Source organism: Phytophthora cinnamomi (assembly GCF_018691715.1).
Source record: "Phytophthora cinnamomi strain GKB4 chromosome Unknown Contig33, whole genome shotgun sequence".
Classification (NCBI taxonomy): Eukaryota; Oomycota; class Peronosporomycetes; order Peronosporales; family Peronosporaceae; genus Phytophthora; species Phytophthora cinnamomi.
Window position 1 is genome coordinate 1,322,803 of NW_027150966.1, and position 139,157 is coordinate 1,461,959.

General features: G+C 54.5%; 27 protein-coding genes across 29 annotated transcripts; 12 read left to right on the forward strand and 15 right to left on the reverse strand.

Moving 5' to 3' along the window:
- Positions 1–33,280: 33,280 nt before the first annotated feature.
- IUM83_04511 (Gag protein) lies at positions 33,281–34,290 on the reverse strand (the record flags this gene model as incomplete). The annotated part of the gene is made up of 2 exons (XM_067928595.1): positions 33,281–33,869; positions 34,022–34,290. The coding sequence occupies 2 exons, from the start codon at positions 34,288–34,290 to the stop codon at positions 33,281–33,283; spliced, it is 858 nt and encodes a 285-aa protein (XP_067792767.1).
- Positions 34,291–37,383: 3,093 nt separating this feature from the next.
- IUM83_04512 (uncharacterized protein) lies at positions 37,384–39,482 on the forward strand (the record flags this gene model as incomplete). The annotated part of the gene is made up of 5 exons (XM_067928596.1): positions 37,384–37,518; positions 37,611–37,907; positions 37,991–38,083; positions 38,188–38,286; positions 38,361–39,482. The coding sequence occupies 5 exons, from the start codon at positions 37,384–37,386 to the stop codon at positions 39,480–39,482; spliced, it is 1,746 nt and encodes a 581-aa protein (XP_067792629.1).
- Positions 39,483–40,056: 574 nt separating this feature from the next.
- Positions 40,057–41,316, forward strand: IUM83_04513 (uncharacterized protein; the record flags this gene model as incomplete). Its single annotated transcript, XM_067928597.1, has 1 exon — positions 40,057–41,316. The coding sequence occupies one exon, from the start codon at positions 40,057–40,059 to the stop codon at positions 41,314–41,316; it is 1,260 nt and encodes a 419-aa protein (XP_067792847.1).
- Positions 41,317–41,800: 484 nt separating this feature from the next.
- On the forward strand, positions 41,801–42,325 carry IUM83_04514 (uncharacterized protein; the record flags this gene model as incomplete). The annotated part of the gene is made up of 1 exon (XM_067928598.1): positions 41,801–42,325. One exon carries the CDS (start codon positions 41,801–41,803, stop codon positions 42,323–42,325), a length of 525 nt encoding a protein of 174 aa, XP_067792589.1.
- An 894-nt stretch (positions 42,326–43,219) lies between these two features.
- IUM83_04515 (uncharacterized protein) lies at positions 43,220–43,741 on the forward strand (the record flags this gene model as incomplete). Its single annotated transcript, XM_067928599.1, has 1 exon — positions 43,220–43,741. The coding sequence occupies one exon, from the start codon at positions 43,220–43,222 to the stop codon at positions 43,739–43,741; it is 522 nt and encodes a 173-aa protein (XP_067792848.1).
- Positions 43,742–44,761: 1,020 nt separating this feature from the next.
- Positions 44,762–45,202, forward strand: IUM83_04516 (uncharacterized protein; the record flags this gene model as incomplete). Its single annotated transcript, XM_067928600.1, has 1 exon — positions 44,762–45,202. One exon carries the CDS (start codon positions 44,762–44,764, stop codon positions 45,200–45,202), a length of 441 nt encoding a protein of 146 aa, XP_067792766.1.
- A 1,598-nt stretch (positions 45,203–46,800) lies between these two features.
- Positions 46,801–47,174, forward strand: IUM83_04517 (phosphatidylinositol N-acetylglucosaminyltransferase subunit Y-domain-containing protein; the record flags this gene model as incomplete). The annotated part of the gene is made up of 2 exons (XM_067928601.1): positions 46,801–46,895; positions 46,958–47,174. The coding sequence occupies 2 exons, from the start codon at positions 46,801–46,803 to the stop codon at positions 47,172–47,174; spliced, it is 312 nt and encodes a 103-aa protein (XP_067792575.1).
- Positions 47,175–47,216: 42 nt separating this feature from the next.
- Positions 47,217–48,485, reverse strand: IUM83_04518 (uncharacterized protein; the record flags this gene model as incomplete). The annotated part of the gene is made up of 1 exon (XM_067928602.1): positions 47,217–48,485. One exon carries the CDS (start codon positions 48,483–48,485, stop codon positions 47,217–47,219), a length of 1,269 nt encoding a protein of 422 aa, XP_067792850.1.
- A 574-nt stretch (positions 48,486–49,059) lies between these two features.
- Positions 49,060–51,141, reverse strand: IUM83_04519 (uncharacterized protein; the record flags this gene model as incomplete). Its single annotated transcript, XM_067928603.1, has 5 exons — positions 49,060–50,181; positions 50,256–50,354; positions 50,459–50,551; positions 50,634–50,927; positions 51,007–51,141. The coding sequence occupies 5 exons, from the start codon at positions 51,139–51,141 to the stop codon at positions 49,060–49,062; spliced, it is 1,743 nt and encodes a 580-aa protein (XP_067792590.1).
- Positions 51,142–54,004: 2,863 nt separating this feature from the next.
- IUM83_04520 (uncharacterized protein) lies at positions 54,005–56,423 on the forward strand (the record flags this gene model as incomplete). Its single annotated transcript, XM_067928604.1, has 5 exons — positions 54,005–54,187; positions 54,404–54,679; positions 54,784–54,876; positions 55,009–55,107; positions 55,245–56,423. 5 exons carry the CDS (start codon positions 54,005–54,007, stop codon positions 56,421–56,423), a joined length of 1,830 nt encoding a protein of 609 aa, XP_067792791.1.
- A 612-nt stretch (positions 56,424–57,035) lies between these two features.
- Positions 57,036–59,455, reverse strand: IUM83_04521 (uncharacterized protein; the record flags this gene model as incomplete). 2 transcript variants are annotated; one of them, XM_067928606.1, is made up of 5 exons in its annotated part: positions 57,036–58,214; positions 58,352–58,450; positions 58,584–58,676; positions 58,781–59,056; positions 59,273–59,455. In XM_067928606.1, the coding sequence occupies 5 exons, from the start codon at positions 59,453–59,455 to the stop codon at positions 57,036–57,038; spliced, it is 1,830 nt and encodes a 609-aa protein (XP_067792765.1). The 2 variants fall into 2 exon arrangements, with proteins under 2 accessions (XP_067792765.1, XP_067792764.1); XM_067928605.1 differs by lacking the exon at positions 59,273–59,455 and having other exon boundaries at positions 58,781–58,843.
- Positions 59,456–60,654: 1,199 nt separating this feature from the next.
- On the forward strand, positions 60,655–62,770 carry IUM83_04522 (uncharacterized protein; the record flags this gene model as incomplete). Its single annotated transcript, XM_067928607.1, has 7 exons — positions 60,655–60,807; positions 60,877–61,161; positions 61,264–61,356; positions 61,490–61,588; positions 61,726–62,412; positions 62,606–62,627; positions 62,697–62,770. 7 exons carry the CDS (start codon positions 60,655–60,657, stop codon positions 62,768–62,770), a joined length of 1,413 nt encoding a protein of 470 aa, XP_067792682.1.
- A 2,795-nt stretch (positions 62,771–65,565) lies between these two features.
- IUM83_04523 (uncharacterized protein) lies at positions 65,566–67,569 on the reverse strand (the record flags this gene model as incomplete). Of its 2 annotated transcripts, XM_067928609.1 has the most annotated exons (6): positions 65,805–65,888; positions 66,094–66,714; positions 66,772–66,870; positions 66,942–67,034; positions 67,095–67,379; positions 67,441–67,569. In XM_067928609.1, 6 exons carry the CDS (start codon positions 67,567–67,569, stop codon positions 65,805–65,807), a joined length of 1,311 nt encoding a protein of 436 aa, XP_067792681.1. The 2 variants fall into 2 exon arrangements, with proteins under 2 accessions (XP_067792680.1, XP_067792681.1); XM_067928608.1 differs by having other exon boundaries at positions 65,566–66,714.
- Positions 67,570–68,587: 1,018 nt separating this feature from the next.
- IUM83_04524 (uncharacterized protein) lies at positions 68,588–70,905 on the reverse strand (the record flags this gene model as incomplete). Its single annotated transcript, XM_067928610.1, has 8 exons — positions 68,588–69,226; positions 69,294–69,351; positions 69,461–69,738; positions 69,803–69,901; positions 69,972–70,064; positions 70,142–70,426; positions 70,495–70,753; positions 70,886–70,905. 8 exons carry the CDS (start codon positions 70,903–70,905, stop codon positions 68,588–68,590), a joined length of 1,731 nt encoding a protein of 576 aa, XP_067792778.1.
- A 1,202-nt stretch (positions 70,906–72,107) lies between these two features.
- On the reverse strand, positions 72,108–73,346 carry IUM83_04525 (uncharacterized protein; the record flags this gene model as incomplete). The annotated part of the gene is made up of 1 exon (XM_067928611.1): positions 72,108–73,346. The coding sequence occupies one exon, from the start codon at positions 73,344–73,346 to the stop codon at positions 72,108–72,110; it is 1,239 nt and encodes a 412-aa protein (XP_067792777.1).
- A 277-nt stretch (positions 73,347–73,623) lies between these two features.
- Positions 73,624–80,126, forward strand: IUM83_04526 (uncharacterized protein; the record flags this gene model as incomplete). Its single annotated transcript, XM_067928612.1, has 4 exons — positions 73,624–74,510; positions 79,822–79,845; positions 79,936–80,034; positions 80,117–80,126. 4 exons carry the CDS (start codon positions 73,624–73,626, stop codon positions 80,124–80,126), a joined length of 1,020 nt encoding a protein of 339 aa, XP_067792599.1.
- Positions 80,127–99,750: 19,624 nt separating this feature from the next.
- On the reverse strand, positions 99,751–100,535 carry IUM83_04527 (Amino Acid/Auxin Permease (AAAP) Family; the record flags this gene model as incomplete). The annotated part of the gene is made up of 2 exons (XM_067928613.1): positions 99,751–100,322; positions 100,385–100,535. 2 exons carry the CDS (start codon positions 100,533–100,535, stop codon positions 99,751–99,753), a joined length of 723 nt encoding a protein of 240 aa, XP_067792679.1.
- Positions 100,536–100,926: 391 nt separating this feature from the next.
- Positions 100,927–101,600, reverse strand: IUM83_04528 (uncharacterized protein; the record flags this gene model as incomplete). Its single annotated transcript, XM_067928614.1, has 6 exons — positions 100,927–100,941; positions 101,008–101,025; positions 101,147–101,166; positions 101,237–101,267; positions 101,334–101,411; positions 101,526–101,600. The coding sequence occupies 6 exons, from the start codon at positions 101,598–101,600 to the stop codon at positions 100,927–100,929; spliced, it is 237 nt and encodes a 78-aa protein (XP_067792693.1).
- A 426-nt stretch (positions 101,601–102,026) lies between these two features.
- IUM83_04529 (uncharacterized protein) lies at positions 102,027–103,478 on the forward strand (the record flags this gene model as incomplete). Its single annotated transcript, XM_067928615.1, has 3 exons — positions 102,027–102,123; positions 102,234–102,259; positions 102,330–103,478. 3 exons carry the CDS (start codon positions 102,027–102,029, stop codon positions 103,476–103,478), a joined length of 1,272 nt encoding a protein of 423 aa, XP_067792779.1.
- Positions 103,479–111,430: 7,952 nt separating this feature from the next.
- IUM83_04530 (Catalase/peroxidase HPI) lies at positions 111,431–112,141 on the reverse strand (the record flags this gene model as incomplete). The annotated part of the gene is made up of 3 exons (XM_067928616.1): positions 111,431–111,596; positions 111,717–112,045; positions 112,118–112,141. 3 exons carry the CDS (start codon positions 112,139–112,141, stop codon positions 111,431–111,433), a joined length of 519 nt encoding a protein of 172 aa, XP_067792804.1.
- Positions 112,142–112,797: 656 nt separating this feature from the next.
- On the reverse strand, positions 112,798–113,289 carry IUM83_04531 (Erythroid differentiation-related factor 1; the record flags this gene model as incomplete). The annotated part of the gene is made up of 1 exon (XM_067928617.1): positions 112,798–113,289. The coding sequence occupies one exon, from the start codon at positions 113,287–113,289 to the stop codon at positions 112,798–112,800; it is 492 nt and encodes a 163-aa protein (XP_067792596.1).
- A 952-nt stretch (positions 113,290–114,241) lies between these two features.
- On the reverse strand, positions 114,242–115,474 carry IUM83_04532 (uncharacterized protein; the record flags this gene model as incomplete). The annotated part of the gene is made up of 1 exon (XM_067928618.1): positions 114,242–115,474. One exon carries the CDS (start codon positions 115,472–115,474, stop codon positions 114,242–114,244), a length of 1,233 nt encoding a protein of 410 aa, XP_067792595.1.
- A 1,846-nt stretch (positions 115,475–117,320) lies between these two features.
- Positions 117,321–118,840, forward strand: IUM83_04533 (uncharacterized protein; the record flags this gene model as incomplete). The annotated part of the gene is made up of 2 exons (XM_067928619.1): positions 117,321–118,767; positions 118,833–118,840. 2 exons carry the CDS (start codon positions 117,321–117,323, stop codon positions 118,838–118,840), a joined length of 1,455 nt encoding a protein of 484 aa, XP_067792704.1.
- A 5,580-nt stretch (positions 118,841–124,420) lies between these two features.
- IUM83_04534 (uncharacterized protein) lies at positions 124,421–125,218 on the forward strand (the record flags this gene model as incomplete). Its single annotated transcript, XM_067928620.1, has 3 exons — positions 124,421–124,838; positions 124,925–124,992; positions 125,081–125,218. 3 exons carry the CDS (start codon positions 124,421–124,423, stop codon positions 125,216–125,218), a joined length of 624 nt encoding a protein of 207 aa, XP_067792598.1.
- A 251-nt stretch (positions 125,219–125,469) lies between these two features.
- Positions 125,470–126,780, reverse strand: IUM83_04535 (Calreticulin precursor; the record flags this gene model as incomplete). Its single annotated transcript, XM_067928621.1, has 1 exon — positions 125,470–126,780. One exon carries the CDS (start codon positions 126,778–126,780, stop codon positions 125,470–125,472), a length of 1,311 nt encoding a protein of 436 aa, XP_067792807.1.
- A 2,506-nt stretch (positions 126,781–129,286) lies between these two features.
- On the reverse strand, positions 129,287–129,911 carry IUM83_04536 (Dihydrolipoyl dehydrogenase; the record flags this gene model as incomplete). Its single annotated transcript, XM_067928622.1, has 2 exons — positions 129,287–129,445; positions 129,513–129,911. 2 exons carry the CDS (start codon positions 129,909–129,911, stop codon positions 129,287–129,289), a joined length of 558 nt encoding a protein of 185 aa, XP_067792565.1.
- Positions 129,912–130,107: 196 nt separating this feature from the next.
- Positions 130,108–130,905, reverse strand: IUM83_04537 (uncharacterized protein; the record flags this gene model as incomplete). Its single annotated transcript, XM_067928623.1, has 3 exons — positions 130,108–130,245; positions 130,334–130,401; positions 130,488–130,905. The coding sequence occupies 3 exons, from the start codon at positions 130,903–130,905 to the stop codon at positions 130,108–130,110; spliced, it is 624 nt and encodes a 207-aa protein (XP_067792597.1).
- Positions 130,906–139,157: the final 8,252 nt, after the last annotated feature.

Below are 139,157 nucleotides of genomic sequence, written 5' to 3' on the forward strand. Positions count from 1 at the left end.
ACTTCTACATATGCAAATACTATGCACCCACCCGCGCATCCACGCAGCTTGAACATCCAGACGCGCTCCCACGCGCTCGTCCTCATGCACACGCAGCCTGCGCGTCTCATCTTGAGCATTGGACGCCGCCACAAAGCCTCGCACACGCGCACACACACGCACGCACACGCACGCACACGCACACACGCACACGCACACACACAATGGCGCGCCAAGTGTGAAGCCACGCGCACGCATCACCCTTTAACACTCTCCCTTGATGCGCTGTGCCTGGCGTCTTAGTCGTCCATGCCGAGTCCAACGATAAACTGGCGGTGCTTGGGTCGTGCCAGCGCCTTGGTAAACCCGTCCGCGACCATCTCGTCTGTCGGCTTGTACTCAAGCACGATGATCTTGTCTTCCACCTTCTCGCGCAAGAAGTGATACTTCAGGTGGATGTGCTTCGTACGTGAGTGGTAAGCTGGGTTCTTGGCCAGCGCAATGCATCCTTGGTTGTCCTGGAATATTGTAGTAGCACCCACACACTCAGCCCCACGTCCTTTAGTAGCTGACGCAGCCATACTGCCTCTTGGGTGGCATTGTATAAGGCCATATACTCTGCCTCCGTGCTCGATGTTGCCACTGTCGGTTGCCGCTTCGACTTCCACGAAATCGCACTCCCATTCAGGAAAAACACGTAGCCTGTAGTCGAGCGCCGAGTGTCCAGATCGCCTGCCCAGTTCGCATCCGCGTAGCCGAACAACTCTCCCTTGGTCCGGCCGTTGAACACAAGCCCCAAGTCTTGAGTCGTCTTCAAATACTTTAAAATCCTTTTGCGGCCACCCAATGAGACTTGTTGTAGTACTCGCAAAACTTGGCCACTTCACCCACAGCTTGAGGCAATGTCCGGACGGGTGCAAGTTGCGAGGTACATTAAAGCCCCACCAACTCGCGGTACGGGTACTTAGGCGCGAAAACTTCGTCCTCCGAGGGTTTCACCAGTTTCGAGTTGCTATCCGCTGGTGTGTGCACTGCCTTGCAGTTTTCTACACCGAACTTTTCTGCGAGTCGCTGAATATACGCTCGTTGGTTCATGATAATGACCTTGCTCTCACGGTCGCGGTGGATCTCGATGCCGAGACAGTACTTTAGCTCACCGAGCTCCTTAATGCTGAACTCACGCTTCAGCGCCTCCTTGATCCCAGTAATATCTGCTTTCGTCTTGCTGAAGATCATGAGGTCGTCCACATAGACGACAATAATGCTGAACTTTGAGCCAGAACGCCGAACGTACACACACGGATCCGCCGCCGATCGACAAAAGCCTTGGCTTTCCAAGTGCTTATTCAGCTTGCTGTTCCATTGACGCGCCGCTTGCTTCGTGCCGTAAAGTGCTTGCATCAGCAAACACTTCTTAGTCGGGTTGCTTTGGTCCTCGAAACCATCTGGCTGGTCCATATAGAGTTCCTCGTCCACGTCACCGTATAGAAACGCGGTGTCAACATCCACGTTTTCAGCCTCCATGTCTTCCTCTGCAGCAATTGCCACAACCATGTTGATGGACTCCTTGCGTGCTACAGGAGCGAACGTCTCCGTGTAGTCAACTCCTGGGCGTTGTGTGAAGCCCTTTGCCACCAAACGAGCCTTGAACTTGATAATTTTCCCGCTCGGGTCTCGCTTGATGCGGAAAACCCACTTGCACCCGATTGCCTTTTTGTCTGATGGCATATCCACCAAAGTCCAGGTGCGGTGATCCTCAAGCGACTTCATCTCGCTTTCCATGGCACGCAGCCACTCGTCCTTGTACTTGCTGCGCATAACTTCGTCGTATGAAACAGCACGCTCGCCGTCGTCGTCTTCAGTAAGTAGACAGTAGAGGGAATCGAACTCACCCTCAAAATCGTCCAAGTTGAACTCACCACGTCGAGTCCCGGGGTACTCGTCCTGGTAGCGCACAACTCCACGCCTTTTGCGTGCCGGACGCACCATCCACTCCTCCTCGCCATCTCTCCCCGGAGTGCTAGAGCCACGCGTCGGCACAGAGTCAGTCGGCCCGCTGTGATTATCAGGTTCCCGGCGTGGGTGAGTTGGGGTGTGCGGAAACCTTCCTCAACGCTGGGTTCTTCCGTGCGCTCCTCTTCTTCGTCGTTGCCGATGATATCGATCACCTCCTGGCTGCCCTCCTTACGCGCCGTAGCGAGTGGGGCTTCAGCAAACGTCACACTCCTTGAAATCACGATTGATCCGTTAGTTGGATCCAGCAGTCGATATGCTTTGTGCTGTTTGGCGTAGCCGAGGAAAACGCACTTGATACCCGAGTCATCCAGCTTTTGCGTTTTTGCTTGGTCACATGGGCATAGCACTCGGTCCCAAAAACGCGCATGTGCTCCAGACGTGGCTCCCTTTTGTAAACCAGTTGGAACGGACTTGAGTGTGGGTTTGAAGTGTTAGGCAACACGTTCCGAATGTCTGCTGCAGTCATCATAGCCTCACACCAGTACGACTTGTCAATCCCGCTCTCTTTCAGCATGCAGCGTGTCATTTCGACCAGAGTACGGTTCATTCGCTCTGCCATACCGTTTTGCTGCGGGTTGTATGGTACCGTAAACTCCTGCTTGACCATCTTGTCGTCGCAAAGAGTCTCCATTGCTGCGTTGCAATACTCACCACCATTATCACTGCGTAACACCTTAACCTTGATGCCCGCGCTTGTTTCTGCCTCTTTGAGAAATTTCTTGAACGCCTCACACACTTCGCTCTTCTTGCGCAGTGGATAGATCGTCACAAAACGGCTTTTCATCAAAATAAAGCTCACAATATACTTGTAGCCCGACTTGGATGCGGGGGTGACAGGCCCCAACACATCAGAGCACACGGTGGTGTCATTGCGTGCACTCTCCCTGGCTTCGAGCTCCTTCTCGGTTGAACTGAATGGCTTGCGTGCTTGTTTCGCAGTCGCGCATACACCACACACGGTTCCAGGTGCAACTTGCGCACCACTGAGTTTTCCGTCCTTAACCATGGAGTTCAACGTGCTGAAAGACACGTGACCGAGTCGCCGATGCCATAGACCAACGTCGTTTTCAGCCACATGACACTCCTCACCACCATCAGTGTTGAGGTACATCAGCTTGCCTTGCTTCCTACCCGTCGCCACAACTTGGCTGCCGCGTTTCACAACGCACCGCTCGCTGTCCATAGTCACGGTCATACCGCGTGCTGTTGCAGCCGTCAGAGAGAACAGGTTCTTGTTTAAGTCTTCAACATGCAACGTGTTTTCCAGCCGCGCGTTTATCCACGAACTTCCAGTCCAGACACGCAAAACAACCGTTCCAAAGCCGAGAATCTTCAAGTTCGCACTGTTCTTTGCGCTCAATATGCTGCGCGCAGTCTTTATAGCCGAGTACTCGTGAAAGGCGTCGCGTGTCTTGCACATGTGTGCCGAAGCACCACTATCCATCACCCAGCTCTCGCTCGCAAAGCGTCGGTCGCGTTAAACGCAACGTTTGACTGGTCTTGGATACTATCATCGGGACTTGCCCTAGAACGGCAATCCCTCGCGTAATGGCCCATCTTGCCACAGTTGAAACACGCTCCGGAGAATCCCTTCTTGCGTCCCCCGCGTGTGTTCTTCTTCTTCTGTTGCTGCTTTCCATTGCCCTTACCGGCAAGAAGCGCGGTCGCCTCTTCGACGCGCGTCGAGTCCTTTTGACGCACTTCTTCCGCAATCAGCTTGCTCACGAGGTCTGCAAGCTTGAAATCGCTCACTGACATGCGAAATGCTTGAACCAGGCTCTCGTAGCTCGATGGTAGACTCCGCAACATCGTCGCACAGACGTCTTCTTCGCTCGGTTCACACCCCGCGTTCTTCATATCCATCACGAGCTTCTCTAACTCCGTTACGTGATTGCTGACGGAGGATGCTGTAAACTTGAACGCCGAGAACTTCTCTTTGAGCCACAGTCGGTTCGCCATGTCTTGAGTCTTGTGGAACGTTTTCAATGTGTCCCACGCTTCCTTCGCAGTCTTGGACGTCACCACGTGCATCAACTGCGAGTCGTTGAGGTTGAGCACAATCGCCGCGTGCGCTTGCTGCTCCTTCGCCGAGGCCACCTCGGCTTCTCCGCTGACCGCATCCCACAATCCCTTGGACATCAGGTACATCTTCATCTTGTAGCTCCACAGCGAGTAGTTCGAGCCGTCGAAAGGCTCGACTTTGAACTTGGTGTCGGTACTTGGGCTCATAACCAAAAGGAAGTTGGACTACGAGCTGTAAAGCTTGAAACACTTAAAGACGGCTTCGGGCCGAGATTGCAAAACCAAAAGTAAGATTGATTGAGTGAGTTTTAGCTTCTAGCCTGCCTACTATGCTCTCTTGTTGGCAAAAGAAAAGCAAACATCTGTGGGAATCGAACCCACGACCTTCGAGTCAAAACCCGGTACTAACCCACTAAGCAATACAGACTTGTGCAAAGTCATGGACACCCTACTCCTACATATGCAAATACTATGCACCCACCCGCGCATCCACGCAGCTTGAACATCCAGACGCGCTCCCACGCGCTCGTCCTCATGCACACGCAGCCTGCGCGTCTCATCTTGAGCATTGGACGCCGCCACAAAGCCTCGCACACGCGCACACACACACGCACGCACACGCACGCACACGCACACGCACACGCACACGCACGCACACACACGCACACGCACGCACACACAATGGCGCGCCAAGTGTGAAGCCACGCGCACGCATCACCCTTTAACATCAACCACCGCCGCTACCTTTCTCACGCTGCCTCCGCACGGTCTCCGTAGCGCAAGCGGGACGTCTGATGGATGTTCCGTACGGCCACCTGCACGAGCTGTTACGATGCGCATCGCTCCGCCGCAGGCCATACTTGCTGATGCCGGGCCGCCAGTCAGTCGGATCGCCGACCCGGGACGTACCTCACCGACAGAGTCGCCGACGTTCAGGAGGTGTGGTGACGAAGTCGCGTCGTGTGTGAGCAGTGATCGGCGTGCAAAGAGACGTGCAGACGCGCAGCTAGACGCACAGAGCGTCGCGGAGCAAAAACGACAAAAGCAGTCGCCCACCGTGGGGCTCGAACCCACGACCACAAGATTAAGAGTCTTGCGCTCTACCGACTGAGCTAGACGGGCTTCATGTACACCTATCAACCACAAAATACAAAATCAAACACACCAACACACACCAACACACGCACATACACGCTCTACACACCTTGCTCGCGCACATCGCTATCTCGCCATCGCACCCACATGCGTAGACACCGCCTCACCAGCCAAAGCCAACCACCCAGCAGGCCTCAACCACCGCCGCTACCTTTCTCACGCTGCCTCCGCACGGTCTCCGTAGCGCAAGCGGGACGTCTGATGGATGTTCCGTACGGCCACCTGCACGAGCTGTTACGATGCGCATCGCTCCGCCGCAGGCCATACTTGCTGATGCCGGGCCGCCAGTCAGTCGGATCGCCGACCCGGGACGTACCTCACCGACAGAGTCGCCGACGTTCAGGAGGTGTGGTGACGAAGTCGCGTCGTGTGTGAGCAGTGATCGGCGTGCAAAGAGACGTACAGACGCGCAGCTAGACGCACAGAGCGTCGCGGAGCAAAAACGACAAAAGCAGTCGCCCACCGTGGGGCTCGAACCCACGACCACAAGATTAAGAGTCTTGCGCTCTACCGACTGAGCTAGACGGGCTTCATGTACACCTATCAACCACAAAAATACAAAATCAAACACACACACCAACACACACCAACACACACGCTCTCACACCATACACACACCTTGCTCACGCACATCGCTATCTCGCCATCGCACCCACATGCGTAGACACCGCCTCACCAGCCAAAGCCAACCACCCAGCAGGCCTCAACCACCGCCGCTACCTTTCTCACGCTGCCTCCGCACGGTCTCCGTAGCGCAAGCGGGACGTCTGATGGATGTTCCGTACGGCCACCTGCACGAGCTGTTACGATGCGCATCGCTCCGCCGCAGGCCATACTTGCTGATGCCGGGCCGCCAGTCAGTCGGATCGCCGACCCGGGACGTACCTCACCGACAGAGTCGCCGACGTTCAGGAGGTGTGGTGACGAAGTCGCGTCGTGTGTGAGCAGTGATCGGCGTGCAAAGAGACGTGCAGACGCGCAGCTAGACGCACAGAGCGTCGCGGAGCAAAAACGACAAAAGCAGTCGCCCACCGTGGGGCTCGAACCCACGACCACAAGATTAAGAGTCTTGCGCTCTACCGACTGAGCTAGACGGGCTTCATGTACACCTATCAACCACAAAATACAAAATCAAACACACCAACACACCAACACACGCACATACACGCTCTCACCATACACACCTTGCTCACGCACATCGCTATCTCGCCATCGCACCCACATGCGTAGACACCGCCTCACCAGCCAAAGCCAACCACCCAGCAGGCCTCAACCACCGCCGCTACCTTTCTCACGCTGCCTCCGCACGGTCTCCGTAGCGCAAGCGGGACGTCTGATGGATGTTCCGTACGGCCACCTGCACGAGCTGTTACGATGCGCATCGCTCCGCCGCAGGCCATACTTGCTGATGCCGGGCCGCCAGTCAGTCGGATCGCCGACCCGGGACGTACCTCACCGACAGAGTCGCCGACGTTCAGGAGGTGTGGTGACGAAGTCGCGTCGTGTGTGAGCAGTGATCGGCGTGCAAAGAGACGTGCAGACGCGCAGCTAGACGCACAGAGCGTCGCGGAGCAAAAACGACAAAAGCAGTCGCCCACCGTGGGGCTCGAACCCACGACCACAAGATTAAGAGTCTTGCGCTCTACCGACTGAGCTAGACGGGCTTCATGTACACCTATCAACCACAAAAATACAAAATCAAACACACCAACACACACCAACACACGCACATACACGCTCTCACACCATACACACCTTGCTCACGCACATCGCTATCTCGCCATCGCACCCACATGCGTAGACACCGCCTCACCAGCCAAAGCCAACCACCCAGCAGGCCTCAACCACCGCCGCTACCTTTCTCACGCTGCCTCCGCACGGTCTCCGTAGCGCAAGCGGGACGTCTGATGGATGTTCCGTACGGCCACCTGCACGAGCTGTTACGATGCGCATCGCTCCGCCGCAGGCCATACTTGCTGATGCCGGGCCGCCAGTCAGTCGGATCGCCGACCCGGGACGTACCTCACCGACAGAGTCGCCGACGTTCAGGAGGTGTGGTGACGAAGTCGCGTCGTGTGTGAGCAGTGATCGGCATGCAAAGAGACGTACAGACGCGCAGCTAGACGCACAGAGCGTCGCGGAGCAAAAACGACAAAAGCAGTCGCCCACCGTGGGGCTCGAACCCACGACCACAAGATTAAGAGTCTTGCGCTCTACCGACTGAGCTAGACGGGCTTCATGTACACCTATCAACCACAAAAATACAAAATCAAACACACCAACACACACGCACATACACGATCTCACACCATACACACACCTTGCTCACGCACATCGCTATCTCGCCATCGCACCCACATGCGTAGACACCGCCTCACCAGCCAAAGCCAACCACCCAGCAGGCCTCAACCACCGCCGCTACCTTTCTCACGCTGCCTCCGCACGGTCTCCGTAGCGCAAGCGGACGTCTGATGGATGTTCCGTACGGCCACCTGCACGAGCTGTTACGATGCGCATCGCTCCGCCGCAGGCCATACTTGCTGATGCCGGGCCGCCAGTCAGTCGGATCGCCGACCCGGGACGTACCTCACCGACAGAGTCGCCGACGTTCAGGAGGTGTGGTGACGAAGTCGCGTCGTGTGTGAGCAGTGATCGGCGTGCAAAGAGACGTACAGACGCGCAGCTAGACGCACAGAGCGTCGCGGAGCAAAAACGACAAAAGCAGTCGCCCACCGTGGGGCTCGAACCCACGACCACAAGATTAAGAGTCTTGCGCTCTACCGACTGAGCTAGACGGGCTTCATGTACACCTATCAACCACAAAATACAAAATCAAACACACCAACACACACCAACACACGCACATACACGATCTCACACCATACACACCTTGCTCACGCACATCGCTATCTCGCCATCGCACCCACATGCGTAGACACCGCCTCACCAGCCAAAGCCAACCACCCAGCAGGCCTCAACCACCGCCGCTACCTTTCTCACGCTGCCTCCGCACGGTCTCCGTAGCGCAAGCGGGACGTCTGATGGATGTTCCGTACGGCCACCTGCACGAGCTGTTACGATGCGCATCGCTCCGCCGCAGGCCATACTTGCTGATGCCGGGCCGCCAGTCAGTCGGATCGCCGACCCGGGACGTACCTCACCGACAGAGTCGCCGACGTTCAGGAGGTGTGGTGACGAAGTCGCGTCGTGTGTGAGCAGTGATCGGCGTGCAAAGAGACGTGCAGACGCGCAGCTAGACGCACAGAGCGTCGCGGAGCAAAAACGACAAAAGCAGTCGCCCACCGTGGGGCTCGAACCCACGACCACAAGATTAAGAGTCTTGCGCTCTACCGACTGAGCTAGACGGGCTTCATGTACACCTATCAACCACAAAAATACAAAATCAAACACACCAACACACACCAACACACACGCACATACACGCTCTCACCATACACACCTTGCTCGCGCACATCGCTATCTCGCCATCGCACCCACATGCGTAGACACCGCCTCACCAGCCAAAGCCAACCACCCAGCAGGCCTCAACCACCGCCGCTACCTTTCTCACGCTGCCTCCGCACGGTCTCCGTAGCGCAAGCGGGACGTCTGATGGATGTTCCGTACGGCCACCTGCACGAGCTGTTACGATGCGCATCGCTCCGCCGCAGGCCATACTTGCTGATGCCGGGCCGCCAGTCAGTCGGATCGCCGACCGGGACGTACCTCACCGACAGAGTCGCCGACGTTCAGGAGGTGTGGTGACGAAGTCGCGTCGTGTGTGAGCAGTGATCGGCATGCAAAGAGACGTACAGACGCGCAGCTAGACGCACAGAGCGTCGCGGAGCAAAAACGACAAAAGCAGTCGCCCACCGTGGGGCTCGAACCCACGACCACAAGATTAAGAGTCTTGCGCTCTACCGACTGAGCTAGACGGGCTTCATGTACACCTATCAACCACAAAAATACAAAATCAAACACACCAACACACACGCACATACACGATCTCACACCATACACACACCTTGCTCGCGCACATCGCTATCTCGCCATCGCACCCACATGCGTAGACACCGCCTCACCAGCCAAAGCCAACCACCCAGCAGGCCTCAACCACCGCCGCTACCTTTCTCACGCTGCCTCCGCACGGTCTCCGTAGCGCAAGCGGGACGTCTGATGGATGTTCCGTACGGCCACCTGCACGAGCTGTTACGATGCGCATCGCTCCGCCGCAGGCCATACTTGCTGATGCCGGGCCGCCAGTCAGTCGGATCGCCGACCCGGGACCTACCTCACCGACAGAGTCGCCGACGTTCAGGAGGTGTGGTGACGAAGTCGCGTCGTGTGTGAGCAGTGATCGGCGTGCAAAGAGACGTGCAGACGCGCAGCTAGACGCACAGAGCGTCGCGGAGCAAAAACGACAAAAGCAGTCGCCCACCGTGGGGCTCGAACCCACGACCACAAGATTAAGAGTCTTGCGCTCTACCGACTGAGCTAGACGGGCTTCATGTACACCTATCAACCACAAAATACAAAATCAAACACACCAACACACACCAACACACACGCACATACACGATCTCACACCATACACACCTTGCTCACGCACATCGCTATCTCGCCATCGCACCCACATGCGTAGACACCGCCTCACCAGCCAAAGCCAACCACCCAGCAGGCCTCAACCACCGCCGCTACCTTTCTCACGCTGCCTCCGCACGGTCTCCGTAGCGCAAGCGGGACGTCTGATGGATGTTCCGTACGGCCACCTGCACGAGCTGTTACGATGCGCATCGCTCCGCCGCAGGCCATACTTGCTGATGCCGGGCCGCCAGTCAGTCGGATCGCCGACCCGGGACGTACCTCACCGACAGAGTCGCCGACGTTCAGGAGGTGTGGTGACGAAGTCGCGTCGTGTGAGCAGTGATCGGCATGCAAAGAGACGTACAGACGCGCAGCTAGACGCACAGAGCGTCGCGGAGCAAAAACGACAAAAGCAGTCGCCCACCGTGGGGCTCGAACCCACGACCACAAGATTAAGAGTCTTGCGCTCTACCGACTGAGCTAGACGGGCTTCATGTACACCTATCAACCACAAAAAACAAAATCAAACACACCAACACACACCAACACACACGCACATACACGCTCTCACACCATACACACACCTTGCTCACGCACATCGCTATCTCGCCATCGCACCCACATGCGTAGACACCGCCTCACCAGCCAAAGCCAACCACCCAGCAGGCCTCAACCACCGCCGCTACCTTTCTCACGCTGCCTCCGCACGGTCTCCGTAGCGCAAGCGGGACGTCTGATGGATGTTCCGTACGGCCACCTGCACGAGCTGTTACGATGCGCATCGCTCCGCCGCAGGCCATACTTGCTGATGCCGGGCCGCCAGTCAGTCGGATCGCCGACCCGGGACGTACCTCACCGACAGAGTCGCCGACGTTCAGGAGGTGTGGTGACGAAGTCGCGTCGTGTGTGAGCAGTGATCGGCATGCAAAGAGACGTACAGACGCGCAGCTAGACGCACAGAGCGTCGCGGAGCAAAAACGACAAAAGCAGTCGCCCACCGTGGGGCTCGAACCCACGACCACAAGATTAAGAGTCTTGCGCTCTACCGACTGAGCTAGACGGGCTTCATGTACACCTATCAACCACAAAAATACAAAATCAAACACACCAACACACACCAACACACACGCACATACACGATCTCACACCATACACACACCTTGCTCACGCACATCGCTATCTCGCCATCGCACCCACATGCGTAGACACCGCCTCACCAGCCAAAGCCAACCACCCAGCAGGCCTCAACCACCGCCGCTACCTTTCTCACGCTGCCTCCGCACGGTCTCCGTAGCGCAAGCGGGACGTCTGATGGATGTTCCGTACGGCCACCTGCACGAGCTGTTACGATGCGCATCGCTCCGCCGCAGGCCATACTTGCTGATGCCGGGCCGCCAGTCAGTCGGATCGCCGACCCGGGACGTACCTCACCGACAGAGTCGCCGACGTTCAGGAGGTGTGGTGACGAAGTCGCGTCGTGTGTGAGCAGTGATCGGCATGCAAAGAGACGTACAGACGCGCAGCTAGACGCACAGAGCGTCGCGGAGCAAAAACGACAAAAGCAGTCGCCCACCGTGGGGCTCGAACCCACGACCACAAGATTAAGAGTCTTGCGCTCTACCGACTGAGCTAGACGGGCTTCATGTACACCTATCAACCACAAAAATACAAAATCAAACACACCAACACACACCAACACACACGCACATACACGATCTCACACCATACACACACCTTGCTCACGCACATCGCTATCTCGCCATCGCACCCACATGCGTAGACACCGCCTCACCAGCCAAAGCCAACCACCCAGCAGGCCTCAACCACCGCCGCTACCTTTCTCACGCTGCCTCCGCACGGTCTCCGTAGCGCAAGCGGGACGTCTGATGGATGTTCCGTACGGCCACCTGCACGAGCTGTTACGATGCGCATCGCTCCGCCGCAGGCCATACTTGCTGATGCCGGGCCGCCAGTCAGTCGGATCGCCGACCTGGGACGTACCTCACCGACAGAGTCGCCGACGTTCAGGAGGTGTGGTGACGAAGTCGCGTCGTGTGAGCAGTGATCGGCATGCAAAGAGACGTACAGACGCGCAGCTAGACGCACAGAGCGTCGCGGAGCAAAACGACAAAAGCAGTCGCCCACCGTGGGCTCGAACCCACGACCACAAGATTAAGAGTCTTGCGCTCTACCGACTGAGCTAGACGGGCTTCATGTACACCTATCAACCACAAAAAATACAAAATCAAACACACCAACACACACCAACACACACGCACATACACGATCTCACACCATACACACACCTTGCTCACGCACATCGCTATCTCGCCATCGCACCCACATGCGTAGACACCGCCTCACCAGCCAAAGCCAACCACCCAGCAGGCCTCAACCACCGCCGCTACCTTTCTCACGCTGCCTCCGCACGGTCTCCGTAGCGCAAGCGGGACGTCTGATGGATGTTCCGTACGGCCACCTGCACGAGCTGTTACGATGCGCATCGCTCCGCCGCAGGCCATACTTGCTGATGCCGGGCCGCCAGTCAGTCGGATCGCCGACCCGGGACCTACCTCACCGACAGAGTCGCCGACGTTCAGGAGGTGTGGTGACGAAGTCGCGTCGTGTGAGCAGTGATCGGCATGCAAAGAGACGTACAGACGCGCAGCTAGACGCACAGAGCGTCGCGGAGCAAAAACGACAAAAGCAGTCGCCCACCGTGGGGCTCGAACCCACGACCACAAGATTAAGAGTCTTGCGCTCTACCGACTGAGCTAGACGGGCTTCATGTACACCTATCAACCACAAAAATACAAAATCAAACACACCAACACACACCAACACACACGCACATACACGATCTCACACCATACACACACCTTGCTCACGCACATCGCTATCTCGCCATCGCACCCACATGCGTAGACACCGCCTCACCAGCCAAAGCCAACCACCCAGCAGGCCTCAACCACCGCCGCTACCTTTCTCACGCTGCCTCCGCACGGTCTCCGTAGCGCAAGCGGGACGTCTGATGGATGTTCCGTACGGCCACCTGCACGAGCTGTTACGATGCGCATCGCTCCGCCGCAGGCCATACTTGCTGATGCCGGGCCGCCAGTCAGTCGGATCGCCGACCCGGGACCCTCACCGACAGAGTCGCCGACGTTCAGGAGGTGTGGTGACGAAGTCGCGTCGTGTGAGCAGTGATCGGCATGCAAAGAGACGTACAGACGCGCAGCTAGACGCACAGAGCGTCGCGGAGCAAAAACGACAAAAGCAGTCGCCCACCGTGGGGCTCGAACCCACGACCACAAGATTAAGAGTCTTGCGCTCTACCGACTGAGCTAGACGGGCTTCATGTACACCTATCAACCACAAAAATACAAAATCAAACACACCAACACACACGCACATACACGATCTCACACCATACACACACCTTGCTCACGCACATCGCTATCTCGCCATCGCACCCACATGCGTAGACACCGCCTCACCAGCCAAAGCCAACCACCCAGCAGGCCTCAACCACCGCCGCTACCTTTCTCACGCTGCCTCCGCACGGTCTCCGTAGCGCAAGCGGGACGTCTGATGGATGTTCCGTACGGCCACCTGCACGAGCTGTTACGATGCGCATCGCTCCGCCGCAGGCCATACTTGCTGATGCCGGGCCGCCAGTCAGTCGGATCGCCGACCCGGGACCTACCTCACCGACAGAGTCGCCGACGTTCAGGAGGTGTGGTGACGAAGTCGCGTCGTGTGTGAGCAGTGATCGGCATGCAAAGAGACGTACAGACGCGCAGCTAGACGCACAGAGCGTCGCGGAGCAAAAACGACAAAAGCAGTCGCCCACCGTGGGGCTCGAACCCACGACCACAAGATTAAGAGTCTTGCGCTCTACCGACTGAGCTAGACGGGCTTCATGTACACCTATCAACCACAAAAATACAAAATCAAACACACCAACACACACCAACACACACGCACATACACGATCTCACACCATACACACACCTTGCTCACGCACATCGCTATCTCGCCATCGCACCCACATGCGTAGACACCGCCTCACCAGCCAAAGCCAACCACCCAGCAGGCCTCAACCACCGCCGCTACCTTTCTCACGCTGCCTCCGCACGGTCTCCGTAGCGCAAGCGGGACGTCTGATGGATGTTCCGTACGGCCACCTGCACGAGCTGTTACGATGCGCATCGCTCCGCCGCAGGCCATACTTGCTGATGCCGGGCCGCCAGTCAGTCGGATCGCCGACCCGGGACCTACCTCACCGACAGAGTCGCCGACGTTCAGGAGGTGTGGTGACGAAGTCGCGTCGTGTGAGCAGTGATCGGCATGCAAAGAGACGTACAGACGCGCAGCTAGACGCACAGAGCGTCGCGGAGCAAAACGACAAAAGCAGTCGCCCACCGTGGGCTCGAACCCACGACCACAAGATTAAGAGTCTTGCGCTCTACCGACTGAGCTAGACGGGCTTCATGTACACCTATCAACCACAAAAAATACAAAATCAAACACACCAACACACACCAACACACACGCACATACACGATCTCACACCATACACACCTTGCTCACGCACATCGCTATCTCGCCATCGCACCCACATGCGTAGACACCGCCTCACCAGCCAAAGCCAACCACCCAGCAGGCCTCAACCACCGCCGCTACCTTTCTCACGCTGCCTCCGCACGGTCTCCGTAGCGCAAGCGGGGCGTCTGATGGATGTTCCGTACGGCCACCTGCACGAGCTGTTACGATGCGCATCGCTCCGCCGCAGGCCATACTTGCTGATGCCGGGCCGCCAGTCAGTCGGATCGCCGACCTGGGACCTACCTCACCGACAGAGTCGCCGACGTTCAGGAGGTGTGGTGACGAAGTCGCGTCGTGTGTGAGCAGTGATCGGCATGCAAAGAGACGTACAGACGCGCAGCTAGACGCACAGAGCGTCGCGGAGCAAAACGACAAAAGCAGTCGCCCACCGTGGGCTCGAACCCACGACCACAAGATTAAGAGTCTTGCGCTCTACCGACTGAGCTAGACGGGCTTCATGTACACCTATCAACCACAAAAATACAAAATCAAACACACCAACACACACCAACACACACGCACATACACGATCTCACACCATACACACACCTTGCTCACGCACATCGCTATCTCGCCATCGTACCCACATGCGTAGACACCGCCTCACCAGCCAAAGCCAACCACCCAGCAGGCCTCAACCACCGCCGCTACCTTTCTCACGCTGCCTCCGCACGGTCTCCGTAGCGCAAGCGGGACGTCTGATGGATGTTCCGTACGGCCACCTGCACGAGCTGTTACGATGCGCATCGCTCCGCCGCAGGCCATACTTGCTGATGCCGGGCCGCCAGTCAGTCGGATCGCCGACCCGGGACCTACCTCACCGACAGAGTCGCCGACGTTCAGGAGGTGTGGTGACGAAGTCGCGTCGTGTGTGAGCAGTGATCGGCATGCAAAGAGACGTACAGACGCGCAGCTAGACGCACAGAGCGTCGCGGAGCAAAAACGACAAAAGCAGTCGCCCACCGTGGGGCTCGAACCCACGACCACAAGATTAAGAGTCTTGCGCTCTACCGACTGAGCTAGACGGGCTTCATGTACACCTATCAACCACAAAAATACAAAATCAAACACACCAACACACACCAACACACACGCACATACACGATCTCACACCATACACACACCTTGCTCACGCACATCGCTATCTCGCCATCGCACCCACATGCGTAGACACCGCCTCACCAGCCAAAGCCAACCACCCAGCAGGCCTCAACCACCGCCGCTACCTTTCTCACGCTGCCTCCGCACGGTCTCCGTAGCGCAAGCGGGACGTCTGATGGATGTTCCGTACGGCCACCTGCACGAGCTGTTACGATGCGCATCGCTCCGCCGCAGGCCATACTTGCTGATGCCGGGCCGCCAGTCAGTCGGATCGCCGACCCGGGACCTACCTCACCGACAGAGTCGCCGACGTTCAGGAGGTGTGGTGACGAAGTCGCGTCGTGTGCAAGCAGTGATCGGCATGCAAAGAGACGTACAGACGCGCAGCTAGACGCACAGAGCGTCGCGGAGCAAAAACGACAAAAGCAGTCGCCCACCGTGGGGCTCGAACCCACGACCACAAGATTAAGAGTCTTGCGCTCTACCGACTGAGCTAGACGGGCTTCATGTACACCTATCAACCACAAAAATACAAAATCAAACACACCAACACACACCAACACACACGCACATACACGATCTCACACCATACACACACCTTGCTCGCGCACATCGCTATCTCGCCATCGCACCCACATGCGTAGACACCGCCTCACCAGCCAAAGCCAACCACCCAGCAGGCCTCAACCACCGCCGCTACCTTTCTCACGCTGCCTCCGCACGGTCTCCGTAGCGCAAGCGGGACGTCTGATGGATGTTCCGTACGGCCACCTGCACGAGCTGTTACGATGCGCATCGCTCCGCCGCAGGCCATACTTGCTGATGCCGGGCCGCCAGTCAGTCGGATCGCCGACCCGGGACCTACCTCACCGACAGAGTCGCCGACGTTCAGGAGGTGTGGTGACGAAGTCGCGTCGTGTGTGAGCAGTGATCGGCATGCAAAGAGACGTACAGACGCGCAGCTAGACGCACAGAGCGTCGCGGAGCAAAAACGACAAAAGCAGTCGCCCACCGTGGGCTCGAACCCACGACCACAAGATTAAGAGTCTTGCGCTCTACCGACTGAGCTAGACGGGCTTCATGTACACCTATCAACCACAAAAATACAAAATCAAACACACCAACACACACGCACATACACGATCTCACACCATACACACACCTTGCTCACGCACATCGCTATCTCGCCATCGCACCCACATGCGTAGACACCGCCTCACCAGCCAAAGCCAACCACCCAGCAGGCCTCAACCACCGCCGCTACCTTTCTCACGCTGCCTCCGCACGGTCTCCGTAGCGCAAGCGGGACGTCTGATGGATGTTCCGTACGGCCACCTGCACGAGCTGTTACGATGCGCATCGCTCCGCCGCAGGCCATACTTGCTGATGCCGGGCCGCCAGTCAGTCGGATCGCCGACCCGGGACCTACCTCACCGACAGAGTCGCCGACGTTCAGGAGGTGTGGTGACGAAGTCGCGTCGTGTGTGAGCAGTGATCGGCATGCAAAGAGACGTACAGACGCGCAGCTAGACGCACAGAGCGTCGCGGAGCAAAAACGACAAAAGCAGTCGCCCACCGTGGGGCTCGAACCCACGACCACAAGATTAAGAGTCTTGCGCTCTACCGACTGAGCTAGACGGGCTTCATGTACACCTATCAACCACAAAAATACAAAATCAAACACACCAACACACACCAACACACACGCACATACACGATCTCACACCATACACACACCTTGCTCACGCACATCGCTATCTCGCCATCGCACCCACATGCGTAGACACCGCCTCACCAGCCAAAGCCAACCACCCAGCAGGCCTCAACCACCGCCGCTACCTTTCTCACGCTGCCTCCGCACGGTCTCCGTAGCGCAAGCGGGACGTCTGATGGATGTTCCGTACGGCCACCTGCACGAGCTGTTACGATGCGCATCGCTCCGCCGCAGGCCATACTTGCTGATGCCGGGCCGCCAGTCAGTCGGATCGTCGACCGGGACGTACCTCACCGACAGAGTCGCCGACGTTCAGGAGGTGTGGTGACGAAGTCGCGTCGTGTGTGAGCAGTGATCGGCATGCAAAGAGACGTACAGACGCGCAGCTAGACGCACAGAGCGTCGCGGAGCAAAACGACAAAAGCAGTCGCCCACCGTGGGCTCGAACCCACGACCACAAGATTAAGAGTCTTGCGCTCTACCGACTGAGCTAGACGGGCTTCATGTACACCTATCAACCACAAAAATACAAAATCAAACACACCAACACACACCAACACACACGCACATACACGATCTCACACCATACACACACCTTGCTCACGCACATCGCTATCTCGCCATCGCACCCACATGCGTAGACACCGCCTCACCAGCCAAAGCCAACCACCCAGCAGGCCTCAACCACCGCCGCTACCTTTCTCACGCTGCCTCCGCACGGTCTCCGTAGCGCAAGCGGGACGTCTGATGGATGTTCCGTACGGCCACCTGCACGAGCTGTTACGATGCGCATCGCTCCGCCGCAGGCCATACTTGCTGATGCCGGGCCGCCAGTCAGTCGGATCGCCGACCCGGGACGTACCTCACCGACAGAGTCGCCGACGTTCAGGAGGTGTGGTGACGAAGTCGCGTCGTGTGTGAGCAGTGATCGGCATGCAAAGAGACGTACAGACGCGCAGCTAGACGCACAGAGCGTCGCGGAGCAAAAACGACAAAAGCAGTCGCCCACCGTGGGGCTCGAACCCACGACCACAAGATTAAGAGTCTTGCGCTCTACCGACTGAGCTAGACGGGCTTCATGTACACCTATCAACCACAAAAATACAAAATCAAACACACCAACACACACCAACACACACGCACATACACGATCTCACACCATACACACACCTTGCTCGCGCACATCGCTATCTCGCCATCGCACCCACATGCGTAGACACCGCCTCACCAGCCAAAGCCAACCACCCAGCAGGCCTCAACCACCGCCGCTACCTTTCTCACGCTGCCTCCGCACGGTCTCCGTAGCGCAAGCGGGACGTCTGATGGATGTTCCGTACGGCCACCTGCACGAGCTGTTACGATGCGCATCGCTCCGCCGCAGGCCATACTTGCTGATGCCGGGCCGCCAGTCAGTCGGATCGCCGACCCGGGACGTACCTCACCGACAGAGTCGCCGACGTTCAGGAGGTGTGGTGACGAAGTCGCGTCGTGTGTGAGCAGTGATCGGCATGCAAAGAGACGTACAGACGCGCAGCTAGACGCACAGAGCGTCGCGGAGCAAAAACGACAAAAGCAGTCGCCCACCGTGGGGCTCGAACCCACGACCACAAGATTAAGAGTCTTGCGCTCTACCGACTGAGCTAGACGGGCTTCATGTACACCTATCAACCACAAAAATACAAAATCAAACACACCAACACACACCAACACACACGCACATACACGATCTCACACCATACACACACCTTGCTCACGCACATCGCTATCTCGCCATCGCACCCACATGCGTAGACACCGCCTCACCAGCCAAAGCCAACCACCCAGCAGGCCTCAACCACCGCCGCTACCTTTCTCACGCTGCCTCCGCACGGTCTCCGTAGCGCAAGCGGGACGTCTGATGGATGTTCCGTACGGCCACCTGCACGAGCTGTTACGATGCGCATCGCTCCGCCGCAGGCCATACTTGCTGATGCCGGGCCGCCAGTCAGTCGGATCGCCGACCCGGGACGTACCTCACCGACAGAGTCGCCGACGTTCAGGAGGTGTGGTGACGAAGTCGCGTCGTGTGTGAGCAGTGATCGGCATGCAAAGAGACGTACAGACGCGCAGCTAGACGCACAGAGCGTCGCGGAGCAAAAACGACAAAAGCAGTCGCCCACCGTGGGGCTCGAACCCACGACCACAAGATTAAGAGTCTTGCGCTCTACCGACTGAGCTAGACGGGCTTCATGTACACCTATCAACCACAAAAAATACAAAATCAAACACACCAACACACACCAACACACACGCACATACACGATCTCACACCATACACACACCTTGCTCACGCACATCGCTATCTCGCCATCGCACCCACATGCGTAGACACCGCCTCACCAGCCAAAGCCAACCACCCAGCAGGCCTCAACCACCGCCGCTACCTTTCTCACGCTGCCTCCGCACGGTCTCCGTAGCGCAAGCGGGACGTCTGATGGATGTTCCGTACGGCCACCTGCACGAGCTGTTACGATGCGCATCGCTCCGCCGCAGGCCATACTTGCTGATGCCGGGCCGCCAGTCAGTCGGATCGCCGACCCGGGACGTACCTCACCGACAGAGTCGCCGACGTTCAGGAGGTGTGGTGACGAAGTCGCGTCGTGTGTGAGCAGTGATCGGCATGCAAAGAGACGTACAGACGCGCAGCTAGACGCACAGAGCGTCGCGGAGCAAAAACGACAAAAGCAGTCGCCCACCGTGGGGCTCGAACCCACGACCACAAGATTAAGAGTCTTGCGCTCTACCGACTGAGCTAGACGGGCTTCATGTACACCTATCAACCACAAAAATACAAAATCAAACACACCAACACACACCAACACACACGCACATACACGATCTCACACCATACACACACCTTGCTCACGCACATCGCTATCTCGCCATCGCACCCACATGCGTAGACACCGCCTCACCAGCCAAAGCCAACCACCCAGCAGGCCTCAACCACCGCCGCTACCTTTCTCACGCTGCCTCCGCACGGTCTCCGTAGCGCAAGCGGGACGTCTGATGGATGTTCCGTACGGCCACCTGCACGAGCTGTTACGATGCGCATCGCTCCGCCGCAGGCCATACTTGCTGATGCCGGGCCGCCAGTCAGTCGGATCGCCGACCCGGGACGTACCTCACCGACAGAGTCGCCGACGTTCAGGAGGTGTGGTGACGAAGTCGCGTCGTGTGTGAGCAGTGATCGGCATGCAAAGAGACGTACAGACGCGCAGCTAGACGCACAGAGCGTCGCGGAGCAAAAACGACAAAAGCAGTCGCCCACCGTGGGGCTCGAACCCACGACCACAAGATTAAGAGTCTTGCGCTCTACCGACTGAGCTAGACGGGCTTCATGTACACCTATCAACCACAAAAATACAAAATCAAACACACCAACACACACCAACACACACGCACATACACGATCTCACACCATACACACCTTGCTCGCGCACATCGCTATCTCGCCATCGCACCCACATGCGTAGACACCGCCTCACCAGCCAAAGCCAACCACCCAGCAGGCCTCAACCACCGTCATTGGACTTCATCTTTGGTCTTCCCCCGGACAGCGGAGGGAATACAGGTGTTGTGGTCTTCGTCGACCGCTTCAGCAAGATGGTACATCTTGGTGCGGTGCCGGCAGAAGTGACTGCGAAGCAGACGTCCCGTCTGTTCGTTTACATGGTGTTTAAACACCATGGCATGTCGACCGACATTGTGTCGGACCGAGACCCACGCTTCACAGTGCATCTGTGGCAAGAAGTGTTTACACTTCTTGGGAGCCAGCTTTCAATATCGACTGCGGACCATCCGCAGACGGACGGCCAAACCGAGCGCGTGAACCGCGTGCTCGTCGACATTCTGAAGAGCTACGCTCACTCGTTCCAATACTGGAGCGAGTGTTTGTCGATGGCAGAGTTTGCCATCAATAACTCAGTGCATGCCTCGACCGGGCATACACCGTTCTACGTGAATGCCATGCGGCATCCCCGTCTGCCGAGTTTACTCGGAGTGGTGGCTCCCACTTTAAGTGGGGGAGGATCTACGTCTGCAACACAGCAGTCGCAAAAAGCCGCTGCCACCTGCACAGTGTCAGCCGCGACAACAGGGAACAAGATAACCAAGTCTGCGCGGGGCGCAGACCTTGGCAGGAAGAACCAAGGGTCAGCGAACTGCGCTGACCCCCAGAACAAGGAAAACGAGTCTGTGCAGAGCACAGACTCCACAAGGAACAAGGACCACGGGTCTGCGCAGGGCGCAGACACCGCGAAGAACCACGAAGAGGCCGGGCCTCTTGCGGATAGCGAGCTGAACGAGTTCAGCTCGGATGCGATTGACTTCATCAATAAAAGACAAGCCGTAATTCGGTTTGTCCAGGACACGATTGCAGATTCTGTGGATAAACAGAAGCTGAACGCCGATAATATTGGCAGGGGCAACACAAATGAATTCAACGTGGATTCATTGGTTTTGTTATCTACGCAAAACCTGCCTAAACATGCAGTTTCGGATTTCGGAGCAAGTAAGCTTGCTCCGCGCTTCATCGGGCCATTCACGGTGATGGCACGCCACGGTAACGCATACACGCTAGACATACCGTCTAGCATGCGGCTCCACCCGACATTTTATGTCGGGCGGTTAAAGACATACCTCCAGCACGAGCCAAGTGGCTCGTCTAACCCGAAGAGACAGACTCGACAGAGGAAACCCTCATCTCCAGCGCGTAGTCGCGCTGGAGCAGTTAATACAGTCGGGCCTACAGCCCGACCGGCACGTTCAAGGCGGTCTGGGAGACCGCCAGAGCCAGGACACGAAGGAACAGAGCGGCAACCGCCGCGCTCTGAAGGTACTCCACGACCGTCACTTGGTCGTGGAGCAACACGAGATGAAGGTCAACACGGCGTTGACCATCGGGGCGTGTTTCCACCACCTCCGCCACCGCTGCGAGACGCACGCGGAGAAATTCGCTGGATCGTCCAGCGAATTGTTGATCATAGGAAAACAATCCGAGGTCCGGATTGTTTTCGCATTCGCTGGAGAGGTTTCCCTCCCCAACACGACACGTGGGAACCACGGAACGTCCTGATGGAAGACGTTCCGGACATGGTGAAGGAGTACGAAACCCAACACGCACTACCAGCAAGAAGGTAGTGCGAGCGCTGTAGTAATCTACAACGCCTGACGACTCGCGTGCTAGATAATTAGCACGGAGATCATTGAAGCTCTCAGGTATACATATAGTATACCTGTTGTGGTCGCGGTTGCTAATACACACCGCCACCTGGACGGACAGTGCGCACGGCGCACGGACACCAGCCTCCACCGCAACAGCGTGGAGTTGCTAATACTTGCCTCACTTCGAGAAGGACTCGAAGTGCTTTGACGCTTGCTTACCCGATCACGGTAAGCAACAGAAATTCGCTTAGAGATGTCGACGCATAGACGCGGTCGACATCGAAGAATCGTACACAGACACTGTGTTGTCTGTCCACGTGGTAGCGGCGCACCTCGCGCTACCGCGCATGGTACTCAGCAACAGAGAGCTTACCCTCTGTTGCAATGACAGTCTTCAGCTTGGTCGTGCTCATCGCGCATGAGCACGGAAATCCCCAACACAAACAATTGACAAGCAGTCAATATTAATTGACGTGTCGAGACCGACACGTCTGAGCTTAACGGGGGGATGGTGTAACAACGGTCACAAGTGACAACTGTCACTTGTGCATGGCAATTGCCGCTTATGGTTTAACAGATAAATATCTGTTAAAGGTTTTAGATACTTTCTCACATTGGTGTAAGCCACACCAATGGATACATTGAAGTGGGCCACCACAGTGAGTGGTCCACACATACCCAAAGATCCTATTGGTAGAAAGCAGCATCTTTCTACCAATCAGAGACATGCATATTAGCGGGGCTCTGACAGCCAGCCGCTGCCAACCTTTCATAGATGATAAACAGTTTTTAGCAGATTTAGGAGGAAGATCAATTTACAAACAATACAGTTCTCATTTTACCTTAAACTAGCTACTTGGTGTTTTATTTGATTTATATTATACTTGTGGACTCAAGTATAATTAATTCAAATTATTAATAAACGCCTACGCTTCCTCATACACGTAGCGCGACGTGTAAGCTAAAGTAGTGAGCCAAAGTAGGCCCACTACAGAGTGTCACCATGCCGATATCGTAACCCTCGCGGTCACGACGAAGGAGACCGAGATTGCGGTCATGATGGACCGACGCATGCGTGGCCAGCCCGACGTTCTGCACCGTCACGAGCTCGAACCGCGCGCGGAGGACCTGGTTCTCGATGTGGCAAGGCGACGCGATGGATGGAGTGTGACGCGGGCGACTCCGATGAGAGGTCCACGGAGCGGGGATGCAACATGACGCCTTAGTCTGATCCCTCCGCGGTATCAGGGCTGATCTGGCGCCGGACTCGGCGCCCGGCTATATACAACCCTGTCACACGGGACCCGTGATTATGGGCCATGAATCAGGATGAAGATCAGTTGCGGGAAGCACGCCGGAAGTAGGGTTAGTTACAGAATGAGTGGTTAGACAGCTAGTAGCCAGTGGCCAGGACATAGGATAGGGTATGGTTCAGTCCCGAAATTTCTCTGAACCACAAAAACCACCTGCAGATCTCCCTCGTTCAGAGGAACCACCAAGCGTCGGCAAGTCGAGCCACCAAGAACACGTAGCCCCCCGACGCTCGCTGGCTCGGGTCTCACTCCCCTTCAACCCCGTGCCTAACAGGAGAGCACGTTAAAATATATCGTCTACGGCGCGCCCGATACCGCGCTGCCCAAGACGAAAGACCGCACTGGCCTGATAACCGCCGTGCACAAGACCGCATGGGCCCATAACGCCACGCAAACCCGAGGAAACGCCGGCCCTGTAACGGGGTTACACGTACAAGTGGCTGCAAGCCACTTGTGAATTTAACAGATAGGTTATCTGTTAAAAGTTTTGGATACTTCCTCACCTTGGTGTAAGACACACCAATGGATACATTGAAGTGGGTCACCACAATGAGTGGTCCACACATACCCAAAGATCCTATTGGTAGACAGCAGCATCTTTCTACCAATCAGGGACATGCATATTAGCGGGGATCTGACAGCCAGCCGCTGTCAACCCTTTCATAGGTGATAAACAGATTTTAGCAGATTTTAGAGGAAGATCAATTTACAAACAATACAGTTCTCATTTTTACCTAATCTAAGTCACTTGGAATCCTATCTTACTTAACTTATATTTGTGTATTCAAATATAATTAACCTAAGTAATTACTAAGTACTTACGCTTCCTCATACACGTTGCGCAACGTGTAAGCTAAAGTAGTGAGTCAAGTTAGACCCACTACACCTAGTAGCACTTTGTAGTCCGTCCAACGACCGACTGCTTGACGTTCGTACGCGGTGTACGAACGCGGAGCCGAGAACCCCATGAGCACGGAGGTGCCCATGGAGAGCTCCAATACGCCTGCAACGCATGTTGCACGCGCAGACTGCCCCCACCTGTCTGACCCAGAGTGGGAAGCCCTCCAACGACTGTCAACAGTCATTGGAGAAGCGGCGATAGCTACAATGCTGCGTACGCTATCGCCGACGGAGCAACATGGTGTTGCTCTTGGGTTCATCATGAAGGAGCAGCGTGACGCTGCTTCCTCAGTGACGGCGTCGTCAGGGACGACACCGCGTGCTCAACCATTAAAGTTGAGCGTAAGCAATTACGTGGGAAGAGAGGGCGAGCCTCTCCTCCGATGGCTTGTCGAACTCGACACAGCCATAGCGGCTCGACGCATCGTCGACCCGCTGTCGAAGGTCGCGTTCGCCATGTCCTGCCTTGGCGGACGCGCAAGGAGTTGGGCGTATGGACGCCGACTCTCCGATCCTACGTGCTTCAGCACGTACGAAGTGTTCAAAGAGGAGCTCAAACAAGCGTTTGAGCCCCCGCAAAGCGAGTTCCGGTCGAGGGCGGAGTTCCTCGACCTTCAGCAGGGTAAGCATGACGTCCATGCTTACGCGCAGCGCGCACGATATTTGGTATCAAATATCGTGACTAACCCGATTGACGAGGCGACCAAGGTCGTCACGTTCATGAAGGGGCTTAGAGATGGGCCTGTGAAGACCTATCTCTTCCGAGAGTACCCGAGTACTCTCGAAGCTGCGATTACTTTTGCCATGCAAGAAGAGTTTAGCCTGCGGCAGGCTAAACTGCATGTGAACGTGCCGAGGCCGCAATCGCTCCCGGTAGCGAGGACGGGAGGTCCGGAACCAATGGACCTCTCGAACGCAACAACTGCTGGTTACCAGCAGCAGGGAGGTAACGTGCGATGCTTCCGTTGCGGAAGGATCGGTCATTTTGCACGGGAGTGTACAGCTCCCATGCCCCCTGGAGGTGGCCGTCGTGGCGATGCTAGGCATCGCCGCGGACCAACAAAAACGCGAACATCCAGTAGGCGCGGGGCGCCCTACTGGTAATGCAGTCGCGCGTGCCGACATCGGGCACGCGACACTGAGGACTGCAGCCCCCAGTGAGACCAGCTCTCACTGCAAGAAACAAGATGATAGGCCGAACCTAGTCATCTTGAAGGTTTACTCGAAGAGAGCGAGTGACTCTCTTCGAGCTTTGGTAGATTCAGGCGCGTCGAACAACTTTGTACGACTACGAAGCCTGCCGAGACTTGACTTCGAGGAGGTAGATACACCTCGAAGTCTTCTGGAGGTACGACTGGCAACAGGTGCCATCGTGAAGACCGAGAAGCGCGTCGTGAACGTGCGCTTCTCGTACAAACAACGAGTGTTTGTCGAACACTTTATCGTCCTAGACCTGGACGATAAGTTCGACGTGGTAATGGGCATGCCGTGGCTTGCATGGCATGATCCGGTGATAGACTGGAAGAAGCGCACGCTCGTGCGCTTCGGATGCGACAGCGGAACAGAGAGCGATGGCCCTGTTACCGCAGCGCACGCACCAGCAGGTGCGCGCGACTCGCCAGTCGAGACAGCGCTTAATGCCGCTGTCCCGGGGTGCCCAAGGGGTGCGCGTGGATGGGCACAAGAGAATGTCGGTTCCGGGAACCAACACTCGCGTTCAAGTACGCATGGGACAGCCCCTGACCCGAAGAGGTCAGGTCGACAACGGCGCGTCGGCTCCGGGAGCCGACGCACCCTCGGTCATGAGGGGCTCCGCCAATGAATGGCGTCGAGGTGACGAAGGCGTGTCAACTCCGGGAGTTGACGCTGCAAACAGTGCGGACGGTTGCAAACGTACCGCACTGACGCAATTTGCATGCTGTCGTGCAGCCGGGCTGCACGACGAAGCGCCATGCGATCAAGCCGGGCTTGATATCGCGCGCCCACAGACAGGGTCTGCCGGCGAAGGGACACATTACCGTGCAGCCGGGCTGCACGAAGGAAAATGCGGTCAAGCCGGACTTGATACCGCGCGCCCGCGGACAGGGTCCGCCGGCGAACAACTGTCCACGGTCGGGCCTGGACCAGAAGAACAACTGTGCGGAGCCGGGCTCCGCACAACAAGAAGACGGCGCAAGCGGAAAACGCTGCGCAAGTCTCGGTCCGGGACCGAGACGCAACAAGAGCAGTCTGCTGGGCAGACTGCGGCGGTGACGCCGAATGTCAAGACGCTAAGCGTCTTGACGCGCACCGATACTGGATTCCAGTATCGTGAGATGGAACTCGCTAGTCCTCCGACGACGGCGTCGGAGTTGACTTCGCTTCCAGCCATGAGCTGGAAGCGCTTCACGCGCGACTTACACGATGGACGCATCGAGCAAGTCTGCGTACTTTCGGACAGCGAAAGAACGGAGAGCGAGAGCGAAGAGCTGAGGCAGCTCTTCATGGGAAGTACCACTGAGAGTGAAGACACTCTCAGTGCGAAGACGAAGCGAGAGCGCTTCGAGGAACAAGGTTGGGACTCGCTGAAGTCGAGTCCCTATTACGAATTGTCGAGGGAGTACAAAGACGTACTCCCGGAAGAGATTCCTGCGGAGCTTCCGCAGGATAAGGGTATTCAGCACGAGATTGATCTCGTGCCGGGCACGAAGTACTGTGTCACGCGGCAGTGGCCACTGCCGCGAGAGCAAGTAAAAGCAATCGACGACTTCTTTGAAAGTCGTCGCAAAGCAGGACAAGTGCGGGAATCAAAGTCCCCGCACAGTGCTCCGACGTTCTGTGTCAAAAGCCACAGGGCGGATGGCGCATCGTTCATGCGTATAACAAGCTGAACGATGCGACGGTACCGGCGCAGACGCCGATACCGCGAAAAGATGTTATCATCGATTCGATGGCCGGGAGCACCGTTTACAGTGCTCTCGACTTGCGAGATGGATTTTATCAAATCCTAATGCGTGAGAGCGATATCCCTCTCACGGCAGTGAGCACGCCAAGCGGCATGCTCTGGGAATGGCTAGTAATGCCACAAGGGCTTAAGAACGCCCCTGCGACTTTCAACAGGTGCGTGACGCACTTGTTGCGCTCGGTGCGCGACTTCGCACCGAGCTACTTCGATGGCGTGTTCATCCACAGCCGGGCTGTGGACGGGAAGACCGACGTAGAGATGCACAAGGTGCATCTCCGGAAGCTACTTGAGCTTATGCGAAAGCATAAGCTCTACGCGAACCTGAAGAAGTGTATCTTCGGGGCGAGCGAGATACCCGTCCTCGGGTGTCTCGTAGGGAAGAATGGTGTTCGCCCTGACCCAGAAAAGGTCAGAGTGGTTAACGAATGGCCAACGCCTACAAGTGTCAAGGAACTGAGGCAGTTCCTTGGCTTGGCCACGTACTTGTGCAAGTACGTGGAGGATTATGCGGGCAAGATCCGCCCGCTATCACAGCTTCTTAAGAAAGAAGCTGTGTGGAATTGGACACCCGATTGCCAAAAGGCATTCGATGCAGTCAGGCGGGGCTTGACTGAGGCGCCAATCTTGGCAGTGGCTGACCAAGATCGCCCATTTCACGTAGTGTGTGACGCATCCAATTTCGCGATCTGATGCGCGTTGATGCAGCACGATCACGAGGGCTGTGATCGTGTCGTCTACTACCAATCGCGTCAGCTGAAGCCAGCTGAGCGCAACTACCCGGTGCATGACAAGGAACTCCTTGCCATGAAGTACGCACTCGCAAAGTTCCGAGTGTATTTGCTTGGGAGTAGACCATTTGTGGTCTACACCGATCATGCATCACTGCGCACCGCAGTGAAGTCGCCACACATATCACAAAGAATGGCGAGATGGCTCTCATTCTTTGTGGAGTATAACTTCCGGGTCGAATACAAACCCGGAAGATTGAATATAGTGGCCGACGCGTTATCACGTCGGCCGGACTACGCGGAAGCTGCTGACGTCAATGCCATTGATGTCATGCGATCGAGCAAGCCCACGTCGTCTCTGTTGGACGATGTGAAGGCCGCGTACGCGCACGACGCGGACGCGAAACTCTTGCTGGCCTATGGCACAGCGCCTTCTGACAAGTCCCGTCAGAAGTTGCCAAAACATCTCCGTGCGCGTGCACACCGCTATCGTGTGCACGACGGACTGCTGCTTTACAATGCAGTCGACGACAACGCGGATCGCGTTGTCGTGCCGAATGACCATGACCTGCGACTCAGGATCATGTACGAATATCATGATGCCCCGACTGCGGGACATCTCGGACGTGAGAAGACATACGTCCTTCTCACGCGCGACTTCTACTGGCACCACCAGCATAAGTGGGTGCGCAAGTACATCCGTGCTTGCGAGGTATGCCAACGCGTAAAGCCTGCGCCATTCGCGCAGGCTCCGTTACAATCACTACCGACTCCGTCGGAGTGTTGGAAGTCCATGTATTTGGACTTTATCTTTGGTCTTCCCCCAGACAGCGGAGGGAACACCGGTGTTGTGGTCTTCGTAGACCGCTTCAGCAAGATGGTACATCTTGCTGCGGTGCCGGCAGAAGTGACCGCGAAGCAGACGGCCCGTCTGTTCGTCGACATGGTGTTCAAACACCATGGCATGCCGTCCGACATCGTGTCGGACAGAGACCCGCGCTTCACAGCGCATCTGTGGCAAGAAGTGTTTACACTTCTTGGGAGCCAGCTTTCCATGTCGACTGCGGATCATCCGCAGACGGACGGCCAAACCGAGCGCGTGAATCGCGTGCTCGTCGATATGTTGAAGAGCTACGCTCACTCGTTCCAATACTGGAGCGAGTGCTTATCGATGGCAGAGTTTGCCATCAATAACTCAGTGCATGCCTCGACCGGGCATACACCGTTCTACGTGAATGCCATGCGGCATCCACGTCTACCGAGTTTACTCGGAGTGATGGCTCCCACTTTAAGTGGGGGAGGATCTACGACTGCAATACAGCAGCCGCAGAAAACCACTGACACTTGCACAGTGTCAGCTGCAACAATGGACAAACCACATGAGTCTGCGCAAGGCGCAGACTCCTCCACCAACAAGGCCAACGACCACGGGTCTGCGCAGGGCGCAGACACCGCAAAGAACCACGCAGAGGCCGGGCCTCTAGCGGAGAGCGAGCTGAATGACTTCAGCTCGGATGCAATCAGTTTCATCACCAAAAGACAAGCCGTGATTCGGTTTGTCCAAGACACAATAGCAGCTTCTGTTGATCAACAGAAGCTGAACGCAGACAATGCGGGCAGAGGCAACACAAATGAATTTAAAGTTGGTTCATTGGTTTTGTTATCTACGCAAAACCTGCCTAAACATGCAGTTTCGGATTTCGGAGCAAGCAAGCTTGCTCCGCGCTTCATCGGGCCGTTCACTGTGTTGGCACGGCACGGCAACGCATACACGCTAGACATACCGTCTAGCATGCGCCTCCATCCGACCTTTTACGTCGGACGGCTGAAGCCATACCTCCAGCACGAGCCATCTAGCTCGGCTGACCCAAAGCCTCGGCAGGAGCCGAGGCAGAAGCGGAAGCCTTGGCCTCGGCAACGAGCAGCCTCTCCTCCATCGCGCGGACGCGCTGGAGCAACCCCTTCATCTGGGTCCCCAGCTCGACCTGGATATTCGAGGCGGTCTGCGAGACCGCCGCGACTTGGGCCTTCTGGTTCGCCAGCTCCTGTTTCAGGGCGGCGAACTCAGCGCCCTGCAGACGCTCCACGACGGTCACCCGGTCGTGGAGAGGCGCATACCGATCAGCCCGGGGCTGATCATACCCGGGCGTGTTCCCACCCCCGCCACCGCCGATCCGTGACGCCCGCGGCTCAACCCGCTGGATTGTTGAGCGGATTGTTGACCATAGTATCCCGAAACGAACCCTCAAGGGGCTCGTTTTCGTATTCGTTGAAGAGGATTTCCTCCCCATCGAGATACATGGGAGCCGCGGAACGTCTTGCTGGAGGACGTTCCGGAAATGGTGAGGGCGTACGAAGAGCAGTACGCGCTGGCGCAGCGGAAGTAACACGAGCGCTGCGGTCATCGCTAGCGCCCGAACCCTCACGTGCTAAGAACTTAGCACGGAGCTCTTTGAGACTCTCGGGCACACGGAACGACGTGTACCCGTTCAAGTCGCGGTCGCTCAAGCGGACCGCGTCTGGGAAGCACTTCGCACGCCGAAATCCCTCGGGCACAGCGCACGGCACATTCGCCTCCTCAGCAGCAACATGAAGTTGCTCCAGTTTTCCACACTTCGAGTACGTCTCGAAGCGATCACGCGCTTGTTTATCCGATCACGGTAAGCACTCGGTTTCTTGTTGAAGTTATCAACAAAGGCGTTCCAGCTTTGACAAAGTGCCTGCCATTCGGGCACTTTGCTGCGAGAAGATGTCTTTTTGCTTTGAAACCATCGGAGCTCATGAAAGAGTCCGATGTAGTAATCGCGCCTTTGATGCGTTTCCGCATCAAAGTGCAGCTCGGCAGCCACAGCGTCATCTTTGATGGCGCTGCGTACGTACAGCGGCACCTCATTCGGAGGTACCGAGTTCCCATACCGGTCCGCGATCTCGGACGCGGACGGCATCCATGGATCGCGCGCTGCAGGTGCAGCGCGCGGAGAGCCTTGAGCTTTGACATCACGCGCTGCAGCAGCAGCGCGCGGAGTACTGAGAGCCCCAGCAGAAGCGAGTGGGGTATCGCTCTCAGTACGCGAGCGCTTCGAACTCGAAGCGTCCGATTCGTCCCCTTCACGCGGGCGAATGTTCTTGGCATGAGGGTCGAGCGATTCGCTCGACACTGAGCCTTTGCGCTTTGAGGGCGAGTCTTCCTCGCCCTCCATATCTTCATCGTCGTCGTCGAAGTCGACAACGTCGCCGTACTTCGCCTTCTGGCGTTCGAAGTAGTCGTCGATGGAGAGATGACTCCCCACCGACTTCGAGGTCTTCTTCTCTTGAGGCGCGCTCATCGTTGAATGAGCGCGGATTTCTTCTCCAAACGCGGAGAATTGACGAATGGTCAATTCCGAAGATTGACGTGCGGAGACCCCGCGCGTCTAACCTTAAGGGGGGGGGATGGTGTAACGGGGTTACACGTACAAGTGGCTTGCAGCCACTTGTGAATTTAACAGATAGGTTATCTGTTAAAAGTTTTGGATACTTCCTCACCTTGGTGTAAGACACACCAATGGATACATTGAAGTGGGCCACCACAATGAGTGGTCCACACATACCCAAAGATCCTATTGGTAGACAGCAGCATCTTTCTACCAATCAGAGACATGCATATTAGCGGGGCTCTGACAGCCAGCCTCTGTCAACCCTTTCATAGGTGATAAACAGTTTTTAGCAGATTTTAGAGGAAGATCAATTTACAAACAATACAGTTCTCATTTTTACCTAATCTAAGTCACTTGGAATCCTATCTTACTTAACTTATATTTGTGTATTCAAATATAATTAACCTAAGTAATTACTAAGTACTTACGCTTCCTCATACACGTTGCGCAACGTGTAAGCTAAAGTAGTGAGTCAAGTTAGACCCACTACAGGCCCGATAACGCCGCACGTCCAAGGGATTCGACACGCCTGCGTCCGAGCAGGGTGTCACCCGGACCCCCCCCCCCAAACTCAGGTGGTTGACGACAAGATCTACAAGTGCCCCCCCCCCCCTCGAAGATACGCTACTCAATGAACCGGGAAATAGTCCGACACGACCCAGATTGGACGTGCAGGGATTGTGCGAGGACGAACTTACAGTAACTTCCAGTTTCTGTGAGGGCGCTATTCCACAGCGGCACATAATCCACCGAGTGGAGGCTGTCGATCGAGCAGCTATTCGCTGGCTGTCGGCCGAGACACCGAAGCTCTTCCAGAGCTGAATGAGGTTGCAACACCTAGCACCGATGTGGGCGCAAAGTGAGGCGTCGCCCTCAGGCACGCTCCCGCTCAGCGGATTTAGTGCCACACCACTTTCTTCAGCCGGACATCACCCACGGCTCCTCGGCGTCGCGGCGACCGTGCCTTCATTAGCACGCAGCAGCGCCTCACCCTCCAAGCTATCACCGGAAGTCGTGCCGCTCCACGTTCAGCGCCCGATCCACGCTCGAAACCCACCTTCTCGACACACTCAGCGTCCAACAACTCGGAAAGTCCGATATCAATCACGTTGACCGACTCGGTCCGGTGCTCGCGCCAAAAGCGCTTCTGCTTCCTAGCAGAGGTGGGTTCATGACTCGCCAAAGCCCACCGGGAGAGAAGCGCGTAGTGCCTAACGTCTTCGACCTCCAGTCGATCCATGGCTCGTGGCATTCCAGCCACACCATAACAAGGATGACGTCATACCTTGAATCCAAGTCCAAGACTAGACTGCGTTCCGAGCTGTCAAAGTCAAGGAACTTCACGGTAGCGCCTCAGCATACAGTTGCCTTCCATCAACCGTGGAACACGTGGCGTAACTGCCTGATGCCCCCGAATCAATCCGGATCGTCCACAACTTCTTAAACCCCTTCACAGTCAATTGGACGACCAGCAAGCCTGGCTTGCATTTCCTTTCCGTGTTAGAGAATACGGCTCTCTCCGGAGCTAAGCCCTGCTGACCTCCACTTCTCTGAGTCTCGATAGAACTTAGTTCTTCCCAGCCGGCCACCCGCGCCTACTGGGAGTCGCCGTTTTCCCACGACGAACCCGACATCCGGTCCGAAGCGGTGCTTCGGCTCGAGCGAGCATATTTCAGCTTGCGCAGCGGACAACTCGGCCTCAAGTGGTCGGTGCTTCCGCAGGCGAAGCACCTGCGAATATCGCGGCGCTGCTCAGTAGTTCGAAGCTCAGTTTCTTCGGCTTCAGCGTAGCTGAGGTCCATGGGCTCAGGGCCAACCGAAATGATCGTCTGCGACGCGCTCCAGCCCATGCGAGCCAACTTGAAGTTGTTCTCGGCATTTAATGCACCGGCAACGACTTCCTCAAACGAGGTAGGGCGGCTGCGGAAGACTTCCGTGCGAGCCACTCCGGTCCGAAGACCATCCATAAACACCGTGATTGTGACAGACTCTGACAGAGGCTCAGCGAACATACCCGCAATGAGCGTGCGCAACGCTTGGACGTAGTCCATCAAATCCTTCTTCCCTTGGCGGGTGACCAAGAACTTGGAGTGTACGCGGTACGCGTGGTTCGGCGGCGAGAACACTAGCGAGATCTGTCGCTTGAGCTCATCCCATGTCGGGAAGGCTTGGCCCACCGACGACCTGCTTGTAAGCACCCACTCACGTGCTCATCCACTGAGCTTGGAGATGCAAGCGCTACGCGCTGGTGCTCCGATTCAAGCAGGACGAAGCCTATGGCCATCTCGACTTCTCGAATCCAGAGTTAGAGATTTTCTCCCTCTAGGCCTTCGAACGTCTTGACACTCAACATGAGTGGTTTCGGTCGAAAGACCCGCCCCCGCGGCGCGGATGGCACCATCGCAGGTGCCGTCGCGCTCATCCGTTGCTGGATGTGCTCCAGCAGAGCATTCTCATAATGTGAGAACGCCTCCAGACGCGAGTTAATCGCATCCGGGCCTTGCGAGACAAGGTGCGCTTCGCCCTCCGGGCCCAACAGAGACACCAGCTTTTTAAGCGCAACCGTTTGGCCTGGGGCCAGGTTCACGAACGCAGCTTGCTCCATTCTCACAGATGTACCGTCTAATAGACTCAGGGAGGGATTGACTACAAGTGCTACCAAGTGCAGCGGGGCTGTCGTAGCTCCTTGCACAGAGGAAGGTTTAACGACTCCGAGAGTCCAGCAGGGTCCTATCCGAAGACCCGCTCAGAACAACTCACAGAGACTTCTTGTAAAAGGCAAACTGTATTGATTTCTTCTACTGCGGCTTCGTCGCCTAAGGTGCAAGTATCTGCACTTCACTATCAGCTATAACAAGTTCTAGTGCATCCCTAATGGTTGGCTAGTGGCCGTACTTCATCCAGGGTAAGCTACACCAAAAGGATAACCCCTCGTATAACCCCGTTACAAACATACTTTATGTGGAAGGCGATATGAAGATGAACGAAACATGTCTCGGAGAATTTGTACTGCGAAGATGTTTAAAACGTAAAAAAAAGTGCGTGGTGAAAGTTAGGTATCGATTGGGCATTTTCCGGATTTTCTCATTTTGCAAAATCCCCAAGGCGTGCTCAATTCTTAGAGAGACTCCCTGTTAAGAGAGCCATCTTAACCGGCTGACCCACACTACACTACCCACTACACTCGTTTCTCGTTTGGAAGGGCTGGCGATGACAAAATTGGAGACTGTCGCACTAGATTCTGGATACGTGATGGCAGACTCGCGCTAGCAGACTCATTACTGCAGTCTGAAACGGTGTCGACATCACTTCGACAAGAACAGTCGAAACGATATAATAGATGACATATTATGTTTGAACGAGTTCAATTGTGGAGAGGGGGTTGCCGTGGCATCCCTCCAAACGAGGCGTTGGCGCAACGATCCGGTGTGACATCGGCGACGACACAGTATCGTTATCGTCCGGAGCGAACGGTGACGAATGGCCGGCAAAGACCAAGGAAATGAGGGTTGCTCACGAGCACAAGAATTTGCACCACCGCCCAATTCTCGCAGTGCTTCAGCTCGGCAAAGAGTTGCTGGTAATATCGTGGACCGTGCTGTCTAGAGTTGCGTCTGGTGACACTGATGCTGTCATGTTGTATAACGATTACGAAATTGCTTTGTCCTGAGCCATTCGGGCGATCCTGTCTGTGCTGTACGATAAGGCACAGGCACAAGCCAGAAGCGGGGCACTTGTCTTGTTGATTCGATGCTACCCTCCCTCGTTCCAGTTTAAAACGTTAAAACGTGATGCAACCCACCATGACCCCAGCCATTTCAGACCCCAACTTATCTGTGGGGCAAGTGCACACCGCATGGCTGGCATCAGCGGACGGAGGACTTGGAGGCGATGCGACGCCTGCGCTCCTAGCACTCGCAGTGGTTGGCCTGGAGCGGGTTGCTCTGTCCTCTAGATTAATGAAGACAAACGATTTTACTAAACAAAGCACCAATTGACTGAATGACTGAGTGTGCCATGTTGCTCGTCGGGATGCCTGCCTCTGCCTGGGCCCGAGTCAACGACAATTCTGCACTTGGCTGAGATTCAACTTCCTCACAACTGGAGCCTTTGCGTTGCTTACGGCAGCGTGGAGAGCCAGCATCGGAATTGTGGAGCTGCTGCTAGAAGCGTGCCAGGGCCCAGACACCAGAAACCGCAGAGGGCGTACGCCCTTCATGGTGGCGCTGCCGCGTCGGAACACCGTTGAGGACATATGTCGACATCTTCAAGCAGCATGGAGTGCTGCTTTTCCCTCGAGACCGCGTCGTGATTCCTCCGTCACGCTCTGCGCTGTTGATACTCCACAAACACGTTCGGCGAGGAATCGTCGCTTGGCTCCGAGACAACAGCGATCGAAGCCACGGGATCGATCGTGATGAAGACGAAACTCGAACCAGCGACGTCTTGCTCACAGAGCTGTGCGCGGAGTAGGTAACCAGCATTGCCGCCTTGCTGTCTTCGCCTTCGCGACCATCCAACTGGGCTGATCGCTCTGATGTGCTGCTCGTTGTGATCCCGGCGGGGTACGCGCACGAGTTCGTGCCGCTGTTGCTGGAACTGTCGATGCCAGGCTGGCATCACCGAACGCAGCAGCGACAGTCCCAACATTGTCGGGCCTGTTCGGTCCCCTACAAAGTTTTGCGAGAGTGCCTCGTGAACATTCTAGTTGCACTCCGAGTTGTCGGAAGCTCTGCCGGGGGGTGCTTGGAGACCTGAGTAGCCGGGGTTGTTCACGGTGCATTAGATTAAGTAGAGCCCAGTACCAGCACTTGGAACCTGCAGTAGATATTTGGGTGCGTTCGACACTGTGGACAGTCTAACGTCCACGCGCATCAGTGAAGGTCAAACAATCTAAAGATGACCAGCTTTTTTGCCCAGCATCGATTTTATTTCTGAAGGTCGGTGCATGTCACGCACTGCGTGAGGCACACTGCTATTTGAGCTTGGTCAGGACATGCTGCTGTAAAATCGAGCACGACGGCTAGGCTTGATCTTTGTGTTTTGCTAAGCTTACCACGTATGTATGCAGACAACACAAACTACAATAGGTGAGACCCGAATACAGTATCGGCACTTGCGAGGAAACACAAGATGTTGGCTTTCAAGCATGGGCTTCATTCAGATGGAAGTGGCGCTTCGAACCTGCTAAGCCCCACTCAGTTCACGGCGTACGTGTTCAGGCCCCTGATATTCTACACGCACTTATTTAGCCCAGCAGCTGCTTGACGGTCATATGCAGCCTTCAGGGCAACCAATTATTACCGACAGTATGCCTTCCAATTATTACCGACAGTATGCCTTACTGAGACCTGTTGCCCTCCAGCGTCCATCATACCAAGTGAGGCTTTAGGCCAGCCCGGATAACGATGATTGAGGTTGACGATACTTTTGTGAAAAAGCTAGTTGGATTTTGGCAGATTTGAGCTCAGCTAATGTACTCTTATCTGCTTGTCTCCCGATGTCGCCCAGGCCGCAGCATGCACCGTCCGTGGCAAGCGACAGCAAGTGAAAGCCATCCATCGACACTTCCTGAAGGATGCACCTCTCAGTGGAAATATAGAAGAGCCTCGCCGTCATGATACCTTGATGAGCGCATGCACGCACGAAGGTCCCTCCCACAGTGAAAAACGCAGCGGAGAATACACCCGCGTTTCCAATGCGCTCGAACGAGGACACCAACTTGTCCATAGAACAGGTGCACGCCGCGTGGCTCGCGGCCGGCGCTCGGGGCGATGTGGACACCATGCGGCGTCTGCACGAGCAACACCCGCAGTGGCTCGACCTACAGCGGGTGTGTGCTTCTGTTGACTGGATTGAATTGTATTAATCGTTTTACTCTCCAGCTGATAGCTTTCGGTATGTCGGTGTGTCGCTGCCTTGAAGCTCGTGGGGACAGCGGCGGACGTTGCTACGACAGACTCGGCGCCACGCGCGCGACAGCAATTCTGTAGCTGGAAGGGCTTCCACCTGTCCACAATTGGAGCCTCCACGCTGCTCACTGCTACGTGGGAAGGTGATCTGGGAATTGTGGAGCTGCTGCTTGAAGCGGGCCAGGACCCAGACACGCGCGACAACGGAGGACTCACGCCCATCATGGTGGCGCTGCTGCGCTACAACGTCGTGGTCATGCGCTGCGTATTTCGCAACGGCCAGGCTGTTCGTCGGAACATCGTGGTGGATGTACGTTGGCTGCGAATTGGTCACGGGAGGAACGAAGTTGACGATTTTTGTGGCGATGTCTATGAAATCGCGTGGTATTGTAGTGTAGGACGGTAGACAGCGAGCTCCTGCAGTACATCCTTAATGTTACCAAGCTGGTGTTGAGGTTTGGAGCCGACGTGAACGCACGGAATCAGGTACAGCGTCGTTGGGTCATCATGAGGTATTGTTTGGTCATTCTCGTCGCTTACTTTCCCTGATATCTGCTGCTGTTTGTTGTGATTTTTTTCGGTTCTCGCAGGACGGGTACAGCTCACTTCACTATGCTGCAAACGGCGACGCATTTGACGTTGCCAGATTTCTGTTAGACTCTGATGCCGATGCGAACGCTCAAGACCAGGTAGCAAAACTTTGACCTACATTCGCTTTCCCTGGTTAGCTCTCGCTATCAACTGACCTTTCCTGTCCTCGCAGCACGGTAAAACGCCGCTGCATCATTGCATTCACGAGGGGAGTCTTCTCGTGGCCAACCTGCTCGTAGCTCGCGGCGCAGATATCGATATGAAGGATGAAAACGGCGAGACCCCGTTGACGCTCTGCTTCAAGCGTCGAAGCATGAACATGCTGCAGATCGTCTTGAACCACCACCACATGGTGGCCACAGCGCAGCGACAAGATTTCGCGGCTGACGTCCTGTTCAATGCCGTGGACTATGGGGTTGAAGAGGCTGTGCGTCTCATTGTGGACGGAGGGTACTCGTCTGTAACCGTGCAGAATGCTGCGGGGGAGACGCCACTGCATCGGGCAATGGTAAAGCGCAACCCGCAGCTCATGGAGGTACTGGTTGATCTGGACCCTGCAGACGAGAGCTTGAGGTTAGCCACGACCATGGGCGAGTCGTCTGCTCACTACGCCGCTTGCTACGGTACTGTCAGCGTGATGGAGACGCTGCTACGACGACTCACGGTGGTGTATGGGGACTTGCGTGAGCTGGAGGCAGCAAACAACCCGCTGAACGCCACGAATAACGCGGGCGTGACGTGTTTGTACGCTGCTGGGACCACTGATGGAGGTACGAACCGTCCGCTAGGCGAACGTGACGCTATTATCGATATCCTTCAGCAGCATGGAGCACGACTCTTTGCTCCAGACTGCGTCGTAATTCCCTCTCCGCGCTCTTCATCGGCAGAGCTGGTGGTACTCCACGAACACGTTCGGCGAGGCATCGTCGCTTGGCTCCGAGACATCAGCGATCAAAGCCACGAAATCGACGGGGACGAAGACAACGGGGACGAAGCTCGAACCAGCGACGTCTTGCTCACGGAACTGTGCGCCGAGTGGGTAGCCAGCACCACCACGTTGCCGTCTTCGTCTTCGCGACCAGCCAACTGGGCCGATCGCTCTGATGTGCTGCTCGTGGTGATCTCGGCAGGGTACGCGCACGAGTTCGTGCCCTTGCTGCTGGAACTGCCGCTGCTTCGGTCGGCGATGCCATCTCTGCTGCGTCGTCTGGAACATTTTGCACGAGTGCCCCACGAGCATGCGTTGCTGCTTCAACTGCACGCCGAGCTGTCGGCGGCTCTGTTGGAGACCTGACCAACCGCCTGAGCCTGCATGGAGTGAGTGGTAACCGTTGTGGTAAGCGTCGCAATTGTAAGAACCCCGTGTTTTGTCGGATCCCCGCGTGTTCGTGAATGTCCTCGTGGGAGGTATCGGAGTGGTCCTCGAGACATCATGGCAGCAAGTTGCGGCATTTCGTTGAAGGACGAACGGTGCGAGCGGCCATCGACACCAACGACGAGCTCCAGGACGTCGACGGCCAGCCAGCCAAGCGAACGCCGTCGAGTGACGATAGAGGGGCGAGGACGCGCTTGAAGATGGCAAGTTGGCAGGCTTCGCTCCATTTGGTCATCCCCAGCTGCGTCCGACGCAGCTCGCCATCAGGTATGGGAGACTACGCGCCCCTCATACTTTATCGGCGCTAGACACGCAGCAGCGCTTCAAGGGGCGGCGACCTTCCTGCACTGCCGGTCAGTATCGGCGCGTGAGCGTCTTGTGCATCCGCTGCGGTCTCCCGAAGCTCCGACGCGCGTGTGCAGGCTCAGATCCACCTCCGACAGCGGACTCGTTCCTGGCCACACGTTGGCTCGGCAGCTCGCCTAATCTTATCATGGCTGGGCCTCAGGAGCTGCTGCCTCGCTGGCTGCTGGACCACCACCTGCCAGGCGACGAAGCTGCTGCTGCTGCTGTGCCCGCCCGCATCCAGCTGCGCCCCTGGGACGATGGCTTTACGCCCTCGGGCTGCGGCGGCCGGCCGGGGAAAATCGTGCGCGCCTTCCCTCGAGACCACCCGGGGGCCTTCGCCGTGGTGGACGGCGCCGTGAGCGAGCGCACGGCCGACCTGCTGTACGCGAGCGCCGTCAAGGCCACGGTGTGGGGCGTCTACGTGCCTGTGAGCGAGCTGCAGCTGCAGAGCGCAGGCGAGCAGGAGCTGCCGGAGCTGCCGGAGCTGCAGCGCGACGAGGCCCAAGACCCAGACGCCTATCGCCACGCGCTGGCACGCAGAGCCGTGCAGGAGTTCCTGGTGCTAAAGGACGCGGGCCGGCAGATCACCGAGGCCGACTGGCAGCGCACGCACGGCGTGGCCGTCTGGGTCGTCGCCTCGGACTGCGACGACGAGACCGAGTACCATCTGGACTACGCCGAGCAGGTCCGCTACGAGACCAACGTGGTGTTCCCGCCCATCTACGGCGCCACGCTGCACGTGAGCCCGCTGCACAACCACGAGGACAGCGGCGCGGGGGATGATGGCGCGACGCCGAGCCAGCGCCGCGAGACGAGCGCGTTCGAGGGCGGCGGCTTCCACGCGAACCTCACGGGCCTGGCGCACTACGACACGTACGGCTACAAGACGCGCAAGCAGCCGCACCGCCTGGCGACGGACGAGCTGGAGGGGCTGAGCGCGAGCGAGCCGGGCTGGCGGCGCGTGTCGTACAAGTACCGTCGCGGCATCCTGTGCGACGGCGAGTTCGCCCACTTCAGCGGCCGCGTGCGCTCCCTGCCGACGTCGCTGCCAGCTCCGACCCAGACGCAGGACGAGGCGCAGGCTCAGCTGCCGGTGAAGCGCGTGGTGGTGGGCTTCAACCTGTTCCCGAGCGAGATCGGCGCGTGCGTGGCCAAGTTCCCGGAGCACAGCGGCGCCTTCAACCGCTACGTGAAGCTCTCCCAGGCGGCGGTGAAGCAGACGGAGCTGCTGTCGACCGTGAGCAACAAGGGCGGCTGGAGCCTCGCCAGCGTGCGCGCGAACCCGAAGCAGGCCGCGTTTCTCAAGCTGCTGGCGCGCAAGGTGCGCGAGAACCAGCAGCAACAGCAGCAGCACGTAGCTCCAGAACCAGAGCAGGCAGCGATGCAGCGGTTTATGGCACGATAATTGAAAGCAGCAGATGCGTTGATGGTCTTGCTGAAGGGAACACTGTGGTTGACGTTGCAGTCGATGTACTCCGCAGCCATCAAGTTGTGCTTCGGATCCTGTAAATCACAGGCTGTGATCCTCACCAGCTCTGGCGTAGAGTGGCATCCGAGAGTGTCGAGCTCACCCTGTGGGCCAAAGTCGCGAAGGTATTGCTGCTCCACAGTGTCGTTTGGCAGTTAGTCAGTCTATCCACGTCACAACCCAAGTTGCAGTCACCTGGAAAACCGGTACAATGTACCCAACATGACGCGAACTTCAAACTTATTTCCGCGCATCCCTCCGTCCTGTCGCTCTGGCTTGAAGTTTGTATGCGTCTGGATTTGCTGGGTACAGTTTCTATTACCCTGTCGCCCGAGGGCCGACTTTTTTTCCCCTTGCGTCACAGTCTCACTTCTCAATTGTCGATCCACCTGCAACAAGAGACCGACCAACTGATCAAGCCATGGCGATCGACCGCAGCCGCAAGCGAGCGAGACTGGCCATGGTCGTGGTGCGCTCGCCCACTGGCCAGGGACTGGCCGACGCGCTGCTGGAGGACCAGCGGCGCGTCCAGATGCAGCGGCAGGACGGGGACGCGAGGCAGGTCGTGGTCATGGCCTCGCCCGAGGAGCTCCGAGCCGCCAGAGCCGCTCGACCCGCAGCGGCGGCGTCTCCATTGGCGCCTCCTTCCGTCGCCACGGAGACCCAGCGACGCCTGCTCGCGTACGCGCACCGCGCGCGGCACTTTCTGTCGCACCGGGCGGTGGCGGACAGCTTGAGCCGCGTCAGGCGCGGCGAGATGCTGCGGGAGATCCAGCGGCTCAAGACGGAGATGCAGCGGCTGCAGGACGAGATCGAAGTCACGACGCGCAGCGTCGAGAGCATGGAGCGGCTGGCGTTCCACTTGGAGCGACTCACCCGCGAGTTCCTGCCTCGAGGGGCAGGCGACAGCGTCCACGGCCCGGCGCCGCTGGAAGCAACGCACTAGCGAAGGGAATTGCTCTATGAGAGTGACGGTCAAGTTGGCTACGGTAGTGCTTTCATTGATCTGGTGGTGTAAGTAGTGGTATGGTAAGCTTAGGATAGCTGTACATGTTCAAGCAGAGCCAGTTTAGCTTCGCTGGAGCTTCGTAAATAACAGGCGAAATGTTGGTCGCAGTGCCCGGCAGCAGCGAACAGTCATTCCGATCAAAGTGGCTGAAGCCGCACATCCCATTGTACGACGAGAGCGGTTCGTTCATGTTGCTACGTGTGCTGTCCTGCTCAAGATGCCGTGCCGCGAAGAAATGTCGTTGCTGTGGCTCGCATCCTGGTGAGTAGATCTCATCCTGGTGAGCCGCACTCAAGAGTAACCACTCCATGACGCGTGATACCGCTACGGCATTCAATAGCCAGGCACAGCGCTTATGACAGGGGTAATGGCAGGCCAGCCAGGTCTGGCCGTGAGCACTGGATACGATCCTTGGACGAGCAATATTATCGGACTGGTTGGGGGCCGCCAGTGGATAGAAGCCACCACACTGCTCTCTGTCGGGCGCGAATCCAAGTGGTGCGCAGTCGGATTCAATTTGTCGCTCAGACTTCAAGCCGTGCGGTCTGTCTTCGCCTCCATAGCAGTACCAGGAGCGAAGGCGCTGAACCGAGCACAGACCGAAGCAGTGAAGTCGCCGAATGTGGCGAAAGAAAACGTGCTCGCCGTTGTGAAATGCTTTTGCTTGACCAATACGCCACCGCGCTGCAAAGACGCGAGGCTGCTTGGGCGAACACGACCGAATGCAAACGAACGCACAGCTACGATAATGGCAAGCTCGCTGTAGAACCGTGCTTCCGCCCCTGCTCATTTCGGAAGTCGTCGCTCTGGCAAGACCCCAAGCTGCTCGCGATGATTCTGGATCGGACGCGACGGCGCCGACACGGCCTGCGCGCGTTCCGGGTGATTCGCTCACCTACGCTCCAAGAGCACCAGCGGCTGCTCGCCGAGACGTCACAAGCCCAGCCCGTGGTGGTGCTGCCGGCGGAATTGCCGCCTAGAGCGGTGCGCGCTCACGATATGGAGTCGGATGACAGACCAGCTCCTCCGCCGTCACCGTCACCTCCTTTGGCCTCACCGTCGTTGGCCACCACCCAGCGCGTCCTGGTTTCTCTCGGGCAGCGGGCCCGGCATTTAATGTCTAACCGCTCAGTGGTGGAGGCACTCGGCCGCACACGCCATCAAGAGATGCTGGAGGAGATCGAGCAGATGAAGAGGACCGTTCGCACGCTGCAGAACCAAATCGAGGCCACGACTAGCAACGTTGAGGCCATGGAAAACCTCATCGTGCAGCTGCGGCGCATCACGAGCGGTCTGCACGAGCCCAGCAATGAAACCAGCACGTTGGCGAGATCGTCCTTCAATGGTCATTGAGCATTCATAGCTAGCCTTCGAGTGTGTGTTCCCATACTCTACTCATACACACCAGCAATTCCATGTCGAACAGGCCTGTCGGCTCAAATTAACAGCGGCTAGTCAGAACCAGTCGACGAAAGCAAGCAGCCTGTCGCGCTTGATAGTGTGGGAACGAACGCGTCGTCGAGGAGCAATCCCAACAAGCAACGAGATGGTCCCGCCGATGCTGTCGCTCGACTGTCACTCGCCGTACTGTACGATACAGTCTGTATCACCACCGGCTCCTTCCACGTTGAAGTCAGCAATTCGCGCGTCTTTGGCGCCGATCCGCGCGTGTCTGCGCGCCTCTGCATATAGGTAGCGTTCACTTGGTCACCAGCGGTGCCGTTGTTCCCACCCCCGCTCACCTCTCCTCGGTGCAGCGGCAACCGCAGCCACACGATGTCGTCATGAGGATGGTCAAGCATAGGCAGTCGAGGCAACAGCAGTTGATAGTAGATGGCTACATAACTCCTCAGCGCACCTCTTCAGGACAGGCGCGGCGCGTATTTCTGCTCAAGGTTTTGGCGGCCGGTTCGTGTCCGCTTGTCTTGAGCTGGGCGCCCTGGGCTGAGCGATGCCACACCCACGAACGCTGGCACATGACGATCGCTTTACATGAACCCGTGTCGTGGACCGCACCTTGCGGTCTCTCTCGCAAGAAAGGATGCACCGTGTCACCCAAGCGCCCATAGCCGAGGGAGTCCCAAGCAAGTCGACACTGCGGGGCATCGTGCAAATGTGCCTTGTCGATAGTGACATGCATTCGTATTTACCATACTCGGGCCTTGTAGCTCATCTCCACCCACCTCGCGATACCAACGTCTCCGATAAGGTCAGACAAAATCTCGTTACGCCATCGCGGCCACCTCATCGCACTGCCACTTCCAATCTTGCCTGCTTGAGCACGCGTGACTCGACTAACCAATCGGCTGGGCTAGGTGCTCACACAACTCACCAATGGTACCGGAGCGCAGTCGCAGTCGAAGAAGACACGCCATGCTCGTGGTGCGCGCGTCCGGCCATCGCCCATTGCAACCACTTGAGAGCGAATCGTGGACGCCCCAGGGACAGCGGGTGCTTACGTTGCCAGCCGAGCACGCACCCCAACTGGACACCAGCAACAGACCCGATGCTTCGAGCGCTAGGCGACTGCTGATGCACGCCTACCGAGCTCGACACTTCTTGGCAGACCGAGCAGTGCTCACCAACGTCCAGTCCACGCGCCGAGCCGAGCTCATGCAGGAGATCCAGCGAATGAAGCGAGTCATGCGCACCCTGGAGGAGCAGATCGAAGTCACCACGCGAAGTCTCACGGCCATGGAGCAATTGATATCGCATCTGCAGCGGGTCAACAGCATGCTACAGGAAGCGGGCGTGATGCCGGTCGGAGGTCGGGACCCGTTCACAGGCGCGCAGGAGCAGCAACACGCCTCTTGACCAAGCGCAGCACCAGTTTATTTATTGAGCAGAGGGTGTCTTGCTTGTAAATAACTGTAGCAGCGAACCTTGACCTCAAACTTTCCGTCAGCAGCCGAGTCATTGCTTCAGTATTTTTATTCCTCCAGTTGATTTGATCTCCCGCGCCACTACTCATAATTTGAGTGATACAGCGTCCAGGTGCGATTTCTTGGGTTTCGTCGTCACACTTAGATCCCAACAGCACCGATATAGTTACTGCTTTGTCGGTATATGTATATGCGAGTCCAGCTTTGATGGGTACTTCTGTGTCTTCACGTGCTTCCCGTCAGGTCGTAAATGGTAATATAATCCGCAAGCCGCCGAACCTTGGATGAATATTTTTACGATGGATCAATTTGAGCGTAGTGGTCCAACAAGGCTGCGTGCACAATGGCAATGACTCGCTCCTCGCTGGCTGCTGAAGAAAGAAGGTACAAGGGCAATGGCCCGACGCAGTTGGGTCCTGCGCTGGTGCCACCTCGACAAACGTATCTTGCTGGTCTTCTCCAAGTCAGTCAAGACTGAGAACCACACGCATGAATCTGCTACAACGACCCCGAACTGATTCGTCTTGGAAGCAATGTCGACGCTGTCACCGACAACGAGAGCGATGATGTTGCATAGAGACCATTGCCTGCTAATATTCTTGCACATCAGGAGCGCGAACTGAGTGTCCACAAGCAATCTTCACCACTGAACATTTCTCTTGTACACCCCCCAGGTCAAATGGCCATAGCAGCTCGGCGACCTGGACAGCTAGGGATACAGGCCTTCGTGAGTCGGACGATTGTTATCTTCTTCAACCACTCCATTCCACATTGTCTCCATCCTATCGAGATGCCCGTCACTGTCTGCATAGCTCTCGGTAGACAATTCTTCCTGCGCGCTCATCCACCCATGCGTGTCTAGTAATTGTCGGTGTCTACAATAATTCATGGGGTTGGAGCTGGTAGGTCTTGTCTTGGCTTTCCGTTTGGCAGCAATCGAAACGAGAAGTGTGGGTCTCGGACCTCGAACGCCTGCACAGATAAGGTGTGGACACCGATAGAGGCTTTGTCATGGCCAAGTTGGCGCTTGGCAACTGTTTGGCGCGCAGCCTGGAACCGCGACGGAATGTATCTGCAGACGCTTAGAGCGGCAGATAACGGCTACAGTTGGTAGCCATCTGATGCAAACCCGACGATAATACTGTTCCCACGACGATAATACTGTTCCCACGACGATAATACTGTTCCCACGACGATATTACTGTTCCCACGTCGTCACTTCTGGTGAACACATGGTCAGCCATTCAATTAAGAGCTGAGGACGAGCTTGCTTTTGTCGTGAAGAAGTTGTTGTGAGTCACAACTAACCGGTCGTGACGGCCACCGTGGGCATGGTTCAAGTATAAGGCTATTATTCGGCAATCAACTGTAGCATGAAATCCCGGATTGGTCGAAACGCTGATCTCGTACTTAGCGAACCGTATGAATAAGACTGTAGCTTTCCGCACAACATTTAGCTTAATCACGCGGGACCTTTTCGTTCCAGCTCTGTATTCCAGTACACCGTGTACGGAGACTTGTGCCTTCGAGATGGCCACAGCGACGACGCGGCGAGCAGGCTCCACGAGCCACGTGTGGGGTTATGTGATCGTCTTGGCGGCGGCCGCGGCATTCATTGCGTCCATGTAATGCTGTACACCACCGAATCATATTCCATAACAAAGCTAATTAATGCCCTTGGGTGCAGGTATGCCATGGTCTTCTCCAAATTGCTGCTGCTGCTCGAGGACGACCGGGAGGCAGCAGCTACAGTTGTCATGCCAACTACAGACCAGAGCCCGAGTCTCCTGCTGGCTCTGGAGAGGGATGTGTACTACTGCTACCTGGTGCCGCTCACGATCCCCGTGACCATCTTGGCCTGTTACGCCAATTGGGTCAGTCTCAAGTTCTTCCGCCACAACTAAGGGTAGCTGTAGCTGTAGAACGTCGAGTCAATGCAATCAAGTTCAAGTGTATTGCGCCTTGGGCGCTGCGTGCTCTGGTGCTGGAGCTACGTGCTGCTGCTGCTGCTGCTGCTGATGATGATGATTCTCGCGCACCTTGCGCGCCAGCAGCTTGAGAAACGCGGCCTGCTTCGGGTTCGCGCGCACGCTGGCGAGGCTCCAGCCGCCCTTGTTGCTCACGGTCGACAGCAGCTCCGTCTGCTTCACCGCCGCCTGGGAGAGCTTCACGTAGCGGTTGAAGGCGCCGCTGTGCTCCGGGAACTTGGCCACGCACGCACCGATCTCGCTCGGGAACAGGTTGAAGCCCACCACCACGCGCTTCACCGGCAGCTGAGCCTGCGCCTCGTCCTGCGTCTGGGTCGGAGCTGGCAGCGACGTCGGCAGGGAGCGCACGCGGCCGCTGAAGTGGGCGAACTCGCCGTCGCACAGGATGCCGCGACGGTACTTGTACGACACGCGCCGCCAGCCCGGCTCGCTCGCGCTCAGCTCCTCCAGCTCGTCCGTCGCCAGGCGGTGCGGCTGCTTGCGCGTCTTGTAGCCGTACGTGTCGTAGTGCGCCAGGCCCGTGAGGTTCGCGTGGAAGCCGCCGCCCTCGAACGCGCTCGTCTCGCGGCGCTGGCTCGGCGTCGCGCCATCATCCCCCGCGCCGCTGTCCTCGTGGTTGTGCAGCGGGCTCACGTGCAGCGTGGCGCCGTAGATGGGCGGGAACACCACGTTGGTCTCGTAGCGGACCTGCTCGGCGTAGTCCAGGTGGTACTCGGTCTCGTCGTCGCAGTCCGAGGCGACGACCCAGACGGCCACGCCGTGCGTGCGCTGCCAGTCGGCCTCGGTGATCTGCCGGCCCGCGTCCTTTAGCACCAGGAACTCCTGCACGGCTCTGCGTGCCAGCGCGTGGCGATAGGCGTCTGGGTCTTGGGCCTCGTCGCGCTGCAGCTCCGGCAGCTCCGGCAGCTCCTGCTCGCCTGCGCTCTGCAGCTGCAGCTCGCTCACAGGCACGTAGACGCCCCACACCGTGGCCTTGACGGCGCTCGCGTACAGCAGGTCGGCCGTGCGCTCGCTCACGGCGCCGTCCACCACGGCGAAGGCCCCCGGGTGGTCTCGAGGGAAGGCGCGCACGATTTTCCCCGGCCGGCCGCCGCAGCCCGAGGGCGTAAAGCCATCGTCCCAGGGGCGCAGCTGGATGCGGGCGGGCACAGCAGCAGCAGCAGCTTCGTCGCCTGGCAGGTGGTGGTCCAGCAGCCAGCGAGGCAGCAGCTCCTGAGGCCCAGCCATGATAAGATTAGGCGAGCTGCCGAGCCAACGTGTGGCCAGGAACGAGTCCGCTGTCGGAGGTGGATCTGAGCCTGCACACGCGCGTCGGAGCTTCGGGAGACCGCAGCGGATGCACAAGACGCTCACGCGCCGATACTGACCGGCAGTGCAGGAAGGTCGCCGCCCCTTGAAGCGCTGTTGCGTGTCTAGCGCCGATAAAGTATGAGGGGCGCGTAGTCTCCCATACCTGATGGCGAGCTGCGTCGGACGCAGCTGGGGATGACCAAATGGAGCGAAGCCTGCCAACTTGCCATCTTCAAGCGCGTCCTCGCCCCTCTATCGTCACTCGACGGCGTTCGCTTGGCTGGCTGGCCGTCGACGTCCTGGAGCTCGTCGTTGGTGTCGATGGCCGCTCGCACCGTTCGTCCTTCAACGAAATGCCGCAACTTGCTGCCATGATGTCTCGAGGACCACTCCGATACCTCCCACGAGGACATTCACGAACACGCGGGGATCCGACAAAACACGGGGTTCTTACAATTGCGACGCTTACCACAACGGTTACCACTCACTCCATGCAGGCTCAGGCGGTTGGTCAGGTCTCCAACAGAGCCGCCGACAGCTCGGCGTGCAGTTGAAGCAGCAACGCATGCTCGTGGGGCACTCGTGCAAAATGTTCCAGACGACGCAGCAGAGATGGCATCGCCGACCGAAGCAGCGGCAGTTCCAGCAGCAAGGGCACGAACTCGTGCGCGTACCCTGCCGAGATCACCACGAGCAGCACATCAGAGCGATCGGCCCAGTTGGCTGGTCGCGAAGACGAAGACGGCAACGTGGTGGTGCTGGCTACCCACTCGGCGCACAGTTCCGTGAGCAAGACGTCGCTGGTCCGAGCTTCGTCCCCGTTGTCTTCGTCCCCGTCGATTTCGTGGCTTTGATCGCTGATGTCTCGGAGCCAAGCGACGATGCCTCGCCGAACGTGTTCGTGGAGTACCACCAGCTCTGCCGATGAAGAGCGCGGAGAGGGAATTACGACGCAGTCTGGAGCAAAGAGTCGTGCTCCATGCTGCTGAAGGATATCGATAATAGCGTCACGTTCGCCTAGCGGACGGTTCGTACCTCCATCAGTGGTCCCAGCAGCGTACAAACACGTCACGCCCGCGTTATTCGTGGCGTTCAGCGGGTTGTTTGCTGCCTCCAGCTCACGCAAGTCCCCATACACCACCGTGAGTCGTCGTAGCAGCGTCTCCATCACGCTGACAGTACCGTAGCAAGCGGCGTAGTGAGCAGACGACTCGCCCATGGTCGTGGCTAACCTCAAGCTCTCGTCTGCAGGGTCCAGATCAACCAGTACCTCCATGAGCTGCGGGTTGCGCTTTACCATTGCCCGATGCAGTGGCGTCTCCCCTGCAGCATTCTGCACGGTTACAGACGAGTACCCTCCGTCCACAATGAGACGCACAGCCTCTTCAACCCCATAGTCCACGGCATTGAACAGGACGTCAGCCGCGAAATCTTGTCGCTGCGCTGTGGCCACCATGTGGTGGTGGTTCAAGACGATCTGCAGCATGTTCATGCTTCGACGCTTGAAGCAGAGCGTCAACGGGGTCTCGCCGTTTTCATCCTTCATATCGATATCTGCGCCGCGAGCTACGAGCAGGTTGGCCACGAGAAGACTCCCCTCGTGAATGCAATGATGCAGTGGCGTTTTACCGTGCTGCGAGGACAGGAGAGGTCAGTTGATAGCGAGAGCTAACCAGGGAAAGCGAATGTAGGTCAAAGTTTTGTTACCTGGTCTTGAGCGTTCGCATCGGCATCAGAGTCTAACAGAAATCTGGCAACGTCAAATGCGTCGCCGTTTGCAGCATAGTGAAGTGCGCTGTACCCGTCCTGCGAGAACCGAAAAAAATCACAACAAACAGCAGCAGATATCAGGGAAAGTAAGCGACGAGAATGACCAAACAATACCTCATGATGACCCAACGACGCTGTACCTGATTCCGTGCGTTCACGTCGGCTCCAAACCTCAACACCAGCTTGGTAACATTAAGGATGTACTGCAGGAGCTCGCTGTCTACCGTCCTACACTACATACTCCGCGATTTCATAGACATCGCCACACAAATCGTCAACTTCGTTCCTCTCGTGACCAATTCGCAGCCAACGTACATCCACCACGATGTTCCGACGAACAGCCTGGCCGTTGCGAAATACGCAGCGCATGACCACGACGTTGTAGCGCAGCAGCGCCATCATGGTGGGCGTGAGTCCTCCGTTGTCGCGCGTGTCCGGGTCCTGGCCCGCTTCAAGCAGCAGCTCCACAATTCCCAGATCACCTTCCCACGTAGCAGTGAGCAGCGTGGAGGCTCCAATTGTGGACAGGTGGAAGCCCTTCCAGCCACAGAATCGTTGTGTGTGTGGCGCCGAGTCTGTCGTAGCAACGTCCGCCGCTGTCCCCACGAGCTTCAAGGCAGCGACACACCGAAAACTATCAGTTCCAGGTGCGGCCGATACAAATCTGCCTGTCAGCAGACGCACACACCCGCTGTAGGTCGAGCCATTGCGGGTGTTGCTCGCGTAGACGCCGCATGGTGCTCACATCGCCCCGAGCGCCAGCCGCGAGCCACGCGGCGTGCACCTGCTCCATGGACAAGTTGGAGTCCTCGTTCGAGCTCATTGGAAACGCGGGTGCGCTCTTCTTGGTGACTTCCACGGTGGGGATGCGGCGGGAAGTGACGAGTGGAGAGACCACTGGAAGTGTCTGGAGAGTCTGCAGCAGGAATTGTGGTACACCTTCGATCGATTCAAGCAAATTCGATTCCACGAAAATTGGCTGAAACATTCAGCGGATCTTTGTGGATATTTTTTTTTACAAAAATGCAGTATTTTCAACCCGTCCAACCGTTACGGTCCGTAACTTACGGACCATTTCGGTAACGAATCAATGGTTTGTTTAGACCACCAAAAACGTGGCGATTGAGTAGCAGAAGGAAACCGCCAGCAGTGTACACGGCATGGCGGTATATGACCAAGGCAAGCATTTGGTGCGAAATTTACATAACCGCGCTAGCTAATCAAGTTATAAGAAAATGCGAGGATACTTCGGAGAAAACGGTCTACATGCACTGCGTCGATTTGGTGTACTGTCTGTTTTGTTTCTATCGATCGCGAAAATTGTTGAAGACTTCTATACAACTTGAGCGCAGATACTTACACACGCTTTTTCGTTTTGATTTGTAAAATTATTGGATAAAGCCCGTTACAGACGCTGATTGCGACCGGCGAACGTCCACACCATCGATTCACCACAATACGTTCCTATTCGCTGGTATTCTGCAAGCCAGCACAACATCGTATGATCTGCAAGCATAGGATGGGCGGGTACTACGACATACAAAGCCGGCACCATGAAAGCCAAAGATGAAGTCTACCGATTCAAAATTATTGACTAACGTTACAGCAATGCGTGATTGGGTGTTGTTAGCCGGCTAGAGATATACACGTTGAAAATCGTAAACCAAATTACCGATCGAGCCAAGCTGACAACTAGGTGATTCATCGCCGACCATATCCTTTCGATTGACTCAAGTCTGTGCAAGCGACAAACCTCCAGTGTGGTTTGAAAATAGGGCGAAGGACTTGGGCACTTTAAAGGCACATGCCGCTGCAGACGAGTCTAGACAGCACCACCTTAGTTATAGACCTAGGATGCCAGGTGATTCGTGCCCTCAGCCTTATTATTGCCCAACCGAACTGCGGCTGTTCACTCAGTCATCGTGGAGCTTGAGCAGACACCCTTTGGCGTGATCCAAAAAGCAGCTTCGAACATGAAGACGCCTCCATAAGGCGAATTTTTAAAATGTTTCACGCATCTAGCGAGAAAAAATACTACAGCCAGCGGCGACAAATACTTGCGCGTAGCCAGTATATTTCGTGGCAAATACTGCAGCGATACTTCCACGCATTTGACGACTGTTGCCTAACTCAAGTGGCCTTTTCATCCGGATCCTTGCTGTCATCGGCTTCATGTTGCTGGTCTTCCAAACTTCGAATCGTAATTAAAGATAAATACCACCAGGAAGAGAAGCGCCACGCATCGTTCTCGCAGGGGATTCACAACCTCAGCGCAAGCCTGGGCAGGTCGAAGGTAAGGATCGTTAGAGGTTGTGGAGGTGAGCCATGAGCCTGACGCCCGCTACTCGTACCATTTTAAACTCATGCATTCCGTCTACGTAAGAAGCCATTCATCGGGATGCTGTTAGCGTAACTGGCGAACGAACACCCTCTTGTATGGTTCTATGGCAAAGCAGTGATTGTACTTCGCGCCTGGTTGGATCCGTGAACACGTGCGTCTGGACGTAATTGTAGTATCCCCCCCCCCCCGCTCGCGAAATGTGGATTTTGCAGCACCTTACACGACTGGATGAGAACCAAGAAGTGGCAGGATGAACTGCACCGTGATTCTAGAGTGCAACACTGAGGTAGCTTCGTCTGGTCATGCCCATCGTCGTGTGACAGACAGACTGGGATCGACGAGTTCCGCAAAAGTTCCCGGCAGATGACGAACGTGGTTCTGACTGGAAGTGGAGAAAAGATTATTAATAAGAGCTAGTGTAAAAGGGATGGCGACCGTGTATTATACAAAACGGGTGATGCGGTTCCTTTGATGCCACTCGCTCGCGTCCAGCGTGCCCCACAGCCATCTTGGCCTCATACCTACGCATTGAATTTAATACATATAACATCACTAAGCAAGCCACCCCTCCTTATAAAAAACACATTGAAACCCACCGTTTCAGGGCCCAACCCTGATGTGCTGGGTTCTACGGGATGCTCCATGTGGCTCGCAAGGGGCACATAGGCCCCTCAAATTGGTCCATTCGACTTGAACACGCCAGCGCTAGCTGAACACACTAGATGTACGAGCACACTCAGCTGGAAAAGAAGACGAGCTTTCGCGTCTGGTATCGCCTTGATTCCAGATATGGACCCCTCGCCAATATTGAGCCAGCATGTCTCAGCGCTTCAACTTGAGACTGTGTGGCAGTGGCCTATTCACTGCCAATGAGCTTGGGCGAAGTCTGCGACCACTTTCACGGTTGCGTTGAGCTTAGCGCAGGCACAGACAAGTATTTGCAGGTGTGGCGGGACCACACGCCCGCGCATCAGTCTCTGTATGACGACGTAAATATCTGTCAACAAGTTGTCAGTGGCGGTGACTATCCGCGGTGCGACGTGAAGGGCGTTTCAGGATGAATATCGCTGTTATCTTTTTTCTGGCTTTTTCGACTTGATTCCGGTACTATTATAATATAAATCTGATGTTCACCCACAACATCTGTCAAGGACCTAAGCATTATTTGGCTTCCCTGTCGCTGGCCAATCCAAGCAGCGCAACATTCACGGTAGGCCGCGCGTTTTTAGTATTCGGGCGGAATGACTCCACTAACCATCGACGCTCGTCAGTGTAACGCTCTTCCGTTGCTGTGGTCTTAGTATTCTTTCCGCTCCGCACCACTCACGCCTTTGAAGAGGGAAGCATGGCTCCTGCCAACACAAATGTTGAATGCGCCACGGACGGCCAAGTTCCTGAAGTGCCGTTGCCGCCGTCGGCCTCCATGACCGACGTCCACGCAGCATGGCTGGCTGCCGGCGCGCGAGGTGACGTGGCGGCCATGCGCCAACTACGAAGTCAGTTCCCCACGTGGCTCGACTTGCATCGGGTACTCGTCGCTGCCTTGCCCTCGCTTGCTTACGTGGGCGGCCTCTTGTGGCGAAGCAGCCCAGCCTTGCCGAAGGTGCATCGCGCCGCATCGCAATGCACCGCAAGTGTCCATAACGTGCAGAGACCAGCTGGGTAGCTCACTGCGAGTGGGTCCATTATTACTCGCGATCTCGCTGACACATTAACTACAAACGTGTATCTTCATGTATTATAGTCGGTAAGCCCGCCGGACTCGATGCGGCGTCAAGCGCCGTTCTGCAGCTGGGACAGCTTCCACCTGCCTACCATCGGCGCGTCGGCCCTTCACACGGCAGCGTGGAAAGGATACCTCGCGATCGTGCAGTTCTTGCTGGAGTGCGGCCAGGACCCAGACTCGGGCGACGGCAGCGGCCTGACACCCGCAATGATGGCCATCTTGCGCCTCAATCTGCTCGCCACGCGCTGCGTCTTCCGAGACGGACAGGCCGTGCGCCGCAACCTCGTCGTGGACGTAAGTGTGTGTGTGGCTAATACGATCCAGCAAGGTAGACTTGTCCCCATGATACCACTCTATACGGCTAACCCGAACTTTGTCGGTGGTTTCCTGTTGGATAGTGCCGTGCCGAGGTGAATGAGCAATTGCAGCAGGTGCTGGCGGTCATTGGGTTGCTGCTCCGGTTCGGCGCCGACCCGAATGCTCAAAGCCAGGTAAGACGTCTGGGATAATCCATCCATCCAGCCGAGTGGCCGCGGACGGCGAGTGGTTTTCCTTTTCAACAGCGACTTCAACTCCCTATTCCAAACAAAAAAACTAATCGGTGCACGACGTGCCACGGGCAGGACGGCAAGACGGTCTTGCACTGTTCCACCAGCGATGACGCGTACGAAGTGGCCAAGTTGCTGCTGAACGCCGGCGCGAATGTAAACACGCAGGACGAGGTGCGTCGTTTTGCAGCGAGCAGCGTGGTTGGATGCGTTCGAATGGATGGGCTCCTCCTTCCCGAACCTTTCGACTAATCGAATCGTGCTGTGTGTGGCGGTGTGTATAACTACTACTGCTACTGTCCTGAATGAAGAACGGCAAGATGCCGCTGCACTATTGCGTCCAGGAAGGAGGATTGCTTGTGACGGAGCTGCTACTGGCCCACGGCGCGGACATTGACGCAGAGGACTCGGACGGCAGCACACCATTGAAGCGCGTCGTGCAGCGCGCCGACCTGAATGTGCTGCAGCTGTTCTTCAATCATCACCAGCTCGTTGCCACGCCACAGCGGCGAGACTTTTCCGCGTCGGTGTTGTTCCTGGCCGTGGACATGGAAGTGGAGGACGTGGTGCGCTTCGTGGTGGACAATGACTACGCCCCCGTGACGGCGCGCAACGCGGCAGGTGAGACGCCTCTGCACCGAGCCATTGTGCGGCACAGTCCGTCCGTCATGGAGTTGTTAGCAGATCTGGACCCGGAGGGTGACAGCCTCACGGCGGTGACCGCAAAGATGGAGACGCCCACCCACTACGCGGCTCGCTACGGGTCTGCGCGAGAAGTGGAGACGCTGCTGTTGTGTCTGACCAGGGTGTTCGGCGACCTGGAGGAGCTTGTGGAACTGGGCGCAGCGAACCCTCTCAACGTTGGCGACGGGGACGGCATGACTAGCCTGTATGTCGCAGGCACAGCCGACGACAATTCGAGTGAACAGGTCCAAGTCCATGATGGTCCCGACGAAAGCAGGGGTGCAGGACGCGCTGTGGAAGTCCGGGATGCGAAGGTGCGGCTGTTGTTGAATCACGGAGGCTGTCTGTTCCCGCCGGAGTTGTTGGTGCGGATGTTGTCTGCATCGACTTCGCGCATACCCCACCTGGTTCTCCCTGTGCCAGTGCAGTATTGCCTAGGTATTTGGCTCGTTGAAAGCGGAGCCGGTGCTGCGGAGTTCGAAGGCGAAACAGTGGTGTCCGACAGCAGCAACAATCTTCTGATGGAAGCGCTAACGGAGCTGTGCATGCAGTGGATACCTTGCGTCGTGTGTCCTGGATTACCGGCGACAATGATCACATTCGTGACTTGCGCTGGTTACGCTCACGAGGTGCTACCCCTGCTCCTCAGTTTGCCGCTGCACCGCGCAGCTTTTCGTGGGCTGTTGCGTTGGTTGCACAAGTTTACCGCGAACAATGGGTCGGGGCACGTTTTGTTGCTGCAACTTCACGATGAGTTATCGGAGGCGTGGCACGAGAATGAGCACGGTACGGACTCGACGCTATAGATGTATTCGGTACGATGAAGAGTATTTTTCATTACTACGAGTACTGTATTCGTTACTACGAGTAGAAGGTACATAATCAAGAGTTTAGCAAGTCGAGAGGACAGACGCCAACACAAGAAGAACAAATTCATGACAGTCGAGCACCGAAATGTTAACCACTTCGCAACACTAGGTCACCTAAGGAGTTCAAGTGCATGCTTGAGTCGATGTACTTGGATAAAAGGGAGCATAAGCTTGCTGAGGATGTCGTGGGGTGCGTAAGTGCAGGAATTTGTGAAATGCGTGATATTCAAATAATAGCATTGCCTAAAGCCATAGCTCCTCCCGAATTACCTACTCCTTTGCAGGTTAATGGGTCGCTCGTGCGATTCGACATGGTCTCAGGAGGATATCACCAAAGATGTGAAACTTGTCAAGGTGCCAACCAACCCCTAGGTGACCTAGTGTTGCGAAGTGGTTAACATTTCGGTGCTCGACTGTCATGAATTTTTTCTTCTTGTGTTGGCGTCTGTCCTCTCGACTTGCTAAACTCTTGATTATGTACCTTCTGCTCGTAGTAACGAATACAGTACTCGTAGTAATGAAAAATACTCTTCATCGTACCGAATACATCTATAGCGTCGAGTCCGTACCGTGCTCATTCTCGTGCCACGCCTCCGATAACTCATCGTGAAGTTGCAGCAACAAAACGTGCCCCGACCCATTGTTCGCGGTAAACTTGTGCAACCAACGCAACAGCCCACGAAAAGCTGCGCGGTGCAGCGGCAAACTGAGGAGCAGGGGTAGCACCTCGTGAGCGTAACCAGCGCAAGTCACGAATGTGATCATTGTCGCCGGTAATCCAGGACACACGACGCAAGGTATCCACTGCATGCACAGCTCCGTTAGCGCTTCCATCAGAAGATTGTTGCTGCTGTCGGACACCACTGTTTCGCCTTCGAACTCCGCAGCACCGGCTCCGCTTTCAACGAGCCAAATACCTAGGCAATACTGCACTGGCACAGGGAGAACCAGGTGGGGTATGCGCGAAGTCGATGCAGACAACATCCGCACCAACAACTCCGGCGGGAACAGACAGCCTCCGTGATTCAACAACAGCCGCACCTTCGCATCCCGGACTTCCACAGCGCGTCCTGCACCCCTGCTTTCGTCGGGACCATCATGGACTTGGACCTGTTCACTCGAATTGTCGTCGGCTGTGCCTGCGACATACAGGCTAGTCATGCCGTCCCCGTCGCCAACGTTGAGAGGGTTCGCTGCGCCCAGTTCCACAAGCTCCTCCAGGTCGCCGAACACCCTGGTCAGACACAACAGCAGCGTCTCCACTTCTCGCGCAGACCCGTAGCGAGCCGCGTAGTGGGTGGGCGTCTCCATCTTTGCGGTCACCGCCGTGAGGCTGTCACCCTCCGGGTCCAGATCTGCTAACAACTCCATGACGGACGGACTGTGCCGCACAATGGCTCGGTGCAGAGGCGTCTCACCTGCCGCGTTGCGCGCCGTCACGGGGGCGTAGTCATTGTCCACCACGAAGCGCACCACGTCCTCCACTTCCATGTCCACGGCCAGGAACAACACCGACGCGGAAAAGTCTCGCCGCTGTGGCGTGGCAACGAGCTGGTGATGATTGAAGAACAGCTGCAGCACATTCAGGTCGGCGCGCTGCACGACGCGCTTCAATGGTGTGCTGCCGTCCGAGTCCTCTGCGTCAATGTCCGCGCCGTGGGCCAGTAGCAGCTCCGTCACAAGCAATCCTCCTTCCTGGACGCAATAGTGCAGCGGCATCTTGCCGTTCTTCATTCAGGACAGTAGCAGTAGTAGTTATACACACCGCCACACACAGCACGATTCGATTAGTCGAAAGGTTCGGGAAGGAGGAGCCCATCCATTCGAACGCATCCAACCACGCTGCTCGCTGCAAAACGACGCACCTCGTCCTGCGTGTTTACATTCGCGCCGGCGTTCAGCAGCAACTTGGCCACTTCGTACGCGTCATCGCTGGTGGAACAGTGCAAGACCGTCTTGCCGTCCTGCCCGTGGCACGTCGTGCACCGATTAGTTTTTTTGTTTGGAATAGGGAGTTGAAGTCGCTGTTGAAAAGGAAAACCACTCGCCGTCCGCCGGTCACTCGGCTGGATGGATGGATTATCCCAGACGTCTTACCTGGCTTTGAGCATTCGGGTCGGCGCCGAACCGGAGCAGCAACTCAATGACCGCCAGTACCTGCTGCAATTGCTCATTCACCTCGGCACGGCACTATCCAACAGGAAACCACCGACAAAGTTCGGGTTAGCCGTATAGAGTGGTATCGTGGGGACAAGTCTACCTTGCTGGATCGTATTAGCCACACACACACTTACGTCCACGACGAGGTTGCGGCGCACGGCCTGTCCGTCTCGGAAGACGCAGCGCGTGGCGAGCAGATTGAGGCGCAAGATGGCCATCATTGCGGGTGTCAGGCCGCTGCCGTCGCCCGAGTCTGGGTCCTGGCCGCACTCCAGCAAGAACTGCACGATCGCGAGGTATCCTTTCCACGCTGCCGTGTGAAGGGCCGACGCGCCGATGGTAGGCAGGTGGAAGCTGTCCCAGCTGCAGAACGGCGCTTGACGCCGCATCGAGTCCGGCGGGCTTACCGACTATAATACATGAAGATACACGTTTGTAGTTAATGTGTCAGCGAGATCGCGAGTAATAATGGACCCACTCGCAGTGAGCTACCCAGCTGGTCTCTGCACGTTATGGACACTTGCGGTGCATTGCGATGCGGCGCGATGCACCTTCGGCAAGGCTGGGCTGCTTCGCCACAAGAGGCCGCCCACGTAAGCAAGCGAGGGCAAGGCAGCGACGAGTACCCGATGCAAGTCGAGCCACGTGGGGAACTGACTTCGTAGTTGGCGCATGGCCGCCACGTCACCTCGCGCGCCGGCAGCCAGCCATGCTGCGTGGACGTCGGTCATGGAGGCCGACGGCGGCAACGGCACTTCAGGAACTTGGCCGTCCGTGGCGCATTCAACATTTGTGTTGGCAGGAGCCATGCTTCCCTCTTCAAAGGCGTGAGTGGTGCGGAGCGGAAAGAATACTAAGACCACAGCAACGGAAGAGCGTTACACTGACGAGCATCGATAGTTAGTGGAGCCACTCCGCCCGAATACTAAAAACGCGCGGCCTACCTTGAGCGTTGCGCTGCGGGCGAGCCAAATTTGCATTGACAGCTATTGTGGGGCGCGGTGCACTAAACATCAGCTTTAGTATGCGAAACTAACGTTAGTATAAAAAACAAAAATATCCGCTCGGAAAAAAGATAAGCGAAATAGTCTTCCTGAAACGGCCTTCACGTCGCATTATACCTGACGCGACCTGGATACATGGTTGTGTGCCGTTTTTTGTGTTGCTTGGATCCCGACCATGTCGGAGTAGTGTGTACCGCTGCACGGAAGCTGCTACATAGCCAAATGAAAGACAATGCGCTCTTGGAAGTAATTCAAACAGTTATTTCGCTAGCTGGGATCTCCTCCCTCGAGAGGTTACAAATTGATGCCGTTGGTGGACCGCGCCCTGAAAATACACGATGCCCAATCCATCCTTCGAGCGTCACGGATAGTAGACAGTAAAACTCGACGCGTTACGCATCTATCGGTTACGTTGAGATCAAACTCGTTAGCACAACACAGACAGCTTACGACAACTTTCCATTACTCTCGCTTGTAGCGACAGCTTCTACGACTGTCACTACTTCTCCGTACAAGCGTCCGTGGAGCCTCGCAACGCAGACTTGTACGTGGCTGTCCGATACGGGTAACCAGACGAGGAAAAACCTTCGTGGCTGTCTACTGTATGCAGCCTTTCTGTCTCAATTCCAGGCGTACATGCAGAAATCAGATCAAAATACGGACGAACCGAATCGGACTATCCAAAACCGATCGTGTCGGTTTTCCTAAGCCGGAGGTCTTTTCTGCTGCTGGTAGTTCTTTCGTGTGTCGCTCAATAGCCCTACAGTAGCGAGAGATAGTATATACTCGAACGTTCTCCAAGTTTACACGACAAGTAACTCGGATCCAGATCTGTTATCAACTGAACTATAGGGTCCATATAGTTGTACAAATCAGGCCATCTGTAAAATTGTCAAGATCTCCGAGGTCTTCCGTATCTTTGCATTCAAGAGCTTGTCGGAAGTGGCTGCCGTCAAAATGCTCATAAATCCTTCAGCTGCGGGTCGAGCACACGAGCTGAGACGATGGCAAGCAGCGACCAGAGCCGGGAATTGTCTCTGCTCCCTAGTATAATAGAAGAAGTGCACGCTGCGTGGTTAGCTGCGGGTGCAAACGGAGACGCGGCGGCCATGGAGCAATTAGCGAGCCAGTTTCCCGAGTGGCTCGACTTGCAGCGGGTAAGAAGGGCATTATGCCACCGTCAATATACCACAGAAGGTCGAGTGTTGACAGCGTGAACCGTGCAGACCACAAGACTTACTACGCTTAACTCGCGGTCACTCGGTCAAGCTCGATTCTGCAGCTGGGACGCCTTTCACCTCCATACAATTGGCGCATCAGCGCTGCATGCCGCGGTATGGGACGGCAGCCTCAGCATTATTCGCTATCTTCTTGAAGAAGGCCAGAGTCCAGACGCCGCGGACGATAGCGGGATGACGCCAATAATGTTCACCATCATGCGTCTTAACCTCCTCGCCACGCGCTGCGTCTTCCGAGACGGACAGGTCGTGCGCCGCAACCTCGTCATGGACGTAAGTGTGTGTGGCTAATACGATCCAGCAAGGTAGACTTGTCCCCACGATACCACTCTATACGGCTAACCCGAACTTTGTCGGTGGTTTCCTGTTGGATAGTGCCGTGCCGAGGTGAATGAGCAATTGCAGCAGGTGCTGGCGGTCATTGGGTTGCTGCTCCGGTTCGGCGCCGACCCGAATGTTCAAAGCCAGGTAAGACGTTTGGGATAATCCATCCATCCAGCCGAGTGACCGGCGGACGGCGAGTGGTTTCCCTTTTCAACAGCGACTTCAACACCCTATTCCAAACAAAAAAACTAATCGGTGCACGACGTGCCACGGGCAGGACGGCAAGACGGCCTTGCATTGTTCCACCAGCGATGACGCGTACGAAGTGGCCAAGTTGCTGCTGAACGCCGGCGCGAATGTAAACACGCAGGACGAGGTGCGTCGTTTTGCAGCGAGCAGCGTGGTTGGATGCGTTCGAATGGATGGGCTCCTCCTTCCCGAACCTTTCGACTAATCGAATCGTGCTGTGTGTGGCGGTGTGCATAACTACTACTGCTACTGTCCTGAATGAAGAACGGCAAGATGCCGCTGCACTATTGCGTCCAGGAAGGAGGATTGCTTGTGACGGAGCTGCTACTGGCCCACGGCGCGGACATTGACGCAGAGGACTCGGACGGCAGCACACCATTGAAGCGCGTCGTGCAGCGCGCCGACCTGAATGTGCTGCAGCTGTTCTTCAATCATCACCAGCTCGTTGCCACGCCACAGCGGCGAGACTTTTCCGCGTCGGTGTTGTTCCTGGCCGTGGACATGGAAGTGGAGGACGTGGTGCGCTTCGTGGTGGACAATGACTACGCCCCCGTGACGGCGCGCAACGCGGCAGGTGAGACGCCTCTGCACCGAGCCATTGTGCGGCACAGTCCGTCAGTCATGGAGATGTTAGCAGATCTGGACCCGGAGGGTGACAGCCTCACGGCGGTGACCGCAAAGATGGAGACGCCCACCCACTACGCGGCTCGCTACGGGTCTGCACGAGAAGTGGAGACGCTGCTGTTGTGTCTGACCAGGGTGTTCGGCGACCTGGAGGAGCTTGTGGAACTGGGCGCAGCGAACCCTCTCAACGTTGGCGACGGGGACGGCATGACCAGCCTGTATGTCGCAGGCACAGCCGACGACAATTCGAGTGAACAGGTCCAAGTCCATGATGGTCCCGACGAAAGCACGGGTGCAGGACGCACTGTGGAAGTCCGGGATGCGAAGGTGCGGCTGTTGATAAATCACGGAGGCTGTTTGTTCCGACCCGAGTTCTTGGCGGAGGTATTGGTGCTTCCTAATTCCCGGAGCTTTGCGTTACCCGCCGAAATCAAATTCTGTTTGGGGAGGTGGCTTTTGGAGAGTTATCGAGAGTTCGAGGACGAGCCTCCCGATGTAGAAGATTGTCGGACTGCTGTAGCAAATGATTTGTTCGTACAGTGGTTAGCACACGCTGCTTGTGTGGGAGATTCACTGACAGTACTCACAATTGTGGTGAGTGCTGGTTACAGAAGCGAGATTTTGCCGCTGCTGCTGGACTTGCCGTTACGCCCTGGAGGATTTTCCGAGCTCTTACGTCGATTGAAAAAGTTAGCTCGATGCCCGCAAGCGAACCCCCTTCTCCTTCTTTTGCATCACGAGCTAGTCGGGGCCTGGAATAGGTGAAGGTGTTTGCGCGGGGGGGGGATCGAAGTGAACCCTGACTAACCGTGAAGGTATTGATCACTACATTGTGATTGTGACAAACAGGAATGAGTACTGCATTTTTACGGAGTGCTTACACAGGATGCCTGCAAACCAGACCATATAATAGTGCACGGATGAACTGCCTCGTTGTTGTGCGCTTGAAAGAGAATATGTGATTCACGGTAAACAGGCAGCTGACGTTGAGGAACATGTTTTGCCTGGTTTCGTTTCGGATTTAGGTGTTATTAATTCAGGTTAACGATCTACGAATACACCGTCGGCGTCGAGCTTACTCATCTCTACGTCCCACCTGCGAGTGCAACGGCCCTCAAGACTTCTGTCGTAGTACCCGTCAACAGCATTGCGGTCCATCAGCTTCTTCAGCATCCCCCCCACCCGCAGCAATAAACTAGTCATGGCGAATTCGCGTTTCCTACGCCGAATGTGTTGCAGGTCACCTGGAGCGCTCCACCAGCGCTATGTGTAGCGTCGATAAGACGCCATCCCCGAGGCCATCCGTTTCATCTCCTCCCCGCTGCCTTTTCTCGCCCCGCTGCTCTATCTTTCAGGTTGCACCCCGTCGTCAGCCAGCTTCTCGTGGTGCAGGCCACACGACTTGGAGCTCGGCTTCGCGCGTCACTGCGAAAGCTTGGGTGGGCTGCGCGCGTGTTGCAGCACTCCCACCGAATTGGTGACCTGCCGAGGTCGCACGCAATAACTTCCAGTAGGGACCACGGCGTCACTCGTGTCTGGTTTCTTCAGGGAAACAGCGCGGTGACTCTGCCACCGTGGGTCCCTCACAGGTCGTTTTCGTTTCGTTTTAAGTAGAGGTACATTACAGTCACCCAGCTTACCTACGACCTAGAAAAATGCCCGGCCATCGAACGCATCCCCGACAGGTCCTGCCTTCAGGTTGATGAGTCTAACTCGCCGCAATACACCGCCTGGGCTCCGGCGATGCAAACTATCGGCTTAGTCCACGGTGTTACTCGTGAGCTGCCCCGCCCTTGGCATGCGAGCACGTCGGCTGCCGAGCGACTCGATCGAGCCCGGAACGACAGAACATCTTTCGCCTGATATGGAAAATTCCACAGCGGTTTAATGAGATACGCACGTACCCCCCTCCTCCTCGGCCAGCGGCTTCTTCCAAGTCAGAAGATTCATGATCCGATTGGTATATAAGAGTATTTAGGGGCGGGTCGCAGTCAAAAAAAGAGGTCGCAGAAAGAGAATCCGCCAATCAAACAACCCTTCACCTCTTTTTGCATGTACACTCCCAACAAGAGGTTGCAGAGGTCTTTTGGTCACCTTTTCTGTACGCAGCGGCCTCGATATGTGTGCTTGCCGTCGTTGTCTCCGACAAACGCACGTGGCCCGAGCCTCCGCAACACCGTGCCGCGAGCTGACTGGGATATGATTCGGTCCCAACAAGTCTTTTCCGTGGGCTGGTTTCGACGGCATATACGCTGCACTACTCCACTGGGAAGCAACGCAGAGGTGGACATTTCCACACGAGTTGCGATCGCTATGAATTATCTAGCACGGCCGCTCACACCAAGTAAATACTTTCGATTTGAGTGAGTTTGAGCACGTCAGTGGCATGCCGGGTGCCTAATACGAGTAAAACGTTTTGCGATGACGGCTGGTACTGCCGTCGCGGGTATCCGGCATTTAACATGATGGGTGTCGTGGACCACCGCCAGCGATTCATGGCATATTCATCACTTTTCGCTTCCCAGGACGCGGTATGGTCTATCGGTGGAGCAGTCCCACAAGTTTAGAGTGTTCAAATCGACTTTCCGTGCAAGTAGAGAGCAGCCTACCCTGTTTGCTTGTCGCGGAACGGCACCCATTCAGCTGGAGTGCCAACTTGGTCATAAGCACCTATGCGATGTCCCGGAAATCGTGTTTATACTCGGCCATACGCCACCGCGCTCGCCACATGTAGTACGCTTGAGTTTGAAGTTTCTATTTCCATAATAATCACTTCAATAAATTCATGATCAATAATACGCATTTATGTGAGTCAGCTGCGCTTTGCTCTTCGAGCCCTTAGTTCTGGTCTCTCCACTGTTGCCCCTTGGGCGTCTCCTAGATCGGCTGGCCATGCTTAACTGTGAGCAAAAGTTATACTGACTTGCATGTGAATTTCTTAAGGAAATGCGGCTGTGACCCGACCTCCACTTTGTATGGAGCTCTAATTTACTGCTGCCGATCCTGTCTCACACAAATACTTTCGGATCCCATTGCTTCTTGATCGCGGCTACAATATATCACTTTTCGCTTCCCAGGACGTGGCAGGAAAGCGATGGTCTATCCCCCACGACTTTCCGTGCAAGTAGAGAGGCAGCCTACCGTTGATGCGCGAGCGCTATGGAACGGCACCCATTCAGCTCAGTGCCAACGTTACCAGACCTAGGAAAATACTATATACATGTAGTATTGAGTTGGAGACCTTGGAGTCCAATAATACATAATTCCATACATAAATACAGTAATTGCAAATCAATAATATTTTCCCGAGGTTTGAGCTCCTGGACTGCAGTACAGACCTGTGCTCTTGAGCTCATGTATGATGTGTACTTTGTACAATCTGATTGCGGGCGTCACTGTACAAAGTTGAAGCGCGAGGGAGACTTATATGGTCGTAACATAGTTGTGCAGTCCATTTAGCTTAGCTCCTCGGTGCCGCTATTACTTGTACGCTTCCCGAAGCTCGTCATGGAGCTGGAGGAGAAGAGGGTGACAAAGCTGATGGCGCGCAAACTTGTCGAACTGGTGGAGTAGGCTCGTCAGGGCTTTGTGCTGCAGAGGGAGCCCCACCAGTATTGCCACGACATCGTGCGCGTAGCCTGCGCAAATGAGGATGGTGAGCAGCGACGCCCACGACTCAGTACACTCTGCGCTGGCCAACCATCGGACGCACAGCTCCGTCAGCGCTTCAACGGGGGCGTCACCACGACGATCATGGGTGATTTCTTCGTCCTCGGGTTCATGAACAGGATCTCCATCTTCCACTAGCCAGGTTCGTAGACAGCGCTGCACTTGGGCAGGCAAAATGATACGGGAGGCATCCCGGCAGGTATTTGAACTTGCAGCCGGTGCCAACTTCTGCTCCAAAAAGGAAGGAGGGAATAGCTGCGCTCCATGGTGCAACAACAGCCGGACTTTGGTGTCTCGCTCTTCGTGATTAGCAAGTCCAGTCTCTGCTTCAGGAATTACCTGGACAGCAATGCGTTCGCCGCGCTGGGTCGGCATTATTCCAACGACCAACAGACTCGTCATCCCTTTCCAATCAGCAGTGTTAAGAGGATTCGCTGGTCCAAGCTCCTGAAGGTCGCCAAGCGTACTCGTAAGACATCGCAGCAGCATCTCCACTTCCCGATGCGAACCATGCTGCGCCGCGTAGTGAGCAGGCGTCTTGGCTTCCGTAGTTACCGCAGTCAAGACGTCACCAGCCGGGTCCAAGTCAGCCAGCAGCTCCATAAGGGAAGGACTCCGTCGCAGGATCGCTCGGTGGAACGGTGTCTCCCCCGCCGTATTGCACACCGTTACGGACCCGTACTCGTTCTCCACGACGTATCGTATCATCGCCTCGTCCCGGAGCTCCACGGCTTCGAATAACACTGCACTGGCGAAATCGTGCCTCTGTGGCGTCGACACCCACTGGTGGTGGTTCAGGAACAGCTGCAGCACGCTCAGGTTGCCTTGCTTGAGCACTACAGTCAGCGGCGAGACGCCGTCCTTGTCCTCTACGTCGATGTCGGCGCCGCGAGAGAGCAGAAGCTCTGTCACGAGAAGCCCTCCTTCTTGCACGCAGTAGTGCAGCGGAGTCTTCCTGTTCTGTTGGCAGCACGAGGGTCAGCACCAAAAGCCCCACATATCTCCGAGAGGACGTACCTCGTCCAACGCGTCGACGTTTGCGCCAGAGTCCAGCAAGAACTTGGCCACATCGTACGCGTCGTCGCTAGTGGAGCCGTGCAGCGCGGACTTGCCATCCTGTCAAAAAATGTAAGTGTTTTAGATTGTCGTTAGTCATGTTATACGTAGCGCGAGGGACTGGCACGTGCCTTGCTTCGAGCGTCCACATCGGCGCCAAACCGGAGCAGAATCTTGATCACTTCAAGCACCAGTCTAACCCTCTCATTTTGCTCTTCTCGACACTGATACAGCAACTGGTTAGGCGAGCGATTTTACTAGTGAAGTGGTGGGTCTTGACGTACATCCACAACTGTGTTGCGGCGTACAGCCTCCCCATTGCGGAACACGCAACGCATGGTCAACAGGTTGAGGTGCAGGATGGCTACCATTATGGCCGTCATGCCGCTGTCGTCGTCCGCGTTCGGGTCCTGGCCCGATTCGAGCAGGAACTCCACGATTTTCAGCTCACCACTCCATGCGGCTGTATGGAGTGCCGAGGCACCGATGGTGCGCAGATGGAAGTCACCCCAACTGCAGAATCTTGCATGCCGCTGGATCTCCGAGTCCGACGCAGCACGGCCGACTTGCTGGGTTTGACGCTGTCAGATCGTTGGTCTCAGCTAACGTAATAGATTTGTGAGACTTTACCTGGCCGAAATCGAGCCATTCCGGGAACTGACCCCAGAGCTCACGCATGGCCGCAGCATCGCCCTTGGCCCCAGCCGCAAGCCACGCGGCGTGGACTTCGGCCTTGCTAGCACTCTGTTGCAACAACATCTTATTGTGATGGATATGTGGGCGTTAGAGTTCTCGGCGAGTCAATTGGATTGTGAAGGCGCCTGAAGGATCTCCGATCGATCGTTTGCATCGACCGCATACGGCTCGATCCCACGGCGCTGGCGTAGAGACTGGGTTGCGACGGGCTGCAGAAGCAGCCACGAATAAAGTCAAATCCAGAGAGTGCAGTTACCTCCCTCGCGCTGGATCTACTTGACGCACGCGTAGTTGATGATGAGGTCTTGGCCTATTTCAAACTTCAACGCGTCGTACTGGCCTTCGTTGCGCCGGCTGGCTTCACCGCGCGCTATGGAAGGCTGCACTCGATATTGATCTAGCGGCGAGAAACCCTCCCATGGGTGCAAGCCGACCTACGCAAGGAATGGAGCCCTGGGGGCAGCTCTCTCATTATGGATACATGTACGTGCGACAGGGACAATCGACACATGCCAGCGGAACACTCGACGTCCAGCGAATTGATCTCTTTGGTCGTAACCTGCCCCGGCACACACACAAAGGCTTCAACGAATGGTCCGTGGCGGCAACTTCAACACCGACAGGCGGCGACATTCAGACAGCAAAATACAGCCAGCGGGCGGTTTGCCTCCTGGAGTTTTTGCAACCATCAGTCGTGCAAGTGCTCTTATCGCCCAAGTCGGGCGTTGTGCTTTCCGGGTATTTGGCTTAGCAAATCCGTAATGGTTGACCCGCTCATCAGATTGAGCTACGATTCATCAGTGTTGATTCGACTTCCCTATCTGGCCAACGTGCTCCACGGCACTAAGAGCACCTTCTGTTCCTTTGCAATACGTTTGACGGTTCGTCAGCTTGCACACTCCCGATCTCAAATGAAGTGCTGACCCCTCTCACCTTTGTGACGGCGTGCTTGGTTCAGGTATATTATGATACATGCACTACGCTTTCGGAGTGGCGTGCCTGGTACACACGACGAAGACAATTGGGTTTCCTGATTCGGGGAATGTGCTGCGCTGCACTGAAGAATAAAATTTGAACGTGGTCATGTACTAACATTAGGTGTTGTCGCAGCCTGACATGCCTCCAGCAATTCATTGTGAAGTTCTAGCAGCAGGGCGTGGCAGAGCTGATGGCGTGCAAACTTCTCGAGTTGGTGCAGAAGGGCTGGCAGGGTCCAGCGCTGCAGAGGCAGTTCTACGAGCAGCGGCACCACGTCGTGCGCGTAGCCGGCACAGATGACAACAGGGATCAGGGACGGCCACGATCCAACGCATGCCACACTCGCCACCCACTGCATACACAGTTCCGCTACCGCCTCAGTCAAATCGCTGCCGTCACTAGTATGCACAGTCTCGTCGTCTTCAGGCTCGTCCACGGGAGTTCCATCCTCCACAATCCATGTACGCAAGCATTGCTGCACTTGGGCCGGCAGTTTCACGCGTGACAGAGAATCTTCGAGCTCCAGCTCCGTCTCCAGAAAAACATGAGTGAACAACCGTGCTCCGTGCTCAAGCAGCAACTGCACCTTGGCATCGCGGATAGTAACGCTAACCATTCGCTCGTTGCCAACTTCATCTTCCAAACGAGGGTAGTCATAGTGAAACGGCGTCGTTCCTGCAATGTACAAACTCGACAAGCCCTGGCCGTTGACAACGTTGAGAAGATTCGCTGCTCCGAGCTCCTGCAAGTCGCCGTAGACGCTTGTCAGACACCGCATTAGCACCCCCACCTCGCGATGAGAGCCATACCGAGCAGCATAGTGTGCTGGTGTCTCGGAGTTCGCAGTGACCGCGGTCAGATTGTCTCCTGCCGGGTCCAAGTCGTTCAATAGATCCATTAACGATGGGTTCCGTTGCTTGATAGCTAGGTGCATTTGGTTTCACCCTGTGCGTTGCGAACGGCTACGGATGCGTACTCGTTCTCCACCACATAGCGAACCATCTCCTCCGCTCGAAACTCAACAGCTTGTAACAGGACCGCTGCGGCGAAATCGTGTCGCTTCGGTGCCGCCACGCACTGGTGGTGGTTCAAGAAGAGCTGTAGCACGTTGACATTGCCTCGCTGCAACACAAGTGCTAGTGACGAAGTGCCGTCCTTGTCTTCCACATCGATACTCGCGCCGCAGGAGAGCAAAAGATCCGTCACGAGGAGCCCTCCTTCCTGCACGCAGTAGTGCAGCGGCGTCTTCCCGCTCTACAAGCAGCAAACGACACTGGTTAGCGTCACCGGATTCGATTCCCCCGTTTGCCATCCTTACCTCATCCAACGTGTCTATCTCGGCGCCAGCGTCCAGCAGGAACTTGGCCACATCGTACGCGTCGTCGCTAGTCGAGCAGTGTAGCGCGGTCTTGCCGTCCTGCACCAAAGCGTGAGGCTTCTTAGTTGGGTGCTTCGACCGCGAAGGGCCGCTCAGTTGGTCGTCGTACCTGGCTCCGTGCATCCACTTGGGCACCAAAGCGAAGTAGCAACGCCATGACATCGAGAACTCGCTGCACTTGCTCGTCTTGCTCCTGGCGGCACTGGTGTTATAACCACAAGCACAAGGTTCATAAATCTTACCGTATTGCCACGGCAGGGGTGTATCGTATCCTCTTACGTCGACGACGGTGTTGCGTCGCGCAGCCACTCCGTCGCGAAACACACAGCGCATGGTCATAAGGTTGAGCCGTAGGATGGCGACCATCATGGCCGTCATGCTACTGTCGTCGCCGACGTTGGGGTCCTGACCCGATTCCAGGAGGAACTCCACGATGCCGAGGTTCCCTCCCCATGAAGCTGTGTGGAGCGCTGAGGCGCCTATAGTGCGCAGGTGGAAATCCCCCCAACTGCAGAATTTTGCTTGTCGTTGGGACAGCGAGTCCGACTTGGCACGGCCGACTTGCTAATAAGCACACGTGAGCAGATCTTAGTGTCGGTGTCTGGTGTATTGTCAACAAAATTCTCGTTTACCCGGTTGAAGGCGAGCCATTCTGGGAATCGGCTCCACAGCTCACGCATGGCAGCAGCGTCTCCGTTGGCACCAGCAGTGAGCCACGCCGTGTGAACCTTTGCCATACTCGCTGAAAGCGGCAGCGGAGAATTTGCAGACGAAGCGCCGGAAATCACTTTCTCACTTTCCATCTCGACGGGGGATATCCGATTATGGCGGATCCCTTCGTGCATCTTCAAGACCTCGTCCAACGGGACCGCACACGGCTGAATGATGCCACTGCGCCGAAGGTTGCGGCAGCGAGAAAAAAGAAGCCACGTCAGAAACAGAACCGAAATAATATGAAGTGATTCCGTGTCGGCGTCGCCGACTCGGCGGAGTCACAGAGAGCCCCGCACGGTTTCCACGCACTGCGACTGGCCGAAACGCAAGCGAAGGTGGCAACCGACTGCCACTACACTGTCCAGCCGATCCAGAAGGTGTCACTCTTGCGCTCGGACCAGCACTGTCTACGAACCTACCCCACTGGCGGTCCGTCTAGCGATCCCCGATATCGTCAGTTCATGGTGTTATTTGAATCACAAGGACTTGAAAAGTGGATTCCCATGCGACAGAGGCGAAATCCCACCGAGAAATAATACAAAAGATCCGATATTTCGCGCCAAGCCGTTGTCGCCGCGGTACAAAGTACTCTCCGTCACGGCTTGCGCCGCTGGCGCGTCTCTCGAAACTGCCGGTTTACCCACGTTCCTGCCACCGTAGACGGCCCACCCACAATCGGTCGGGGGGAGGACCGCCAATTTGCAACGCGCGCATAGTGGCCGAGTGGCAGCAGATCTTTGTGGTCGCAAGGCGCAAAACCGCGAAGCGACCCGAGCAGCTTCAAGGAAAGAGGGCGCCGTACACAACAACGCAGCTCCATCAACTTCAAGAAAACTGCGGTGGTCGATGACGGTATGGGTCGACGCCGTCCCGCAATCTCAAACAAAAAAGGAAACAGAATTTGAATCCACCCCAGGTGCGGCGGCGAGCAGACGATTGCATACAAGCAGAGGCTCGTCGTCGCGCAGTGTCGAAACGCCGCGATGGAGGTCAGCTCATCGTAGCTAGCCTGGCATCAGAGGGAGTCAGGTGATGGTTTCGGTCGCCATGGCTGAGGTAGTCCATGAATGGCTGGACAGACGATCGAGTGTTACACCTGCTGCCGCTCCTGAATGTTTACTCGAGTCGAGGTGTTCAACACTCGGTCACCACGGATAATAAACCTACCGAAGTCTCCTATGCCCCTCTGAGTGCTTGTTATTGTGGGCTTTGCACTGGTGGGTTGCGCTTCCAACGCCTCACAGGCAGTGACCGCACAACTGCCGGCCTTGAATCATCCGCCTTGAACTAACCTCAACGGCCCAGCATGTAGCCATGCGTACAGACCTATCAGATAAAAGCGTTTCCTCCGCCCTCTCTCGATCACGACAGCAACACCACGATCTTCACACGGCGAACCATGCCTCGCGTGTCTACCAACGAAGGGTGTACGTCGAGCTGGAGTATTGGCACTAACTAGCACTTCAACGGTCGACATCACCAAGTATGACAATTGAATTATGCAGGCTACGAGCAGAGCTAAAATCACCTGCTACGGCTCGTACGGGAAAGCATCCATGTACTCGACGGTCTCGGCCCAGCGGAAGTGGTTGTCGTCGAGAACAGCGTGACGACGCGATCGACGAACCCCTGTCCAGACTCCTACGATCAGCAGTAGTGTCACACAGGAGATCGATGTTAGCATCGACAACTTCATCGTCCAGAGCTGTTCGTCCGAGGTCTGCCAGTGGTGCGGCACGAACATCGGATGCTCGAAACCGGGCTGTGCGATAGCCGAAGCGACTGCACTGCGGAATACAGGTTTCGGTTCAGGCTCAGGGGCACCACTCTCCCACGCAGCTTCTACGACCGATGTAGGTTTCTCTTCATGTTGGTTCTGCAACACATTCTCTTGCGGGGAGGTTTCTGCCAGCCGTGGGTCATCGGGCAACTGCACAGCGATCTCAGTTTCAGGCGCACTCGTCTGGATCGGCGCCCCTTTCTCGACGAAGTCTCTCATGACGATGGCCCCCAACGCGTCCGCCGCTTCCTCCACGATTCCCTCTTCCAGTTCTTGTTTCTCCTCTTCGGTAAGCCGCGGCCCGCTACCCGTCGACGCTGGGATGATCACCACGATCTCATTGTCCACGACCTCCTGCTGATTCTCGTCGTCCGACTCACTCACTACAATGTCAATCTCCAACGAGCCCCCGTGGCTAGGCAAAGTGTCCAGTGCCGTCTTAAGCTCTTCCTCCATCTTGTTCAGCTCCTTCTCCGCCTCCGCTTCTTCCTCAAAGAGACGATCGACTTTGTCGGTCAACGAAGCATCCGTCACCTGCGGGATCTGCTCCACCTGGGGCGGCGACAGGACTTGGTCCACGACAATTGCATCCAGTGCATCGGCCACTTCACTCTCAATCTCGTCCTTGATCTCATCTTTCTCTTCCTTCGAAAGCCTCGGACCGGACCCAGCGGGGATAGCCACGACGATCTCGTCGTCGATCGATAGCCCCGACCCGCTTGATGTGCCGTCGGACTCATCGACGACCACGTCGATCTCCATAGCGCCACTGGCACTAGACAGTTGGTTCATGACATTGTCCAGCTGGTTGTCGAGCTCGATCAACGTGTTGATGACTTGGGCCTCCGCCTGGATGAAGAGTTCGGCGTCGTTGAGGCTGCCGCTGGGCTGGAACGTGTCGATCGCGACGCCGTTCACGTCGATTTCAGCTGCCCCGGAGGGATTGGAGAGGCCGACAAGCAGCAACGCGCCGAGAAGCGTCGATGCCATGCTGGACTTGCCACGGCTGGTTAGTTGATGCAGAATGGAATGACACGGTCCAGATATCGATCTACGACCTTTCGAGCGCAAGATCCATGATCGTACTTTAGGTGGGTCGAATCCTAACTCCGGAGTGTTGGTCGATTAGTTGAAGTTCGAATCGTAAGTCCGGAGTGTTGGTCAAACAGTTGAAGTTTTTTATCGAGAGTGAACCTTCAGTCAGTGCGACTACTACTAAAAATAAGGCTCTTCCTAGTCACTACGCAAGCACGCTTGCTGCCTCGTCATGACTAGCCGTCGCGTGTTCCCTCTGACTGTGGACGCTTCTTCGTCCGCAACGAATCGCTCGCAGCCGCCTCCGCCGAAAAGCCCTTCGCACCGTACACCGGTCGGAAATGGCGCTGGCAATGAGCTGGCTCGGCCTCCAACTGGAGGCTCCGTTGGCTACGTGGGCTTTGATCGGCTCATGATGATGCGCCAAGTAAATGCAGCCGCGGCGCCATTGGCGGCCAGTCAAGCGGCTAGTGGAGATGAAGCATCGGCAGCGGTGAATCATCGCCAGCGCATGGCTGCCGAGCAGCAACGACGACTGGAGATTTCGTTGATGACGAAGGAAGATTATACAGGGACCCCGGAAGGACAGGAGAGGCTGCAGCGACAGGAGGAGAGGTCTCGTATGCGAGAGGAGGAGTTACTGGTGCTAAGGCTTGTGGAGGCTGAGAGAGAGGCTGCACGTAAGCTGCAACGTGAGAAAGAGTTGGAAGAGGAGAGGCGAGTCAAAGAACAGTATTTAGCCAAGATTAGAGCTCAACGGGAGCAGCAAGAACGAGAAGCGAGGGAGAAAGAGGCGGCAAGGAAGGCGGAGATGGAGAAGAGGATGAAAGCGCTCAAAGAGGCAGCAGATGCCAAGGCACGGGCAGAATTTGCTGAACGACAGCATGCTATTGAAGCGGAAGCTCGGCTCGAACGTGAAAAACACCTTATCGAGGTTGAAAATGCGCATATGCAAGTAGAGGACGTACTGGGTCATTCAATGCAGCAGGAAATGCTAGAGGAACGTGAACGACAGAGACAAATTGCTGCAGAACAGGAAGAGTGGCGCCTGTTCCAGGAGAGGGAGGAGGAAAAACAACGAGAAGCCACTCAATTGCGTCGGGCCGCAATGGCGCAGCAGTATGAACAGGACAAACAACGCCGTATACAGATCCACAAATTGCAGAGGGAGCGTGCTGCTCAACAGGCCGAACGTAAAGAAATTTTAAACCGGCAAGTTCAAGAGCTCCCCATTCAACAAACCGAAGGCAAAGGGCCAACTGAGGCTTCATCTCTGATCTCAGAGGATCGTACCCCCGATCGAGTGGATCGGCAAAGTCAACTCGCATCTTTGGCGCCTTTAGATACCGCTAACGTAGATGAGATGCACGACCTGAGTGTGGATCCAAGTGTGATGGTAGCAGCCACAGAAGAATCAACAGCGATACCAACATCTGATCAAGATAAAAAAGAATTGCCCAAAGAAACTTTTCCGACTGATGTTGAGAAATTGAGCGACGAAATTATGGCTGTCGAACCCTGTGCTAGCGAAGACGGTAAAGATATTCTGCATACGCCACCGTTACCTGACGATTCAAGCTCGGAAAGCACTGAAACCCTAGCTACAAACTCACAGGAAACCGAGCATTTGAATAGTACAGAAGCGAACAAAACCTCAAGCGAAGGGAATGAATCTGTCAACGCTATATCCAAAGAGGAATTTGTCGAACTCGAGAAACGGGAACATTGTCAACCAGTTTGGAGTATTTCCGTTGCCCGAGAGAAGGGGTTTGTACCTTTCGCGCAAGTCCTTAGCGTGGCGATGGACTCACCAGCGATGGAGGCAACACTTCAAAGCGGAGATTTGTTGGTCGACTTTGGGGGGATCGTCAGCAGCACACCTAAGTGCCTGATATCGATGGCCGAGTGCGTTCAGAAAAGCGTGAACAATTCCATTCCTGTCGTTCTATTCCGTCCTGTACAAACACAAGAGGATCGCTTTCAGGAATTGCGGGTATCGCTGTGCCCGCGGAAGTGGAAGGGCAAGGGGCTTCTAGGCTGTCAGCTCAGCCCATTTAAATGGACCGACGAGGAAGTATTGCCACAGCCAAGTGATAACGAAATCCGAACTGCATCTGCAGATGAAGCACCCAGCACTGACGAGGGCGCAAGTTCACTAGTAGTGTATGATATCGTGGCTGGGTCCGTTGCGGATCAGGCTGGGCTCCTAAACGGCGATATATTAGCTGGATGTGAGGGTGTGACGATCGTCTTGAGTGTAGCTACCCTTTCAGAAGTGGTTAGCCATATCCAGGCTTCACGATCTGCTGGATTACCGGTCCAGCTGGACATGAACCGATGGATTGCAGAAGATCAATGTTACCGATCTCTACGTATTACGCTGCCGTTGACTCAGGATTCAAGCCCTCTTGGGTTTTCATTAACTTCGTTCGCAGAATACTACAACTACTACTCTAACAGGGAAGCGGCTGCTTCAGCGTGCGAGGAGTGCTATTATACATCCTTGACTACTGCGTTGCATGCTGCTGCGCTCAGTGGCCATGTGAATTGTTTGGAAGTTCTTCTAACCTCACTGCAAAATGGAGATGGAGGTGGATATTCTGTCACCGACTACTTGGATTGGCGAGACGAAGACGGTCGAACACCACTATTCTATGCTTGTTATGCGGGCCAACTTGAATCCGTGCGCTACCTCGTACAAACTATGGGGTCGACTGGAAATGAACAGCAGCCAACAATTGGAGCCGATTTGTACGGGGACACTGTTCTGCATGCTGCGACGACAAGCGGGAACGTCGCCGTGATTTCCTTCTTGCTAGAAAGTGGCTGTGTCAAAGTGGACGATAGAAACCACACGCGCCTGACTTGTGCACACGTAGCGCCGAATGTGGAGACTCTCGCTTTCCTTGGCGAGGAATTTGCAGCAGATCTTTTAGCTACGGATGCTGAAGAGCGCATGCCATTGGCGTACGCATGCCTACGGAATGATGTTGACAGCATTCAGTATTTATGCAAGAAGCACCCCGATTTCGTGGACTACGCTGACGTCCATGGCAATACCCCGTTGCATGTTGCGGCGTGGATGGGGCTGCAAGAAGCCACTGAAGTGCTCGTTTGCTCGCTTCCATATATCGCGCTGTATATCACGAATGAAAATGGCCAAAATGCAGCGGAGTTGGCCCGGTCAAGTGGGATGGAGGATGTTGCTGCTTTCCTAGATAGCGTTATTGCGGCTGCAGACTCGTGTGTATCGTGAGATCATCGTCGGCACTACTTTAGAGACGTTTTTTGTAGGGACGGGTAATTACTTCATCTACTGTTTGAACAAAAGATAACAACTACACATAGCGTAACTTGAGCTAAGTTTAGGAAGATATATAATATATCAAAAAGTAAGATAAGTGAACGATCATGTTATGATAGTTCACTTATCTTACTTCTTATGCCGATCGGCTGTCTAGATACTGCCAGAAAGGATAAGCATGACTTCCAATCGAGAGGATCTTTTGGTAAAACAATATGCAGCAGGTGCACGAATGCCTCAAACAGCTTTGGGCTGTGCTCAGTCGAAGATCGGAATGAGGGGCGTGTGGGAGGGCCACCATCGGTCAAATGCTCGTCTTCCTCAGCTGTGGTGTGTCGTTTAGTTGAGTTACTGCTTCGTGCGGCAGCGTTTTTGAAAGATGACCCCTCTGAAGATTTTCGCACTTGAATAACGTCCAGCAGTGCTCGACCCCAGTGCACTTCCATGTCGATTCTTCAAAGGGACTGACCAACAGATCTTCGTAAGCGCGAGTGCAAACTTTGAGGGCGAGACGAGAAAACTCGTGGTTTTGGAGCACCTATGTAAACGCCTCCAAGCTCAGGGAAAAGAGTTCACAGGCCCGGAAAGTGGTCACAGTGTAAGCACCAAATACGATTCCCTAGCAGTCCACGCTCCCCAAAGTAGCTACCGCCACTGAGTCCAACTGGTCGGTCCAGCAACGAGGTGCTTTGTATATTCAACCTTTTGTGACAAAATACATGGCGCGCACCATCCTTCCTTCGGTAATAACGTTTCGTTGCGTGAATACGCCTCGAAGTGTAGGTGTTCAGCAAGAGAGAGCGAAAAGGCTTCGGTTTTTGCGTTCACGTCGCCACATAGTGGCGCGATGACTCTCGTAACAAACCAATTGAGTGGAATCTTCGATGCGTGCAACACACAAGCTGAGCGAATTTCATGAGGCATGTCTGCTAAGAGTTCATCATAGTTTAAGCCAGCGTGAGAGGCCCAGAGTGTTGCCATGAAGTTGAACGTACGTGCTTTAAGGTTGTTACTGACCCGCACACGCTCTAAGAATATGTTAGCTGCGCTGTGATTCTTGCGAACCACCACCTCAAGACTACTACGCGATATGAAGAGGCTCGCAAGCTCACCGATTACGAACGACATCGTGAGCAAACCGGCCATGAAAATTTGAAATGCGTATGCTGACTCAGTCTCAGGTGCAATGTTGCGTGCTTTCTTGACGAATGTTGTAGTCGCGAAGAAAAGACCACGTAGAAAGCGGAGCGTGAGTTGCGCTGACGATGGATCTTGTGGATTTGACATTCCAGCGCTTTAGACGGAAGCCACGATTCCCATTCGGATCCAAATCCAATTTCCACCGCCACTCGAAGGTAAGCACACGCGGCCCAGTCGATTACAAGCAGATAGAGAAAGCAAACATGTCCAAACTTGGTGAGCTCGTTGGCTACTGAGCTCCGACTTAACTCGTCTAGATACCCCGCGACATTCAAAATCTTGGTGCAACGCAACAACTTTATCTGCGGGCCGCAGTTGAAGACCGTCAGTAGACCGTAAAAGGGAATTGCAGCTATCAAATTATAAGCCATGCGTTTCATTTTGTACACGTTGCCTGAACTTTACTCGTAGAGCTCCATGGTAGCATTGGATTCCTGCACTTGCCAACTGAACAAATGTCTACGACGAACGCGATTTCACAAATGAGACCGAAACTTTTTAGGATTGTCGTCATGACAGAAAGTCGGTCCATGGCGTCCATCGTCAGTTGGTAAGGAGTTATAATAGCGACGTATACTGTGCAAACTGTCATGAATCGAAGCCAGAAAGTGTGGAAGGTGCTCTGTGCAGGAACCCCACGGATCATGGGATACAGAGAATGCGAGAGAATTTTGTCCAGTAAATTCTTGGAAAAAATAAACAAATGGGAGGCAGTGAAGGTTCACACGCAGATCAAACGTTCGAGCCATACGATCGTGATGGAGTTTCTCGCTAAGCCGTTCGGCACGCTCATTCAGCACGTCCTCGTGTGATAGAACCAATCCAGAGGCAGTAATCAGCGATTGCTCTTGCTCTTCACGTGCCTGTTGTAGCAACCGATACTTCTCCTGGTGGATACTGGCAACCCGCAACACCTTTTGCTTCCACATAGGGTACCTGGCAAAAAACGAGCTCCATTGACTCACGCGATAGTTTGTATAGAATACAAGACGTTTGAGCCTGGACGTACACGGTGCGTACGCCATTAGTGAAAAGACCGTTCTCGCCGAAATAGTCGCCGTCTGTGAGCTCATTAACCCCTCCAAACCGGAGTGCTGCATAATGCAGCTTAGACCTTTCTATTAAGCTGCATTATGCAGCGTAATGTCCAAATTATCTTGATGTTTGTATGTGAAAAAAAATCACAGACTGGCTGGGAGGACGTCGTGCAACCGGATACGCATGAATACATGCAAACGCCATACGAGCCAGTTGTGAACACGAGTAGCTATCCCGGCCTTCGGCAAGGATACTCAGGAGCAAGTACCGATGCGTGGAGGCGTGGCGAATCACCCCTGGCTTTGTTTTTTTCATGCCCGTTCCTTTGTGGTAGCACATTGCAGTGTGCACTAACGAGTATCGCAAGGAGATGATACCTCAACGCGTGGATGAAGCACTACGAAGATACAAGAAAAGGCGCCGAGCTCACGCTTCTCTACCAAAGAAAACCCGACGAGACATTCTTCATGACTTGCAAAACGAGAAGACTATCCTGCCACACGAGATCTGTCGGTTCTTTGGATTACTCATCGCACGCGTGATTATGCCTAATCGCGAGAAGCTCGCAAACCACTGGAAAACCACGGATGAAGGTGGCATTCCCCGCGGCACCTTTGGAGCCTTTCTAAGTCGAGATCGGTTTCAGCAGATGTCCCGTAACCTGCACTTCAACCCCAACAACCACGTGCAAGCTAAGCGAGACAGGGCTTGGAAGATCCGAAAGCTGGTGGACGTGCTCCAGACCACGTTTGAACGCGGGTATGTCGCCCCCGCGTATCTCGCTTTTGACGAAGCTATTTTGCCCAGCCGCAGCTCGTTCAACAAGATGCGCGTGTATCTAAAGGACAAGCCCCACAAGTGGGGCACGAAACTCTTCATGCTGTGCAGTGCGGTGACGGCGTACTGCATACGGTGAGTTTTTTTTGGACCCAAAGTGTTGCTATGCAGCATTATGCAGTTTAACACTGACAATTTTTCAATTCTTATGCTGCATCTATCCAGGTTCGAAGTGTACTGTGGCAAGAAACAACACGCTAGCGACGCCCATAAGCCCGACATGAAGCCCGGACCTGCAGCAGTAGTGCGCAATTTGTTGGCAGTGTTTGGTCCAGGATCCAATCAACGTGGCATGCGTTTGGGGGTCGTGGATAGATTCTACACATCGGTCGCGTTGGCGATACAGCTCCTACTGATGGGGTTCTATTGCGTGGGCACGATCATGACAAACAGAGTTGGCTACTGCAAAGATGTCATTGAAAAAAAGAAGAATCGACCAAAAGATATTGATCGGGGGACCAACAAAATAGACAAGTCAATGCTCGTTCCCGGCATGACCGCGATATCCTGGTGGGATTCAAGGCCTGTACACTTCCTAAGTACTGGTGGGAGTCTGGAGCTAGATCGAGTAGTGCGACGTGACGCGTCTGGCGAGCAGCATGAAGTTCCCTGCCCCCGCGTGATCAAAGACTACCATGCTTGCATGGGGGGCGTGGACGTTCATGATCAGCTTCGCCTACAGCGCTACTCGTTGCAGCGTGCAGTCCGCTTCCAAAAGTACTACAAGTCGCTTGCCCTTGGGCTGATCGATATGGCGATTGTGAATGGGTACATTATTCACAAGCAGTTCTACAAGGACAAGGAAGAAAAACCATTGTCGCACGTCGCCTACATGAAGACATTGCATTTGCAGTTGTGCCAGCTTCAAGCGTCTGACATGTACGAGGGCAATGAGTTTGGCGTGCAGCCAGTAGCTACAGCGGAACAACCCCAGCCACTGCGATCTAGCAATGGTGAGAGTGAGCACACCGTCAGGCAGCTGCAGTGTTTTCGAAACCAAACGACCCAGAACAAGCGATATCGATATGCGTGCAAGGTGTGCTTCATTGAAGGAAGGGAAGGAGCGCGCCAAGACTTCCACGTACTACTGCTCCCGGTGCAACAAGGAGGGCCCCATCTTTCTGTGCCTACGCGCACACCGCAAGGTTCGTGGAGTTGCCGTAACATGCTGGGATATTTGGCACCGTGACTGGAAAAATGGCCGCTTGATTCCGCCGGAGAGAGCTGGTCGGATTCGTATGCGCGTGCGAGGGCCTCAAATGCCCCAAGACTCGTCTGCCGGTGAGCAAACGCCTACACCAAGAAAAAAGCGGAGAACACATGCACCTTCGGACGATAATGAGTAGCCTACGTAGCTAGTCACTTTAAGCTGCATAATGCAGCGAACTTATGCTGCATTATGTATTGCCCGTATGTTGCATGTGGAGAATCAGCAGAAGACAGCGGAATCGTCTCCTTGATCAGCTGTTTCTCGACATAAACGCTGTGAAAATTGTATATAGGACTTTGTATGAACAGTTTTCCACCTGTTTGGGGTAATCATCTGATTGCGATACCGGCTTACTTGCTTTTCGTATGCCTTCTCTTTTTCTAAAAACTCGAGTTTGGTTTCTCGATATTCGACTGGTCTCTGCCCAATTGCACATGGTCTCTGTGCAACACTGCACGGTCCTTCTGCAGCATTATGCAGCTTTGCATGGAGCATCTGGATACAATTCGTTCTGCACCATGCAGGTTAAGCGGGCAGTGTCCTGTCCATCGCCGAGCGTGTGCACACTTCCCAAGCCCTTTTAGCGACGTTCTATACAAATTCCTAGTCTAACTGTGCTGCATAATGCAGCGTAAGAAGGTCAAAATCAGCCGGGCTGGAGGGGTTAACCTTGTAGTATTGCCCCTCGGATTGCTCAGGTAGACTACCAAGTGTGATACCATTTAGGGTGTGACCAAGTTGATGTGGCGAATGAAATCCGCGTCGGTGCACACTAACTCGATTACACCACATCACCCTAGCAGTTCACGCAGCGTTGGCCAGGTGTTTACGTAAGCAAGACGTCAACGACACCAGCAAAAATGAAATACATGTCACTCCCTTTCTCGCCAAATCTGCAAACGTATGCGCCGCGTGAAATCAAAACCTGTGTGAATTGGGATGCTAGCATTTGAGTGATTGTTCCCTCCGTTCCACGTAAAAATTGCACACGCTCTAGCATTGACTTGAGATGTACAAGGCGGACATCTGTGAGCAGCGAAGGCGACAAGCAGCTAACGAGAAGCTTCTCTTACGTGACACCGTGGTAGCGTTTAAACAAAAGGAACGTTTCCACGCGCTGCTGTAGGCAGTAGGCATGCGAAAATGGCGCAACATCTGGCGTACAGCACGCATCTTCGCGTTAAACGCTCTCGTCTCGGATGTTTTGATCTCGATGATGTCGGTAAAGTTGCCGATAACGAAAGCAAATTTTCCAACGATAAGCTTCGTGAGGCAAATGACGAATGTCAATTAGCCCACCGTCCCTGATGTTCATTTCGCCGGTTGTTATTATACACCCCTGTTTGTAACATCTGGGCTCACCACGTTCTTTCTTCCCAGCCACGACAGTATTCTTCTCGGAGGAGCTGGCCTCGCTCCTTTTCTCGACAACAGTTTCAAAACAGCGGATACTCCCGCTGCAAACGCAGCTTCAATAGATGCCCGCCTAATACGTACTCGTGGCAGAAAATTTGGTGATTGGGTTGGAGTAGACAGTTGAGGATTACTGTCGTCGCTAACCTGAGTACTTCTAAGCTGATCGAGGACATTTTGGACCTGGTTAACGATTAGCGAAACACATTCCGGGTATCCTTCAAGCAATCGATCGCAATGAAACCGTGACAGTTTGTACAAAATCACGTACGTCATTGACATGACCGTGGCAGTTCGTGGAAATGAAGAGAAGACCGATAGCTCTCCGAAGCACGACCCCTTTCGTATATCTCGTACCGTCACGGAGTCCACAATAATGGCGAGCACACCAGAGTGGACGATGTATACTGCGTCACCGTAGTCTCCTGCAGAAAACAATGTCGTTTGAGATGGCAAAGCGATCATGTCGAGTAGCCCCGCAACAGCGATAATGAATTGGTTGCTGCAGCCACTGAAGAGGACCATTTGTGCGATCATCGGTTTGAGAAACCCGACTTGAATGTCGTTGACTATGAATGGACACAGCAGCTTTGAGGCCTCGCGGTCATTGGATTCTGTATCGGTGTAGTAGCGCAACAAAACAAGTACCACACATGTAAAAGAATAGGCTCACCTTGAGGTATTCGAAAGCCTGGGTCTGGTGCTCCTCTGGAACACGTTGGAAAGACAGAACATGAACAAGTTGGTTAATTCGCGCCGCCATCCCTTCGGACTGGCCGCTCTCGCACTTCGAAATGATAAAGATGGCCGTGCAAAGCGCGGTGAACATGGAGAATCCGCAGAGCGCGACGAAGATCGTGAATACAAACTCATTGCTGCGGTAAGGTAATTCTTCCTCGTACAGGCCTATCATGATGCCTACACTCCACAATAGCGAACTCAGGTATCGTTCTCGAAGAGGGTGGATACTTGCCGAATCCTCAAGCTGCCAGTGATCAATTTGGTCGGCGTTGAAGTAAAAACTGCGGCGAATGCACGCCAGTACGTGAGCAACGTATACAGTAGACAATAGCACCTTGAAAAGTTTGAGCATCATGAACTTCTTGGCATGGAACTCGTCCAGACTTGAGATAAAGCTAGTCAGTCGTGAGCATCGTAGTAGTTTCAAGAGCAGCAGCTTCGGCACTATGCTCGAATCCCCTACGATTAGGGCTGATACGACAATATAGTGACGATATCGAGCACAAACTGGAACGAGTGCACGTATCTCCCAATCGTAAGGGTTTTGTCGCGAATGAGGTTACCGCCTCGGTAGAATCCCGTGTGAGCTTGAACGTACAAATCCACAGCAAATACAGCCTCGCACAGAACCACCAGCACGAAAGCGACGGAGGCACGTGGACTGGAAGACCAGCACATACGGTACCAGGAACGCCTCCTGCAGTAGACTAAGCAGCAGAACGTGATCCCACATCTGGATAGCGGTCGAATTCGGGTCAAAGGCATCCTGGAGGTCTTCGGTTACAATATGCGCCAGTCGTGTGCCAAGGCTGAGAGGGCTGTGGACGCGTCCTACGGACCTTCAACCCAATGACACCAACCACAAGAGTCGATCGCTGTCTCGACTCCTCCTGCTCCGCTTGCTCCTCTCATGAACCTTGACCATCGATGCTGGTGCCAACTTGTCTTCAGCCACAAGTGGAAAGCTAAAATATTCTCTTGTTGCGTCTACGTCGAATCGCGAACTCTGCCAATGAAACCTCCGATCGACTGCGAAATGCGACAATGGGAAGGTGACGGACTTCGTAGTATATTTACCACGATGAGAATGAACTAGCGCAGGTGCGTCGCTAGAATTAGCCGCTAGTCGGGTCGCTCCTGGAGTTTCTCGGTCAGCTTGGTCATTGGGCTCACTGGAACACAACGACTGTACCGGAACTTTGATTCAATACACAAATGAATCAGAGCATGGCCCTGACCACGGACGGACAAGCTGGTCTGCGATCACAGGCTGCTGCCACCAAGAGGGCCGGTTAGAAGGCGAGGCGCCTTTTTCAAGAGCGTCAGACAGTAGTAGGTAGTCATTATTCGCGTCTAGCGGGCCGCTCTCGCTGCCCCCCCCCCCCCCCCCCCGCAGCGTTGTCGACAGCTATGGTGGCTGCGGATAAAGACGACAGGGACAGCGTTATTGGCCGCCAACCGATGCGGCTGCGTCGAACACCCCGCCTCCAGGGCTCTACTACTTGGAGTTGGCTCGGTCGATCATCGCTGATTCCGGTGGAGACATGCAGTACATGGCGGTTGTTCGCGGTTGCAGACAGTTCTCGTCTTGGCATTTGAGAACTATCGAACACGACATGGTGGGGTTTACTGTTGCTTGGCTGGCTCACATCTTAATAACGCTGCGCGAGGGCCGTAGCGATAGAGCTCCCTTCGCGTTAGCTACGGCAGCAACAGTTCTCATACTTGATCAACCAAGATGGCTAGAACTGTCGGAGCAGTATTGATGCTGTGGTCTGCCGGTGGGTCAGCAGTGGAATGCATGGGTTCGTCGACTTGGAATACCTTAGATGCCGAGCTTTATGTCGTAGACTCCACGGGTCGCAGGTGTTGGCTAGCGGGGGCTTCGTATCATCGCGACTCCAAGTCACTCTCAGACATTCGAGACATTGGTGGCGTCGGCTTCCTTCTGGATTTCGGGCGAGAAACTATCGGCAGCACGTAAGATCAAATTACTATTTCCTACGCCAAGCTCCACAAAATCGTTTTCGGGATACTTACAATACTTGAATCAGCGGACGATGGGGTATCGTACCTGCATCTAGACTCGAAGACATCGGCAGCCTCATTGTTGCAAATCCAATCGTTCGTGCCAGATACTCGTTGCGAAAGCTTTCCAAGCCGACCAGACTTCCCAACTTTCCCGGAGTAGATTTTTACTCGAATACGTTAGTGACCACTTTCTGGCCTGTGTGAGTGGGGGGGGGGCAGATCACAATTGACTAGCTTTGGCTGGGATGAGTATTAATAATACTTACTAAACTAGAACCTGACGGTACTACTACCCGGATTTTAAATGGTAGTAGTAATAAGTAGTAATACTAATACCGTATTGTGCGGTATTCCCTATTAGTACTAGTTTGTTGAACTCAACACACTACTATAGTTCTCCAAGAGTAATAGTAGCGAGCCGAGCAACCACTACTCCCATCCTGTCATTCTAGATCTACTGGTTCTCGATTCGCTGCTCGAGGAAGACTGCCATTGTCACAACCCGTCGAACGAAATATAGGCCGCACTGTGAACAGTTGCATGGAGAGCGACAAACGAGATCCGTACACTGCAGATGCGCCACCGGTGTGTTTGAAGGTTCAGATTCGGCACTCAACGAGAGGTACGATGCATATATTTTTTTGTGTTAGTACTCACACTACGACTCGTAGTCTGAACTGAGTTCAGGTGGTCTATCCAGGCGTTGAAACCGCCACCCCAGCAGCATCCTTCCAGCTCGCCCGACTGCTCCGTGACACTGTTGCCAAGCTCACGTCTCAGCAACAAGCCATGCTGGATGCTCCGATCACGGCACATGACTTCTACACGGCTATCATGAAGTCGCCAAACGAAAAGGCTCCAGGTCCAGATGGACTACCAATCGAATACTACAAGTTGGCACCGGACTTGTGGGCGCGGATCTACGAAGTCGTACACGATTTCCAGTTAAGCAAGGGCAAGATGACAAAGTTTCAGCGACGGGCACACCTATCGCTGTTGTATAAAGCAGGTGATCGCGCCTTACCTGGAAACTACCGGCCACTCACGCTCCTGAACCATGATGCAAAGCTTGGACCGAAGGTGCTGGCTTGGCGGCCCGGGGAGGTGATACCTGGGATTATAAACGATGATCAGAAGGGGTTTGTACCTGAAAGATCAATACGACGTCTACTACTACAATTTCAGGACTTACAAGAGCTGTGCAAGGATCGCTATCCAGACGCGTGCTCGGTTCTCCTGAATTTTGCCAAGGCCTTCGACAGTGTACTATGGCCAGCCCTGGACATGGTACTTCAACAATTCGGATTTGGGATAACCTTCCGTGCGTGGGTGAAGACCTTCTATTGCCAGACTTCGGTGAGCATCTTACTGAACAACTCGCCCGGCGACCCGTTTCTAATGGGTGCTGGCGTTCGGCAAGGAGACCCAATATCGCCTGGACTCTTTGTGGTCTTTGTAGAGCCACTGCTTAACTTTCTACGGTCGCGGTTTTCCTCCAGCGGTTTGGCAGTCAATGACATCACTCTACCTCACGTGCGGATGGCCTTTGCCGACGACTGCACTGGGTTATTGAAGGACGTTCAAGATGCTACGTGTTTCCTGGACCTGGTTGAAAAATATGCGGATGCAGCTGGCGTCCGACTCAACGTGAAGAAAACGTGCATTACGCCGTTCACCCGTCATGTATCTCGAGCTAAACTGGATCGGCTACGCGCTTGAACCGCACTCAAAGTCCTCGGCATTACCGACACTGTGAAGCTGCTTGGTGTATTACAAGGCGCGTCCATCATTGCCCAACAAAGGCTCAGCGCGATGATTGCCAAGATGCATGCACGGTGTGCCATTTGGAAGTATCGAGCAAGAACTCTTCGTGGAAAGGTCGTTTTGGTGCGAAGCATTATTCTACCCTTGCTCTGGTACACAGCCAGCGTTACCTGCGTCCATCCGTCTGACCTTAAAACGGTGGATATCATCATCCGAAACTTTGTTCATTCGAAGGACACAGACAACGCGGAAGCTAAATCAGGCAAGTTCGCCAAAGAATGGATCTTCATCGGCATTGCCAAGGGTGGACTAGGCCTTACGCCGGTCAAAGAGTTCATCCAGGCTATGCACTTGAAGTGTCTACGCGATGCTATTGCGGCCACTTACGAGACGGCGACGACCCCCCCCCCCCCCCCCCCCCGCTGGTTTGCACCGGCCTTGTAGCTTTGCTCGACCGCATTAGGCTCACTTGGCACCGGATTCGACATTTTCTACGCTAATCTACGCGGACAACAATGGACCCCACTACCCAAGTATTGGAGAACTATGTTACGGCTCTGGGCAGACCTACATAGCTCCGGTGGTTCGGTGGATTGGAAAGGCCATGTTGAAGGCATGCCGATCTGGCTCAATGTTCACTTCTCCTTCGGGAAAGCGAACCGACCGCTTAGCGTCGTAAGCGCCACGACGATTGGAACACTCAAGGAGCTAGGCTTTGTCCGTCTCCGAGACTTTGTCAATTATCATGGCGACTACGTTACGCGGGAACTATTACTATCGCTACTACCAGTGGAAATCTTTAGTCGACCCGCGTCACGGACTCGACTGATAACCGACACCATCGCTCGCTTCAACTTGATTACACCATCCACAAGACCGATCTGCGGACCGACTCGACAGGCGCAACTGGAAGCGGCTTTTCATGGTTGGAGTTTCGACGGCAAAATGGTGCAAGATATGCAGAACAAAGACTTTGTACAATTGGTATTGAAGGAGCGCAACGACTCGAAGCTTCCTGAACTCCCGCTGGAACAACTTGGTGTACACGGATTTGGATCACACGGAGATCGCTTGGGATCGCCATGTTCTGCCAGTCTTTGCCGATCTCAAGTTTCGTCTACAACACAATGCGCTCGGCTTTCTTTACAAGTTTGGATGGCGTACCCAAGTAGCCACTTCAAGTGATTGCGTACACGGTTGCTCAACCAAGGAGACGGCGGACCATCTCTTTTGGCATTGCGCCGTGGCTCGCTTTCAATGGGACTTTTACCTACAACCTTTTCAAGACGTCATTGATGGAGATATCGATTGGAAGTTGGTGATTTATGCAAGTTCTATTCGGCTACGACTATCAACAGTTCGTACTTACGGTGATTATGCGGTCCAAGCTGTCGTCAACATCATTAGATGTTGTGTTCTCCGGTCACTTTGGCTTCATCGAAACAAGCGACTGTACCATCCAGAAGTGGCTACATCAGCACCCTACGTTAAACTCAATGGGTTAGCTTACGTACGGTTACAAGGGAGTGGCTCTTAGTTTAAAAGCCGGCCCACCACGACAAGGTGGTCACTCCGTTCGAACCGGGAAGGACTACCTTGCGGCAGTCCAAGGGATAACAAGCGATTTGGGGTCCTACTATACGGCTACTGTACTCACCTTCTGAAGGGCAAGCCTGAATTGATCCGCAAGGCGCTGGCGCGTACGAATGAAAGTTTCCATATGCTTTCAGCGGAATTAAATAGAACCGCTTGTTACCGCCTACCTATAAGGACGACCTCATCTTTCAACCCCCACCGGACACAACTCAACTCAAAGAGAGCCGTCACTCTCGCACCCCACATGCTATCAAGGTTTCGACGTCTGGGCTAGAAAGCACCCACTTTCTCACCTTGGCACGCACACGGAGCCGCCACGTAAGGTCCGCTTTCGGTATTGCCGCCACAGAGCCGCCACAAGCATTCTACCGCTAATGGATCCCTGGGACCAACTCCTGGGCCTTCCAAACATGACTTTTGATAGGCGCATTCAAGTCCAAGCATCAAGCAGGTGACATATCTCTCTCCAGTCGACGCAGCAAAGGTCCCGATCCAAGAATCTGGAAGCCAATTGGGGCCTGTCAAGGCACGCTGCGCCACCGGCTAGACGTTCATCAATCCACAAAGCCTGGGTAAACATTCAAGAGGGTACTTGAACGCCGACGGGGAGGCAGGTACTACGCATCATTTCAACCGCAGCAGCTACTCCGTCGCAACACTCAGACCAGCCGAAGCAGTCCAAGATCAGTTCCAGAATTTCCGCCGCAGTCAAGCCAACAGATTCCCTATCCTCTGTTAGCAACTGTACCACCATCCTCTTGGGCGGAGCAAATCTTCCGGTCTCACCAGAACCAACCAAGCACGAACCCATCCAACTCGCCGCGGCCTACCCAAACTCGGAAACAGCTGCCTCGACATTTTGCACGTACGCGCCTATCGCGACCTCAAGTGAATTTCTGTGTATCGATGAGTCATATAGAATTCCACCCGAAGCCGACTTACCAAGATACAAGAAACAACAACGCTACCAGGCTCCTCTCGTCAGCCCAACAGCATCATCGCGGATCAATGTTCCATGCCCCCTCTCTTTCCAGGACAGATTCAAACCACGCGACTATCGACTACGACCCCTCTCGCCGGTCATGGTCTCCAATCAAGCGATCTCCAGCTACTCCCCATGTAGTGGGACTAACTTGACTCACTACTTTAGCTTACACGTTGCGCAACGTGTAGGAGGAAGCGTAAGTACTTAGTAATTACTTAGGTTAATTATATTTGTGTATTCAAATATAAGTTAAGTAAGATAGGATTCCAAGTGGCTTAGATTAGGTAAAATGAGAACTGTATTGCTTGTAAATTGATCTTCCTCTAAAATCTGCTAAAACCTGTTTATCATCTATGAAAGGGTTGACAGCGGCTGGCTGTCAGAGCTCCGCTAATATGCATGTCCCTGATTGGTAGAAAGATGCTGCTTTCTACCAATAGGATCTTTGGGTATGTGTGGACCACTCATTGTGGTGGTCCACTTCAATGTATCCATTGGTGTGTCTTACACCAATGTGAGGAAGTATCCAAAACTTTTTAACAGATAACCTATCTGTTAAATTCACAAGTGGCTTGCAGCCACTTGTACGTGTAACCCCGTTACACCATCCCCCCCTTAAGGTTAGACGCGCGGGGTCTCCGCACGTCAATCTTCGGAATTGACCATTCGTCAATTCTCCGCGTTTGGAGAAGAAATCCGCGCTCATTCAACGATGAGCGCGCCTCAAGAGAAGAAGACCTCGAAGTCGGTGGGGAGTCATCTCTCCATCGACGACTACTTCGAACGCCAGAAGGCGAAGTACGGCGACGTCGTCGACTTCGACGACGACGATGAAGATATGGAGGGCGAGGAGGACTCGCCCTCGAAGCGTAAAGACTCAGTGTCGGTATGGGAACTCGGTACCTCCGAATGAGGTGCCGCTGTACGTATGCAGCACCATCAAAGATGACGCTGTGGCTGCCGAGCTGCACTTTGATGCGGAAACGCATCAAAGGCGCGATTACTACATCGGACTCTTTCATGAGCTCCGATGGTTTCAAAGCAAGAAGACCTCTTCTCGCAGCAAAGTGCCCGAATGGCAGGCACTTTGTCAAAGCTGGAACGCCTTTGTTGAGAACTTCAACAAGAGGCCGAGTGCTTACCGTGATCGGATTAAGCAAGCGCGTGATCGCTTCGAGACGTACTCGAAGCGTGGAAAATTGGAGCAACTTCATGTTGCTGCTGAGGAGGCAAATGTGCCGTGCGCTGTGCCCGAGGGCTTTCAGTGCACGAAGTGCTTCCGAGGCGCGGTCCGCTTGTGCGACCGCGACCTGAACGGGTACACGTCATTCCGTGTGCCCGAGAGTCTCAAAGATCTCCGTGCCAAGTTCTTAGCACGTGAGGGATCGGGCGCTAGCGATGATCGCAGCGCTCGTACTACTTCCGCTGCACCAGCGCGTACTGCTCCTCGTACGCCCTCACCATTTCCGGAACGTCCTCCGGCAAGACGTTCCGCGGCTCCCATGTATCTTAATGGGGAGGAAATCCTCTCCAACGAATACGAAAACGATCCCCTTGAGGGTTCGTTTTCGGAATACTATGGTCAACAATCCGCTCAACAATCCAGCGGGTTGAGCCGCGGGCGTCACGGATCGGCGGTGGCGGGGGTGGGAACACGCCCCGGGTATGATCAGCCCCGGGATGATCGGTATGCGCCTCTCCACGACCGGGTGACCGCCGTGGAGCGTCTGCAGGGCGGTGAGTTCGCCGCCCTGAAACAGGAGCTGGCGAACCAGAAGGCCCAAGTCGCGGCGGTCTCGCAGACCGCCTCGAATATCCAGGTCGAGCTGGGGACCCAGATGAAGGGGTTGCTCCAGCGCGTCCGCGCTGGAGGAGAGGCTGCTTGTCGCCGAGGCCAAGTCCTCCGCTTCTGCGTCGGCTCCTGCCGAGGCTTCGGGTCAGCCGAGCTAGATGGCTCGTGCTGCAGGTATGGCTTCGGCCGTCCGACTTAAAAGGTCGGATGGAGGCGCATGCTAGACGGTATGTCTAGCGTGTAAGCGTTGCCGTGCCGTGCCAACACAGTGAACGGCCCGGTGAAGCGCGGAGCAAGCTTGCTTGCTCCGAAATCCGAAACTGCATGTTTAGGCAGGTTTTGTGTAGCTAACAAAACTAATGAACCAACTTTAAATTTATTTGTGTTGCCTCTGCCCGCATTGTCTGCGTTCAGCTTCTGTAGATCAACAGAAGCTGCTATTGTGTCTTGGACAAACCGAATTACGGCTTGTCTTTTGGTGATGAAACTGATTGCATCCGAGCTGAAGTCATTCAGCTCGCTCTCCGCTAGAGGCCCTGCCTCTGCGTGGTTCTTTGCGGTGTCTGCGCCCTGCGCAGACCCGTGGTCGTTGGCCTTGTTGTTGGGGGAGTCTGCGCCCTGCGCAGACTCATGTGGTTTGTCCATTGTTGCAGCTGACACTGTGCAAGTGTCAGCGGTTTTCTGCGGCTGCTGTATTGCAGTCGTAGATCCTCCCCCACTTAAAGTGGGAGCCATCACTCCGAGTAAACTCGGTAGACGTGGATGCCGCATGGCATTCACATAAAACGGTGTATGCCCGGTCGAGGCATGCACTGAGTTGTTGATGGCAAACTCTGCCATCGATAAGCACTCGCTCCAGTATTGGAACGAGTGAGCGTAGCTCTTCAACATATCGACGAGCACGCGATTCACGCGCTCGGTTTGACCGTCCGTTTGCGGATGATCCGCAGTCGACATAGAAAGCTGGCTCCCAAGGAGTGTTAACACTTCTTGCCATAGATGCGCTGTGAAGCGCGGGTCTCTGTCCGACACGATGTCGGTCGGCATGCCATGGTGTTTGAACACCAAGTCGACGAACAGACGGGCCGTCTGCTTCACGGTCACTTCTGCCGGCACCGCAGCAAGATGTACCATCTTGCTGAAGCGGTCTACGAAGACTACAACACCGGTATTCCCTCCGCTGTCCGGGGGAGGACCAAAGATGAAGTCCAAAGACATGGACTTCCAACACTCCGACGGAGTCGGTAGTGATTGTAAAGGAGCCTGTGCGAATGGCGCAGGCTTTACGCGTTGGCATACCTCGCAAGCACGGATGTACTTGCGCACCCACTTATACTGGTGGTGCCAGTAGAAGTCGCGCGTGAGAAGGACGTATGTCTTCTCACGTCCGAGATGACCCGCAGTCGGGGCATCATGATATTCGTACATGATCCTGAGTCGCAGGTCATGGTCATTCGGTACGACAACGCGATCCGCGTTGTCGTCGACTGCGTTGTAAAGCAGTAGTCCGTCGTGCACACGAAAGCGGTATGTACGCGCTCGAAGGTGCTTGGGCAGCTTCTGACGGGACTTGTCAGAAGGCGCTGTGCCATAGGCCAGCAAGAGCTTCGCGTCCGCGTCGTGCGCGTACGCGGCATTCACATCAGCCAACAGGGACGATGCGGGTTTGCTCGATCGCATGACGTCAATGGCATTGACGTCAGCAGCTTCCGCGTAGTCCGGCCGACGTGATAACGCGTCGGCCACCACATTCAATCTTCCGGGTTTGTATTCGACCCGGAAGTTATACTCCGCAAAGAATGAGAGCCATCTCGCCATTCTTTGTGATATGTGTGGTGACTTCACTGCAGTGCGCAGTGATGCATGGTCGGTGTAGACCACAAACGGTCTACTGCCAAGCAAATACACTCGGAACTTTGCGAGTGCGTACTTCATGGCAAGGCGTTCCTTGTCATGCACCGGATAGTTGCGCTCAGCTGGTTTCAGCTGACGCGATTGGTAGTAGACGACACGATCACGGCCCTCGTGATCGTGCTGCATCAACGCGCATCCGATCGCGAAATCGGATGCGTCACACACTACGTGAAATGGACGATCTTGGTCAGCCACTGCCAAGATCGGCGCCTCAGTCAAGCCCCGCTTGACTGCATCGAATGCCTTTTGGCAATCGGGTGTCCAATTCCACACAGCTTCTTTCTTAAGAATTTGTGACAGCGGGCGGATCTTGTCCGCATAATCCTCCACGTACTTGCACAAGTATGTAGCCAAGTGTCAAGGAACTGCCTCAGTTCCTTGACACTTGAAGGCGTTGGCCATTCATTAATCACTCTGACATTTTCCGGGTCAGGGCGAACGCCATTCTTCCCTACGCGACACCCGAGGACGGGTATCTCGCTCGCCCCGAAGATACACTTCTTCAGGTTCGCGTAGAGCTTATGCTTTCGCATAAGCTCAAGTAGCTTCCGGAGATGCACCCTGTGCATCTCTACGTCGGTCTTCCCGTCCACATCCCGGCTGTGGATGAATACATCATCGAAGTAGCTCGGTGCGAAGTCGCGCACCGAGCGCAACAAGTGCGTCACGCACCTGTTGAAGGTCGCAGGGCATTCTTAAGCCCCTGTGGCATTACTAGCCATTCCCAGAGCATGCCGCTTGGCGTGCTCACTGCCGTGAGAGGGATATCGCTCTCACGCATTAGGATTTGGTAGAATCCATCTCGCAAGTCGAGAGCACTGTAAACGGTGCTCCCGGCCATCGAATCGATGATAACATATTTTCGCGGTATCGGCGTCTGCGCCGGTACCGTCGCATCGTTCAGCTTGTTGTAGGCATGAACGATGCGCCATCCGCCCTGTGGCTTCTTGACACAGAACGTCGGAGCACTGTGCGGGGACTTTGATTCCCGCACTTGTCCTGCTTTACGACGACTTTCAAAGAAGTCGTCGATTGCTTTTACTTGCTCTCGCGGCAGTGGCCACTGCCGCGTGACACAGTACTTCGTGCCCGGCACGAGATCGATCTCGTGCTGAATGCTTATATCCCGCGGAAGCTCCGCAGGAATCTCTTCCGGGAGTACGTCTTTGTACTCCCTCAACAATTCGTAATAGGGACTCGACTTCAGCGAGTCCCAACCTTGTTCCTCGAAGCGCTCTCGCTTCGTCTTCGCACTGAGAGTGTCTTCACTCTCGGTGGTACTTCCGATGAAGAGCTGCCTCAGCTCTTCTCTCTCGCTCTCCGTTCTTTCGCTGTCCGAAAGAACGCAGACTTGCTCGATGCGTCCATCGTGCAAGTCGCGCGCGAAGCGCTTCCAGCTCATGGCTGGAAGCGAAGTCAACTCCGACGCCGTCGTCGGAGGACTAGCGAGTTCCATCTCACGATACTGGAATCCAATATCGGTGCGCGTCAAGACGCTTAACGTCTCGACGTCCGGCGTCACCGCCTCAGTCTGCCCAGCAGACTGGTCTTGATGCGTATCGGTCCCGAATCGAGACTTGCGCAGCGTTCTCCGCTTGCGCCGTTTTCTTGTTGTGCGGAGCCCGGCTCCGCACAGTTGTTCTTCTTGTCCAGGCCCGGCCGTGGCCAGTTGTTCGCCGGCGGACCCAGTCCGCGGGCGCGCGGTATCAAGCCCGGCTTGACCGCATTTTCCTTCGTGCAGCCCGGCTGCACGGTAATGTGTCCCTTCGCCGGCAGACCCTGTCTGCGGGCGCGCGATATCAAGCCCGGCTTGATCGCATGGCGCTTCGTCGTGCAGCCCGGCTGCACGACAGCATGCAAATTGCGTCAGTGCGGTACGTTTGCAACCGTCCGCACTGTTTGCAGCGTCAACTCCCGGAGTTGACACGCCTGCGTCACCTCGACGCCATTCATTGGCGGAGCCCCTCAGGACCGAGGGTGCGTCGGCTCCCGGAGCCGACGCGTCGTTGTCGACCTGACCTCTTCGGGTCAGGGACTGTCCCTTACACGCTTGAATGTGGGTGTTGGTTCCCGGAACCAACACATCTTTTTCTTCCGACGTCGGCAATGCTGCCGACGTGGGTCGCACTTGTGCGCGCCCTCGCGCACTTCTTGGGCACTCCGGGACAGCAGCATAAAGCGCTGTCTCGACTAGTGAGCCGCGCGCACCTGCTGGTGCGTGCTCTGCGGTAACAGGGCCATCGCTCTCTGTTCCGCTGTCGCGTCCGAAGCGCACGAGCGTGCGCTTCTTCCAGTCTATCACCGGATCATGCCGTGCAAGCCACGGCATGCCCATTACCACGTCGAACTTATCGTCCAGGTCCAGGACGATAAAGTGTTCGACAAACACTCGTTGTTTGTACGAGAAGCGCACGTTCACGACGCGCTTCTCGGTCTTCACGATGGCACCTGTTGCCAGTCGTACCTCCAGAAGACTTCGAGGTACATTTACCTCCTCGAAGTCAAGTCTCGGCAGGCTTCGTAGTCGAACAAAGTTGTTCGACGCGCCTGAATCTACCAAAGCTCGAAGAGAGTCACTCGCTCTCTTCGAGTAAACCTTCAAGATGACTAGGTTTGGCCTGTCATCTTGTTTCTTGCAGTGAGAGCTGGTCTCACTGGGGCTGCAGTCCTCAGTGTCGCGTGCCCGATGTCGGCACGCGCGACCGCATTACCAGTAGGGCGCCCCGCGCCTACTGGATGTTCGCGTTTTTTGTTGGTCCGCGGCGATGCCTAGCATCGCCACGACGGCCACCTCCAGGGGGCATGGGAGCTGTGCACTCCCGTGCAAAGTGACCGATCCTTCCGCAGCGGAAGCATCGCACGTTATCTCCCTGCTGCTGGTAACCAGCAGTTGTTGCGTTCGAGAGGTCCATTGGTTCTGGACCTCCCGTCCTCGCTACCGGGCGCGGTTGCGGCCTCGGTACGTTCGCATGGAGTTTAGCCTGTCGCAGGCTAAATTCTTCTTGCATGACAAGGGTGATGGCATCTTCGAGAGTACTCGGGTACTCTCGGAAGAGATAGGTCTTCACGGGCCCATCTCTAAGCCCCTTCATGAACGTGACGACCGTGGTCGCCTCGTCAATCGGGTTAGTCACGATATTTGATACCAAATATCGTGCGCGCTGCGCGTAAGCATGGACGTCATGCTTACCCTGCTGAAGGTCGAGGAACTCCGCCCTCGACCTGAATTCGTTTTGCGGGGGCTCAAACGCTTGTCTGAGCTCCTCATTGAACACTTCGTACGTGCTGAAGCACGTAGGATCGGAGAGTCGGCGTCCATACGCCCAACTCCTTGCGCGTCCGCCAAGGCAGGACATGGCGAACGCGACCTTCGACAGCGGGTCGACGATGCGTCGAGCCGCTATGGCTGTGTCGAGCTCGACAAGCCATCGGAGGAGAGGCTCGCCCTCTCTTCCCACGTAATTGCTCACGCTCAACTTTAATGGTTGAGCACGCGGTGTCGTCCCTGACGACGCCGTCGCTGAGGAAGCAGCGTCACGCTGCTCCTTCATGATGAACCCCAGAGCAACACCATGTTGCTCCGTCGGCGATAGCGTACGCAGCATTGTAGCTATCGCCGCTTCTCCAATGACTGTTGACAGTCGTTGGAGGGCTTCCCACTCTGGGTCAGACAGGTGGGGGCAGTCAGCGCGTGCAACATGCGTTGCAGGCGTGTTGGAGCTCTCCATGGGCACCTCCGTGCTCATGGGGTTCTCGGCTCCGCGTTCATACACCGCGTACGAACGTCAAGCAGTCGGTCGTTGGACGGACTACAAAGTGCTACCAGGTGTAGTGGGTCTAACTTGACTCACTACTTTAGCTTACACGTTGCGCAACGTGTATGAGGAAGCGTAAGTACTTAGAAATTATTTAGGTTAATTATATTTGAATACACAAATATAAGTTAAGTAAGATAGGATTCCAAGTGGCTTAGATTAGGTAAAATGAGAACTGTATTGCTTGTAAATTGATCTTCCTCTAAAATCTGCTAAAACCTGTTTATCATCTATGAAAGGGTTGACAGCGGCTGGCTGTCAGAGCTCCGCTAATATTCATGATTCTGATTGGTAGAAAGATGCTGCTTTCTACCAATAGGATCTTTGGGTATGTGTGGACCACTCATTGTGGTGGTCCACTTCAATGTATCCATTGGTGTGTCTTACACCAATGTGAGGAAGTATCCAAAACTTTTTAACAGATAACCTATCTGTTAAATTCACAAGTGGCTTGCAGCCACTTGTACGTGTAACCCCGTTACACTTGTAGCCAGGTCGTCCGTAACTGAGTCCCTTGCAGGTGACATCGGTCACTGGCTGGCTGTTCATCCCAACCCGGACGACGACGCAGACGTCGCTGGCCGGTATACTGACTCTGGCGTGTCACCTCGACATGCATGTGCTAGTACCGAAGGTGTAGCTAGCAAGCTGGCAGAAGATGTGTAGGTTTTTGCTGGACGGACATTGGTTAAGTCGTTAGCGAGACTAAATGACTGTAATGTACCTCACCAAAAATAAAACGAACATATGTAGATTTTGAAATGATCAGATGTGAGATCTGAAAATGCACGGCTCTAAGGCGACCTCGTGGAACGGTGGTCCCTGCGGGACCGCTATGAAGAAGCGCTCATTCGATAACATGCAGGCACCTACTCAGTCGTTCGCGGGCAACGCCGAACCTCGCGGTGACGTGGGGACGCTGTTCAACGTCATATCAAGCAGCCCGAGGGGCCAAGTGCGGCAAGAGAAGACTACGAGCTACTTTCGCGGCTCCAAGTACACCCGCGCGTGGGCGTCGTCCAGGAAGATATTCTACTGCCGTTCTCAATGGCGCCAAGGTTGCCGTGGTACGATGGCTTTCTTCATCGGTACCATGGGCTACACGGCAGAACGCCCTCACACCTATCGCCAGGATGATGCTGCTGGTAGTAGCCTTGTGGATGTTACCGGTCTTATGAAGGATAGAGCGGACATGCTAGCAATTGATCAGGTTGCGCTACATGCGCGACGTATTTAGGAAGACCTCCGCAACGGGTTTTACGGTGCGAATAATGAGCATGTTCTGCGTGGGTTGTCAGAGACTCAAGTGCTTCGGCGTGTTTATCAAGCAAGAAGCAGGCACTTCAGTGGAGATGTACATGGAGCGATTGAAATTCCACCGCTTTCATTGGAGTTGAACGAAGCTGTCTCGTTCTTTCAGTTTCATTATATCACGATGACCCGCGAGAATCTCAGCAAACCTACACGACTGATCGGCTGGGCGCACCCTTCGCTTATCAACCTCCTACGCTATAATGGAACTACGATTTTGGTTGACGGTACATTTCGCTGTGTATCGTCAGGGTACAAGCCGTGCGCAGTTTTCATGGTACACGACAGCGCTTCAGGACTTTTTGTACCTGTTTACTACGTTTTTGAGTACTTCGCGTAGTGGCGATTCGTTTTGGGACATGGTGCATTTTGGAGCTGAAGGTTCAGATCAGCAACTAGAGATTGCCGAAGTCGTGTGCAACTTTGAGAGCGCCTTAATTGAAGCCGTTCAGACGCAATTTCCCAATGTAATTGTGCTGGTGTGTCTATTTCACCTTTAAGCAGGCGCTCAGACGCGCTATGAAGAGGTTTCTGATTCCTGAGGAGGAGTGCTGGATTGCTATGACGCGTGGCGTCGTCGACATGCTCACTGTCGTTGAGCTAGTTTGATAGAGCAAGCTATCAAGTAGGTGAAGCGTCAAATTCGCTAGCATTGCGGTGAGGCGGGGATATCCTATTCGAAAGCTAAGTGGTGAGGGTTCTGGGGGTATTTTCAGCGAACGTGGCTGGGGTATTACGGCGTGATTGTCTGGAATGTTGCCAGCCTAAACAACGAGCTCATTGCACGGACGAATAATCGTCTTGAGAGGTTTAATAGGGTGCTCAATAGTCAGTTTCCTGAGCCTCGCCCTAGTATGGCGAGATTTGTGGGTGTTATTAAGACACTATCTGCACAGTATGTACAGCGTCTCGCTGACGTTCCTCGTGGGCGCGCCCGCCGCCTACCGCGCGAACGAATTGAGCTACCTGTGCCGGTTGAGATACTAAATGACATTGCTGATGACTCTGAGGATGCGGAGCCTGCAACAGTCGAGCTACCAACTGACAGCGCTTCCGAGCCTGATGAGGAACCTGGCGGGCTGAATGAGGAGGTGCTATAGGAAGCAGGTATACCTAATCGAGGAGATTAATACACTTTTGTTTATCTGGACGAGCTGCCTGATCACAGCCTGATCACTGATAGAGTAAGTTTGTCTGATCCTATAACTGATCTGTACCATATATGACCCCAACTGGAGGTTACCATTCGTTTGAGATCGCTGTAGCATGCAGCACTTAAACATGTTTGCCTTCTGCACAAAGGCCATTCTGACTGTAAATTTCAATCTACTATACTGCTACTTGTTGCCTTCATTGTTCTTTTAAATTAACATTCACAAACTCCCACGCGATCGAGCAACCTGGGTAACTAGCTGTCATCAAACGGAAGACTCAGCAGCAGTGACATCACGTCTGCTGTATGCACCGACGACGCCAGAATATTCACTACCTCGTAGCTACAGTGCCACTCGAACTCTAAGTGCGCAGACCCGACGATCGCAAAATACTCAATACAAAAAATCGTGATTTCATCCTTGCGCTCTTCCGCACACTCGGACAGCCATAAACTCAAGCACTGCTGCCCTTCCTCTGAGAGCACCATAGTCGACGATGAATTCGCCACCAGGAACGGTGTAGTACCAAACAGCTTCCCTCCTGCATCCAGAAGCAGACTGGTCTTCGTGTTGCGATCATCAAGGGACTCAGATGTTGACGTAGCAGCCACGAACAGAGCAGTTCTGTCGACGGAGTTAATACAATTCAGCAACTCCACGAGCGCGTCTGTCTCCTCCGCTACCCTGACCCGGGGTACGCCTCCTTCACTCCAGCGACGACAAAATCCCAGCAATTTCTGCAGCTCGTCAGGGGAGGAGCAACGCGCTGCGCAATGGGGACACGAATCGCCCGAAGCTGTCCGCAATACCAGCACCCGAGGTTGTTCTGCCAGGACGTGGTCACATCAGACTTACGCTTAAGAAGTGTGCGATGCAGTACCGTCTCACCTGCATCATTGTGGTAGTCAACTTTGCCGTAGCCTTCATCCAGGAGGAACGTAAGAGTAGGCACTGCATCTACGTCGATGGCTGTCATGACCACGGAACCCGTGAAGTCTTCACCGTGGCCTGTCGGTACGAGCCGGTGGTGGTTTAGCATAAGCCGAAGCATTACCGTGTCGATTCGTATGGGTGATAACCTGTAGCAATGAGATGCCGTCGTTGTCGGAAATGTCGAGGTTTGCACCGTGTTATAGTAGTAGGTCTGTTATCTGGAAGCTCTGCAACTGCTGTAGCGCAGTGACGACTTACCATCCTGTAAATCGTAACATAAAGCTTCGTCACTCGTCTGAATAGCATTGCAGGAGTCTCACCTCATCTTGAGCATCGATATTCGCCCCATTCACGATGAGTAGACTGGTTATTTCGCACGCGTCGTCAGCGGTAGCAACGTGTAGTTCTGACTTCCCACTGCAACATCGTTTGTTCACGTCCGCGCCACAGCGTATGAAGAGCTGAATTCGATCCATAGCCCGTCGGTTTCTCTCCGCTTACTCGTCTCGACACTGTAGCACAAACCGAAACACTTAACCAAAAGAGAACCGCAAAACGCATGAAACCCATTCGCGTACGTCCATGATGAGGTTCCGCTGAATTGCCACACGGTCGCAAAATAAGCAACGTCCGACCCGCAGGTTGTGGTGGGTGATCATTAGCATGGTCGGGGTCATGCTGGTGCCATCTTCTGTGTGCCCGTCTTCCGGCACATACTCCACGATCTCGCCGTTGCCCTGTCACGTAGGCCCAATGGTGTCGAGATAAAAAAAAACACATCTCAGCAGCAGAACGTTGGCGTCTGACCGGTCGACGATCTGCCTTCGTTGTTAACCTTCTGCGAAACATCCACACAGTTAGTTAGGTTCGGGTAGAAATCTCAGCAGATAATTCATTCACGGACCTGGTCGAGGCTCAGGACACTCTGGTGCTGCGTACGCAGTCGCTTCATGTTGGCTACGTCGTCGCCTCGTTGCTGGGTCTGTAAGCAGACAACGTTTTCGTTACGACCTGCTATTCTCATACTCCCTCACACCAGCGGCGCGAGACACATGACGAAAGTGCAGCGTCTCATGTTCAGACGCTACGCTCGTACCGAGCACAGTTCCGGGTTGCACAGGGTAGGCTTGCGGCAAACCGCCTCCTGCACCGCCAAGAGCAGTCGTACCAATTATCGGGGCAGCTCACTGCTAGAGCCTAATACATGTCAGCACTGCCAGACCTCTCGAGCTTGAGCGGCTTCCTTTTCCCGGATCTCTTTGTATAGTTGTATAGTTGACCCTAAAAGATCGTCACCAACAGGGGTGGTCGGGATTTCATTCCACTTCCTTTCTCGCGATCCCCAGAAGCATGCTCTTAACTACAGAACTTGGAGCAATTCCTCGCAAACTAGAGCTGTACTCGAAATGCATCCATGTACCAATCTTCCGGTACATGAAGCCCCCGTCCCGTGATTGGTCCAATTAGACGATCCAACCAAATCTCTTCTAGGTCCCACTTCAAGCTCTGTCGCACGGCACCCAGCAAGGATCCCACAGCATTTAACAAGTTCCCCTGGCCTCTCCAGAAGCCTCCGCAGCCCCCCTCTCCGCGCCTCATGAGCGAGCAAGTAGCGCTCGGCTACGCGGCGGCCGTGGTGGCCGTCTTCTTCTTCGGAACTTGCTACGTGCCGGCCAAGACCTACGCGACCTACGGTGCGTCAAGCCGCAGGCTGAATCGCAGTTTTTCTCAGCTCGATCTTATTCTGGGACGAAAAGCTAATTTTAGACGGTGGTGTGGCGCACACTATCTGAACTTTTGACAGATGGCATCATTTTCCAGTGGTTCATGGTACAGATAAAGATACTAAACTGTAGCCATGCTACATGTATCATAACCTCTAACTACCTGTGCGTTGCAGTGCTCGGGCATCTTGATGGTGGGCATCGCCTGGGGCCTGCTCAGCAACAACTGGTCGCAGTTCTCCCAGTCGGGTATGTTCACGTTCCCCGAGGGGCTCCTGGGCGGTGCGCTGTTCGCCATCGCCAACCTGCTGATCCCCACGGTGGTCAACACGCTCGGCCTGGGCGTGGGCTTCATGCTCTGGAACGCCACCAACATCACGCTGGGCTACTGCGTCTCGAGACTGGGGCTGTTCGGCGTGTCGCCGACGATTCCGAGCATGCCCTGGACCAGCTTGCTGGGCATCGGCTTCATGCTGGCGTCCATCGCTGTCTACGGCACCATCAAGCCGACGCTGAAGGCCGCGAAGACCAGCAGAAGAGCCAGAAAGACCAAGGCGAACCGTACTGGTGACGGTGGAGCAGAGGACGCTAAGGTGCACTGGGACACAGTGGGCAGCAACAACAGCTTGACCAGCTCTCTGGGAGAGAGTTCGCCGTTGTTGCCGCAGTTCGCAGCGGACGCAGAGCTGGCGAACGTAGCACTGGTGCGTCGAGAATCGCTGCAGGAATCGCTAGTGCACCCGGAGCTGCCGAATTTTGGGCCCTACATGATGCCCAACGAACTGGGCGAACATGTGGAGCTATCTGATGCGGGCGCGGAGAAGACACGAAAGGCTTTCGGTATGGCGATTGCACTCCTGGTAGGTGCATTCCTCAGCTGCTGCCTCGTGCCGTTTGTCAACTGGAAGGACAGGTGCCACCCGTCCGACCCTGCGCTCAGTAGCCCGATCGTGGAGACGTGCAACCCGCTCAACTTTGTCTTCTCACAGTGTCTGGGCGTCTACCTGACTAGCACGATCGTGTTTCTGCTATATTCACTCTTCCATCGGTTCGTGCTCAAGCGCTCGATGCCTCGAAGTGTCATGCGACCGGCCTATATCTGCGGCGTGCTGTGGGGCATTGGGCTGTGTGGCCAACTCTACGCCATCGGCCAGCTTGGCTTTGACCAGATCTTCCCAATTTGTTCTATCGGCCCAGCCATGGTGTCGATGCTGTGGTCGGCCGGATACTTCAAGGAGATCCAAGGACAGAAGAATTTCTACACGTTGGTGCTCGGCACAGTGCTCGTTCTGATCGGCACGGGTCTGCGTGTTATCTCTATGTGAGCCTACTAAAAGACGGTTAAGATGCTTAACCGCCTGGAACTCGGGTGCGGTCAAATGAAGCTGACTCATGGATTTTCTCCCCCAAAACAAATGGCGTTGATCGTTTTTTCGTCTGCATATCAGTACTGTGCGCAAGCTCCAGTCGTTACGAAAGCGTCAAAACGTCAAAGAGGTACGACGACGATACTTGCATTTATTTTTGAGTACTGTGCTGTTCCTCATGTCAGTTCTTGGGCTATTTCCTGACTTTGACGAGGCGAGTGGCATACGGTGGCCAACACACCGACACTTGCGAGGATCAGCGTAGATGACAGCTAGCTATTCGAGCAGTAAGAGCAGATCGAGTGAAAAGCACTCGTGGGCGCTGTCGCTAGGTCGCAGATCCGTCGGTCGAGTTCACAGCCCCTTCAGCCTTCATACTCGCGTGGCGCATGTCTTAGCTGAGGACCGTCAAGATGCCTTCGACCCAAGTGCCAGAGCTGTCATGGCATGGTATCACGTGCTCTTACTGTGTCTTTTGATGGAGCTGTTCTTGCTGCCGTACTTTCTCGCTTTTCAGTCGGAAGCCATGGAAATGATCTCCAGTCTTTTCGTGCTGGTGGTTGCGTGCGAAGGCGTGTTCGCGGTTGACTTGTACGTCCAAGCACATACAGGCTATTACTCAAATGGCAACCTCATTCGAGACAAGAAACGTACTATTCGAACGTATGTGCACTCAGTCCAATTTGTACTCGACATCATTGCAATTCTACCTACCGAAGCCCTGGTGGTTGGATACCCAAGTATCGTACCGAAGCTATTACTCCTGAAGTTGCTTCGGTGTTCCCGACTCCCGTACTTTGTATCGAGCTTGGACGAGTTTTACGCCAGATACTTTGTTGGACTCAAATTGTTGAAGGTTCTGGCGTCTACAGTCTACCTCGCGCATGTTCTAGCTTGTGTTCGCTTCAGGTTAAGCGGCAGTGAACCGGAGAGCTCGGCGGACAGTCATTCGCATTACTTGGCTTCGTTGTTCTGGAGCGTCGGCATCATGACGGGCCTTTTTGAAGGGGAGCTTCCCCACCATAGCTCCGAGCTCATGTTCACAATTGTAGTTGCGCTCTGTGGGTTTTCGATGTTCACAACTCTGTGCGCAACAATCTTCGTGATTTCCAAGTGTGAGAGCGGTCAGATGGAAGCTATGGAGGCGCGCATCAATCAGCTCGTCCATATCCTCTCCTTCCACCGAGTTCCAGAAAGTCAGCAAGCGCAGGCCATAGAGTATCTGAAAGTACGTTCCGCTACGCCTTATTCCTCTTCCCATTGTATCGCAAACTCATCAAACCTTCTGAATCTTCGCAGCGTTATTACACTGACACCGAGGCAAATGATAGAGAAACCGCCAAGCTCTTGTGCCCGTCCATCGCAAGAGATATCCAGGTAGAACTCCTCAAGCCTACAATTGCCCAGATCGCCATCTTTGATGGCTGTAGTGACCCGTTCATCGTGGCCATGGCAAGCCAACTGGAAATGATCGCATTACCCGCACGGACAACACTTTTCTCAACAGGGGACTTCGGCGACGCCATGTACGTCGTCCACTCTGGGGTGCTTGCTATTGTTGTCAAGGCAATGACGGTGCGGGAAATACGGAAGGGCTCGTGGTTTGGCGAGCTTTCCGTGTTTTCATCAATGCCGCGCACCGCCACTGTCATAACAATGACGTACGTGATCCTGTACAAATTGTCGCGGTTTCACTGCGAACGAGTGCTAGAAGGGTACCCAGCGTGTGCGAAGCGAGTTATCAGCCACGTTCAAGAAGTGTTGAACCAGCTGAACAGAATTGAGAGTCAACCTGGTAGCAACACGCCAACTTTCTCTCGCTCAGACGCACTAAGGAGCTCGTCTAGTACACGGGTATCCGTCGCAGCGGGGGTTGTAGCAGCGACTCTGGTTAAAGTGCTATCGAGAAGAGGGAGGGGTGCCAAGACATCTTCTCGCAGAAGTATTTTGCCATTGCTCGCGAGTAAAGCAGTGGTTAGCCCCGTACCACAGGAAACGTTAGATCCAAACGCTGCTCGTGATCCTAGTGACCAAATGGCGATCAATTCTACGAAAGCAGTGCGACTAATTATCGAACGATCTGCCACAACCGAGAACTCATTTCTCTCATCGAATGCAGGCAGTGGCCAGACAGTGGTAAACCCATACGATCGCCATCAATACCCACGAACAACAGTGCGCCAGGGCCTCGGCGTTTGGCGGCTGCTATTATTCCGAAAGTGCATTGACCAGCACTCAATCGCGCGCAAGTGGTGGCTCCTGCTGCTTTTATCCAATCTGTGCTACTGCTGGATCATGATCCCGGTTCAAGTGGCTTTCCCTCTGTGGCAGCAACCGTCATGGGTAATTCAGGCATTTGACACCCTCTCAAATGTTGGCCTGCTGGTTGATTTGGGGCTCAATTTCAGCTTATCGTTTATGATCGACTCGGAAAAAATTATGGATCCTGAACGGAGCGCCCATCGATACATTCGCCACAGTTTCGCGTTCGATCTGCTCTGCGCACTGCCCTTAGAGTACGTGGACATGACAAAATACAGAGTGCTGCGGACTCCTCGCTTGCTTCGCATATTTCACTTGAGGAGGCACTTGAAGGAAATCGCGCATTTTACCCCGTTCAACGGGAGACGGCAGCTCATGCTGCTCGGGGCGCTTTTGTTCATGTTGTTTCACATCGTAACATGCATTCACTTTGGGATATCGTACCTCGAAGGTTTCAACCCCAACGAAGAAGAAGCGTGGATATCGCCCATCAACGTTTGTTTGCGAAGGTTGAACGCGACTCACCTGGAAAATTGCTATGGAAAAGTGTTCGCCGAAGACACCAACCTGGACGCACTCTATGGTATTACCGCTCTCGAGTATTCACGATCACTATATTACGCTGTGGGAGTGCTTGCGTCTCCGGGAAAAAGTGTGGAGCCGACAACCGACGTTCAACTAGTTGCTGCTTTGGTTCTCATGCTAAGTGGCTTTCTCATCACAGCAGTAGTGGTGGACAACGTGCAGAAGCGCTTTACCGCCTCCGCCTTCGAACAAAAGGAGTTTTTCGCAATAAGCACTCGGATTCAACTCTTCTTACGCCGTCAGAACGCACCGATAGCAATTCACCACCGCGTCAAATCGTTTTTGGATTACTGGTGGTCTTCCCACCGTGGAGCTGTGATCGAAGAGCTACTCGCTGATCTTCCACGACCAATTCGGTTGGATTTACTACGAAGTATTTGTTTGCCCGTGTTGCAAACGTTAGCTCTATTACACGGTGTGCGTCCTGTACTCGACAAGGTCGAAGAAGTTATGGTGGAAAATGCTAAATTCATTTTGTATGGTCAAGGTGAGATCGTGTACCGTCATGGGGATTCGGTAATTGGCATGTTCTTCCTATTGGAAGGAGAGGTGTGCGTGGTGGAGAAGGGGGAAACATCACGTGAAGTGCCTAGAGGGGGATTTTTTGGAACAGCTGCACTCGCTGACCACGAACGATCAGAGGGCTATACCGAGCATGTAAGTGCAAATAGTGGGTGCGTTTTACTTTTGGTGTCTCTGGAGCAAATTCAAGCTATGGAGACTATTTTTCCTGAGCTTAGCGAAGAAGCTCTTGCGCTCGAGCAGCGACTACTAGGGGTTAAACTGTCAAGCATGAAACTACAAAAGCAAAAGGGGTTGAATTTGACCAGGAAACCTACGTCACGTATTTTACACAATTCACTGTCGGAGTTGCAAGAAGCGTTTACTTCCGTACATGATCCAAACTCGTGGTTTGTTCTGGCGTGGGAGGCATGGGTGTTTGCAGCGATGACGCTGCAATGGGCTCTCGTAATGTTCCAGGCATGCTATTCGTTAGGAGATGGGTACCGCACCGCTGATGCGGTGATGATCTTTCTGGAGATTTCATTAATTCTCGACATGCAAATCCGGTCAAGAATGGGTTACTACGAGTTTGGGAACAAAGTGATGGTCTACCCACGCATCAAGCGTAAATACTTCCGGTCAATCACGTTCGGATTGGATGTTATAGCGCTGCTTCCTTTTTACATCGTGAACTGGTGTCTGCCTGCCAGCAAGCGCTGGGGGCTTTTGAATTCTAACAAGCTGTTGAGGCTGTTCAAAGTTCCCGGACAATTCCATGCACTGGAGACAAGATACGTGAAACACACGACGGAGCTACGTTTGCTCAAGTTACTCTACTACACTTTCATGCTTTCTCATTTTCTTGGGTGCATCTGGTTCAACTTTGCATCGAAGGAGGCGGCGCCCAACTTTTTAAGCGTGGGTGATACCAAGGACACTGCTTTCGGCGAAAATCTGTGGCTACCTCCAGAGCGCTTGGAACAAGGAGCACATATTCTTCAGTACATGGCTTCTCTGTACTGGTCATTCGGACTAATGTCGGCTTCGAGTGAACCCGAATTTCCTAAAACTACAGCGGAGTGCATTTTCAGCGCGATCACGATGACCTCGGGGTTTTTCCTGTTTGCCTATGTGATTGGTAATTTCGCTGATATTATCGAGCTCAAGAGTTCCGAGACCAGAGAGTTCGATGCCAAGATGCGTGCTATTCACCAAATGCTGGTTCATTTTAAGATACCCGACGAGCTCCGACAGCGCGTGACGACGTTTCTATTGTTCAAACGCTACCACACTATCACGCAAGAGGACTTACTCGTGCACTGCCTACCACCATCCTTACTCACTGATATCCGCCTCGTACATCTCAACCCCATGATCGAGAAAGTGGAGTTCCTTCGAGGCATGGAAGGATCAATTACGCGGATGCTCGTCTCTCAGTTCACGCAAATCTTGATCTCGCGCGGCGAATTCGTTTGCAAGTTTGGAGAGAGAGGAAATGATATGTTTTTCATCTTCACCGGCGTTGTCGACATTCTTGTGCCCTCGAGAATAGCAAACCGTCACTGCAGTACATTCAAGTCGGTAGTTCGAGACCTGGTTGTCAAGAAGGGGAGTGGACCAACTCCATCAAGACAAACAAGGTCTCCAAAGATTCTTGGGATGGTTGCGAGTAGTGAGCAACCACAAAAAGGGCCGGAACAATTCCAAAAGGTTAACGAGCTTTCGGCGGGCTGCTACTTCGGCGAAAATGGGCTTTTCACGAATGGGGAACGCAACGCATCTGTACAAGCCCAAACGTCTTGTATCTTGTACAGATTGTCTCGTGAGTCCATGGAGCTCGTGTTTTCCAGGTATCCTAAATGGAAACAAAAAGTGCTACGCATTGCTAATATCCGTCGCGAGCAGGAGCGATTAGTACAACTCTCGCGTGAAGAACAAAGGCGTGGTCTGGCAACAATCACTGGATTGATGCTATCTCGCGCGGACATCATGAATGAAAGAGCTGAGCGCTTAAAAGAGGAGCTGAACCACGCTCGTCTAAATCGTAGCAACAGTGCACGCTTTAGCGAAATTAATGTGGTTGTTGTGAGCTGGCTTAAGCGACAAATTCTCCATCCCCTTACGAATATTTCGGATGACTTGGTCAATGGCGTCCCAGTACAAAGCAAGTTCCACCTCCGTTGGCTTCGTTTTATGGTATTTTGTACTATGTTCACTGCAATCATAGTGCCGTATCAGCTGTCCATGGATAAAATGAACCGATCAACAGTTATTCCTACCATCGTGAAATCGTTGGATCTACTTTGTGCAGTTGCATTTGTTTTGGATGTATGGTTCAACTGGCACCTGCAAGAGTCCCCGACAGCTTTAGAGCTTTATGAACAGAAACTTCGAAGTGTCTACAAGAAGCAGCGACTGATGTTCGATATTACCGCTGTAATCCCCGCGTACGGTTTACTTTTCGTGTTTAATATCCAACCGTGGCTGAAGTTATTGCGCTGCGTCAAAATTTTCAACGTTATGGGCTACCTGGACGAGCTAAATCGGCGCAACGTAGCGAACGAGCTAACCCGGTTCTGTCGCGTTTGGGTGCTCTACTTGTTGGTGATCCACTGGGCAGCTTGTGCGTATCTCGCAGTAGCCACGGAAGCGGGGTTTGCCACTAAATGGGACTCGTGGCTTCCCACCCAAGAACTTGAGATCTCAAATCCGCTGGATCCGTCGCCATCTCAACTTGCTCGGCGATTTCTACGTGGCCTCTTTTTCGCAACGACCGCATTTGTTAAAAAGGCACGCAACCTGGCACCCGAGGCCGCGTCATTGTACGCGTTCCAGATCACAATGTCGTTCACAGGATTGATCACCATGTCATTTGTGATCGGTGAGCTCGCCAGTCTTTTCATCTCATATATCGGTCTCGAGGTGGGATTTCGCAAGAACCACATCGCTGTTGAGCTCTTTCTGGCGCGTTTACGCGTCAGTGATCGTCTTAAATCCAGAACATACGCGTTCATGACGTTTCTGTGGTCTTCACACGCTGGTGTGAACTATGATGAACTTCTGGAAGATCTTCCACGTCCTATTCGTGCGGCTTGTGTACTACATGCGTCGAAAGGACCGCTCGATTGGTTCGTCATGAAAGTTTTCCGCCCGGTTTGCTGGCAGGGAGATCCCAGCATTGCAGCGTTCACACTCTCGCTCGTTGAAAAATTGCGATTCGAGGGCTACCCGCGTAACGAGAATGTCATCACGGAAGGCAGCATCGCGTGCGCCATGTACTTCGTCACGAAAGGATTTTTAAACATGGAAAGCAAGTCCCTACTGGACCACCCAGTTGGGCTTCGAAACGGCAGCTACTTCGGAGAGCGCGGGCTGTTGAATTGTACTATCAGCATGTATACCGTGCGCACTGTTCGAGCCTGCGACTTGTTTTCCCTGAGCTCGGAGGCTTTCGTTCAGGTGATGCAGCAACACTCCTTTACCAGGTTGGCACTTCATTTGTGCGACTGCGCCTACAAGCACCTCCAGTCAATGAATCTTGCCGCGTGCTCGAGAAGCGACATGGAGGAGCACTGGGGCGAAGCACTATTGTTCGCCGTCGACGAAACCCGAAAGCAGCAGCAGCAGCAGCCATTGCGCACTGCTAGCGGTGAGATGTCTGCGGAGAAGGTTAGCGAACAAGCTCCCACTACAGAAGCTACGATGAGACTAACGCCCGAATTCACTCCCTCTCCGTCGCCACTCATCGCCGATTCTGCGCTTTCGGTTAGCAAGAGAAGCGAGCGCCAAAGCACTTCGGAGCAAGATTTGAATATGGATGTGTCGACTAGTGAGAAGGAGGTGCCGGCGCATCTGAGCAAGATGTTCAAAGTTATGGATAGCGCTGAAAGCTGTTTTGAAGCGTTTGCGCCTCTGCTGCATATTACGCTAGCAACTGATCCATTAAACTGGGCCACAACTTTCGCATGTACGACTTCCCAATCTACAGACCAGCTTCTGACACCGAACGAAATTTAGGGGAAAGTATTAGAAAACCTAGAATGAACTTTTCAACACACCATTACCACTAAGCCATGCTAAAGCACGGATAAGCTCTGGATTTTATCATGAAGTAAGTTATGGTTCTAAGCTACACAGCCTCTCTGTTTCTGCCGGTTCCTCTTGTGTTGGCGTGAAAGGGCGGGCGATCCCGACGTTTACGTTGGAGGCCTTCCCGAAGGTGGTGGCTGTGGTCGCGAACATCACCGCTGACCCCAAAAGAGCCGCCTACCTTGCTCAGCAAGCGCAAAAAAGAGTAAGTTTGGCTCACATTGCGCCGGGCCACGGCGCCTACCACTATGAACAGAACCTCGTACGAGTGATAAGAGTGCCATCACGCTGACAAATGAAAGAAAGGCAGACAATCAGTCGATCATAGAAACTTCCCTTTAATTATGCTACCGCACTTGCACTGCGGGTGTGCAGGGTCAACTGTGTTTATCGACTAGGATACCTTACACGCGCCGCAGCTCTGCTTAGTAGCTGCTCGCGTTGAAGTGATCGGCTGTCATGTCCTTGAGTCACGCCGAAGAGAACACATGCTTGAAGATGCACTCCACCGAAGCGAACAGCTGCACCGCCTCCTTCAGCTGAGGCGCCGCCAACAGCGCCAGGTCCGTGTCCATCATGTACACGTCCTTGCCCTCCGCCATGTGCTCCTTCTCCGACGGGTACCTCGGTCCACGTCTCGTTCACGAGCACCTGAAATTCAGCGTGAGCGAGGCGTTGCTGTACGAGCCGCTATAGTCCAGCGCCTGCTACTACGCCACGCTGCGCGGACGGCCAGCCAGAGCCACCGCCTCGTACGGAGACACACCCGGGATCTTGATGTTGTCGCGCACGGAGATCAGTGTCCTGTTATAGTACTCGCGCGGGGCCAGGATCTCCGTGCCGTTCCCGTTGTTGGCGTCCGTGCGGCCGCCCATGAAGTCGATGGCCACGTTGCCGGCGTCGTCAAGAACCACCTGGTCCGCCAGCTCGATTCGGTCGGCGTCGGGTACGACTCCTTCACGGGCTCCAGCGCGGAGATAATCTTGTCTACACCGGCGTTCACCGGCCAATTCTTCTGCGGCAAGAAGCGGCGTGGCGTTGCTGGGACCTGGCAAGAAAGCCTGGATAGCTGGGTCCTGAGACGCCTGCTAATACCACGCAATTCTGGTGTTACTGGGACTTGGCAAAAAAGCATGAATAGCTGAGCCCGGAGATACCTGCTTGCACCTACGGGTGTACAGGAGATCATGTGTGACCGAACAACGCAGCCTCGGTTAGGGAGTATGGAGTCGAAGGATTGTACCAACCGATAATGACATTGATCTATCTGTAGTGCGTTTGTTTTATTAATACATGTATTATATTTTTAATACATGATGCCGTGCGGATATCTACTGCCTGGCCCCCTTCATATTATGCACTACAAGCAACATCCAGATTTTTTGCCACGCGAATGTCGCCCCTAAAAGACTCAGGCAATACGCACTGGATAATATACTATCCCCCAATGTATAAAATCGGGCAGGTTCGTCCCGATACATTATTCTTTTGTCATCTTATAAGTGATTCAGGGATCTGTGTTTATATAGGGACTAGTACGCGCACTTGTATCGCCCCAACTACTCTGGATAAAATCCAGAGAACTTAATGGTTAGAGATCGACTCATAAACGACAGTGGGGGGGGGGGGGGGGGGGGGGGTCCCACATTGCAAATTTTTAGTAGGCTACTCAAGATTGGCGACTCAATAAATCCAGCGAAATCATGAGTTGTGTTTCCACCAGCATATTTTGAGAAGGCGCGGCCTTTCGTCCGTTCCAAAGAGCTGCTTGACGATGGAAGAGCTGGCTAGCGGAACGCTAGTAGTTCTGCATAGGTTTCTGTCTCGAGGCTACGCATCATCTAGCGGCGGCGAGGACAGTGACGACACTGATGAAGCAGTGCAGTACTTGCTCGACAGAGTCATCACCGCCTAAGATGTTCTTCAAAGCATTGAATACGGCTATATCCATGTCGGCATTGCGAGCGTCCGTCTTGTCAGCAGCCTTGATGGCTTTCTTTTGCTCACGTGACAGTTCAAACCAACAAGGCTGGCCGGTTGATCCGACCACACGGTTGTTGTTAAATGCGACTATGAACTTGTACGCAACAGGCAAGTTGTTCTTCTTGTCGATGACTGCTTTCTCACTGCGAGACGTGGTGCCACCACACAGCGTCTTGAATTGCTCGAATACTCGCGTGTTAAGAAGGGCCGTCGACTCCCCCTTCACTGCTGGGGTATCCAGCTCAACTCGCCATGCCTCGATGAGCTTCAGGATCTCCGTTGTAGTCCAGTTAGGCCCTCGAGCACGAGATTCGCCCTGCTGCTTCTGCTGCTTCTCCTTCGCCATGAGACCTTCTCCCCCGCCCCCTACTCAAGATTTTTTGCAGTACAGTCAAACCTGTTTATATGAGGCCCCGTTGGTGGCCATCTACAACAATGACTCATATAAAATGGACTCAGTTAAAAAATTATGTGGTGCACGTAAAGAAATCGCGCATAATTCGCTGCCGCTTTGCCTTCACCGTAGTCTCCCGAACCAAAGCGGTCACGGTCTGTAAAGCTCTTCGTTCTCTATCAGTCTGCTCTCCGCATTGAAGCAGAAATGCAGACAGCTCCATGCAGTGTCTCAGAGCGATGGCAGGTTGAATTGTGGTTTCTGGTCCTCCTCCTCCTCCTCCTGCTCGTCCTGCGAAACTGCATCACTTCCTGCTGCTTCGTCCACTATCACATCTGGCTCGTGCGCAGGCACGTCCTCGTCCACTGCCAGATACTCACTAGCGCTCACAGCGCCCTCCCACTTCGATAAAATCGCTGTCAAATCCACTCAGCGAGCATGGGGTTGTTCATGCCAGGATTCTGCTTGAGCTTTAGGTGCACTTGGAGCTTTTGTTCTAGCGTCAGACAGGTGCGAGGAGACATTGCGAGGGAAGGGGCTTGCGTTGGGCGTTGGGCGTTGAGCAGTGGGGGCTTTGAAGAGTGTGTGGTCGTGAACAGTGTGAATCAAATAAACAGGTTAGACCTAATTTGGTCCTCCAAAATGTGACTCATATACCTTGTATACATATAAACAGCGGTTATACAAAAACAACGTAAAATACTTGGTAGCAACAAAGCTTGCATCAAATAAATTGCAAGGCTCAAATAGGGAGGATCATATAAACAGGTTTGACTGTAGCAGAAATCCTACTGCAAAAATCCGCACCTTCTGACGGGTTATTGAGTAGGAAAGTAATGAATCAGGTTAGGTTCTCAAAAACGCCTACTCAAGAGTTACCGGTGGGAACCCCCGCAGTAGACACTCATATGTATTCCCAGTCTGCGATGTCCGCTATGTCAGACTGCGAGGCACTCGAAAACTCGGACATTTCCGCCGTGTCCGAACGAGAGGAGATCGAGCACGCTTTGTACGCGCGGTAACCCGCAGCTTGGTCCCTTGCAGCCTTCTTCGCGTCGCCGAAAGAGGCTCTGGTGATACACGTCGTGCAGAAGGCGAGTTTCCGCCGAAACAGCTTCCCACCGGGGGCGATGAAGCTAATGCGCCAATGGATCTTGCACGAGAAGCACACGGAGCCATAGCACATCTTGCAGGTACTCTTGCCGATCCTGCCGCGGATCCCCGAGCTAGTGTTCTTGTTGCACACTACGCAGTTTTTTTTTCGTTCTTGTTGCCGACCCAAAGAGCGCTGCTGCAGCAGCATCCATGACATCTTTTTCATCTGTCCGCAGTACACGAGATTGTTGGTCGACAGCAACGTATCCGTAGCAGCTCGCACCGCGATAAACCGCCGGATATCTCCACCAGGAACCATGGTACTGACTCCGAAGACGTCAATGACATTAGGACTAATCTGGCGGTAAAATCCGCAGTACGACATCTTGGCGCGGATGACATTCGGCCGCGGCGTGGTCTGCGGAAACTCAATCGAGTGCTTCAAGTGGTATCCGACCCGGTCACCGTTGGCGAAGTGGAGAATCCCGGTCGCCTCGATGTACACGAAGTCTCGGGTCTTGATGAGGTTCGTGGACTCGAACGGGTTGTCGAGGGCGAGCCACTTGACGATAACCGAACGGAACGGCTCCTGCTTGGTCGGTTCAACAATGGGGCACAGAATTGCGGCAGTGTGAATGTCATGCACGTACGAAGCTCGGATGCGCATGATATCCAGCGTCGGGTTCACGCACCCAAACATGAGGTCGTCCAAGCGACCGAGAACCGTTCCGACGCGTAGCAGCACTGGCATGTCCGACTTGGTCGGCACGGTGGTGCCTTGTGCGTTGGCTGGATTCCACGGCTCCATGTCCTGGTCGCTGGCCTGGCGACAGCGATCTTCATACACGTGGAGGTCGTTCTTGGACTTGAGGCGCTTCCAGCGCTGTTCGTCCACCCGGCGACTGTCTCCGGCGACAAAATCCTCGTATTGTTGGAAGTACCCCTCCACGAAGTCGTTCACTAGGCCGTTGAGCTCGTGCTTGATCTCCCGGGTCAGGTACAGGTCCGGGTAGGGATTCTGGCCGATCCACTCCTTCCGCATCGCTGAGTTCGTGTCTTGCCCTGTCTTGGTGGGCCTCTCAGTAGGAAATTGGCAAGTGTGCTCCATGATCGCGAGGGCTTGGAACGGCGACTAACCAGATGCCATAATGGTAAGGAACGGCATTAGCACGCTTAGGGTCTTATCCCGAGAGGATTATGGTGGAATTTCTGGGGTGGAGCTCGCCAGATGAGTCTAAAGACGAGGCTACAAGACACGTTTATGCTTGGGCAGGATGTGTTGTCGGGTAGTCACCACTCAAGCGTGGTTCAACGGCTAAAGGCACGGCGGGGTCGACTACGAGTAGTGAACTGCACTCGTTTTAGTGGTACCGTCAAGTTCGACGACACTACGTCGATATCGGTGCTTATGAGTCAACGAGGCCATCCTGTTCGACATGAACTAGCCACTGTCGCCTCGCATTCTCCAGTGTTTGCAACCTCGCTACTACGCTTTCGATGGAAAACCAGCAGATGTAGCAGATCATCATCGACAGCCGAGGAATTTCCATAATCCAGTAGAAAAGTACAGAATCGTGCCCGACGAGATTAGGTGTATCCAAACTGGAGTAGTTTCCAGGTAAGTGCGCATGCTGCCATTATGCGCACTTAAGGCCGTGTTCGACGAATCTACCATTTTGCAAAATCGTGATTTTCCCGGCTGCGCTCGGGAGGATAAGTAACCTCAAGCCGAGGAAAGTATCATTTCGGCCAAAGTTGCTGCGAGGGCGGCGGTGAGCCACGTAGCGGGGTGGTCGTGTTCGAACCAAAACCACATTATACGGAGCTTCTATTTAGGGTCTCGTGCTTTCGTGACTAATAAGTCTTCACTAGTTTTTTCGGCCCTTGAGGGTGTTGCTGTAGCCACAGGAATAACTGTTGGAGCTTCCGCTGCAGCGGGTGTGAAGGCGCCGCTGTACGTGATATAAAATTTCGTGTCTACCGCAAGCTTTGGCACGCCGACTAACACTTACTCCTTGTGTCTTGCATAAGTTAGAGCGTCTCCACCGCGAGGCAGCAAATCTAGCAGCAAATGTGAAATATAACCATCGAATGCTACACACAGCGGAGAGAGGTACTAGTCTGTTGCCTTCGCGACCAAGAAGAGTCGATCACCGAAACCTCGAAGCAGGCAGCTCCGTCACTTCGTGTTTCTGCCTCAGAAGCGCACGATCCCGTGGTCATCTCACCACATGGAATCCAGAGGCCCGCCTCAACGTGCTGCTCGTTCAGCAGCAACCTGACGACCGACAGTGCATCAAACGCGCTCCAGATCCGCCACTTACAGTGTCTTGGTGACCTACAAGGGTCGGGGAACCATCAAAATCGGTGGCACTAAAAGAATTGTACAAGTATTGTATTTCGGCGCACTCCCTCGCATGTACGCGCACTTAAAGTTATGAATGAAGTGATGCCTCGAGCGAAGTTGTTTCGCCAAAACCGTTATCTTTATTCATCCGTTTTGCTTTTCAGGTCGGAGCATGCGCCTCCTTTGTATTATTATTCATTCGGTTGAACAGCTTCAGTCACGCAGAGTAGATGCCATGCAGGACCCACGCACCTGTTCCAGGAGATCGAACAGGTCCCAAGGCGGCGAATTTGCCACCTTAGGGGGTACGGTGCTGAACCTGGACTCGACTGCAGCAGATGCACTGCCAGATCGACGCCTTGAACCATCGATCGAGAGCGAATTCGACGTGAGGAAGTTCCTTCTTGACCAGAAAACGTCGCAACCCTTTCACAAAAGTTCACTCTTCCGCGCATCCAGTTTTGCGAACCAGGTGGCGTCAATGGATCTACCACGTACCCAAACGAGTCACTCAAAGCCAAAGCAACGATTGTTGCCTCGGATGGAGCTGGGTACGTCCAAATCTGCTGGAGTACTACCTTCGACTAGAGGCAAATTGAATCGGGTGTCGAGAAATCAGCAGTCGGACGAAGAAGACAACGGGCTCTCGCACTTCTACTCGATCGAGAAAATGGCTGCGAGCTGTTTCCATGCCACGCAGAACAAGAACAAGACGTGGGTGTTTCTCCCAGGCTCCGAGGAGAGATCGAAAAGGAGCAAAGGGTCGAGCTCCACCAACCAGAACAGCATCACGGGCGTCGAGCGACCATCCCGCCGCGTGGATGTGCTCGACTTGGATCAATGCTTTGACACGGCGATTCAATTTGCGAACAAGAAGAAGCACTGGGAAATCGTGTGCGAGAAAAAACTCTCCATGCTTGACCAGGATTTCATGGCCATCCACGCTCGAATTGTGCAACAGTACGGGTCGACTGTAGCGCACGACGACCGTAAATTGCTGACAAGACTGGTGTTCGAGCAGAAATGGGCTGACGTGGTTATGGGCGAGCTCGAATCCATGCTCACAGTGTCATTTGTTGAGCAAGGGCTGATTCTTCGCAAGGCCCGCATTCTGTTCGCCAAGGCATTTTATCGCTTGGAAAATCTCTTCAGGCAGCAGTGGCAGGAACTCAAGGAGGGGAAGGATGAGCTGGAGCTACTTCGTGAGGAGGTACGGCAAACCAATAAACTACACAAAGAAGATGCAAACACCATGAAGGAGCACTATGAAGAAGAGATTGAAAAGTTAAAGATCCGTTTTGAGGACGAGAAAAACGAGATGGAGCGTCGAGTGACCGACTCGAAGGAACAGTTAGCGAAGATGGGGGACACGATGAAGGCGCTTAATGCGGTCTTCCGCCAGATGCGTGAGGACACAGAGAAGGTCAAGGCGGTCGAGCTTCGCGAGAGTTACGTCAGGCTCGAGCACAAACACGAACAGTGCCGCGAGGAAATGGAGCAGTTGCGCCCGCTTGTCCATGAAAAGCAACAGCTTCAAGGCAAAATCGACGAGCTTATCAAAGACCAGGATGGATTTAAAAGCGAAATCGCAAATTTGAATGACTTGATCAAAACAAGGGACAGCATGATCGCTTCACTCATGGAGGAGCAAAGTAATTTAATTGCAGCCCAAGAATTGAAAGCGGCTCGAGAGGAAGAATTACGTAGACGAGCAGAAGAAGATAATGAGGACGAGGAAGAAATCCGAGAGCCGAACAGTGCAGGCAATGACAGACGACGAGGGTCCGTTTCGTCGACTGCTGTATGTGTTCGCTGTAAGGAAGAACTGCGTGCGATGTCTGCAAATGGTGGACTGGTCAAAGGAGACAAGGAATTAGCCACTAGCGAGTCCGGTAAAACCAACGAGACGGATGGATTCAAGCTTCCGACCAAGAAGAGGCGCATCCAGTGCCTGTACTTCAGAGTTATGCTGCCGAACCTGGGTGGTCGTCGGCCCCAGCGCGATATCTCATGGACGTTCAGCTGCATAAGGTCCATTATGTTCGCCAAGCAGATCGATGATTCTATGTGTAAGCGCACCGCCGGCTTATTCCCTCTGCGAATACGCATGCCGGAATTTGTGTACGCCTGGTTTTCGCCTTGGAGGCCCTTGAAAGACGAGAAAAAAATCGCCGAAGATACCTCGTTGGACGAAGACACCGTCGGCGATGATGTCGACCCAAATTCTATTAACTCGTCGGAGCAGCGTCGGATGCAAGCGGATGAGGACCGTTGGTGCCTGTACTACGGAGTGAGATCCCTCGTACAACAAGGCTATTTGGAGGCCAAACTGTTTTTGTCACTTCTTGACGAGAAATTTGGTGAAGATGAACAAGTGTTTATGCTGCATTGCTATCGGGTTCTCGACGTTTTACTCGGGGGGCGTTTGAATTGGGGGCCACTACGTGACACAGTGTCGTACGAAATATTTGCTCGGGAATACGCTCATCTCTTCCCTGAGAAGACCGGGGGTGGTTTAGCCGTAGCATCTACTCGGAGAGTGCCAAAAACCATTTGGATATCGCCATACCATGCCTCACTTGCCACTAGTGTGATACTTTCCAAAGCGACGGAAACGGAGCGAGAAGCGCTCGACAAGAAAATTTTGGAGTATGTGGTCACCAATGTCCCTGATGACGACCGACCAGAGATTTATCTGGAGCCGAAGACGAAGAGCTGGGACGTAGAACCGGACGTGCCACACTCGAAGAAGCGGCCCAAGCTGGGGCGGCGTGGCAAAATGGGTACCGAAGGAGAGAATGGTGACTCACAACTACCTTCGCAGTTTGTGGATGCGAATCTCTGGGTCGAGCTCATGATGCTCGAGTATAAGGAGGAGCAAGCACATCGACGTGCTGCCATTCGTCTTATGTTCCAAACAGCGACAACGTCGGCGACCGCATCTGTACCCGAATCTGCCGCGGAAATATCGTTGTCAACGATGCTGGGGATCAACTACGCCTCCATGGACATGGAGCAGTTCCGTGTGATGGTGCACACGCTGAATGACGAGATTCCATCGTTCATGGTCGCTACACTCTTTCGAAATGCCTACACACGAGGGAATGGGACCGTCAACTTTGATTCCTTTATGGACGCTGCAGAAACTTGGCAGTTCTTCTCGACTTGCATGAGGTTAGAACCTCCCAGCTCGGTTGTTTCACGGCTCTTTGGTCACCCGTTCTCCAGGTCACCCGCTGTCCTGAATCCAAGTTCCAGAGCGGCCAGCATTGTCCACAAGTTTTTCGCTGTTCTTGGGAACGACATCGGCGCCACAATCGAGGAATTGCCTCTCTGGACTCGAAGCATGACAGATTCGCTTGCGTATGAAATTTCGTCGTCCTTAGTGGAAGGAGGTTTTAGTGACGGGGTTCGGCTGCTGACGTTGTTCCAACGACTCATCGACAACCTTGGAGTGGCCAAGCTAATACGGCGTGAAACCACGGGCTGTCTTTTCAGCTCCAACGACTTGATTTGCATCGAGAAAGCACTACATGGATTACTCGACTTCGCTCGGCATCGGGAGAAATCATCGTACGTACTTCTAGAAGTGTATTTTGTTTTGAATGAAGTGCTAACTGTTGCTTTCCTAGCACGGAGCTACTTATTGATGCAGTAAGGCAAAAGCTCAGTGTGAGTCGCGTGCAAGTAACGTTTCGTAAGCGTCTGCTACATGATCAAGGGGCACCGTTAGTGATGCGGTCACTGATGCACCGACGATATGGCAGCGGTGTTCTAAACTACAGGCACCGGAGGGCTGAACGACCTGTGATCTGGCTGCGATTGCTGATTTCGATGATATTGCGTGTGTCGCTGCAGTCTCTGCGCATGACCGCAGTATTGAGAGAACTTAGTAGTATCAGCAGTGCCTTTCACGCAGGGCGGTCGTCACTATTGCAGCTGACGGTTTCGAGTGCACTCAATGGCGGGATTGGCCCCACGCCAAAGCCCATTTTCGTGGAGCTCATCTATGATTTTTTCGTGGAGAAATTCGGTACTCGTTGTGAGTCCGAACGCATGATCCACGACGTATTTTCAAACTGCCGATCACTGGTACGATCGGATCCGCTGGCGGTGCTCTTTAGTTACCTATGCTGTATGAGCAATTCGTGCCCGGAAGATAAACTACTGGGTCAAAACGAGGCGTTGGCGTTCCTTCACTCCATTTTTCGGTCCGGGTTGCACAATTTCCAGCTCATTAACCCAGTACGAAGCAAGGTTTCAGGTGGTAATACTTCTGACGATAGCGTTTCAGTTGCTTCGTCGATGGTTGGGGAGGCAGATTTTGTGCCCATCGCAGTGGTGGAGACCATTTTGCAGACGGCATTTTCAAAGCTGGGCTCCGACCAGAAAATGCGGCTACGAATTCGTTTGATTGCAGCTACAACCAGTAATAGCAAGGACTCGGAGCTCCCTTCTGAAATGGAGGCTAGTTCGTTTCTAGTGTTTGTGCTGCAAGAGTGGAGGCGCTACATTCTTCATCGCCTAAACGAGATCCGCGTGGCTTGTTGTGAAGCTGAAAATGAACTGGTCCACTTCGAAAAGCAGTTGCAGCTGGAAACGTTGTCAAATATCTTGCAGAAAGTGGATATCACGTTCACATCGGAGGACTTATGCGTAATTTTGCGTCGGTTGTACATCACAGAGAAAATTCAAACCTATGAAAATGACTCCTCTACTAGTACGTCGACAACTGACCCAATTAGCGACCGCATCGCTGCCGCCTGTTTCCCTCTTGTCGCGAACGAAACGTTGAACGAACTACAATTACTAGAACATGCGGCGCCAAGGCCATTTGAAGTCAAGGCCAGTCCGCAACTGAGCTATGAGTTCCTTGTCAGTACGTGGGACGACTATGAGGAACCTTGTCGACAATTACTGGACGATCTTCGTCAGATTGGCAAGAACAATGATATCCAGGCAAAAGCCCTTTCGCGTTGGCCAACAAGTGACGAGGGTGGGAGCAGTGGTAACGTGCTGTATTTGAGCTCGTCATCGTCGGCGGACGTTGTGTCCAGTCAAGATGTGGCGCAGCTGGAAGCTGTCCACGTCCTGTTTCTCGAAAGGCTTCAAAAACTCACACAGATCTTTGATATCCGACAACAAGAGCAAAATGTGGTCACTACGGCGCCAAGCGGTGGGCGAAGACGCAGTAGCATCGGTGTCCATCGCGACGGATCTCTTCATTTGATCGACGAGGCCAAAGCGCAGGAGACGATGGTGAACGAGACGTGGAAAGTCTTTCGTCAATTGTTCGTGGGGTTTGTCAAGCTGCGCGCCATTGCGCAGCTCGGAGATGGTGCGTTACCGGATAAGTGGGAACGCTTTAGCGTGTAGCCGAGGGGAATGACAGTCAATCGAAAATAAAGAGCACTCTTTGCATACGGCAACGTTGCCGATCAGTAATATTGGTGTTTAGGAGGCTGCGAGCACCTCGATCCATTTTCATTGTCATGGCTGCGCAACCAGCCTCGCCCACGCGGAAGCGAGCTGTTCGTGCATTGCCAACAACATCAGGTGGTTTTGCTGTCTAGCGAACAACCCAACGTGTTCCAACAACGCTATCGATAGTGCGCGGTCGCATGGGAGTAAAACCAACAATGGCACAACATCTACGGCCTGTCCTGCTGACAACGAGTGGTCTTTGCTCGTGCCACTGACGATAAAACTCCAGCAGGTGCTGTAGCTCATCGGGGGGCGAATACCTTGCTGCGTAGTGGAAGCACGACTCTCCAGTCACTGTGCGCAAGCTCAAAGCTTGACCCTGGTCATCCAAAGTGCGGAGTCGCTCTGCTACTTCCGGTCTCGACTTCAACATTGCCCGATGCATGGCTGTCTCGCCGTTGGCGCTCTGATACCCCACCTCGACGTACGCTTCATCCAGCAGAAACGCCACGACCGATAACGCTCCTTGGTCGATGGCACTTACCAGGTCGGAGCCGGAGAAGTCTTCGCCACCATCCATCGGAACGAGATGGTGGTGGTTGATAATGACTTGAAGCATATTCACGTCCTCCTTACGTATCATAAGCTGGAGTGGAGTCACGCCATCCTTGTCTGGGAGATTGATCTGCGCTCTGTTCTCCATGAGCAGGTCTCCCACTTGCAAACTCGGACCTTGGATGCAATGGTACAACGGTGACTTCCCTTCCTGTCCTCCACAAAGTAGCATCAGCGATTTCACCGCGGCAACAGAGCATGCATATATTACGTACGTCATCCTACGCGTCAATGTCAGCCCCATTCTCGTGGAGCAATCTGGCGACCTCATAAACGTCGTCCGTGGTTGCATGGTGCAGAGCCGTCAAGCCTCGGTGACATTGCTTGTTTGGGTCAGCGCCAAAGCGCAGAAGCAGCTGGATGCGTCGAATTGTAGATTGAAGTCGCTCGGTATCCTCTTGCTGACACTGACGGGAAATGCCGAGTCCAGATCAAATCAACTGTTATCTTGTCAGTGGGTCTTAGTAGCAATATGTACAACCAAGCCACGCACATCGGAGATGAGGTTGCGCGGAACAACCATGCGGTCCCGGAACACACACCGTGTTGCCTGCAGGTTATGGTACATGATGACAAGCATGATCGGGGTCATGCCAGTGGTGTCTTTGGTGTCAGGATCTTGGCCCTCTTCGAGCAGGTACTCGACAACCCGATCATCACCACGCCATGTCGCGGTGTGCAACGCTGAGGCTCCGATAGTACCCAGGCGAAAGCCATCCCAGCTATCGACGCTGAGCGTTCGTGAGTTCATCCCCGAGTCCTCGGCCGCATTCTAGCAAGCAAGCGTTCAGACTTAGTCTAAGCAATAGGCGTACGCATGTGGAGTCTACCTACTCGATCTAGATGAAGCTACTCGGGGTGAGCTGACCGCAGCTCCTTCATTTGGTCGATGTTATTGGCCATTGCCGTCTCCAGCTACGCCCGCTCCACGTTAACTACGCTCTCAGGTGCAATTCTCTCATATTGTCTTCCCTGGCGAGCCATGCTGAGTAAACGCCCTTTGCGATAAGCTACGGGGTGAACGGCGCTTTTAGAAATGCTGACGGGGGCAACAAGAATGAGGAGCTCGCCTACTAAATGGGAACTGTCTTCTTGTTTTCTTTTAGAGTGTTAAGAGTGCACTAAAACGCGAGGAAATACGTCCCGTCAGACATCCAAGGAAATACAATGTAGCCATTTGAAAGATGTTGCCATTTCTTTATCTGACACGTTCTCTGAATGAGATAGAGCCTCGGCCCGAACCAATTGGATGCCACTTATGGAGGTGTGACTGTAGAGGGGCTCAATTAACCCTACGAGTCGTACGGCTACGACGCGACACTCTTTTGTTCTGTTCGCTAAAATTAGCCAACGATCCTGTTTCGCGTACTATTTTGTCATTTTCGTTTTCGTATGAGTCCTGTTGTCTTTTTCCGTCGTCCGCTGTACTTTCTTTTTCTTTAAAAAGAACTTTTTGCAAAAAAAAAAAAACGATTTTATAATCCGCCAAAACGTACGTTTTGACGTATTCTGATTTACACAATTGTCCCACCAATTCAGCGTGGTCCACTTCCAACCGGCTTCACCTGATCAATGCATGCGTCCTCAATAGACAGACCAGCCATGGTGGCGAACGCGGAGCTGACAACGCGGCAGGGCGACGACGAGCGTCTGGCGGAGGACGCGGAGCCCTCGGGCAAGTACAGCACGTCTCCGAGTGCGCGCGGGCGCTGCTGCGTGCGCTACGGCCGCACGCGCGTGCTGTGCTCGCTGTCCAGAGCCTACGGCCCCTTCCCGAGCACGTGCCACGTCGGGCCGCACTGGGGCTGCATGCTGGTGACGTACTGCCTGGCGGTGGCGCCGGCCTTCCTCTTCTTCGCGCACGACCTGCTGGCGGGGCTCCGGGTGGCGCTGCTGGTGTCCATCTGCCTCACCACGGCGGCCTTTACCATGGTGGCGTGCAGCGACCCGGGCGTGGTCTTCGAGGACCTGGAGGCGTCCACGCGGCTGCAGGGGGACGTCGAGCGGGGCGTCATCTGCGGTGGGTGCGCTGCTGTAGAGGGGAGGGAGTATGGAGTATTTAGTAGGCTGAGGGGCTGATACGCGTGTGTGCGCCTGCGTGTGCAGCGCAATGCGAGGTGCGACGGCCGCTGAACGCGTCGCACTGCTCCGACTGCGGCGTGTGCGTGAGAGAGGTGAGGTGCTGGGCGTTGCGTTGCACGGTGGACGCCTTAGCTGATGGGAGTGCTGCGTGTGTTGTGTGTTGTGTGTTGTGTGCTGTAGCTGGACCACCATTGTCCGTGGACGGGCAAGTGCGTGGGCAAGCGCACGATCAAGTGGTTCTACGTGTTCCTCACCTTGATCTCGCTGCACTGCATGCTCATCGCCGCGGTCTGCCTCGTCACATTCGTGGCTCGATGAAGAGCGCAAAACTGAAGCTATGCGTGCCTGTCGCTCGGATGAGTTACCGCTAGTTGGTTCTGGTGGCGATCAAGAGGATACTTGACGGTACCAGCCACAACGAGCGTACTGCAGCAAAGCTGTGTTGCATACGACACAGGTTACATGTACAATGATTTCACTGTTGACCAACTCTACGTGTATTTGTTGCTCGCACTAGCGAAACAAAAAGTTAAAAAAGTATGAAGGGGACTAGGTTCAGACAGACCGCTCTACAGCTCGTCCTTCTCGGCCTTCTCCTCCTTGGCCTCCTCCTCCTTGGCCTCCTCCTTGGTCTCCTTCGCCTCCTCGGCGGCGTCCTCCTTGGACTCCTCCTTGGCCTCCTCGTCGTCCTCGTCGGCGTCTTCCTCATCGGAGTCCTCCTTCTCCTCGGCCTCCTTGGCCTTGGCCTCGGCCTCCTTCTGGGCCTTCTCCTCGTCCTGGATCTGCTTCTTCTTGGCAGCCATGGCATCCGTCTTGGCGAGCACGGCCTCCTCGTGGGCGTTGAACTCCTCCTCGCTGTCCGTGACCAGGATGTCGTCGAACAGCGTGCCGCTCTTGACCTGCCACAGCTCGAAGCCGATGGCGCCCACGTTCTTGGCGACGTTGTACATGGCGTCGTCCTCGAAGTAGTCCGGGTTCTCGATGAGCGGGTGCTCCCACTCGCCCTTGTAGTCCGGGTTGTCGATCATCTTGGGCTTCCAGTCGCCCTTGAACTCGGGGTTCTCGATCATGGCGGGCTCCCACTCGCCGTCGTCCTCGTCGTCCCAGTCCTCGGGCTTCTCGGCCTCCGGGTCGGGGATGGTCTTGGGGATGTCGTCGTAGCCCTCGGGCTTCTTGTCCTCCGGGTCCGGGACCTGCTTGGCGTCCACCCAGTCCTTGGGCTTGGACTGGTTGGGGTCCTTGATCTGCTTCTCGGGCTGGAAGGGCCAGCTCTTGGCGAGCTCGCCCTCCTTGATGCTCTTGCCGTCCATCCTCACCTCGTACGTGTTGTCGTGCTTGAGCACGAACGAGTACAGGTGCGCGTCCGTGTCCGACTCGGCGCGGATCGTGTCCTGGTGGTCCATGTTCACGGCGTCCTCGCCGGGGCGCGCGTAGTTGAGGATGGCGTGCGTCTTCTTGGTGCTGCCGCAGATGTCCGGGCCGAACATGACGGCGTAGGGCGACTCGCCGCCGAAGTTGGCCTGGTCCACGTCCGCGGGCAGCAGCTTGATGTAGGCGCCGCCGCAGTCCAGCTTCTGCTCGTGCTGCACCAGGTACGACAGGTACAGGTCCTTGCCCTTGTTGTCCAGCGGCTTGGCGAACTTGGCCGACAGCGCGTAGAAGCGCGCGTCCTCGCTCGTCTTGATGGCCTGGTCGCCCTCCGCCGTGTAGAACTTGCCCGTCACCTGCTCGAACTTGCCCACCTCGGCCGCGGGCTTCCACGTCGAGGCCACCCAGCGGCTCTCCCAGTCGGCGTCGTCGAAGGTCTCGCGGAAGATCGTCTCGGCCTGCGCCACGGTCGCGGCCACAGCGGCCAGCGCCACCACCAGCTTGGTCAGCATCTTGAGTTGTTGAGTTGCGGGAAGAGTGTTGGTCGGAGGAGAGGGAGGCTCGTGCTTGAAGCAGCGCAAATTCTCGAATGGCACAAGCGGATTGGATCGCAGGTTGAGGTCGGATCGCCACGTGGAGGGCGGGCTCCCGGGTAAGTGCGAGCTGACGTACGAGGCCACGTGGACGTCGGACAGTGGGGGTCTGGCGGAAAGCGTCTGTTTGCGAGAATGCGAATTGGCAGGTGGATGGGGTTATGATAGGGGTTTGGTATGCACGGAGGCTGTGAAGATATGAAGTTTGGAAGGTGGAAGGCGCAAGAGGGTGGACACTGTACTTGTCGAGATACACAAGTTGTACACAAAGGCAACTTGCACGCGGCGGGCAGGCGAATGTGCCTGCCGTAAATGCCTTCGCCCCACTGAAATGACTGCCGCGCAATAGTTGATGGGTGGATACACTGGTCCGCCCTTCAGTGCGTCGAGTGTGTCGAGTGCGAGTGCGTATCTACACTACGGATTCGACAGTCGCTGCGGCGCGGTAATGCGCATCCGTCCTTGAACCACTGCACGACAGATTCCGCCAAGTCGCACGTGTACGAAACTCTAGGACGACGTAGACGTTGGCGGCGTTGACCTGTAGGTGGCTTGGTCCGCGCGTGTTGGTGCTCCCTGTCATCATATACGCCCAGCTATACATGTAGTTTTCGTCTCCACCTCGCAATTGGTTCGGGGCCCGCCGTTCGCCGACTCCTTCGTGGTCAAAGCGAAGTACGGGACACCGTCTGGTTAACGGTCCGATAGGCTTACCGCATGATCGTAGCACAACACCGCGATGCCACGTAGATCGGCAAACCACGAGTTTCGGCACGGATTCTAGAACGCGAATTTTGGAACCAGCAGGAATTGGCCGTTTACTTTGGTCGGTAGTTCGAATTTGCCCTGTTCGCCTACTGAGCGTCGCAAACAGCGTATTGCAGGTTGCAGCTCTACCTACAAGGGTTTAGTCGTCGCTTTGTTGACCAAACGTGGGCGCCGAGTCATAAGCGAGGTGTTACGTCGTTTGAAGGTGCATGCAGGAAGACTTTTCGTGTAGCGGTAGATTTTTTTTTTAATTGATGAATAATACATTGCTGTCACTTAGGCTATCTAACGACTACTAAAATGACCGGCCCCTCAGATGCCAAACCCGTCACGAGGTAGACATTAATGCCTCAAACCGCAGCTATCTTCACATTATATTATAATGTGGAGATAGCTGCGGTTTGAGCCGACCCTGTGGTCATATGAAAGAGGAAGCCCTGTTGTTGTCACGCTGAGCAAAGCCCGATATTTTGTGCGATCACTACAGTATGGTTAGCGACATTAAAAGACGGCCTTGAGTGGTTCGTTGTCGATATACGCACTTGTACTCCAGAACGTGTGTCATTAAAGTTTAAAGAGTGATGATCAAACGATCGATGGTTTCGCTACCGTTATACTGGTGTCCTAACACCTGCTGCCTATTCGCAAAAGTTATCTGCATTTTGCAGATGAGCTAACGTCCGTTTCCAGGCAATTGCAGTACTCATGGGTGGCAGTGGTTTGCGTCTTTCAAAAACGGGTGAAGAGATAACCGAAAGACCCGTGCAGTTCACGCTGTGGCCATTAACGCTATCACTTCCCAACTTCCACTTTTGAGACAACGTCAACTTTCCCCTCAATTTAAGTGATGACTCTGATCAAGCCTGTTGCAGCCGTGCTCCTTGCCAGCGTTATTGTGGTAGGATCCTTATCAGCAGAAGCCCCGACCTCCACGCACTACGGTGCCAGCGACTCGCTGCACGAGACTCGCGCCATCACGTACTCCGATTCTGATGACCATGACAAATTGCGCCATCACCCAACGACCACGCAGCCCCCAGTCGACTACGTTTGTTATATCAACGGTGATCGAATTCAGGGTACGAATGGAGTTCGCTATGTACCTGGCGTCTATGGGACTTTCGGTGCAATCACCTATCAGGCATGTTGCGAGCTCTGTTTCAACGACCGCAACTGCAAAGCCTTCAACTTCGAATCCACAAGATTGACTTCAACGTGCGAGCTGTTTAACGGAGCGAATTTTTGGTCGTCGGACTCCAATTTGGTGATAAATAAAGGTTGGACAGCAACGTTCATGGGAACCGACCAAAAGTGAATTAGGAGACAGCGGCCAGGAACTACGCGCAGAAGCAGCTTACGTAGCAATAAAGATAACTATATGACTGTCACACAAGGTATTGGGCTAGTTCTTGGCCGGTGCTAACCCAATGCCCACTCCATCGCATATCATTCGCTCTGCGAGGCAGTATCTGGGCTGGAGGCCCCAAGTGCCGAAATATGCCCCGTAGTGTAATGAGGGGTATCGGAACCTGGTCCCGAAATGGGTCGGATAGCCACAGGCATCCCCATCAGAGCAAGCCTCAAGCCTGGTGTGTGGGTTCCAGTGGCATAAATCTCTACGAGGCAGTACCCACCGACCAAGAAGTTGATTGGATTGTCAAAGGTGCCTGGGCTGGTCTCCTTGAACGCCGTACTCAATGCCAACCACGCCCTCGGCGATCATCTCGCCTGCGTTGTTGGCCATGGTATGTATGCCAAGCAGCTTGTCCGTCTTCTTCTCGGCAAGCACCTGGCCTCGGTCACTATGCGGGCACGGCTGTTGGCCATCATGGAGAACTTGCCGACGTTGCACTCAATGCCCTTGGCCTTGAGCTCCTCCCCACCGAAGCGAACCCCGGGAACGTGTAGATGACGTCGGGGATCGCGCCGTAATTGACGTGACCTTGCTTGTCGGCAATGTTCTCCACGCAGGCAACACCCTCCTCCTCGGCCTTGTGCGCCACCTTAATCACGTCGCCGGTGGCGAAGATGCCGGGCACCTGCGTGCGGAAGGCGTCGTCCACATCGACGCGGCCGAGCTTGTCGGTCTGGATGCCAATCTGCTCCAGGCCCAGGCCGGTCGTGTAGGCGCGACGGCACGTAGCCACAAGGACGGTGTCGGACTCAATCGAGGAGGCGTCGCCGCCCTGGGAGGGCTCCGTGGTGAGCTTCACCACGTCGCCGTTGACCTCCGAGGCCGTGACCTTGGTGCCGAACTGGAACTCGAGGCCCTGCTTCTTCAATAGTTCGAATAAACCGGAACTCCCTCCTGCTTGGTGACCTCCACGCCGGGCCTATGGACTTTGGTTGCCGCACAAGCTCTCATTCTTCAACCACCTCAGAGCAGAGCCAACTCTTGATCGCGTTCAGCACCAACATACTTTGTACGCAGCTAACTCATCCGAGCGACAGGCACGCATAGCTTCAGTTTTGCGCTCTTCATCGAGCCACGAATGTGACGAGGCAGACCGCGGCGATGAGCATGCAGTGCAGCGAGATCAAGGTGAGGAACACGTAGAACCACTTGATCGTGCGCTTGCCCACGCACTTGCCCGTCCACGGACAATGGTGGTCCAGCTACAGCACACAACACACAACACACAACACACGCAGCACTCCCATCAGCTAAGGCGTCCACCGTGCAACGCAACGCCCAGCACCTCACCTCTCTCACGCACACGCCGCAGTCGGAGCAGTGCGACGCGTTCAGCGGCCGCCGCACCTCGCATTGCGCTGCACACGCAGGCGCACACACGCATATCAGCCCCTCAGCCTACTAAATACTCCATACTCCCTCCCCTCTACAGCAGCGCACCCACCGCAGATGACGCCCCGCTCGACGTCCCCCTGCACCTGCGTGGACGCCTCCAGGTCCTCGAAGACCACGCCCGGGTCGCTGCACGCCACCATGGTGAAGGCCGCCGTGGTGAGGCAGATGGACACCAGCAGCGCCACCCGGAGCCCCGCCAGCAGGTCGTGCGCGAAGAAGAGGAAGGCCGGCCCCACCGCCAGGCAGTACGTCACCAGCATGCAGCCCCAGTGCGGCCCGACGTGGCACGTGCTCGGGAAGTGGCCGTAGGCTCTGGACAGCGAGCACAGCACGCGCGTGCGGCCGTAGCGCACGCAGCAGCGCCCGCGCGCGCTGGGAGACGTGCTGTACTTGCCCGAGGGCTCCGCGTCCTCCGCCAGACGCTCGTCGTCGCCCTGCCGCGTTGTCAGCTCCGCGTTCGCCACCATGGCTGGTCTGTCTATTGAGGACGCATGCATTGATCAGGTGAAGCCGGTTGGAAGTGGACCACGCCGAATTGGTGTGACAATTGTGTAAATCAGAATACGTCAAAACGTACGTTTTGGCGGATTATAAAATCGTTTTTTTTTGCAAAAAGTTCTTTTTAAAGAAAAAGCAAGTACAATCCCATACAAAAACGAAAACGACAACATAGCACGCGAACCGTGATTGTAGAATAGAATTCAGCGACCAGAACTTCAAAGCGTGATATCTTCTACTTCGTCGTCAAGTTCCTGGACGAGAAGCTGGCGGAGTTGTTATTCTTTGATACAGCCCGTATCACCAAGGACTTGGATCGGTATTTCGCAGCGATTGCAGCAAAGGCACCAGGATCCATTGCAGGTGTGTGAGGGTTATCGGCGGGACTAGACGGCCAATCTGTCTCCCAAGCAATGGTCAGCAGGCGATGTACAATGGCCACAAGCGCGTTCATGCCATAAAGGACCAGACGGTGGTCACTCCAGACGGCATCATCTCGCACCTCTTTGGCCCGGTTGATGGCCGTCGACCCGACTTGTTCATGTTGAACGAAAGCGGATCGAAGCAGCAACTCGAGAACAACTCTACGTTTCACAACAAGCTTATCTATGGGGACACGGCATACGGGTGCACGAACGTGTTCTGCTCCCCGAACAAAGGCTGCAGGGTAAACGCGCCGCAGAAGGAACGGAACGGAACAAGGCTATGCGCGCTGTCAGAGTGTCGGTCGAGTGATCCTGCGGCAAAGCGACAAAGTACTATTCGTTTCTCGACTATTAACGCCACCAATGTGTTGCAACTACACCGACCGCAACACTATACAAGCCCGGTGTCTTCTTCTCAAACTTCACAAACTGTGTAACGATCGCCCAACAAATCGAGGTGCTTCGGCTGTAAGCCGCCAACATTTGAGGAGTTCTTGGCGTCGTATGCTTGGGTCAAACGAGCGCTTAGCGTAAAACATAAAATGAACCCCCAGCAAACTACTTTAGAAAAAGGTTACTAAGAACGTATATATGGAATTTGCCACTCCCGTGCCATCTCGCGTGAATCGAACTCAAACGGTGGTCTAGGTGCTCGGATACAGAGTGGGTTGCATGTTTAACTGAAACTTGAGCACAGCCAACTCCTCTTGACGAAGCTCCATATCATTTCGACGAAGATCAGCCTCCTCAGACCATTTCTTGACGTTAAGCTCAGCTTCACGCTGGCAAAACTCAAATTCCTCCTTCCAGCGAACTCCTTCCTTTTCGTCATTTGTCCTCTTAAAGCTGAGCTCTCCGCGGAGCAATTTGTACTCATCTTTATGCCGCTTGCTCCGTTTTTCTATAAAAACGACAGTTGCTGCGTAAACCTGAGCCGTTGTGAGGCTTCCATCTGTCTGGTATCCGGCACCACGAGTAGCTGTAGTAGCCCTTGTTGAAGCTGCACCACTCGATCCCCCTGGCAACTCATCCTCCCCCGCACTACTACTAGAATCACCCCCGCTTCCACTTTGGATCTATGTGCTCAGTTGACTGCGGCGTTTCAGTGCTTGCTCTTAAAGCTTCTCACCAGCCGGCGCACCCCAGCCGGTCGGATTTAACTTGCTTGACCGCTTTCTTTTTCTTCTTCTTTGCTTCGATGCATCGCATCTCATCTACAACATCTTGAAGTAAGCGTTTGTGTTCCGTGTACTCCTCTTCAACTTCGAACTTATTTCAATACGCGCAACCAGTGGCTTTAAATTCCTTAACCATGCGAAAGAAACGCTCCTTGACCATCCTCACACAAAGCTTCGCATTCCAGTGTTCATGTAAATTGCTTGTCACATCCTCGTAACGTTCTGTTACCAAACCGTGCTGGGCAGCATAAAGCTGTATGTTGAGCACTTCCTCCAGCAAATCTAAGCCCTTCGCAGGCGTGAAGTAAAAGTTTTCGTGGGCTTGGGGTCGGGGACACCACATCCGTCATCGCTACCAAGGTCAGATCCACCCCGTTCATCACAAGGGTTGTCCATGTTGTTGTCACTGCAGCTCTCCGACGACACGTCGTCTACACTACCCATAGATGAAGACGTCGCGCCAGACGTCTCCCTCCTTGCACTGCTCTTGCTGGACTTGTTGGCGGTCATGACGGAGTTTCCCCTAGATTTATTGGGCACCGCTGTTGTCGATACGACGGCTGAATCGTTTTCGGGAATCTCCTCAGTGTCATGCACCACCTTTGCACCCTTTTAAATCGTGGTTTTCACCAGCGGGCATCTGCTACTTGTTTTTGGTTAGGAGCTGCTGGTTCCGTTGGCTGTAGCTTGGTGTTATTTGCCGCTTTTGACGGGGCCATCGCGCTTGCGCTTATTTTCAGTGGTCTTAGTGTTGGATTGTCCGCTCTTGCCGCGTTTGCCGCTCTTGCTGGCAACGCGTTGAGGAAGAGAAGCGTCTGAGTTGGATGTCTGCTTTGTCAGGCCAAGCGCTTCAGAGCAGCTGTGAGAGCACACCCAAACGTCTAATACACCGTCGTGGATGGAGTTGGTGCACCGGGTTCTTGCACGACGTACAGGCGGCCACGTTGAGCTCCCTACCGTCGCCTATGGCAGTCTGCGAACGCGCACTTGCCCCTCGTCGCTTGATCCACTTAACCCTTTGACTACCAGCCAGCTGGAGTGATTTATAGGTCCATAGGGACCCATAAGAGGTCTAATCGCAAGATGCGATTGGCCAAAACTAAAAGCTACGAGACGACGGCAAAGCACTGTACAACCTAACAGGTCTCCATGGACCTGTAAAATGCATTACCGCACGAGCCACAAACAGTTCGTGTGACCTGCCATAATTGTTTTCTCGTCTAGCTAGCAGCCCCGCCTCCCCTTCGTGGACAAAAGAACTTCGATGCGTTGTTCAATGTAGCCGACGACGACACGTGAGACTGGGAGACCGACATGGACCCTGGCCTGGAAGGGTGCGGAGCAGGTTCGAATGTATACGAGCTAATATTCAAATTCATACATCAGGCAACGCTACAGAATCCTAACCAAACTAGATAAGCTTACAGTGATAGCGTTATAGCAAGCCAGTGTGAATGTTACGCAGGATTGCATGTGCAGGAGTGCGAGCGGTTGGCGGATGTAGATTGAAACTGCTACTACATGGGGTGCTCGGCTAAGCACGCATACTTGGGATAATGCTATAACGGAATGACGCTGAGTCGAGAGCGCGCGGGCTCCGACGCCACCGCTCGGAGGTCAGCATCCTCAGTGGGCTCGCCGTGATGTCCACCCCAAACGGCTCCTACTTCCATAGACCATTGCCGTTGTAGCGACACTGACCAGGGCGCGACGGCATGTAGCTCGACCTCTCAAACTTTTGATTGGGAGTACCGTGAAGTAAACCACCGTCGCCACGTGTAAAAATTGGTGTTTTTGATTGGTCGTTTTTTCCCCTGTGCGTTGAATTGATTTGCTGGAGCCATAGGTCCAAGGAGACCCGTAAGAAATCTCTGGTAGTGAAAGGGTTAACGTGCTTTTTAGTGGCAAGAACGGTAAGAAGGCGCTCTCTTGCCGTTCGACGAAAGCCTGAAACACGTGCGAGGCAGCAAGGAAAAAATGTGGACCACTCCGCGTTTTATCGGTGCCATTTTCTCGAAAAACGGTAGTTAAAATCCTCTATTAGTATAGAAAGACCAATAGACATTGCGTTGGTGTTGGCATTCGCGGTTTTGAGTTTATCAAGGACTGGCGCTTTTGAGTGTTTAACTGGAAACTTGGCGGCGCTAATGTGAAAGCTTATGCCTGGCCCCAGCAAGATCTTGGACCCCCGATCGCCGTGTGCAAGACAACAAAATATCTGCGGAGTAGTCGGGATAAGCGAATGCGCGCAAGATTATGGAGAACCAGCCGCGTCGATATGGATGAATATCGTGTTTTGACTGACACACACTTCATTTAAGTATGTAGCATAGCAGCGAACCAAACGGCTCTCTTCATATTTGAGCGAATTCGATGCGATGAGTGCTACTTTTCAACCGATAGCTACCATTGGGGTTAGGGTAAATGACGACGGACACGTGGCGGACACATCATGTCAGCAACGACAACGAGATATGTTTGCCGCTGTTACAAAGTTTAAGTCATTCGCATATTTGCTGGATATCAAGCAGCCAGTTGACATTTAACTTGAAGAAAATGAGCCTCCAAGATCTTGCTCCTGAGAACACAAGAGAGCTAAAGCAACAGCTATCAACGCTTGTCGCGTTGGAGAACACTACTTTGGACTTCGTCCGCACTACTCTGCTGACAGACAAGAAGGAGTTCGTCTTCGTCAAGCTACTGGATCGGTTAAGGCGGAATGGTGGGTAAGGCCACACCTTGTACAAGAAACGACTTAGGCGTATTGATCGACGGCCTGTATTATGACACCAGCTCCGCGGGAGGGTATCAGGATGCGGCTCAGCTCAGTAGAATGTGGCATGCATTGGGGCGGGCTTCGGATCTTGCTTTTGTTCAAAAATGCAACCTGTCGGTATCTATGGAGAATGTACTCTTCATCCGTTTAATCCGCTCGAAAAACCGGAAGAACAAGGGCCCTCGATATTCCCAGACAAACATTCTGTTATCACTTGTCCGCTGCACACCGTCGGAATGGCGTTAGCGATCCAATCATATCCAATATCGTCGCTACTGGACCTAGAGCAATTCAGTTGTGACGACGACGAAGCCCAGCCACCGAATTTGGACGAACCTCCCCTAATGGAGGCACTCTTGTGTTGTGACGAAGACGATGAACCTACACGAACGACTTCGGAGGCAGCCACCAAACGCGCAATATCTGCTCCGCTTAAAATACAGGGATATGTTCATCGCTTTGTTGAGGCGACAAGTGAACCGCAATCGAAGGCGGGTGTGCCAGCTGAACGCTCATCTCATTCATTTTGTCTAGGTGCAGGCAGCTCAATGCACTCATGTTGATTTGTCCTTAAGCTCGCAATGGATTTTCCACCGTGGTAGCTGGAATATGGCAGCTACGAATAATGCTTTCGCCTATGTTGTAACGGGGTTACACACACAAGTGACAACTGTCACTTGTGCGTGATAAGAGTCACTCGTGGTTCTAACAGATAGGTGTCTGTTAGAAGTTTGGATACTTCCTCACCTTGGTGTAAGTTACACCAATGGCTGCATTGAAGTGGGCCACCACAATGAGTGGTCCACACATACCCAAAAATTCTATTGGTAGAAAGCAACATCTTTCTATCAATTAGAGACGTGCACATTGGCGGGGCCCTAACAGCCATCCGCTGTCAACCCCTTTCATAGATGATAAACAGTTTTAGCAGATTTAGGAGGAAGATCAATTTACAAACAATACAATTCCCATTTTACCTTAACTAAGCAACTTGGTGTCTTTATTTGATTTATATTATACTTGTGTACTCAAGTGTAATTAACTCAAGTTATTAATATCTCCTACGATTCCTCATACAGGTGGCGAACGTGTAAGCAAAAGTAGTGAGCCAAAGAAGGCCCACTACATATGTGTTCAACACCACAAGTGAGGAGAGGTAAGTATCCAAGGTTCTTATCGATTGGAAATCGGACGTTAAAGCCATAGTATCTTCCTTGCGGGACTTTTATACCGTTACAACAGCCAGAATCCGCACGTTAACGAAGCTACTGTTTGCTTCCACCATGGACTTTGGTGCTCGTTCCTTGGATCTTGACGTGAGCGTCGCTGATCTTCTAGAAGCACCGTTAATTCAACACTTCCCTGAAGTCAACGATATGTGCCCAATGCGTCCGTATGCGTCACGGGAGGTCAATCACACGGTGGTGATCGGCAGTACGGATGAGAAAGCTGATGTAACGACGCCTCAATCACCAGCTAAACGCCCGAAGCAACGTACGGTCAAGAAGGCAGCTGTGACAACATGTGTAGATTCACTCCCGGATGCTGAACGTGCTCGGATCACTGAAGCTTTAGAGAATTTCGTATTCCAGACTGGTATTCTTTTTTGATTCGTAGATTCTGATGCTATGCGATAGCTGCTACAAGAGCTGCGCCTGGCGTACGTGCCGTTTAAACCAAGTTGGATCCAATTGTGCCTTGCTGAAGGGAGAGGAGCGAAGGGAGAGCGGTGTGGGGATGGCAGGGAATACCAAAGATGAGGTCGTTCCCCGACCAAGTTGCCCTCAACCAAATGCTTGGCCAAGGGAGTACCTCTATTAAATAATATCCTACCTACTGTCATGTGTCACTAAAGTCCCTATTCCAGAATGTGCTCACTATTTGATACACTCACCTCCCTTCAGACTGAATAGCTCGCCATATCGACTATTCTTGTCGTCCTCAGTATCGTCGTCTTGTTCTTGGCGGCAATCTCGGTTTCTTGGTCTTGTCTTCGCTTTTTGTGTTCTTGAGGACCTCCACAGCCCTGCACCACTCGCGAAGGCTCATTCCCAATTCTTCTGCGTCGAGTGTGTGTAATGGGCCCTCCATTTACATAAGTAGCTAGATATCTTTTTGATATTGCATAAGTAGGCATGGTCGGCACACGACTAGCGTGTGCTGACTCGTCATCCTCTGATTGGCTGAAAGGTGGGGAAGTCAGACCCCACTTTCAGCCAATCAGCTGTCGACCTTTGTTTGAGTGGTTCAAATTAGTCTGTGGCGATGCGGCCTCCAAAATCAGGGAATAGCCTCGCGGCTAGACCTCGATCTCAGACCGCTCAACTCAGAATCTGAGATTAGATCTCAGATCCCAAGCTGGGTGAGGCGTGTGTTCCTCACTCTTGCAATCCCTTGACTTGGTTCTTCCTAAGGCTACGCTGTGGGCCCAGACTTGCGTCGGCCACACCAGCTGCCTCCGAACTCGACAGTTCCCAGACGCCCCCAGACGAAGCTTGCTCCTTGCTTGGAAGGCCCTTGTACGCACGTGCTGAGTCCGCTGTGCCCCGTTTTCTTTGAATATAAACACGTTCACTCCACACACACTTAGTCCACTTCTCTTCTCAGGCCCTTGGACTCTGGGCCTTAACAGCCTCCTCCTTGCTCAGCGACTCCGGCTTCGAGTCACTTCCAGTCACGACACTTCCTCCGGCGGCTCAGACTGAGAGCCGCACAACGGTCTTCACTCGCCCCTCAGACCAGAGTGGCCCCGAGAGTTGGCTCGGTCTGAGCCTGCCTTGATCCAGGGTTCTCGCTCTGCACCCTGGGACTTCCGCGCACCACGCCTTGATGTAGGCGACACAGCGAAGCTGGGAACCACTATCCCAGACTATTCGCGCCACACGGATACCACCAGCAACCCCAGAAACCACTATCCCAGGTGTTGCTCTGCCGAAACCTCAGAGCGGAGCACCTTCCGCCCGAAAATATGAAGCACCGCCAGGAAACCAGCCAACCAGCACGAAAACCAGCAAAACCAATGTCCCGCGTGTGGAAATACAACAACGAAGGCAAACCGGGCCGAAACACGAAAAGGCTTGGTTGTTGAACTTGAATTTATTTGGAGTTAGCTGAGCTTGACCGTAGAACACTCGTAGCGACTCCACTTGACCTTGCGCGCGCCGCCGGGGCAGGGACTTGGTCCCTGTGAAGCAACACGCCCGTCGGCGCAAGACGAACTCCGCAGCTTGCGGTCTTCGGGGCAAAACAAACTCTGATTATTATCATGCACATGCACATACAAAGGGCCTATCAAGTAAGGGGTGCAAACATCTCCTGGGTACACCTTGAACAAGGGTGAGACACCCACTAAGCTACTGGCTTGGCGGCGCCCGTGAATGCGCGTCGGCCCTTCCATTGGCCTGTCTGTGTCAGTCATCACTTGATTACACTGATTACACCTGGGTGCAAATCAGTGATATCCTGATTACGCCAGGATCTTGTGGCCGGGATTGGGCGGACTTGGTCTGTCATCACCTGATTACACTGATTACTCTGGGTACAAATCAGTGTGTAATCAGGATGACGCCAAGATTCTGCGGCTCCCGTTGGCCCAAATCCATAGGCGACTGGTCAGGCCGAATCTTGTGTGCCCGACACCAGGGGCCGAAAAGCCACAACGGGGCGACCCTTCAGAGTGACCTTCCAAGCGGCAACCGCCAACTCCAAAGAGCAACTACCGCAGCTCCCAGACCGGCAATGTAGCCATCGCTGTGTACCCACTTCATAGGCGAGACCACGAAGTCGCACTTCAGGCCCTGCAGGCACGCCGTAGGCTTTTAGTCACGTCCTAGGCTTGGAGC